Raw genomic sequence first — 130,739 nt, 5'->3', positions numbered from 1 at the left:
AGTTTGAGACCAGCCTGGGCAACATAGCAAAGGCTCCATCTCTACACACACACACACACAAATGTTAGGCCAGTACGGTGGCGTGCACCTGTGGTCCCAGCTACTCAGGAGGCTGAAGCAGGAGGATCACTTGAGCCTAGGAGGTTGAGGTTACACTGAGCCATGATCACACCACTGCATTCCAAATAAAAGCTAATTTAAAATAAACTTTTTTTTTTTTTTTTCTGAGATGGAGTCTAGCTCAGTGGCCAGACTACGGTGCAGTGGCATGATCTCAGCAACCTCCATCTCCTGGGTTCAAGCGATTCTCCTGCCTCAGCCTCCCGAGTAGCTGGGATTACAGGCGTCTGCCACCACACTCTGGTAATTTTTGTATTTTTAGTAGAGACGGGGGTTTCGCCATGTTGGCCAGGATGGTTTCGATCTCCTGACCTCATGATCCACCCACCTTGGCCTCCCGAAGTGCTGGGAATACAGGCATGAGCCACTGCACCTGGCCTAAAATAAACTTCTAAAAAACAAAAATTGGCCAGGCACAGTGGCTTATGCCTGTAGTTCCAGCACTCTGGGAGGTCAAGGCGGGCGGATCACCTGAGATCAGGAGTTCAAGACCAGCCTGACCAACATGGTGAAACCCCATCTCTACTAAAAATGCAAAAATTAACTGGGCGTGGTAGCGGGCACCTGTAATCCCAGGTCTTGGGAGGCTGAGGCAGGAGAATTGGTTGAACCCAGGAGGTGGAGGCTGCAGTGAGCCAAGATCACGCCATTGCAGTCCAGCCTGGGCGACAGAGCAAGACTTTCTCAAAAAAAAAAGAAGAAGGAAGGAAGGAAGGAAGGAAGGAAAGAAGGAAGGGAGGAAGGGAGGAAGGGAGGAAGGGAGGAAGGAAGGGATTATAGCCAATCAACATTCAATAAATTACTTATTGGCCAGGCGCAGTGGCTCACGCCTGTAATCCCACCTTTGAGAGAACAAGTGGGGCAGATCACTTGAGGTCAGGAGTTCGAGACCAGCCTGGCCAACATGGTGAAACCCCATCTCTACTAAAAATACAAAACTTAGCTGGGCGTGGTGGTGCACACCTGTAATCCCAGCTACTTGGGAGGCTGAGGCTGGAGAATCATTTGAACCCGGGAGGAGGAGGTTGAATGAGCCAAGAATGGTGCCCTGCCCTCCAGCCTGGGCAACAGAACAAGATGCTGCCTCAAGGAAAAAAAAAAAAAATTCAATAAGTTATTTATTGTCAAATAACTTATAAAGCAGCTTTCTGAAAGCCCTTTAAAAAATTTTACAGCGGCCGGGCGCGGTGGCTCAAGCCTGTAATCCCAGCACTTTGGGAGGCCGAGGCGGGTGGATCACGAGGTCAGGAGATGGAGACCATCCTGGCTAACATGGTGAAACCCCATCTCTACTAAAAAATACTAAAAACTAGCCGGGCGCGGTGGCGGGCACCTGTAGTCCCAGCTACTCGGGAGGCTGAGGCAGGAGAATGGCGTAAACCCGGGAGGCGGAGCTTGCAGTGAGCCGAGATCCGGCCACTGCACTCCAGCCTGGGCGACAGAGCGAGACTCCGTCTCAAAAAAAAAAAAAAAAAATTTACAGTAGCCAGGAGTGGTGGCTCATGCCTGTAATCCCAGTACTTTGGGAGGCCAAAGTGGGTGGATCACCTGAGGCCATGGGTTCGAGACCAGCCTGACCTATAATAGGGTGAAACCCCGTCTCTTACTAAAAATACCAAAATTAGCCAGGCATGATGGCATCTGCCTGTAGTTCCAGCTACTTGGGAGGCTGAGGCAAGAGAATCGCATGGACCCAGGAGGTGGAGGCTGCAGTGAGCCAAGATCATGCCACTGCACTCCAGCCTGAGCAATGGAGCGAGACTCTGTCTAAAAAAAAAAAAAAAAAAAAATTTTACAGCCAAAAAAAAAAAAAAAAAAAAACTCGATGTGGCCACAGGTGTGTTTAATATGCTTGATCTGATGTGCGAGAGGTTCTGAGAGGGAGTGTTTCCAGGACCTACAGAGGGAATCGGAGAGGAGAGTCCCCACTTAGGGAGGTGGGCAAGAGAAGCTCCCACCGCTGCAGAAATCCTGCTCTGAGGCCCCTCAGAGGTTCACCAGGCACCTTCTCAGCGAAGGAAACAGATTCCCAGAGGTGAGGCAGCTTGCCCAGGGGCACCCGGCCATTCCCAATTTAGGACTGACAACCGGAATGAGTGACTGAGGCAAGTCTTAGTTATCGAGGTTTATTAAGCCACGTTAGGGTGCTTCTGGGAAAAACACAAGCTATCGACATATCTGTGGCTGTTTTTCCAAAGAAGTTTCAGGTTTTGTATTTGTACATTTCTTTCCTTTTTTTTTTTTTTGGATACAGAGGTTCACTCTTGCTGCCCAGGCTGGAGTGCAGTGGCGCAATCTCGGCTCACGTCAACCTCCACCTCCTGGGTTCAAGCGATTCTCCTGCCTCAGCCTCCTGAGTAGCTGGGATTACAGGCACCTGCCACCATGCCTGGGTAATTTTTGTATTTTTAATAGAGATGGGGTTTCACCTTTTTGGCCAGGCTGGTCTCGAACTCCTGATCTCAAGTGATCTGCCCACCTCAGCCTCCCAAAGTGCTGGGATTACAGGTGTGAGCCACCATGCCCAACTTATTTTTGTATTTTTAGTAGAGACGGGGTTTCTCCATTTGATCAGGCTGGTCTTGAACTCCTGACCTCAGGTGATCCGCCCGCCTCGGCCACCCAAAGTGCTGGGATTACAGGTGTGAGCCACCACGCCCAGCCATTTGTACATTTCTTTGAAGAGGGGGATGGCACATGGGAAGAGGGGCAGGCAGGCAGTCAGACTTAGGCAAATACTACATTTTATACAAGATAAGGTGAACATCGGAAGACAGAAAGGAGCGCCACTGCACTCAGCCTGGACAACAGAGCAAGACCCTGTCTCAAAGAAAAAGAGAAATGTGAGTGGTCCTGATTTTTAAAATTTTCCTTTACAGGACTTTGGACACTAGAACTAGGCCTCTTTCCAAAAACATGCTGATACCGAAGGGGTCCCGCTGAAGGCTGAGGGCTGGGGCCTCTAAAGGTGGGGCACCCTCTTCCTCCTCCCTGTCCTTGACCCTCAGCAGACCACAGGTTGATCTCCCTTTTGCCATGAGTGCCCCAGGAGGGAATTTGTGATCTAGCAGTTTCTTGGTAATCCCCAAAAGGCTTTAATTACTCCATTTCCCTGCCACACCCAGGGCAGGAGGAGGGCGAGCGGAAAAGCTGTCCAACCTTCTGCTAAGGGTCAGGAGGCATCGGGAGCCACGGGGGCTGGTTTAGGAGCCAGAGCTGCTGATCCCTCAGCAGGCCCACACAGGGGAGCTGCTCCCTGCAGCCTCGGGGCCGGCCTGGGTTGCATAACCCATGAGGTCAGCCCAGTCTGTGGCAGTCGCTTTCCCACAATGGAGGGGCCGCTCCCCACCTCCTGCAGGACCCACATCTTGGGGTCTCTTTCCAGCTTGCCCCTCTCACTGGCAAAGCTGCAGGCCCCTAACCTGGGGAAGGGTTGAGGCCCTGCTTTTCCTGCACTGGGCAAGGGTCCAGGCCTTCCCCATGGGTCCAGGCCTCCGGCGTTGCCTCGGGAGGTAGCCTGGGGAGGACACAGCACTGAATCGCTCTGGCATCGGCTCCTCTGGCCAGCCCTGCACCTGCTCTGTGGGGCTAGGGCCTGGGAGGTGTCCCAAAATAGCCCGCAGGGGTCCGGGAGCCCTGGCCTTCAAGGTCAGACACTGGCACTGAGAGTCCTGGCGAGGCTGTCTTCCCAGACCCTGCCTGGCAGGCCGGCTGGGCATGGCTGCGGAGGAAGACAGGGCAGGCTCCCCAGGCGCTGGCCCCCGGGGCAACCTCTCCTGTCTCTAAAATTGGATGTGGATTAAGAACACTCCATCTGGAGAGACCAAACGGAATTTGGCAGAAGCACAACCAGGATCTGTGGCTTTCCACACGTGGAGAGGACAAAAATAAAAGATAAAGGGGTCAGGAGAGAGGCGTATGATGGGGGTGTGTGTGATGTGTGTGTTGCGTGGGTGTTGTGTGTCTTTATATGTGCGTGTACACCTGTGTTGTGTTGTGTGTGTATTGTATGTGTTCTGTGTCTCTGTTGTGGTATGTGTTGTGTGTGATGTGTGTATCTGTTGTGTGGTGTGTCTGTTGCATAGTGTGTATGTATGAGGTGGTGTGTTATGTGTGATGTGTGGGTCTGTTGTGTGGTGTGTGTGTGGTGTGTATGCGGTGTGTGTCTGTTGCATGATGTGTATATGGGGTGGTGTGTAGTGTGTGGTGTGTATGTGGTGTGTCTGTTGCATGGTGTATGGGGTGGTGTGTGTGTCTGTTGTGTGGTATGTGTGGTATGTGTGTGGTGTGTGTGTCTCTTGTGCAGTGTATGGGGTGTGTGTGGTGTGTCTGTTGTGTGGTGTGTGGTGTGTGGTGTGTGTGTGCCTGGGGGGTTGTGTGCTATGTGATGTGGGGAAGGGACGTTGACTCAGTGTGTGTGGCTGGAAAGTGATTTTTCAAGAGAGGATTAACCAAAGGAAACGGGAAGTTGAGGTCAGGATGAATGGGGACAACCTGGGGCAAACTGGTGGTCAGAGAAAGACAAGAACGGCCTCTAGGCTCCAAGAGCACCCTAGATAAAGGCTGGAATCAGGGCAGGAGAGAAGCCCCCAATACAGAGGGTTATCCAGGGCCTGAGGGCACCCCCTCCACCCCAGAGGAGTGAAAGCAGGAGGAAGTACTTTCTGCTTACGCATTGGGAATAAATGTGGCTGCCAACAACAGAAAACCTGACTGGCAGATGTAAAGAAATAGTGGTTTCTTTGCCTCCCAGAATAAAAAATCTGGAAGTGGGCAGGGCTGGTGCTCAGCAGTGTCAGGGCTGGTGCTCAGCAGTGTCGGGGCTGGCATCTCTGGGGTTCACTGGGCCTTTCCCTCTGGAAATAAGGCTGCAGCAGTTTCCATGTCAGGAGTCCTCAAAGCAGGAAGAAGGCAGTCTGTCCTGGGCACACTCCTTCCCCCAGGCCCCTTGGCCAGAACAGGTCACACGGTCCCCCCCCAGTTGCAAGGTAGGCCGGGGAAGCACAGGGCAGGGTAGCCACGGCTGGGTCACCGTGGCTGACCACTCTGTTATGCCCCAAACAAAAGCAGAGTTTCGTTAGTGAGGAAGAAGCGGACATGAATATGGGGAAGCCAGTCATGCCCACACACGAGGCCCTGCAGAGCCAACATTTCTCCTTTTTGTTGTTTGTAGAACCAAGGTCTCGCAATGTCACCCAGGCCGGTCTCAGACTCCCGGCCTTAGCGATCCTCCTGCCTCAGACTCTCAAAGTGCTGGGATTACAGGCGGGGCCTCCACACCGGACAGGTGAGCATTTTCGATAAAGGCTAAATTAAGGTCATGGAATCTCCCGCCCTGCACACTGCCCACTGCCCACTGCACAGACAAATCAATCTCAAAGGTTCACAAGTCTTTCGAGAATAGTTTGGTGGCTGGACGCGGTGCCCCACACCTGCAATCCCAGCACTGTGGGAGACCAGACATGGTGCCCCACGCCTGTAATCCCAGCACTGTGGGAGGCCGGACACGGTGCCCCACGCCTGTAATCCCAGCACTGTGGGAGGCCGGACACGGTGCCCCACGCCTGTAATCCCAGCACTGTGGGAGGCCGGACACGGTGCCCCACGCCTGTAATCCCAGCACTGTGGGAGGCCGGACACGGTGCCCCACGCCTGTAATCCCAGCACTGTGGAGGCCGGACGCGGTGGCTCACGCCTGTAATCCCAGGACTCTGGGAGGCCGGACACGGTGCCCCACGCCTGTAATCCCAGCACTGTGGAGGCCGGACACGGTGGCTCACGCCTGTAATCCCAGCACTGTGGGAGGCCAGACACGGTGGCTCATGCCTGTAATCCCAGCACTGTGGGAGGCCAGACACAGTGCCCCACGCCTGTAATCCCAGCACTGTGGAGGCCAGACACGGTGGCTCACGCCTGTAATCTCAGCACTGTGGGAGGCCGGGCGCGGTGCCCCACGCCTGTAATCCCAGCACTGTGGGAGGCCGAGGTGGGTGGATCACCTGAGGTCAGGAGTTTGAGATCAGCCTGTCCAACATGGTGAAACCCCGTCTCTACTAAAAATACAAAATTAGCTGGGGGTGGTGGTGGTGGGCGCCTGTAATCCCAGCTACTCAGGAGGCTGACAGAGGAAAATCTCTTGAACCCGGGAGGCAGAGGTTGCAATGAGCCAAGATCGTGCCACTGCACTCCAGCCTGGGTGACAGAGTGAGACTCAGTCTTAAAAAAAAAAAAAAAAAAAAATAGTTTGGTGAACAGGGGCTATAGGGAATGGGGAATGTTGGCTGGTTGGGAATGAAATCATAGGGGTGTGGAACCCGGTTCTCTGTGTGTGTGTGTGTGTGTCTGCCTCTGTGTGAGGAACACAGGCCCGAATGAGTCATGAGTCTCACGTTGAGTGAAGTCAGCCGGTCAGAAATGCGAAAAGTCTGAAAAGACATCTCAGAAGACCAGTCTTAGGTTTTACGATGATGATGTTATCTACGGAAACAATCGGGGAAATTGAAAATCTTGTGACCTCCAGAACGATGGCGGTTAGCCTTTAACTATGCCTACATCTCAGCACAATCCAGGCTCTTCTCATAATCCTGGTCTCATGTCCTTTCATTCCTTTTATAAGGGCGGTTTCGTTTTGGGAAGGGCTATTATCCTCCTTGTTTTAAGGTTAAACAATAAAATTCCTCTCAAAGTTACCTTGGCCTAAACCCAGGAATGACCCAGGTTGGAGGTTAGAAGCAAGACAGTCAACTATGTCAAATGTCTCTTACTGTCATAATTTTTTTTTTTTTTTTTTTTTTTGAGGCAGAGTCTCGCTCTTGTTGCCCAGGCTGGAGTGCAGTGGCGCAATCTGGGCTCACTGCAACCTCCGCCTCCTGGGTTCAAGCGATTCTTCTGCCTCACCCTCCCAAACAGCTGGGATTATAGGCCCACGCCACCATGCCTGGCTAATTTTTTTATTTTTAGTAGAGTTTCTCAAAAAAAAAAAAAAAAAAGGAAAGAAAAAGAAAAGAAAAAAAAGAAAAAGGAAAAAGAAACTAGGCCAAGGTCACACTGGCCGTAAGTGGCAGAGCAAAGGGTGCTGTCTGTAGAATCCTCTCTTTTCACCGTGTTACCCTTTGCAGGAGGAGGACATATGGTTGAAGATGTTACGGGTTCAACCGGGTGCGGTGGCTCACGCCTGGAATCCCAGCACTTTGGGAGGTCGAGGTGGGTGGATCACCTGAGGTCAGGAGTTCAAGACCAGCAACATGGTGAAATCCTGTCTCTGCAAAAAATACAAAAATTATCCAGGCAATAATAATAATAATAATAATGAAGAAGAAGAAGTGATAGGCTCTAATCCAGACACTCCTCAGGTTTTCAGTCCTAAACTCTTTGGCTGCTCCTTACAAGAAGTTGTCCAGTTCCTCATCTCTGACCCTTCCCCAGGATCAAAACCAGGAAGGAGGGCTTGAAGCCAGACAGAACCGTGTTCAAATTCACATTCTACTACTTGGCAGTGTGTGGCCTTGGGCCAGTTACTTGGCTCTGAGCCTCCTAAGCAGGGGTCATCCCCTTGAGAGGTCATAGGATTCAGTGGGAGACCATGGATTAGCACCAAGAAAGAGCAGGTGCTCCATAAATATCAGTGCCTTTCTGGAGATACAGCAAAGTGGAGACTCAGCCACGGATGACACCTGGGCTCATGGGAACCAAGATCACATTATTTCCCACATTCTCCTAACAAAATCCAATTCGTTATAATCAGGAGTCATCCGTTTTGCTTTCCTTTGCCAATAAAAAATTGACTTGGCATGAAGTCTTCAGTAGTTACTTCAACTAACATTTGTTGAGCACCGTCCAGGAGCCAGGCTCCCTGCTGCTCAGAGGCTGGCCCTGGCCCTCTAGGAGTTCAGAGTCTCACTGCAGGCCAAGAACTCTAAAACAAGGCAGGATAGTGAGAGGTGTGAGCCACACATTCAAAATGCTGGGCCTCCAAAGACGGCAGAGGCCACCTGGGTGTGGCACGGTCTTGTCATGCCTTCCCTCGAGAGCAGTCCTCCGGGGCTACTGTGGAAGGGGTGTCACCAGGACCAGCTACAGAACGCATGGGGGCCCTTGTTCAAAGTTATTAAGAATTTTGGTAAGAGGCCAGGTACGGTGGCTCACGCCTGTAATCCCAGCACTTTGGGAGGCTGAGGCGGGCAGATCACCTAAGGTCAGGAGTTCAAGACCAGCCTGGCCAACATGGTGAAACCCCGTTTGTACTAAAAATACAAAATTAGCCGGGCGTGGTGGCGCATGCCTGTAATCCCAGCTACTGGGGAGGCTGAGGCAGGAGAATCGCTTGAACCTGGGAGACGCCAGTTGCTATGAGCTGAGATTGCGCCATTGCACTCCAGCCTGGGCAACGAGAGCGAAATTCCATCTCAAAAAAAAAAGAGAATTGGCCGGGCGCGGTGGCTCAAGCCTGTAATCCCAGCACTTTGGGAGGCCGAGACGGGCGGATCACGAGGTCAGGAGATCGAGACCATCCTGACTAACACGGTGAAACCCCGTCTCTACTAAAAATACAAAAAACTAGCCGGGCGAGGTGGTGGGCGCCTGTAGTCCCAGCTACTCGGGAGGCTGAGGCAGGAGAATGGCGTGAACCCGGGAGGCGGAGCTTGCAGTGAGCTGAGATCCGGCCACTGCACTCCAGCCTGGGCGACAGAGCGAGACTCCGTCTCAAAAAAAAAAAAAAAAAAAAAAAAAAAGAGAATTTCGGTGATAGCAGGGCATTAAGCCAAGTGCAGGGCCCTCTGAGCATGGCGCCCTGTACACCACACAGGTCACTGGCCCACGCAGCTGGCCCTGGGAGCCGCTATTCCATGACCCCCTTGCTGGTCCCCCAGCTCCTGGGAGAGGTCAGGTGCTGTCCTCTGGGAGAGGCGGGCTCAGGGCAGACCCTGTGGGAGTCAGGCCCTCAGGTCTCATCCAAACTGCTGACCATGCATCACAGTTCCCCACTTCTGTGTGAGGAGAATTGTTCCTGTCTGGTGAGTGTCACCAGGAGGGTGACTATGGATTTCCACAAGCCAGGATGGACGGGAACTTCCCCAGCGTGAGAAAGAGTCACCCAGGATAAACTTGGGGTTGTTGACTATGGCCTGCTCCTTGCTATGTCATCTGCTTCACCACAAACCACCAGAAGGTTCAGAGGCCAGGGGAAGAGAGGGGAGCCACTGGGCCAGGCCTGATGGTGGATGCCTGTCATCCCAGCACTTTAGGAGGCTGAAGCAGGAGGACCTGCTTGGACCCAGGAGCTGGAGACCAGCCTGGGCAGTACAATGAGACCCTGTCTCTACTAAAAAAAAAAAAAAAAGGCCAGGCGTGGTGGCTCACGCCTGTAATCCCAGCACTTTGGGAGGCCGAGACAGGCGGATTTCGAGGTCAGGAGTTGGAGACCATCCTGGCTAACACAGTGAAACCCCGTTTGTACTAAAAATACAAAATATTAGCTGGGCAAGGTGGCGGCGCCTGTAGTCCCAGCTACTCGGGAGGCTGAAGCAGGAGAATGGCGGGAACCCGGGAGGCGGAGCTTGCAGTGAGCTGAGATCCAGCCACTGGACTCCAGCCTGGGAGACAGAGCCAGACTCCATCTCAAAAAAAAAAAAAAAATTTAAAAATTAGCCAGACATAGTGGTGTGCGCCTGGAGTCCCCGCTACTCAGAAGGCTGAAGTGGGAAGATTGTCTGGGCCTGGGAGTTTGAGGCTGCAGCGAGCTCTGATCGCACCACTGCACTCCATGTATGTTTATTTATTTTGAGACAGGGTCTCACTCTGTTGCCCAGGCTGAAGTGCAGTGGCGCAATCTCGGCTCACTCCAACCTCCCCCTCCTGGGTTCAAGTGATTCTCCTGCCTCGGTCTTCTGAGTAGCAGGGATTACAGGCACCCACCACCTCACCCGCTCATTTTTTTGTATTTTTAGTAGATACGGGGTTTCGTCATGTTGGTCAGGCTAGTCTCAAACTCCTGACCTCAAATGATCCACCCGCCTCGGCCTCCCAAAGTGCTGGGCTTAAAGATGTGAGCCACCACGCCTGGCCATAAAATTTTTTAAGTGATATTTTTTGGCTACTATTAACAACAACAACAAAAAACAGGAACTAACAAGCATCGGTGAGGATGCGGAGACACTGGCACCCCGGGCATCGCTGGTGCAGAAGCAAATGGTGCAGCCACTGTGGAAACCAGTGTGGTGGGAGGCTCCTCAAAACCTTCCACAGATAATTACCAAACAATCTCGCAATCCCACTTCTGGGTATATACCCCAAACAACGGAAAGCAGAATCTCAACGCGGTGTTTGCACGCCCACACTCGCAGCAGCATTAGTCACACAAGCAAAAAGATGGAAGCAACTCAAGCTTCACGATGGACAGGCGGATGAACCGAATGGGACAGATGCACAAAATGGAATGTTATTCAGCCTTAAAAAGGAAGGGTATTCTGACACACGCCACAGCATGGATGAGCCTTGAGAACATTACGCGATGCGAAATAAGCCAGCTACAAAAAAGACAAATATTGTGTGATTCCACTTATATGAGTAATCAAATTCCTACAAACAGAAGAAAAAAGTGGTTGTCAGGGGCTAGGAGGAGAGGGAAACGAGGAGTTATGGTTCAATGGGTGTAACATGGCAGTTTTTTTGTTTTGGGGGGGTGGTTTTGAGACAGAGCCTCCCTCTGTTACCCAAGCTGGAGTGCAGTGGCACAATCTCAGCTCACTGATACCTCCGCCTCACAGATTCGAGCGATTCTCCTGCCTCAGCCTCCTGAGTAGCTGGGATTACAGGCCTGTGCCACACACCCAGCTAATTTTTGTATTTTGAGTAGAGACAGGGTTGCACCATATTGACCAGGCTGGTCTTGAACTCCAGACCTCAGATGATCCGCTCGCCTCAGCCTCCCAAAGTGCTGGGATGACAGGCATGAGCCACTGCGCCCGGCCTACCTTGCAGTTTTGCAACAGCAAGAGTTCTGGAGATGGATGGGGTGATGGTTGCACAACACTGTGAAAGAGCTTAATGCTACTGATCTGTCCACTTAGAAATGACTAAGATAGTACATTTTATATTATGTGTATTTTACCACAGTTAAAAATGTTTTAAATTTAATGGCTTTTGTTTTCTGTATATAAAAAAAAAATTATTAAAAATCGTGAGCCCTGACACAGTGACTCACGCCTGTAATCTCAGCACTTTAGGAGGCCGGTGGAGGACGATCACCTGAGACCAGGAGTTTGAGACCAGCCTGGGCAACACAGCAAGACCCTGCCCCTACAAAAAACAAAAAAATAAAAATTAGCTGGGCGTGGTAGTGTGCACCTGTAGTCCCAGCTACTAGGGAAGCTGACGTGGAAGGACGGCTGGAGCCCAGGAGGTCAAGGATGCAGCAAGCTGTAATTGCACCACTGCACTCCAGCCTGGGAAAATAAATAAAAATAAAAATAAAAGGGTCAGGCGCAGTAGCTCACGTCTGTAATCCCAACACTGGGAGGCCAAGGCAGGCAGATTCCTTGAGGCCAGGAGTTCGAGACCAGCCTGACCAACATGGTGAAACCCTGTCTGTACTAAAAATACAAAAATTAGCCAAGCATGGTGGCACATACCTGTAATCCCAGCTACTCAGAAGGATGAGGCACGAGAATTGCTTGAGCCAGGAGGCAAAGGTTGCAGTGAGCCGAGATCCCGCCACTGCATTCTAGCCTGGGCAACAGTGGGAACCTGTCTCAAAAAAATAGATAATATAACAATAAATAAATAAAAAATCTTGAATGTATAGAAAAATCCAAAGAGGACCGGGCGTGGTGGCTCACGCCTGCAATCCCAGCACTTTGGGAGGCCCGAGGTGGGCAGATCACCTGAGGTCGGGAGTTTGAGACCAGCCTGACCAACATGGAGAAACCCTGTCTCTACTAAAAATACAAAATTAGACAGGTGTGGTGGCGGCGCCTGTAATCCCAGCTACTCGGGAGGCTGAGGTAGGAGAATTGCTTGAACCCAAGAGGCGGAGGTTGCAGTGAGCTGAGATCGCGCCATTGCACTCCACCCTGGGCAACAAGAGCACAACGCCTTCTCAAAAAAAAAAAAAAGAAAAGAAAAGAAAAGAAAAATCCAAAGAGGCAAAGATGTAGTATCTCTCTTACATTATACATGAATACTCACAAGGAAATAAAAGTACTTATAACTCCACTACCCAGAGACAACCACTGCCAACGACATGACCTATTTCCTTCTGTATTTGGAACATACACATGTGCATACCTGTCTCTAGCCATCTATAATTTAGATCAATTCAACAGCTATAGTTATGTATACGACCTTTTCACTTAATGTATTATAAGTATTTCTAAAATCTCCTGTAATATGATTTTTAGTGGCTTCCTGGTATTTGATCATATAGATATAATGTTCAACTAATCTTCTATTTCTGAACATTTAGGTCGTTTAAAGTTTTTCAGTGGTTTTTTTTGTTTTGTTTTTTTTTGAGACGGAGTCTCGCTCTGTCGCCCGGGCTGGAGTGCAGTGGCCGGATCTTGGCTCACTGCAAGCTCCGCCTCCCGGGCTCCCGCCATTCTCCTGCCTCAGCCTCCCGAGTAGCTGGGACTACAGGCGCCGCCACCTCACCTGGCTAGTGTTTTTGTATTTTTTTTTTAGTAGAGACGGGGTTTCACCGTGTTCGCCAGGATGGTCTCGATCTCCTGACCTCGTGATCCGCCCGTCTCAGCCTCCCAAAGTGCTGGGATTACAGGCTTGAGCCACCGTGCCCAGCCAGTTTTTCAGTGTTTTAAACAACACTGTGATGTGCATCCTTATGTATGCACTGTTATCCATATTTCTCGAACTCCTGACCTCAAGTGATCTGCCCTCCTCAGCCTCCAAAAGTGCTGGGGTTACAGGTGTGAGCCACCGCATCTGGCCTGTTATCCGCATTTCTGCACAGGTGTGAGCCACCGCGTCCCGCTCCGTTATCCGCATTTCTGCACAGGTGTGACCCACTGCGTCCGGCCTGTTATCCGCATTTCTGCACAGGTGTGACCCACCACGTCCGGCCTGTTATCCGCATTTCTGCACAGGTGTGACCCACCGCGTCCCGCCCCGTTATCCGCATTTCTGTGTTTCGGATCATTTCCTTAGGGTGATTTCCCACACGTCATTTCACCGAGTCAAAGACTGAGTGTCTTGAGGGCAGAGGCACGTACGGATCGGGCCCTCCTGACGACAGGGCTGCGTCTGGCCCAGTGCTCTATGCTCTGTCCCCTCAAGGCTCCTAAGGCCCCAGACTTTCTCTCCTTTGACTTTGGCTAGATTTCACTCCCGTAAGTGCTGGTGAACTAAAAGTTCTGGAATTTAAGCAAAATGGGGTCCCTGTGCCCATATGGGCTAAATTTGTAGGCTCAAATGAAATCCCTTTTTTTTTTTTTTTTTGAGATGGAGTTTCACCCTTGTCACCCAGGCTGGAGTGCGATGGTGTGATCTTGGCTGACTACAACCTCCACCTCCCGTGTTCAAGCGATTCTCCTGTCTCAGCCTCCGGATTACAGGTGCCCACCACTACATCCAGCTAATTTTTGTATTTTTAGTAGAGATGGGGTTTCACCATGTTGGCCAGGTTGGTCTCGAACTCCAGATCTCAAGTAATCCACCCGCCTTGGCCTCCCAAAGGGCTGGGATTACAGGCTTGAGCCACCTCGCCCAGCCCTCAAATGAAATCTTAAGGCCAGGTATGGCAGCTGATGCCTATAATCCCAGCACCGTGGGAGGCCGAGGCAGGTGGATCACTTGAGCCCGGGAGTTCAAGACCAGCCTAGGCAACATGGTGAAATCTTGTCTTTACAAAAAATACAAAAATTCGCTGGGCATGATGGCATGTGCCTGTAGTACCACCTACTTAGGAGGCTGAGGTGGGAGGATCACCGAGCCTAAGAGGCTGAGGCTGCAGTAAGCTGTGATTGCACCACTGTACTCCAGCCTAGGGGACAGAGAGAGACCCTGTTGAAAGGAAGAAAGAGAGAGAGACAGAGAGAGGGAGGGAGGGAGACAAAGAGAGAGGGAGGGAGGGAGAGAGAGAAAGGGAGGGAGGGAAGGAGACAGAGAGAAAGAAAGAAAAGAAAGAGAGAGAAAGAAATTTTACCAAAAAACTCAGACTCTCTGTTGCAGGAAGAGGCTTAGAGATTGCCTCCTCCAGCTCTTTCATTTTATGAAGCAGAGAAATGAGGGCCACACATGGGATTGGCTATTCCCATTTCTTGATGGACAGACTGAGCTGGAACTGGCTTGGTCCATCACCCCAGGGAGTAATGGCTGACTTCACAGCCCACAGCAGCACATTCTCTGCTTCACTGGACCAAGCCGCAGGTTCCAGGACAGCTGCGGGGTCAGATGGGGCCATCTTTGGATTCAGCCTGAGTGTTAGCTGTCTCATGCCCACATCCTGGCACTCGGAGGAGCCAGTAAAACTCTGTCCAGGGCAGTGGCTGAGACCCCGTCTCTTACAGTAAACTCAGAAAACCAGGCCCTAACTTTGGGGACTTGGGGGGAAGGGTGGGAGGGGTGCGGGGGATAAAAGATTACAAACAGAGTGCAGTGTGTACTGCTCAGGTGATGGGTGCACCCACATCTCACAAATCACCACTAAAGAACTCACTCATGTGACTGAATACCGCCTGTACCCCAATAACCTGTGGAAACATTAAAAAGAAAAGGGAAACCGGGTCCCAGTCTCCCAGCCAGTGGGGCGGTGGGCGGTGGGCGGCGGGTGGTCTGCGCTTGGTCCCAGAGAGGTCAACGAGACCCAGACTTGCATGTGAAAGAAGCAGAGTGGTGGGAGGGGCCCCGGAGAAACCTCTGCTGTGTGGCAGGCAGCCCCGCTGCGGGGCTCACTCAGTCCTCAGAACCCTCCTGGGAGGCAGGCATTAGCCCCCTTCCGCAGAGGAGCCTCAGAAAAGACGGAGAACTTGACCAAGGGTCAAACTGAGCCCCCCTACCCCGGCTGACCACCCAGGGGCTGCGGTGTTCCCGTTCCGCAACACAATAGCTCTGCAACGCACATAAGCAGGCATTAAACCAGAGATGCACCATCACTCCCACGTCTGGAAGCCGATCTCATCGCACAGCAAGAGACAAGGAGGGTGTTCTCTCAGGTGTGTGGAGAGGTAGCAGGGTGGGCCTTTCTCACTCCAAGGCTCTGGGACTCTTGGAGCTCTGGTAGGAGCAGGGGAGACCAACCTCAGGGGCGGCATCCCGGGACCCTGATAATGACTACAAGAAAGAGGCAGTACCTCTTGGGGAGGAACATGCTGGGGCTCAGAGACACGGGTGCCATTCCAGGCTGAGCCGGGCTGGCCGTGTGAGCCCGGGTGAGTCCCTTAACCTCTGAACTTACTACTTCCCACGCAAAAGGGGAAAACTTCCCTCATCCACCTCCAGCCGTCACCTTCTCTCTGTAGCAAAACTGTCCCAAAGTGTTGTCTACGCTTCTTTTTTCCGATTCTTTATTTAAATTTTTACTTATTAGGCTGAGCGCAGTGGCTCACATCTGTGATCCCAGCACTTTGGGAGGCTGAGGTGGGCAGATCACCTGAGGTCAGGAGTTCAAGACCAGCCTGGCCAACACGGTGAAACCCCGTCTCGACTAAAATACAAAAATTCTCTGGCTGTGGTGGTGGGCACCTGTAATCCCAGCTACTCAGGAGGCTGAGGCAGGAGAATCACTTGAACCTGGGAAGTGGAGGTTGCAGTGAGCCGAGATCACGCCACTGCACTCCAGCCTGGGCCACAGAGCAAGACTCTGTCTCAAAAATAATAAATAAATAAATCTTCACTTATAAATTACTCCCTAAATAAAAATAACACATATTATATACATACATATACCCATCTCAGCCTCCCAAACTGCTGAGATTATAGGTGTGAGCCATCGTGCTTTGCTATAACATGGTTTTTTTTTAATGTTTTATTTTTTAAATGTTTTTATAACTTTTATTTATTTATTTTTTGAGATGAAGTCTCACTCTGTCACCCAGGCTGGAGTGCAGTGGCACCATCTCAGCTCACTGCAACCTCCACCTCCTGGGTTAAAGCGATTCTCTGGCCTCAACCTCCTGAGTAGCTGGGATTGCAGGCATGCGCCACCGTGCCTGGTTACTTTTTCTATTTTTAGTAGAGACGGGATTTCTCCATGTTGGCCAGGCTGGTCTCGAATCCCTGACCTCAGGTGATCCACCCGCCTTGGCCTCCCAAAGTGCTGGGATTACAGGCATGAGCCACCGCACCTGGCCAAAATTTTTTTTTTTTTTGAGACGGAGTCTCGCTCTGTCGCCCAGGCTGGAGTCCAGTGGCTGGATCTCAGCTCACTGCAAGCTCCGCCTCCCGGGTTCACACCATTCCCCTGCCTCAGCCTCCCAAGTAGCTGGGACTACAGGCGCCCGCCATCTCGCCCAGCTAGTTTTTTGTATTTTTTAGTAGCTACGGGGTTTCACCGTGTTAGCCAGGATGGTTTCGATCTCCTGACCTCGTGATCCGCCCATCTCGGCCTCCCAAAGTGCTGGGATTACAGGCTTGAGCCACCGCACCCAGCCAAAATTTTTTTATACCTTTTAGATTCGAGACCCACCACCAGGTTGACTCCTCCGGGCCGACTGTGCAGACCCCCCCACGCCCCCCACTTTCCATTAACTGATATGTTCTATGTTATCAAGAACATTAAAACTAACCAATGCATCTGCCATTGAGCTTAAGAAATAGACAAATGCCGAGGCATGGGAAGCCCCAGTCACCCTTCCCTCCCCTCAACCCGAGAGGAGTCCCATTCCAAACCCAGCCTTCATCATTCCCTTCCTTTTCATTAGACTGTTATGTATGTACATATCCTTACGCTTTATACTAATGGTATCACATTATATGTATTCTACTACTTTTAAACATTTAGGGATTAAATTCTGTCCCTCAAAAAAGATATGTTGGAGTCTTACCCCTAATACTTCAAGACGTGGCCCTGTTTGCAGACACCGTCTTTACAGAGGTGCTCGAGTTGAGACACAGTCATAAGAGTGGACCCTCATTCAATACGACTGGTGTCCTTATAAAAAGGAGAACACAGGACAGAGGCAGACCCGCCAGCAGGGAGAACACCATGTGAAGCCTGGAGTCAGGCTGCCACACACCAAGAAACTGCCAGAAACCGGAGAGAGGCAGAGAACAGGTCCTCCTCCAGCGCCTTCCCAGGGAACGCGGCCCTGTCGGCAGCCTGACCTCCTCGCGTCTAGAACCACGAGACAACACGCTTCTGCCGTTAAGCTACCCAGTGTGTGGTACTTTCTTACAGCAACCCTAAGAAATAAAGACATCGTTCCATGTAATATTCTTGAAATGTATCTGTTAATGAGTGAAGCTGAGGCTTATTCATTTTCTCTGCCATGTTCTATTATGTGATATCCCACAATGTATCCATTTTACTTTGAAAAGTTACGTGGTTTCAAAAGTTGTACCGTTTAAAAAGTTACACGGTTTGAAAAGTTACACGGGGCCGGGCGCGGTGGCTCAAGCCTGTAATCCCAGCACTTTGGGAGGCCGAGACGGGCGGATCACGATGTCAGGAGATCGAGACCATCCTGGCTAACACGGTGAAACCCCGTCTCTACTAAAAAATACAAAAAATTAGCCAGGCGAGGTGGCGGGCGCCTGTAGTCCCAGCTACTCGGGAGGCTGAGGCAGGAGAATGGCGGGAACCCGGGAGGCGGAGCTTGCAGTGAGCTGAGATCCGGCCACTGCACTCCAGCCTGGGCAACAGAGCGAGACTCCGTCTCAAAAAAAAAAAAAAAAAAGAAAAGTTACACGGTTGAAAAGTTACACGGTTTGAAAAGTTACACGGTTTGCCAAGTTACACGGTTTTTGCTTACGGGTTTTGTGGTTGTCAGTTGCTGCCCCGAACCTCCAGGCAAACTGTGCCCTAGGAGTGGAGCGGCCACTTGGGGCAAAGAGGGCAAAGGCAGGTCTTAACTGTTCATCCCAGATCAGAGCAGTAACAACTCAGCAAGATAAGTCTAATTGCTCCTCAGCGGAGTGGAACTTACACTCTTGCCAGGGGGCAGTGGGAGTTCCCTGTGTCCCACATTCTTGTTCACACCGGAAACTGCAGTCTTTCTGTTGTTGTCGTTGAGACAGGGTCTCACTCTGTCGCCAGGCTGGAGTGCGGTGGTGCGATCTCGGCTCACTGCAACCTCCACCTCCCAGGTTCAAGCAATTCTCCTGCCTCAGCCTGCCAAGTAGCTGGGACTACAGGCTCCCACCACCATGCCCAGCTAAGTTTTGTGTTTTTATTAGAGACGAGGTTTCACCGTGTTGGCCAGGATGGTCTCAATCTCTTGACCTCATGATCCGCCCGCCTCGGCCTCCAGAAGTGCTGGGATTACAGGCGTGAGCCACCGCGCCCCGCCCTGCCGCATTTTTTGTTTTAATTTATTATTTTTAAAAAATGTTTTTGAGACAGGATCTCACTCTGCCACCCAGGCTGGATTGTGGTGGCATGATCTTGGCTCACTGTGGCCTCGTCCTCCCAGGCTCAAGTGATCCTCCCACCTCAGCCTCCCAAGTAGCTGGGACCACAGGCATGTGCCAGCATGCGTAACTAATTTTTGTGTGTTTTTTTTTTTTTTTTTTTTTTTTTTTTTTGAGACGGAGTCTTGCTCTGCCACCCAGGCTGGAGTGCAGTGGCGGATCTCAGCTCACTGCAAGCTCCGCCTCCCAGGTTTATGCCATTCTCCTGCCTCAGCCTCCCGAGTAGCTGGGACTACAGGCGCCCGCCTCGTCGCCGGCTAGTTTTTTGTATTTTTAAGTAGAGACAGGGTTTCACCGTATTAGCCAGGATGGTCTCGATCTCCTGACCTCGTGATCCGCCCGTCTCGGCCTCCCAAAGTGCTGGGATGACAGGCTTGAGCCACCGCGCCCGGCCAATTTTTGTGTTTTTTATAGAGATGAGTTATCACTGTGTTGCCCAGGGTGGTCTCAAACTCCTGGACTCAAGAGATCTTCCTGCCTCAGCCTCCCAAAGTGCTGGGATTACAGGCATGAGCCAACACACCTAGCCAGAGGAATTGCCATCCTTTTTATTTTTGCCAATCCGATGGTTGTAGAATGGTATTTCCTAGTGGCTTTGTTTCGCATTTTCTTGATTTCTAATAAAGTTAAGCATCTTTTATATGTTGATTGACAAGGTATATTTCCTGTTTTGCAAAACACCTGGTTGGGTTTTCCTGGTCTTTTTTCTATTTATTTCTAGGAGTTCTTTATGACTCTGGACTCTGATCCTGCATTGGTCTTTCTAAAGCTTTATTCATTCATTATGTCCTCTGATGAACACAGCTTTTCTTTTTTCTTTTCCCTTTTAAAAGTAGTAAAATTTATTCGTCTTTTTTCTTAACAATTAGTGCTTTCAAGAAATTCTTTGTGCCCCCGAGGTCACAGAGATATTATCCTATACTCCCTTCGTAAGGGTTGATACTCTGCCTGTCAAGTCGTTCATGGACCTGGCATTGATTCTGAAGCCTGCCGTGTAGTTAGATCTAAACTGGGAAAGGAACAATTGCCTGCTTTTCTCACAGGGGCGTTTTGAAGCTCAGACAAGAAAAGGCGTGTGAAAGTGTCCAGAACTGTAAAACAACGTACAAGGGAGAGTGTCTGCCGTGCTGATTTGCTGGAGGGTGACAAAGCCGTTTAAGAGAGGGCTGCTTTGGCCTTTGATTTGCTCATCAATTGGTAGCGTCACAGGCTGCCAGGAGGCCAGGCAGAAACCCAACCTCCATTCTGCCTGCTGAGGCTGGAGAGCACAGCCAAAAACACCAGCTGAAGCATATGGCCTTTGCAGGAAAGTAAGTTCCAGCAGCACTGCTGGGGCTGGCCCCAGTTCACCCACACGGTTCCCTCCATCTGCCACCTGACATTAGCAAATGAGGCTGCAAATACAGCCCTGAGTCATAGAGAAAAGATGAAATTACACTCAGGAAACCCTGCTCACCTAAGTATATGAGTAACAGGAGGCAGAAAGACATCCATTAAAAGTGGCTAAAAACAAGCCAGGTGTTCCGAGGCAGCCTGCCACACACCCCCACACGACATGCAGGCAGGCTCCACCCCAGTTCCTACTGCACCCGGAGGGGCGACGCGCACCCATTCTATGAGCCACACAGGGCCCCAGCAACTGGCCCAGACAAGGCTGCAGAGCCCACGCAGGGTGAAACCCCCATTAGCGAGCTGGAAGTTTCCATGACGGGGCTGCGGGGAAGGAAGCCGACGCGTGGGGAGTCTGCTGAGCTGCCGGAGGAAGCTGACAAAATCAAACGCACCCTTCGGCCTGCACAAGGCGATATTGTTGGTGCTCCTTGAAGCACATCCTGGCCAGGAGACAGAGCTTCGGCCAGCCCCCGGGCCGGGTGCCTGCTACCCAGACCTGTGATTCCAGCCGAAAGTCACTGAGCTCCGGGACGTCCACACTGGGAAGGGAGAGCCCCGAGGGAAGAATCCAAAAGGGCCTGAGGAAACATTCGGGGGTGACAGATTGTTTGGCATCTTTTTGTTTGGTTTTCTTTTAAGCGATGGGGGGGGGGTTCTCACTGTGTTGTTGAGGCAGGTCTCGAACTCCTGGCCTCAAGCAGTCCTCCTGCCTCAGCCCCCAAGTAGCTGGAATTACAGATGTAAGCCGTGGCCCCCAGCTCAGGTTCAGCATGCTGATTGTAGCGGCGGCTTCACGCGTGTACATATGTCAGAACTTACCAAATTGTACGTTTCCATATGTAATTTAGACAATTAGATCTCAATAAGGCTGTTAAAAAATTACAGAGCGGTGTGATGGCGACTTTTAGGAAATACGCATGTTGACAGTGAGAGGAACGACTAGAAGGAGATCCCCAGAGGTTAACAGTGCTTAGTTCTGGGCTGTTGGATTACAGAGGATTTTACTTTTCCTCTTTGTGTTTTTCTGTACTTTAAAAAATGTCTGGCCGGGCGCAGTGGCTCAAGCCTGTAATCCCAGCACTTTGGGAGGCCGAGACGGGCGGATCACGAGGTCAGGAGATCGAGACCATCCTGGCTAACACGGTGAAACCCCGTCTCTACTAAAAAATACAAAAAACTAGCTGGGCGAGGTGGCGGGCGCCTGTAGTCCCAGCTACTCGGGAGGCTGAGACAGGAGAATGGCGTGAACCCGGGAGGCGGAGCTTGCAGTGAGCTGAGATCCGGCCATTGCACTCCAGCCCGGGCGACAGAGCAAGACTCCATCTAAAAAAAAAAAAAAAAAATCTGAAATATATGTGTTTTACTTTTTTTTTTTTTTTAAGATGGAATCTTGCTCTGTCACCCAGGCTGGAGTGCAGTGGCACGATCTCGGTTCATTGCAACCTCTGCCTCCCGGATTCAAGCAATTCTCCTGCCTCAGTCTCTCAAGTAGCTGGGATTACAGGTGTGCACCATCACACCCAGCTAATTTTTTTATTTTTAGTAGAGACAGGGTCTTGCCATGTTAGCCAGGCTGGTCTCGAACTCCTGACCTCAGGAGTTTGCCTCCCAAAGTGCTGGGATTACAGGTGTGAGCCACCGCGTCCAGCCGGGTTTTACTTTTATAAATCAGAAAAAAAAAAGTGTCTATTTCAAAATAAGAGCAACCTTTAAGTTGCAGGGGTCTTCTGAAGGTCGGCAGTCGTGGAGCTCACGGGGCACATGCTGGGCTTAGCACAGTGGAGCTGTGCTCAGGGGAAGGGCTTTAGAGCTGCGTCAAACTGCCCGGGCCAAACCTCAGCTCTGCCGCCCGTCTCCTCGGCGGCCTTGGCTAGTTACTCGAGTGCTTGGTGCCAATTTTAATCCCGAATTATATTTCGGAGACAATTGTCAAAGCCTCTGCAGGTGGCTGAGAGATTCAATGAGCCAATACAGGTGGCTCTTAGCGTTCGCACAGCACAGGCTGGGTGAATTAGTTACTATTCCCTCCTATTAGAAAGAATAGAAGTGGGCCAGGCGCCGTGGTTCACACCTGTAATCCCAGCACTTTGGGAGGCCGAGGCGGGTGAATCACCTGAGGTCAGGAGTTCGAGACCAGCCTGGCCAATATGGTGAAACCCCGTCTCTACCAAAAATACAAAAATTAGCCGGGCGTGGTGGCAGGTGCCTGTAATCCCAGCTACTCTGGCGGCTAACACTGGAGAATCACTTGAACCCAGGAGGCAGGGGTTGCAGTGAGCCAAGATCGCACCACTGCACTCCAGCCTGGTTGACAGAGCAAGGTTCTGTCTCAAAAAAAGAATAGAATTGACTTAAGAAACTCTTTGCTTTCCCCCCCGCCCCGCCCCCGAGTTAAAAAAAAGATAATTGAATAATCTCCAGAACAGGATGCCAGTTTCTGGAACTCGAGAGTTTTGAGGTTTCTCTTAACGAATATCGGAACTCTTTATCTCGCAACCAACTGTAAGCAGTATCTGTGGCCTCCTCCAGCCCCCACCGACGCGGGTTCCCTCCCAGGCCTCCTCTCCTTCCTGACCCTCTGCTGTGAATTCTGAGTCCACTTCTTCTGAGGCTGCTTTGCTGGGGCAGAGACAAGACCCTACTCTTTCCTTCTCTCATTTGTTCCTTTTCTGCTGTCTGCCAGAAGGAACTGCCCATGCCCAAATCAGTCTTTAGCTTGGCCTCCCTTTCAGGGGTCTGGATGCCATCCTTAACTGCCTTATTCTGGTGGCCTGAGCAGCTTACCTGGGCCTCAGTTTCTTTTCTCTTTCTTTCTTTCTTTCTTTTTTTTTTTCTTTTTCTTTCTTTCTGACAGGATTTTACTCCATCGCCCAGGCTGGAGTACAGTGGTGCAATCACGGCTCACGGTAGCCTCGACTTCCAGAGCTCAGGTGAGTCTCCCACCTCAGCCTCCTGAGTAGCTGGGACTCCAGGCATGCACTCTCATGCCCGGCTAATTTTTGTATTTTTGGTAGAGATGGGATTTCTCCGTGTTGTCCAGGCTGGTCTCAAACTCCTGGGCTCAAGTGATCCAACCACCTTGACTTCCCAACGTGCTAAGATTACAGGCAGGATCATACCAGATGGGGCAGGAGTAACCAACCCCACTAGACAGATGGGGAAAATGAGGCCGGGCGCAGTGGCTCACGATCCCAGCACTTTGAGAGGCTAAGGCAGGTGAATAGCTTGAAGCCAAGAGTTTGAGACCAGCCTGGCCAACATGGCAAAACCCCATCTCTACTAAAACATAAAATTAGCTGGGCATGGTCATGGACGCCTGTAATCCCAGCTACTTGGGAGGCTGAGGCACGAGAATTGCTTGAGCCAGGGAGGCGGAGCTTGCAGTGAGCCGAGATCACGCCACTGCACCTCCAGCCTGGATGACAGAGCGAGACTTAGCCTCAAAACAAACACACACAAAAAAAGAAATGCACCTTTGTTTGTTAGTTTTATTTGAACCAATGTTTACATCTCTGGCCACCACAGGCTCATATGAAACTTCATGCTATTAAATTTTATGGGTGACATGGCCGGGCGCGGTGGCTCACGCCTGTAATCCCAGCACTTTGGGAGGCTGAGGTGGGCAGATCACGAGGTCAAGAGATGGAGACCATCCTGGCCAACACGGTGAAACCCTGTCTCTACTAAAAACACAAAAATTAGCCGGGCGAGGTGGCGGCGCCTGTAGTCCCAGCTATTCGGGAGGCTGAGGCAGGAGAATGGCGTGAACCCGGGAGGCGGAGCTTGCAGTGAGCCGAGATCACACCACAGCACTCCAGCCTGGGTGACAGAGCGAGACTCCACCTTAAAAAAAAAAAAAAAAACCTTTATGATTAGCAATAGAACAAAGGCAGAGAGACAGGACAGAACAGTGAGTCATTCCAAAGGTGAAAACCACACCCTGTGTGTTCTAAAAGAGGCCCCGGGACAAACACCTGCTAGGAAGGTCGTGCATTTGCTGCAGTGTGTGTGTGTGGTTGTGGTGAGGACTGTGTCTGTCTGAGCGGGTGTGTGTGGTTGTGGAGCTTATAGCTTTCCTTTGACTCACATCCTTCTTACCTATCACCAGCTTCCATGTTAGAGGCCTGCAACAGGAGACCAGTTCCAGGCCAACCTGTGCTTAAAAGAACCTCAGCCTGTGAACAAATGTTACTCCTCCTCCACACTTGAGGTTCCTGTGGCAGCCCAGCCTGCCAGGCCTCTGCAGACATGAGTTGACCTGGTTCTCCTTCTTGCCATCCCTCACCTGCCAATTCCCAATCAGTCTCGCTATCTGCCCTGCCACAGGCCTGTGCCAGTCTGATGCAACCGTTTCTGGTCCGAGGGTACGCCCCTGCCTGGCACAGCTCAGCAGCGGAGAAGAGGACTGAACCGTTAGCCCAGGGCTCCATGGCACCCTGGCTCAGTGGTCCTGGAAGACTCCTTTTTCCAGGTCTACCAGCCATGGAAGATCAGTCATCACCATTGATCAGCGTCTCCACTCCCTCGCTGAGTGACTTTGTGCAACTCCCCTCACCTCTCTGGGCCTGTTTCTGTCTCTGTAAGATGAGACAGTAAGACCTGCACTCAGAGGACTGTTGTGAGCATTGGATGGAAAACAGCATTTCCCCAACTCAAGGCATTCCATTTCCCGTCACAATTCTTCCCACACCTGCACGCCACCTGTGTGGCTTTTCACTTGGTGTTTGTCACCAAACCAGCTTTAAATCATCTCACTTTATAAACAAGTACTTCACTGAAGAGCCCAGAGCATCCATGATAGATCCAACACACAGCCTTTCTTGTTCCTTTTAGTGGATCCATTCGAAAAGCTCCAGTCTCCTGGCTGGGCACGGTGGCTCACGCCTGTAATCCCAGCACTTTGGGAGGCTGAGGCGGGCGGATCACAAGGTCAGGAGTTCGAGACCATCCTGGCCAACATGGCGAAACCCCGTCTCTACTAAAAATACAAAAATTAGCCAGGCGTGGTGGTGGGCGCCTGTAGTTGCAGCTACTCAGGAGGCTGAGGCAGGAGAATGGCTTGAACCCAGGAGGCGGAGGTTGCAGTGAGCTGAGATTGCACCACCGTACTCCAGCGTGGGCGACAGAGTGAGACACCACCAAAAACTAAGCAAAACAAAAATCTCCTGTCTCCAGGGCTGGGCACAATGGCTTACGCCTGTAATTCCAGCACTTTGGGAGGCCAACGTGGAAGGATTGCTTGAGGCCAGGAGTTCAAGACCTGTCTGGGCAACATGACGAAACCCCCCTCTCTATAAAAAAATGAAGATTAAACAAATCACCTGGGCATGGTGGTGCACCTGTAGTCCTAGTTGCTCTGGAGGCTGAGACAGGAGGATAGCTTGAGCCTGGGAGGTCAAGGCTGCAGTGAGCCACCGTCTCTCCTTCACATTCCATCCTGGGAGTAAGCCCTACATCTCTAAAATCATCATAATAATAAAATAAATAAATAAATAAACTGTCTCCAAATCCTTCCATGCTTGTCCAGGCCTCTTTTGAGTTAGCTCTATTTTTTCCTAACACTCATTAAATAAATGCTTAACTGTGAAAACAGAAAGTCCCCTGGGCGGGGGTTGTGGGGGGCTGCCAGGCCGTGGCCAGAGGCTCTTATGCACTGGAGACCGGCATAGTGGAGGGGCAGCCCTGCACCTGCTCCTGTCCAAGGTAGGTGCGCGGTGACTGCAGGCCGTGGGAAACGTCCATCCTAGGGGAGTCACCAGCCACCTGGGAAGCCAGGATCAGGGCCCTCCACCCCCAGAGTCCGGGAGACAAAAGGAGGGACACCAAGGACAAAGAACCCGAAGGCCCAAGGCAAAGTGGCATCAGCTCACCCAGGAGTCCCACCTTCATGCCACTGTCACAGCACTCACCTGCTGCCCGCCAGCGCCTGAGACCAGAGTGCTGGGGAGGCTGGCTCCAGGCGAAGGAGGTGAGGGCAGATTCGTTTCTTACTGCAGCTGTAGCCTCTAGAGCTGGGTGGGCAGGCAGGGCCTGGCTCCATGAGCTCAGAGCTGACCCTCTACAAAGATTCCAGGACATGGGGGCTGGAGATGTCTCTCTTCAAAAACAGATTAATCCAGAGGAGGATGGGGCCTATAATACCTTGTACTCTGTGTCTTCAGCATAGAAAGCCCTTCCCACTCCCTGCTCAGTATCTCCCAGCCCTCCTAGGAGGCAGGCGCGGCAACTCCAGGACAGTCACCCTGATTCACAGATGAGGAAACCGGGGTTTCAAGACTGAGACATGACTGCCCAGCACAGAACGGGGTGGGGGCCAGCGAGGGGGTTTTAGGAGCACCTCTCGTGCACTGCCGCAGCCTCATAGCTTACCCCACTTCATCCCTGGGACATCTTGTGAGCTGCGGACCACCGGCCAGGTGAACAAGGTGAAGAACCCTACCCAAGATGTAGCTGATTTGAATCTGTTAAGAATTAAGGCCGGGTGCAGTGGCTCACACCTGTAATCCCAGCACTGCGGGAGGCCGAGGCGGACGGGTCACCTGAGGTCAGGAGTTCGAGTCCAGCCTGGCCAACATAGAGAACCCCTTCTCTACTAAAATACAAGAAATTAACCGGACGTGGAGGCAGGCACCTGTAATTCCAGCTTCTCAGGAGGCTGAGGCAGGAGAATCACTTGAACCCGGGAGGTGGAGGTTGCAGTGAGCCGAGATCGTGCCACTGCGCTCCAGCCTGGGCAACAAAGGGAGACTCTGTCTCAAAAAAATAAAATAAATAAAAAAATTACGGCAGCCCCAACTTCCAGCTAAGTCATATTCCAAGATATGATCCAAACACATTTTCCCACTGCAACAGTGTTATTTTATTTAGATGTTGGGGCTTGTCCATCAAGGGCCAGTTAACCCGCAACACACCAGGATTTCTGAACAAGCGTAATGAACATCTGACAAATATTATTACAACACCAATGGTCAAAATAGAAAAGCAAGAGCATTTGATAAGAAATTCCTTTTTTTTTTTTTTTTTTTTTTGAGACAGAGTCTTGCTCTGTCGCCAGGCTGGAGTGCAGTGGTGCGATCTCGGCTCAAGTGATTCTCCTGCCTCAGCCTCTCCAGTAGCTGGGACTATAAGCACCTGCCACCACACCCGGCTAATTTTTGTAATTTTAGCAGAGATGGGGTTTCACCATGTTGACCACGCTGGTCTCGAGCTCCTGGCCTTAACTCGTCTGCCCGCCTTGGTCTCCCAAAGTGCTGAGATTACAGGTGTGAGCCACTGCACCCAGCCAACTTTTTATTTAATATCTTGAATACCTGTCTGAAAATCTGAGACCAGATGGAAGAACAGACAGAATTTCCTGTGCTCTCCTGTTCCGGAATTTAAAGAAGAAAACAGAGGGGAGGCATCGCCCAGTTGGGACCAGGCTGGGGGAAAAAAGAATTTGGTGACAAAATAGGGAAGCTGTGAAAGAAAAAAGCAGGTCACTGGCAACTAGCTCAGTAGCTGGAAATCCCCTTGGTCCTTGGGAGAGACGATGAGCTCCATCTGGCTGCTTCCAACTCCGATGCAGAGAGAGCTGGTTCCCACCCCGCATCGGTCCCCGTGTCCTTCTCCTCGCTGAGCCTCACCTCCTCCGCCTGCCACAGAGGTGAACATCACCTCCTTCTCCTCGCTGAGCCTCACCTCCTCCCACTGCCACAGACGCATCACCTCCTTCTCCTCGCTGAGCCTCACCTCCTCCGCCTGCCACAGGGGCATCACCTCCTTCTCCTCGCTGAGCCTCACCTCCTTCGCCTGCCACAGAGGTGAACATCACCTCCTTCTCCTCGCTGAGCCTCACCTCCTCCCACTGCCACAGACGCATCACCTCCTTCTCCTCGCTGAGCCTCACCTCCTCCCCCTGCCACAGACGCATCACCTCCTTCTCCCCGCTGAGCCTCACCTCCTCCCCCTGCCACAGACGCATCACCTCCTTCTCCCCGCTGAGCCTCACCTCCTCCCCCTGCCACAGACGCATCACCTCCTTCTCCCCGCTGAGCCTCACCTCCTCCCCCTGCCACAGACACATCACCTCCTTCTCCTCGCTGAGCCTCACCTCCTCCGCCTGCCACAGAGGTGAACATCACCTCCTTCTCCTCGCTGAGCCTCACCTCCTCCCACTGCCACAGACGCATCACCTCCTTCTCCTCGCTGAGCCTCACCTCCTCCGCCTGCCACAGACGCATCACCTCCTTCTCCCCGCTGAGCCTCACCTCCTCCCCCTGCCACAGACGCATCACCTCCTTCTCCCCGCTGAGCCTCACCTCCTCCCCCTGCCACAGAGGTGAACATCACCTCCTTCTCCTCGCTGAGCCTCACCTCCTCCGCCTGCCACAGAGGTGAACATCACCTCCTTCCCCTCGCTGAGCCGCACCTCCTCCCCCTGCTACAGAGGCATCACCTCCTTCTCCCCGCTGAGCCTCACCTCCTCCCCCTGCTACAGAGGCATCACCTCCTTCTCCCCACTGAGCCTCACCTCCTCTGCCTGCCACAGAGGCATCACCTCCTTCTCCCCGCTGAGCCTCACCTCCTCCCACTGCCACAGACGCATCACCTCCTTCTCCCCGCTGAGCCTCACCTCCTCTGCCTGCCACAGACGCATCACCTCCTTCTCCTCGCTGAGCCTCACCTCCTCCCCCTGCTACAGAGGCATCACCTCCTTCTCCTCGCTGAGCCTCACCTTCTCCCACTGCCACAGACGCATCACCTCCTTCTCCCCGCTGAGCCTCACCTCCTCCCCCTGCTACAGAGGCATCACCTCCTTCTCCCCGCTGAGCCTCACCTCCTCCCCCTGCCACAGACACATCACCTCCTTCTCCTCACTGAGCCTCACCTCCGCCTGCCACAGAGGCGAGCATCCTGCCTCCTGCCCAGGGACGTGGTGGGGAATGAATGTCACCTAAGTAACAACTCACAAGCACAGTGTCTGGCTTTGGGGCGTAGGGACGGGGCCCAGGTAATCAATACATGCCACCTCCTGCATGGACGGCTTCCCCCTTCCCTGATGAAGGCCTCCAGGACACAGGGCCCGCTCTGTTCCTGGTCACGAGGCTGCAGCTGAAGGGCGGAGGAGGCCTCTCAGATTCAAAGCAGGGCAGAGATGAGAGGCGTCTTTCTAATTTGAGATCAGAGTCTGACAGCCGGGCAGGCGGCCGCTTCCTCCCCTCCGTGGAGCTGCCAAGAGAGGGTTGTATGGAGGGCGTGACTGGCAAGGCCCGCAGCTTGATGGGCAGCCCCCCCACCATGCCCGTGCAGCTCTGCGTAAATCCTGAGTCCTGAATATCCTCGTGTAACTCAGATCTGGAAAGAGTCCTAGATCTTCTGGTTCCACGCTGTCATTTCACAGATAAGGAAACAGGCCCAGAGAGGAAAAGGCTTTCCGTAGTCACTTGGCGAGGCAGGGAAGCTGGGCTGAGAATGCAGGTGCCCTGCCACCCAGACCCACGGCCGGGATCCCCGACGGGAAAACGCTCGCTCTGTCACCATGAGCATTTGATGAATTTGCCTCTAGTCTTTTAAAAATACATATGTATAATTTTATTTTAAATTTTTAAATTTTTTTTTTTTGAAACAGGGTCTCACTGTGTCAGCCAGGCTGGAGTGCAGCGGTATGATCTCGGCTCACTGCAACCTCCGCCTCCTGGGCTCAAGCAATCCTCCCGCCTCAGCCTCGCAAGTAGCTGTGACTACTCCTGGCAGGCATGTGCCACCGTACTCTAATGATACGACTTTTTGTAGAGATGGGGACTTGCTCACAACAAAGCCCAGGTTGCTGTAAAATTACTGAGCTCCAGTGATCCTCCCACCTCAGCCTCCCAAAGAGCTGGGATTGCAGGCATGAGCTGCTGCACCTAGCCTACATGTAATTTTATTTTATTTTATTATTTTATTTTTTCATTTTATTTTTGAGACAGGGTTTCGCTCTGTTCAGCTTGGAGTGCAGTGGCGAAATTAAAGCTCACTGCAGCCTCTGCTTCCTGGGCTCCAGTGATCCTCCCACCTCAGCCTCCTGAATAGCTGGGATTAAAGGTGTGCATCACCGTGCCTGGCTAGTTTTTGTCTGTTTTTTTTGTAGAGGTAGGGTGAGCCACTATGTTGCCCAGGCAGGTCTCAAACTCCTGGGCTCAAGTAATCCTTTCACCTCGGCTTCCCAAAGTGCTGGGATCACAGGTGTGAGCCATTGTGCCTGGCTATAATTTTAAATTAATACCTAATTATACTATGCATGAATACATTCTCTTTAAAAATTTATTTCCTTGCCTCCTGAATACGGTGTGGCTACTCAGTGTTTGTTGAATGTGTGAACAGGTGAATTCTTATTTCTATCACCCCGTTCAGGCCCCAATCTTATGACCAGCTCCTCCTGGATGACAGCACCTCTCAACGCCCCCTCCCGCAACTCTCCTTCCCCAACCCCTTCTACCAGAGCCACTGGATCAGGGCACCAGGCGCAAGGAGGCCGACGAGGCTGCTTGAGGACCCCCCTAATTCCTGCCCCACTCTTGGTTGGGGCTAGCTTTGGGGCACTCTTTGGATTTTTTTTTTTTTCCAGACAGAGTCTCACTCTGTCACCCAGGCTGGAGTGCAGTAGCGCAATTTTGGCTCAACCTCTGCCTCCTGGGTTCAGGTGATTCTCCTGCCTCAGCCTCCTAAGTAGCTGGGACTACAGGCACGTGCCATCATGCCCAGCTAATTTTTGTATTTTTAGAAGAGACAGGGTTTCACCATGTTGGCCAGGCTGGTCTCGAACTCCTGACCTCAAGTGATCCGCCCACCTCTGCCTCCCAAAGTGCTGAGATTACAGGCGTGAGCCACCGCGCCCGGCCCCTTTGGACTTTTCTATCCCAGCCCCAAGCTTGGGATGAGTCTGGGGCACCCAGATACCGTCCCATGAACCCACACCATGCTCAACCGCCTGCACACAAGCAGGTGTTCCTCTTACTCCGTGGCTCCCCTCATGTTTGCTTCCTCTCTCCGGGTACTGGGACGTGGAAAGACCTTAAACGCCCGGGAGATCCCAGGGAATAATTCAATCCTAGAAAATGAAGCACAAAACCTGGACTCCTGGGAGGACCTGAGGGCCTGGAGATGGAGGCTTGGCAGGCCCAGCACTGCTGAAGCCAAAGGAATGAGTGACTTCTCCAAGAGCAGGCTGAGTCCTGCTGAACCTCACTGGTCCCCTAGTAGCAGGAGCTTGAGGACCAAGACAGGACCTGGAACCTCATTGGTCACATAGTAGCAGGAGCTTGAGGACCAAGGATGGGACCTGAACGATTCATGGTAGAGGTGATGGGAAGAGCAGCCACGAGTCAGGAGGGTCAGAAGTGTGTCTGATCCCTCGGCAGGGCACGGTGGCTCACGCCTGTAATCCCAGCACTTTGGGAGGCCAAGGCAGGCAGATCACCTGAGGTCAGGAGTTCAAGACAGCCTATCTCTACTAAAAATACAAAAATTAGCCAGGTGTGGTGGTGGGTGCCTAAAGTCCCAGCTACTCAGGAGGCTGAGGCAGGAGAATCGCTTGAACCCGGGAGGCGGAGGCTGCAGTGAGCGGAGATCGCACCATTGCACTCCAGCCTGGGTGACAGAACAAGACTCTGTCTCAAAAATAGCAATAACAACAACAACAAAAGAACTATGTCTGATTCCTGAGGCCAAGAGTAAAAGAGGTTTCGGGCCGGGCGCGGTGGCTCAAGCCTGTAATCCCAGCACTTTGGGAGGCCGAGACGGGCGGATCACGAGGTCAGGAGATCGAGACCATCCTGGCTAACACGGTGAAACCCCATCTCTACTAAAAATACAAAAACTAGCCGGGCGAAGTGGCGGGCGCCTGTAGTCCCAGCTACTCGGGAGGCTGAGGCAGGAGAATGGCGTGAACCCGGGAGGCGGAGCTTGCAGTGAGCTGAGATCCGGCCACTGCACTCCAGTCCGGGCGACAGAGCGAGACTCCGCCTCAAAAAAAAAAAAAAAAAAAAAAAAAAAAGAGGTTTCAAGAAAGAGGGTGTGGCCAACAGTGCCAGGTGCAGCTGATATAAAGGAAAAGTGGTCTTCTTTTTTCCTTGACGTGGCTGTGCACAAACCCTCCCCGGGACCAAGCTCAGGGCTGGGCCACGACCGGGGGCCCTCAGGCTAGATCTGGTGCCGAGGAGACCTGCTGCTGAGGCTGGACGAGTGAGCCTGGAAGGGCGTGGACCCTCCACCCAACCCCAGGGACAAGTGCCCCAGACCCCACTGAGCAGAAACAGGGTGGGACGGAAACCAAACAAACAGCTCCTTTAAAGCCACCTGAAATCCATGTTTTCGGAATGTTTGGTTTTTGGCTTCTCTTTCCTGCAGCAGGATATTTAAAGAAAACAAATCTTTAAAGGCTTCTACTCCAAAGCAAAGAGCGCTGTGTGTGCCTACTTCTGGTCTCTGCTTCAGGAACAAACTCCCTTTACTCTCTGGCCTGGATTGTACCCAAGGCAGCCAGAGCCTCCTGACCAAGCTGGGCCAGCAGCCCAGGCCCTCGCCAAAGGCTCAGAGTGAGCTGAGCACCACCAGGCCTTGAGGCCTTCCAGAGGCTTCCACTCCAGGGCACGCTGAGGCCAGGGGCTGTGGGTGGCTAACAGACTATGCTGCCAGCTGGGAGCAGAGGGGGCCCCATCTCTGCACCAAACCCAAGTCTGGCCAGCTCCTTCCCCTGGGGATAGATACTTGGTGGGGAAGAGAAGGAGCTGGGAAGGTCATCCAAGAAAGGCGGGCCGCGCCGTCCGCCTGGGAGTCAGAATGAGGTGGCCCATCCTCAGCCTTGACCATTTCCCAGTGCTCTATTTTATTTAATTTTTTATTTTATTATATAGAGACAGGGACTCAATAGATTGCCCAGGCTACTCTCAAACTCCTGGACTCACATGATCCACTTGCCTCAGCCTCCCAAAGTGCTGGGATTACAGGCATGAGCCACCACACCCGACCCCCAAATAATCTACATTCAGAGCCTGCAAAAGAGTCGGGGCCCAAGGAGAGAAAATGGAGACAGAAGAGAAAGGGAATTACTCCCTCCAGGTCCCCACGCCTGAGTCAGACCCTCTCACTGTTCCCTTTACAACCACCGCACACCCACCTGGTCCCGGCCTGAGGAAAGGAATACAAGTCCAGGAAGGTTTTCCCTTCTCTTTTTTTTTCTTTTTCCCCTTCTTCGTCTTTCTTCTGTCACCCAGGCTGGAGTGCAATGAAGCGATCTCGGCTCACTGCAACCTCAAGCGATTCTCCCGCCTCAGCCTCTGGGATGACAGGCCCCACCACGCCCGGCTAAGTTTTGTATTTTTAGTAGAGACAGGGTTTCGCCATGTTGGCCAGGCTGGTCTTGAACTCCTGACCTCAGGTGATCCACCCACCTCAGCCTCCCAAAGTGCTGGGATGACAGATGTGAGCCTCCACACTGGCCCATCATGTACCTTCTGATCCTACAAGCGCACTGTGAGGTAGGCCGGGCATGGAGTCTAGTTTCAGCTTTGCATTGAGATCAGAGCGGCTCGGAGAGGTCGGGGCCTCATCCAGGACCACACATCCAGCAGGCAGCAGAGCCACCTGTCACCCAGCTCTCCGGGTGCCCGGCCTGTGCTCCCTACACAGCCGCTTACTGCCCTGCCAGGAAAAGGCAGGCAGGAGGGATCTTTCCACTCCCGTCAGGGGCTGAAGAACAGGCGTCTAGGAGCTAAATTTGGCTGGGGGACTCTCCCAGCCCAGACAGCCCAGGGCCCTGCCCAGGGGCCAGTGCTTTCACTTGCTGACCTCATGCCTCCACCACTACTCGGGACAGATGAGGTTCAGCACGACTCAGGTTCAGCCAAAGGATACTAATGGGCCATGGAATAAATCCTGCCTGGAGCCCTGTTCACCTCAGGACTTGTCCTCAGACCAGGGACCTTCCTCCCTGGTCACTCAGTCAAGGAATCACAGGAGATCAGTGCGAGAGTAGCCCTGAACAGTGCGGGCACGGGGGTTCACGCCTGTAATCCCAGCACTTTGGGAGGCCAAGGCGGGCGGATCACGGGGTCAGGAGATCGAGACCATCCTGGCTAACATGGAGAAACCCCGTCTCCGCTAAAAACACAAAAAATTAGCCGGGCGTGGTGGGCGAGCCTGTAGTCCCAGTTACTCGGGAGGCTGAGGCAGGAGAATCGCTTGAACCCGAGAGGTGGAAGTTACAGTGAGCTGAGATTGCGCCACTGCACTCCAGCCTGGGCGACAGAGCGAGACTCCGTCTCAAAAAAAAAAAAACAAAAAAAAAAACAGAAGAGTAGCCCTGAAGGTCCTCCAGCACACCTGGTCTTTGCAGGCCCGAGACACCCTCAAGAGTAAAGGCAGTGCCTCATTCAGGAGGCTGAGGACTAAGCGAGCAAATGCAGGCCGAGCGCTTCCCCAGGCCTGGACCTCCGGTAGCACTCACCTGTGTCCTCAGTGTCCTCATTGCTACACTGGAGCCCGATCGCTGGGCCTTTAGGAAGAAGGACGTGCCCTTCCTGTTGACAGGCCAGGCCTCTGACCCAGCCGTCTCCTCTCCGTGGGGAGGCAGGAAGGGCCCAGGACTCAGGCAGCAGATCAGGGACCCCTGGCCTGGCCTCTGCTCAGCTGTGTGATCCCGGGGAAGCCCCACCTTGCGTCCCCCACCCCCACCGCCTTGGTTTTCTTCTCACTGAGAAGTAGAGGAGGTGGCTGGCTATTCGGCAGGGCCCCTTCCACTCTGGGAATCCCCAGTTTCAGCAGCAGAACTTCCCCGAGCAGAAAGCCGCTGGGAACGTGGGTGCCCGGGTAGGAGGTGGAAGCCCAGGGAGAGGCAGACACGGATGCCCTGTGCAGGCCCTGCCTCCAGCCTGGCGGGCGGTTCCCTGGGCTTCCATACCCCGACCAGGCCCTTCCAGAACCGCAGCCAGTACATGAAAGGGGCCAGACAGGTGACTCTGTGTTCCCGGAAGCTGTGGTTCAGGAAAAGTGGGAGGGAGAGAGGGAGGGAGAGAGCAGTCGAGGGAGAGCAGAAGAGTGTGTGATGAGAAGGAAAGACAGGAGGAGGAGGAGCAGGGGGAAGGGAGGACACAAGCCTGGAACGGTGAGAAGAGGTGAGGCAGAGGCCCACGTGGAGAGGCAGAGCCTGGGACGCTGCCTGCTGGGGAGGTCAGGGAGGAGCAGGGAGGGCGGAGGCAGCCACCCTGGAACAGAGCTCGGAACCACCATTGCTTCTGACTTCCTTCAGCTTGAAACACTGCCTGGCCACAAAGCAGAGGCAGCAGTTGCTTTCTTAACAGGAGGCAGAGCCGTTGTTGGGTGATCTTCTTCCCATTCCCTCAAAGAACCTCAGCCCACGCCCCCATCCCCTTTGGCCTGGAGACACCAGTGTTGGTGGATTTTCTGTAAAACAGTAGCAAAGACCTCGTGTCCGAAGCAGCACCCTTCACCTCTGTTGTCAGGGCCACAGGGGAACCTGCACCGAGCCGGGCAGGAGCCGGCGGCTGTTGTCATGGGAACTGGCATCCCAAGGCCTGGCCTGCCTCCTGCCTCCTTTATCGTGCTATGATGATCACTGCTCCCTCCACGAAGCACCTGCCGTGTGTGGGGGTTTGTGCCAAGCCCTTTCCATGCACTGTGTAATCCACGTCATAACCACACGATGAGATACGACTAGTGTGTGTGTGTGTGTGTGTGTGTGTGTGTTTTCTTCTAGATACTAATCTTACGTTACAGAGGTTGAAACCAGGCAGCCCACATTCAGAGGCCTCGTCTTAACTATGGCCCTACGTTGAAATAAAATGTGGAAACCGCCCACAGACATACATCGTGGTGGTTACAGGTCATAGGAGCTGCCCTCCTGCCTCTTGGAAGCAACGCGACCTTGGGAAGCGACGTGACCTTGGGAGAGTGGCGTGTTTGCTCTACGCTGGTTTCCTCACCTCAAGACCTAGAGTGACAACTTCACAGAGCAGTTGTGAGGATTAAAGGAGGTGGCCTGAACCACTGAGCACAGGCCCTGGCCCGGGCAGCATTCGATTGAGGGTTTGTTAGCACAGGAGTTCTGGCAAGCCTTCAGCCTCCGGGCTGCTTCCCGCCAGCCATTCTTCTGCATGCTAAGAACTAAAGCGAAGGGATTTGGACCCAGATGGAGCATGGGTGCCAGGCACTGTGCCCAGCTGCCCGTGAGGGCCAGCAAGGTGCCTATGTCCGGTGAGGTACTAGGATTCTGGGCCCCGGACTCTGCAGTGCGATGATCTCCCCTTCCCCCATCTGTCCCTGCCCTGCTCCACCCTCAGCCACCTTCAGGGTCCCCACCCAAGGGTCAGGGCAGAGCAGGGCAGGGCTGAGCGGGAGGCAGGGGGAGGGGGTCATTATCGCCGGCAGCACGGGGCTGGAGAGAGTTGAACCTTCTTATCAGTTCCCTGGGCTTGTGCTGAAATGCCCAGCCCAGCCCAGCTCCGAGGCACGGGCTCTGGAGAGCAGGGCCCTGGGGTTGCCGGCCAAGCCTGTCTCCTCTGGAATGGCCCAGGACCAGGGATGGGGGCAGCGGCCTGGGCACCAGAGAGTCACCAGACTGACTGCACAGTGTGGTCCCACGCAGGCACTTCCCTGTCTGGGCCCCAGAGTCCTGTTTGTGAAACTGGGGGCTGGGGGTGGCTGGATGAGGCAGCCCGGGCCCTGTCCTCTCCTAGAGAGTTAGGATCCTGTGACCCCTGGGAGGCGGCTGTGACTGTCTGCCCTACAGACGAGGAAGCTGAGGCTGCACACAGGACAGTGACTTCTCCACAGCACACTAGCTGGGCACAGAGAGGAATGACGGGGCTGAGCTCCACCCCACGTGCCCGCAAAGCCTGTGAGCCCGCTGGAAGGCCCATGGAGGAAAGGCGTGGAGATGGGGGCGCTGCTCTGGGCACCCCATCCCAGGGTCTAACCCCTTTCTTCAGGTCCTGGGGGCCAGCTGGGGACCTCTCAGAGGAGCCCTCGACAGGCAGGCGCCTGGCAGCTTTGCAGGCCTGGGGGTCGCTCCTCGGCTCCAGCCCACAGAAGGCAGAGATGGCAGGGCTTCCTGGGCGTGTGGACAGTAGGCCGCATAACTGGGCTCTGATAACACCCCTCCCCTTATCAGTGGGTCAAGGACTGGGTGGGGTGCATCTGAGAATCAAGAGTACATTCCGCAGAAGGAAGGGGCGGAAGGAAAAGTGGGTGCAGCTGAACCGAGGCCTCCCAAAGGCAAAGAATCCCTGAGGGCCCCTGGCTTAGGGGAGTGTGGAGCGGTGGGGAGTCAAAGGAAGCCACAGTCAAAGTCTCACGTAACCCTCCAGGAGCAAAGGGGCCTGATCCAAGTGACTTTCCTGAAGAAACCTTAGAAATCCTGAGCTGGGGCCGGGCGCGGGGGCTCACGCCGGTATTCCCAGCCCTTTGGGAGGCTGAGGTGGGCCGATCTCTTGAGTCCTGGAGTTCGAGACCAGCCTGGCTAACATGGTGAAACTCTGTCTCTACTAAAAATACAAAAACGAGCCGGACACGGTGGTGCACACCTGTAATCCCAGCTACTCAGGAGGCTGAGGCACGAGAATCGATTGAATCCGGGAGGAGGAGGCTGCAGTGAGCCGAGACGGCACCACTGCACTCCAGCCTGGGCGACAGAGCGAGACTCCATTAAAAAAAAAAAAAGAAACCCCAGGCTGGGAGGGACAGAGGGACCCAGGACCTGCATTTAGAGCAGGAGGCCGTTGCCCTCAGAGGCGTCATGGTCTCCTCTGACACTTTGAGGAAAATTGTCTGCCCAGTGAGGAAACTGAGGCCCAGCGTGTGAGGGGAGATGACTCACAGCTGGCTTAGGGCTTGAAAGGCTCTTGCCTGGGGCTGAGTGAGTCCCCTGCATACCTGGAGGCGAGGACCAGTAGGTGCCATCCTGAACCAAGGGACAGGGCGGCAGAGGAAGGGCAGGGCCTCCGCAGATACCGGGCCTGGCCTTCTTTGCCCCTGTGGGCTGGGACTCCAGGCAGGCACCACTTCTTCAACCAGCCAGTTCCTTAATTCACGTCTCGGCCTTGGCCCAGGCTCCTGGACCCCCTCCTCCGTGGCCCAGGCCAGGCAGGTGGGTGAGGCTGGGCCTACAGGGAAGGGCCTGAAGCCTCCAGGGCTGGTTGTGGCAGGACCCAGTGGGCTAGAGATCTGGAGGGACGTCCTGCATCGCCAGCGGCCGAGAGGACAGGGGCTGGGCCAGCATCCCCTGAGAATGCGCCCACAGCCCGCACACAGCCACACACTCCTCCACGGCGCCTGGGGGTGCTCCTCTGAACCCTTGAGGGACGTCCTTCCGTCCCCACCTTCCTCCACACCCTGGCTTCACCCGGATACAAAGGTGGCAGGAAGCAAACAGTGTGGCAGAATCACTGGGACACTTTATAAAAATTCCTGCCCTCCTCCGACACGGAGAGGCTGCGCCAGGGGAGCCCGGAGAGGCCGCGCCAGGGGAGCCCGGAGAGGCCGAGTCAGGGGAGCCTGGCAGAAGGGACTTCCCTGAAGAAAGGGGCCCGGGTCAGTCTCGAAGGTGGTCCCTGGAGAAGCTCTGGGGGGCGTGTCAGCTGTGTGGTGGAGAAAATAATCACGATGATACTGGCTGCAGCCATTGCGTGCCTACCGTGTACCTGTGTTCCCGAAGTTTTGCACAAAACACCTCATTCTAGCCTCTGACAACCTTCCAGAAAGGCGACATTATCCCCAGTCCCACGGTCACATTCCGGCCGCTAGCAGAGCCACAGTTAGATGTGCCCCCCGGCCCCCACCCCAGGGGCCTGAAGACAGGTGGGGCCTGGGACCACCCCAGGGACGGGACCAGAACCAGCTCCTAACTTCCCACCAGGAAAGAGGGACCAGGGTGAGACACAGCTGCAGGAAAGATGCAGGGCCGGGCTGTGGTGGAGAACGCCCCCACCCCTCCACTTCCCCAGGACGCCGCAGCCGGGAGGGGGCTGCTCCCAGCCTCAGGGCCCCAGAAGCCATAGGGCCAGCCCCAACCCCGCCCCGGAGGCTCCCGCGAGGCAGGGCTGAGCCAGGCCAGTGTGGTGAATCCCTGGGCTGCGGGTGCCCCCTGCAGCCAGACAAAGGTGTGACCGGGCAGAGGCCAGGTCTTCCCCAGCCTCAGACACCCTGACAGCCGTGGCTGGGAGCTGGGCCAGTCGGCTGCTGCAATTATTAATTATTGTTGTCTTTTTTTTTTTTTTTTTTGAGACAGAGTCTCATTCTGTCACCCAGACTGGAGTGCAATGGCGTGATCTCAGCTCACCGCAACCTCCATCTCCCGGGTTCAAGCGATTCTCCTGCCTCAGCCTCCTGAGTAGCTGAGACTACAGGTGCCCACCACCGCTCCTGGCTAATTTTTATATTTTTTACTAGAGATGAGGTTTCACTATGTTGGCCAGGCTGGTCTCGAACTCCTGACCTCAGGTGGCCTCTGCCTCCCAAAGTGCTGGGATTACAGGAGTGAGCCACCGCGCCCGGCCTGTTGTTGCCCAGTTTTAAGGAGGAGAGAAATGTTAGGTGTCTTGTCTAAGGTCACAGAGCCAGGTGGTGTCGGGTCCTGAACTTAGGCCTCCACAGATCAAGCTCCTCCATCCCGGAAGGTCTTTGTCCCGGCCCATTAGAGCCTCCTCCAAGCCCTCACCCAGGACAGACACGCGCAGCGTGACAGTTGTAAGAGGCGGGCAAGGGTATTTAATGGGCATTGAGGGTCTTGGCACTCCCGCCAGGGGAGTGGGCAAAGGGCAGGGCCCAGAAAGGCTTCCACTCAGCGGTCAGGAAGTGGGAGGTAAGGAGGTGGGTTCAGGAGGTGGAATCACGAGGTGGGTTCAGGAGGTGGATTCAGGAGGTGGAGCTCAGGTGCTGGTGTTGTGGGCATCTCCGCGGGTGCACAGGGGCAAGAGGAAGGCCGAACCTCGCCTGGGGCTCCTGCGACAGCAGGGCGGGCACTGGGCCCGTGTGGAGCTACACACAGAACAGGGGCATGAGTGCCCTCACCAAGACGCCGCCCCACAGCTCGTGCCAGGTCTCCTGCCCCTGGAGGCAAAGGTAGTGGGCTGGTACAGCAGAATGTGCTGCAGAGGCCCCAGGGCACAGGGGTTGCCCAGCCCCACGGCGGCCTCCGGACCCTCCACCTCCCACCTCCGTGTCTCATGGGGCTTCAAGTCAACATTTCCTTTAAATAAAAGAATCTCGGCCGGACGCGGTGGCTCACGCCTGTAATCCCAGCACTTTGGGAGGCCAAGGCGGGCGGATCACGAGGTCAGGAGATCGAGACCATCCTGGCTAACATGGTGAAACCCCGTCTCTACTAAAAATACAAAAAACTAGCCGAGTGAGGTGGCAGCGCCTGTAGTCCCAGCTACTCGGGAGGCTGAGGCAGGAGAATGGCGTAAACCCGGGAAGTGGAGCTTGCAGTGAGCTGAGATCCGGCCACTGCACTCCAGCCTGGGTGACACAGCGAGACTCCGTCTCAAAAAAAAAAAAAAAAAAAAAGAATCTCCCGCCACCCCCACCTCTTGGCCAAATAATAAACCACAAGACTCAGCTCAGTCCTAAGAGTGCCTGGCCCAAGGCCAATCAGCACATTAGTGGAGTAGTCATCATTCATTTGTCTTTGTGACTCCAGGGACCCCTGGGTATATTCTAGAGGCCTGGGTCCTCCTTTCAATGCCCCTCCAGTGTAGAACCTTCCTCCCCCAAGCTCGGAGCGCTCCAGTTTCAGGGTCAGCCCAACTTCAGGGGCCTCCCCCTACACCCTCACAACCTGCAGACACCCCTCTCCCGACACGCACAGACACACACGTGCACACACGCTTCTTACCTCCTGGGGAGCTGCAGCCTCACCACACCCTGGGGGACCCTTCCCTGGTTCGTAGGTACCCGGAGGTTGGGGCTGGGAGCCAGGGCAGGCTCGGGGGTTGAGAGCAGAGGGGGACATTGGAGGGTGCAGGTTGGGCACAGATGTCCAGTCAGGCCCCACCACTCTCTGCAGCTGGACAGCTTCAGCCATGTACCTGGGGAGCAACAGGTCAGATGCAGGGGCCACTGCCCTCCGTGGTCTGGCTCCCCTGCCCACCTCAGCTTAGGAAGCATGCGGCCCAGGGCTTGGCTCTGCAGGAAGCTGAGGCCAGCCTCATCCAGGACGCAGCACCCCTCTACGCCATAATGGGGCAAGAACCCACAGAGCCAAGGAAGTAGGGAGGCCCCAGAGCTCCCAGCGCCCTGGAGAAAACCCCAGAGGAGCAGGCAGTGTGAGTGTAAGGGCCGGGAGCTGTGGGAAGGAGCCAGGGGGAACCCACCTCTGCCCCACCCCCGGGCTCACCAGTTGGGCCTCTGGTTTTTGCCAACTCACTTGGGTCCCAGTGGTGCACAAAGTGTTAAATACCAGTTGCTGGCACAGCCCTGGTCGAAGGGGTTGTGTCTGTGAAGGTGTCTGCACTGGAGGGGGATGGAGACCGGAAGAGGAGCTCAGAACCAGCAGGAATGGCTGGGCCATCGCCCAGTGGCCCTCCCTGAGCTGGTCAGCTAGCCAGCGCTCAGTCCAGGGCAGCAGCAAGCTGGAGGCCGGGAAAATGAGAGCACCCCCCAACCACTGCCCCATCCTCCTCCTCTTGGTCTCCACTGGCCACACGCATCCTCCTGCTACCTCCTTCCAGATACTGAATGTCACTGTCTGGAAGGTCAGTTGAGTGAGGCCCAGTCATATTTCCCTAACCGTGATCACATGGCCCAGGAAAATCTGGGCTAAAAGCCTTGAACACACAATGCGGTAAAGGCCAAGTCCTCCCCTGGGCACTCTTGACCTTGACCAGGTTTTCTCCCTCCTCTCTCCCCTTCACCCACTCACTCTACCCATCAGCCTCACCCCTCCCGAACTCCCCTTCCTCCCCAGGGCAGGCTGGGCCTCACCTGACTTCAAAAGCCTTTGCTGTCACGTTTTGTCACTGAAAGTGGCCCAGCAGCATCTCTGCCCACCACCAACTCCCCCGTGTCCCATGCCCCCCGTCCCTGCCACAAAGGCTGAGATTTTTAACACCTCCACCAAAGGAACCAGGACTCCATGTGAGGACAGCTGGCACTCACTCCAGACGGCTCCAGAACAGCTCACTGTCAGTCACCACAGGGCAACACGCATCCTTGCACTATTTGAGATTCTGCCGACTTTAAGGTATTTAAAGCATGTAAAAGAAACGTATTGGCTGGGTGAGATGGCTCATGCCTGTAATCCCTGTACTTTGGGAGACCGAGGCAGATGGATAACTTGAGGTCAGGAGTTTGAGACCAGCCTGGTCAACATGGTGAAACTCCATCTCTACTAAAAATACAAAAAATTAGCCAGGCGTGGTGGCGGACGCCTGTAATCCCAGCTACTGGGGAGGCTGAGGCAGGAGAATCGCTTGAACCCGGGAGGTGGAGTTTGCAGTGAGCCAAGATCATGCCACTGCACTCCAGCCTGGGAGACAGAGCAACTCTCCAGCTAAAAACAAACAAAAAAAGAAACTGGTACTGTGTTAGTCATTTAGAAGATTTTGATTAAATTTATGGAATTTTGGCCAGGCATGGTAATTCACACCTGTAATCCCAGAGTTTTGGGAGGTGGAGAAGGGAGGATCTCTTGAGCCCAGGAGTTCAAGACCGACCTGAGCAACATAGTGAGACTTTCATCTCTAAAAAAATAAAAATAGTTAGGTGGCTGTGGCATTGTGCACCTCTAGTCACAGGTGCACTGGGAGCTGGGATGAGAGGATCCCTTGAGCCTAGGAGCTCGAGGTTGCAGTGAGCTGTGATTATGCCACTGCACTCCAGCCTGAATGACAGAGTGGGACTCTGTCTCTAGGAAAACTAAAAATACATTGACAGAATTTAAAAAATATATATATATATATATATATATATATATTTTTTTTTTTTTTTTTTTTGAGACAGAGTCTTGCCCTGTCGTCTAGGCTGGACTGCAGTGGTGCCATCTCGGCTCACTGCAAGCTCCGCCTTCCGGGCTCACGCCATTCTCCTGTCTCAGCCTCCCCAGTAGCTGGGACTACAGGCACCCACAACAACGCCCAGCTAATTTTTATATTTTTAGTAGAGATGGGGTTTCACCGTGTTAGTCAGGATGGTCTCGATCTCCCAATCTTGTGATCCACCCGCCTCAGCCTCCCAGAGTGCTGGGATTACAGGCGTGAGCCTGTTTTTGTTTTGCTTTGTTTTGTTTTTGTTTTTTTGTTTTGAGACACAGTTTTGCTCTTGTTGCCCAGACTGGAGGGCAATGGTGCGATCTCGGCTCACGGCAAGCTCCGCCTTCCAGGTTCAAGTGATTCTCCTTCCTCAGTCTCACAAGTAGCTGGGATTACAGACACCTGCCACCACATCTGGCTAATTTTGGTATTTTTAGTAGAGACGGGGTTTCACCATGTTGGCCGGGTTGCTCGCAAACTCCTGACCTCAGGTGATCCGCCCACCTCCGTGACACAGTCTGGCTCTGTTGCCCAGGCTGGAGTGGAGGGATCATAAGTCCTTGCAAACTCAAACTCCCGGGCTCAAGGGATCCTCCCACCTCTCTCTCCCAAGTAGCTGAGACTACAGGCATGCACGACTATGCCCAGCCGATTTTTAATTTTTTTTGTAGGAATGGGGTCTGGCTATGTTGCCCAGGCTGGTCTTGAACTCCTGGCCTCAAGAGATCTTCCCACCTCAGCCTTTCAAAGGGCTGGGATTACAGGTGTCAGTCACTGTACTCGACATTAGGGAAATAAATTTTGATTAGATGTATATAAGGCATAGAAAAATGTTGATTGTATATGAGGCATAGAAAAATGCTTAAAGGAATGATGATCTTTAATAAATTCATAAGACTGACCAATACATTTTTTTTTTTTTGAGACAGAGTCTCACTCTGTTGCCCAGGCTGGAGTGAGGTGGCACGATCTTAGCTCACTGCAACCTCCGCCTCCCGGGTTCAAGCGATTTTCCTGCCTCAGCCTCCCGAGTAGCTGGGATTACAGGCGCCTGCCATCACACCCAGCTAATTTTTGTATTTTTAGTAGAGATGGGGTTTCACTGTTGTTGGCCAGGCTGGTCTCGAACTCCTGACCTTGTGACCCACCCGCCTTGGCCTCCCAAAGTGCTGGGATTACAAGCGTGAGCCACCGTGTCTAGCTAAGACTGACTAATACATTTGTACCTGCCTCTCCCACGCAAGATGCTTTCAGATATGAATGAAACCAACAGCTCTTGGCTGGGTGCAGTGGCTCACACCTGTAATCCCAGCACTTTGGGAGGCCGAGGCAGGTGGATCACTTGAGGCCAGGAGTTCGAGACCAGCCTGGCCAACACGGCAAAACCCCATCTACTAAAAATGCAAAACTTAGTCGGGCATAGTGGCAAGTGTCTGAAATCGCAGCTACTCAGGAGGCTGAGGCATGATAATCGCTTGAACCTGGGAGGTGGAGGTTGCAGTGAGCTGAGATAGCACCACTGCACTCCAGCCTGGGCAACAGAGTGAGACTCTGTCTCAAAAAATAAAAAAAGAAAGAAACCAACAGCTCTGAAGTACTCAGACAGCCCCTCACTGTCTCCAGACCCGGGGCTCCTGCTCCGACTCTGTGTCTAAAACTGCCTGACACTCCGCAGGACCAAAGCCAGAGTGGGCTGCTTCTCGCTCCGTCTCCCACCCAACTCCCCTCTCCCCGTTCCCCGCCAGGGATCAGGGCTTCTGGCTTCTCTCTCTGTCTTTGTGTCTCTCCCAACGTGTTATGGATTCTTTTGGTGGTTGGTTTGCTCACTGTTTCAGAAATATTTTGGGGCCTTAAAAATGTTTCAGGGGCTGGGAGTGGTGGCTCATGCCTGTAATACCAGCACTTTGGATCATCTGAGGTCACAAGTTCGAGACTAGCCTGGCCAACATAGTGAAATCCCATCTCTGCTAAAAATACAAAAATTTTTAGTAGGGTGTGGTGGTGCACGCCTGTAGTTTCAGCTGCTTGGGAGGCTGAGGCAGGAGAATTGCTTGAACCCCGGAGGCGGAGGCTGCAGTGAGCCGAGATGGCACCATTACACTCCAGCCGGGACAACAGTGTGAGTCAGTCTCAAGAAAAGAAAGAAAGAAAAAAAAGTTCCAGGGGCTGGTCTGAAAGCAGTGGTTTATCTCGCCTTTTCAGTAAGTTACAGATCCAATTCCTTGTTCTACTCTTTCCTCGCTGCTCACTACTGCCCTTGTCAAGAAAAAAAGGGAAAGTTCCAGGCACTGTGCTGGGCACTGCACACGACATAAGCTGGACCAGCCTCAGCCTTCAGGGTGGCGAGGGCAGCACCGTGGGAAGCAGCAGGAACCCAGGCGCCGCCCAGGAGGCCAGAGGCTGAGTCCTGAGGGGCGGGGACAGGCCGCTTCCTGTGCAGTTTCAGAAGCTGCTGTGTGCAGTCTGGAGAGAGTCTTCTGAGGCCTGACCGCCAGCTTTGGCCGCCGGGTGAGAGCAGCGTCAGTGTGACCGTGAGGACGGCGGCCCACTGAAGCCGGCCCGGGACGGGGGAGAGTGGAGGACGTGAGCACTGCCAGCTCTGTCAGGAGCAGAGTGGAGCAGGGGCAGTGGAGGCTGGCGATGTTAAGTGAGGGTTTTGCTTTGCTTTTAAGATGAGAGAGACAGGAGCACGTGTAAATGGTGATGAAAATGAATGGTGCCAGGAGCAGTGGCTCACGCCTGTAATCCTAGCACTTAGGGAGGCCGAGGCAGGTGGATCACCTGAGGTCAGGAGTTCAAGACCAGCCTGGCCAACGTGGTGAAACCCCGTCTCTACTAAAAATACAAAACATTAGCCAGGCGTGGTGGCTCATGGCTCATGCCTGTAATCCCAAGCACTTTGAGAGGCTGGTCATGGTGTAACTCCAGCTACTCGGGAGGCCGAGGCAGGAGAATTGCTTAAACCCAGGAGGCCAAGATCATGCCACTGCACTCCAGCCTGAGTGACAGAGAGATACTCTGTCAAAAAAAAAAAGAAAGAAAGAAAGAAAGAAAGAAAGAAAGAAAAAAAGAGAGAAAGAAATTGAATGGTATTAATAGTAGCGACATCTGGAGCAGTCACTTGTACCAGCTGCTACTCTGTGTCTTGAACTCACCCATGCTGCCCATTTTACAGATGGGGAAAGTGGATGCCTAGGTGGTCAAGTAATATTCCCAGGATCTCCCTGCTGGTATGCTGTGGAGTTGTGATGTGAACATGTGTGAACTGGATCCAGAGACCTTGCTATCAACCATAGGCGGAGTTGCAACCCGGGGATGGAGGAGGAAGGGAATGAGATTTGGGGCATGTGAAAAAGTCTTGAGGCGGGTGCTGCGGGCCGTGGGAAGGAGCCCCGCCTGGTGAATTGCAGGCCACGTTGAGGTCCCTGGAGGCTGGAGAGCCTGGATCAGGAGGGCAGCATTCTGGCCAGAGGAGGGAGGGCAGGAAGAACCGCAGGATGTGAGAAGGGCGAAGGCTGCCCAGGAGAGGCTGAAACGATGCACTGATGCTGGGGAGGGACCACATGTAGACCAGAGAGGGCCGATGAAGAAGGGCGGAGCTGGGGAGTCACGGGTGGGGGAGCCAAATATGGGTGTGGTGGAGGGATTGCGGGGTGACTGGGATGGGAGGTGGGGGGCAGAGAGGGCGCCTCTGTCCTTCCAGCTGTCTGATACCTGCAGCTCCACCCTCATCAGTGCTGCCCATCAGTTTTCCTAGAACAGCCAGTGTCCTGCCGAGGGAGTCTCATGGCAAGGACGTCCACCCTCACCACTCCTGCTTGACATTGTGCTCGGGGTCCAGGACAGTGCAATAAGAAGAGAAGAAAATAAAGCCATACAGAGTGGAAAAGAAGGAGTGAGACTGTCCTTTTCACAGATGACATGATTTCCTAAGTAGAATCAACAAAAAATCTATTGGAATGAATAAATGAGTCTGGCAAAATGGCAGGATTCAACACCAATTCACAAAAATCCGTTGTATTTCCTTATAATAATGAACAAATAGAAATTGAAATTTTAAAACACATGCTTACAATAGCACAAAAACATGAAATACTTGCATATAAATCTAACAAAATGGATACAAAATCTATATGCTGAAAAACACAAAATAAGGATGAAAGACATCGAAGAAGACATAAATAAATGGAGCGGTGTGGCACGTTCATGAATTCACTCAATCTTGTTAGAATGTCAGTTCTCCCCAGACTGATCTATAGACTCAATGAAATTCCAGTGAAAATCCTAGCATATTTTTGTGTAACAAATAATAAGGAAACAATACAATGTTTTAAATGGACAAAAGATTGGAACAGACGCTTCACCACAGTTACACAGATGGCAAAGAAGAACATGAAAAGATGCTTAACCATTAGTCAGCAGGAAAATGCAAACTGAAGCCACACTGAGATGCCACAACACGTCTTAGACCTGCTAAAATAAAAAACAACAAAAACAACTGACAACATCACACCTTGGTAAGGATGCAAACAACTGGAATTCTTACCTACTACAGGTAGGAATGCAAAATAGTACTGCTATTTTAGAAGACAATTTGGCAATTTATTACGAAGTTAAACTTTCAGGCTGGACACAGTGGCTCACGTCTGTAATCCCAGCACTTTGGGAGGCCAAGGCAGGCGGATCACCTGAGGTCAGGAGTTCCAGACCAGCCTGGCCAACATGGTGAAACCCCATCTCTACTAAAAATACAAAAATTAGCCAGGTGTGGTGGCGGGCACCTGTAGTCTTAGCTACTTGGGAGGCTGAGGTGGGAGGATCACCTGAATCTGGGAGGTGAAGGTTGCAGTGAGCCAAGATTGAGCCACTGCACTCCATCCTGGGTGACAGAGTGACACTCCGTCTCAAACAAACAAACAAACAAAAAAGCCACATTCAATTACCATATGACCCCTTTAAGTATTTACCCCAAAGAAATGAAAATTTACATTCACATGCCTGTACACCAGTGTTTATAGCAGCTTTATTTATTGTAATCTCCCAAACTAGAAATAACACAAACATCTTCAGCTGGTAAATGGACAACCTATTGAACATCCACACAATGCAATACCGTACAGCAATCAAAAGGAATAAGCGACTGATATGAGCAACTACGTGAACGAATCTCGAATGTACGTGCTAAGTGAAAGAAGCCAGACTCACAAGCCAACAATTCCATTTATTCTGGAAAAGGAAAAATGATAAGGACAGAAGACAGATCAGTGGTTGCCAAGAGCTGCAGGTAGGGGGAGAAATCAACTACAAAAGACCATGATCTCTGATTTTCTGGGGTGATGGAGCTGTCCTAAATATTGATTACGGTGGTGGTCTCTGATTTTCTGGGGTGATGGACCTGTCCTAAATATTGATTATGGTGGTGGCAGGACTGTATCCATTTGTCAGAACTCATAGCTGTACACTAGAAAAGGATATTACATAGGTGGATTATTGCTCAATAAAATACTTTTTGTTTTGTTTTGGTTTTTGTTCGTTTGTTTGTTTGTTTTGAGACAGAGTCTGGTTCTGTCTCCCAGGTTGGAGTGCAGTGGCATAATCTCAGCTCACTGTAACTTCTGCCTCCCGGGTTCAAGAGATTCTCTGCCTCAGCCTCCAAGTAGGTGGGATTACAGGCACATGCCACCACGCCCGCCTAATTTTTGTATTTTTTGTAGAGACGGTTTCGCCATGTTGGCCAGGCTCGTCTCGAACTCCTGGCCTGGCCTCAAGTGATCCACCCACCTCGGCCTCCCAAAGTACTGGGATTGCAGGCATGAGCCACGCAACCGTCCAATAAACTTGGCTTTTAAGAAATCCTACCCTGGTTCTTGTACCATGATTTCAGCATCAAGCCTAAATTCACCTGACTTTCGGGGTGGGGGGCTGTTTTTGTTTTTTTTGAGACAATCTCGATCTGTCACGCAGGCTGGAGTGCAATAGCACAATCTCGGCTCACTGCAACTTCTGCTTCCCAGGTTCAAGCAATTCTTGTGCCTCAGCCTCCCGAGTAGCTGGGACTACAGGCATGCCCCACCAGACCTGGCTAACGTTTGTATTTTTAGTAGAGACAGGGTTTCGCCATGTTGGCCAGGCTGGTCTCGAACTCCCAACCTCAGGTCATCTGCCCAACTCGGCCTCCCAAAGTGTTGGGATTACAGGCGTGAGCCACCACAGCCAGCCTGGGCATTTTTTTTTTAGACAGGGTCTTGCTCTATTGCCCAGGCTGGAGTGCAGCAGTGCAATCACAACTCGCTGACTGCAGCCTCCATCTCCTGGGCTCAAGCCATCCTCCCACCTCAGCCTCTGGAGTAGCTGGGACTATAGGCACGTGCCATCACGCCTGGATAATTTTTAAATTTTTTGTAGAGATGAAGTTTCGTTATGTTGCCCAGGCTGGTTTCAAACCCCTGGGCTCAAATGATCCTCCTGCCTCAGGCTCCCAAAGCGCTGGGATTACAGACATGAGCCACGGGGCCCAGCCTGGACCTTTTTAATGGGGCCAAAGGAACCAGTTGACTCGGTTGCCCACACCACCTTCTGCCCCAATTAGAATTGTTTCCTCTCCATCCTACCAACATTCCACAGACTTTCAAGCTTCCCTGAGTTTTTGCAAAGGTGTGCCCCTCACCTGCAGTGCCCTCCCCTCTGTCTTCTGTCTCTGTCTCTGTGGTCCTCCCGAAAGCGGCACGTCCTACCCTACCATGTGGTCCTCCCTGAACCCTCAGTGCCCAAGTCTGCGCCTCACAGCTCAGGACCGGCCCCCTCTCCGAGTGTTCGTGGGCCTCTGGTGGGTGTTCCTCCCATTTCAGGTTGCTCATCAACAAAGTGTGGAACGTAGCCTTACTCACCTCTATTCCCATCGCTCAAAGAATCCAAACCGCCTAGCACACAGCAGGCTCCCAGGAGGGACAATGACCACCGAGCTCCCGGAGGAGGCGAGATTGGAGCCTCTTAAGAGCTGGGTCTAGAGGGACCTAACGAGGCGCCATCGGGGGTGCGGGTCGGGCTACCAGGCCAAGGGCAGAGGAGAAAGCGCGGGAAGCGCGGACGCCCCGGAGGTGCAAGCTGACTCCCCACGGCCCCGCGTACCTTGACCTTGTAGGTGCGGTCGGCCGAGCTCACGGACACGGCCTGGGTCAGCAGCAGGATGGACAGCGGCACCAGGAAGCCCGCGGCGGGCACAGCCACCACCATGCTGCACGGGTTAAGGATCGGAGCTGCGGGACCCCCACGCCTGGCCCCGCCCCTCAGGCCCGACTCCGCCCCGAGCCCCGCCCCGCCCCGCCCCCGGACGCCCACCCACCCACCCAGTCCCCGGTTCCACCCTCGTCCCGCCCGCCCCTCGAAAGCCTGACTCCACCCCGCTGTCCCCGCCCGTCCAGATCTGCGGTCTCCCTTTAGCACCCGCTCCATGACCCCGCCAGATTCCTTTTTCCTTTTTTTTTTGAGACGGAGTCTCGCTCTGTCGCCCGGGCTGGAGTGAGTGGCGCGATCTCGGCTCACTGCAAGCTCCGCCTCCCGGGTTCACGCCATTCTCCTGCCTCAGCCTCCCGAGTAGCTGGGACTACAGGCGCCCGCCACCTCGCCCGGCTAGATTTTTGTATTTTTTTAGTAGAGACGGGGTTTCACCGTGTTAGCCAGGATGGTCTCGATCTCCTGACCTCGTGATCCGCCCGTCTCGGCCTCCCAAAGTGCTGGGATGACAGGCTTGAGCCACCGCGCCCGGCCCAGATTCCTTTTTCTTTCTCTTCTTTTATTTTCTTCTTTTGAGGCACAGTCACAGCTCACTGCAGCCTCGACCTCCCTCCCCGGTTCAAGCGATCCTCCCACCTCGGCCTCCCAAGCAGCTGGGACTATAGGCACGTGCCACCACGCTCGGCTCATTTTTCTGTTTTTTTGTAGAGACGGGGTCTGTGTCGCCCAGGCTGGTCTGGGACACGGGCTGAAGCGATCCTCCCGCCTCGGCCTCCCAAGGTGCTGGAATTACAGGCGTGAGCCCCGCGCCCCACGCGCTGGAGACTTCACGCCCCGCCCCTTCTCCTAGCCCCGCCCATCGCCGGCCCCACCCACCTCACCTCGTCCCAGACTGGTCCTCCCAGGCGGCTTCTCCCTCTAGCCCCGCCCCCATAACCCCGCCCCCCGCAGCCCCTCCTTGGCTGTCCCCGCCTCCTCCCTCTCCTTCCCCACGTGGGCGGATACGCGATGGCCTTGTCCGTGGAGAAGGGTAGGTGGGTCGTGCGCACCAGGAAGATGAGACAGGTGACCAGCAGGGCGCCTGAGTAGAGGCACAGGGACAGGACCAGCAGCATGAAGAAGCGGAAGTTGCGGTGACCGATGCAGTTGTTGACCCACTTGCAGTGGTGGTCAAAGTCCTGGGCCACAGGGAGAGGGGCCAGGCTTGAGGACTTCCCCTCCGGCCCAACTTCCATCACCCCAAATCCCGAGGCCTTCCCCCTGCCCTCTAGGCCACCTGCCCTTGGCCCATGCACTGGCTTCCACCCGCAGGGAGAAACTGAGCCACAGAATGCCTCACCCTGGCATTTCCCTCGTTAGAGCACAGTTGGGTCTCTGTGGTATAAAGGTCACCTGTCAGGAGACCTTTAGAGAAAAGGCTGGCCTGGCCTTCTGTGAGACGCATCCTACTGTAACTTTAGGCAGAACAAAAACCATCTCTGGGCCTCCACTTTCTCATCCATTCGATGACGATGACAGTAACACCCTGGCCCAGCCAGCCTCCTGTGCTTGTAAACCTATGCAGGCCGTGCTCACGAGAGGGATGGTCACTAAGAGCCAGGAGACCCTCCAACTTGGACACCCAGGCGAGGACAGGCAAGGCCTTCCAGACCAGGCGGGCAGCCAGCCTGAGGGGCTTGGGTATCTCAGGTTAGCAAGCCCAGGGGTGGGACAGAGGGCTGCCTCTCCTCCCCTGGCCTGACCCACCCCAGGACAGATATGGATGGCCTGTGCATGTCAGCACCTCTGCAGGCAATGGCCAGCCTCCCAGGACAGGCGCAGGCAGGAAGCACATGAGTGACCAAGAGTGGCTGGGAGTTACTGTCACCCTTGGCCTTTAGCAGTCCTAAAAGACAGCTTCACGCCCAGCCCTGGCCCCTGTATGAGGGAGGCTCCTGGTCCCAGCCAGATGTGGGGCAATGGCTGGTGGACAGGTAGAGGGGCTCTCACCTCCACACAGATGTTGCACCAGGGGCAGTGGTAGGTCCGGGGCGGGCGGTGGAAGCAGCACTTTGAGCACCACTGCAGGCGGAAGGCCCCGTGGTTCACCCACACCACATGCACTGTCAAGGGGCCCTGCTCAGCGGAGCCTGGCGTGGGAAGAGGATTGGGCACAGCAGAAGGCCCTGCGGTCACTCTGGGGCATCACGGGGCATGAGGAAGGGTGGGGATGAGGTGGGCAGGGGAACCCCTGCCCCTGAGCAAGCTGTCCAAGCTCAGAGGATGGCAAAGGGAAGACGGGTTTCCAGCCAGGAGAGTTTTGTATGAAACTCAGGCGTTTGAAATAGTGAGCGCTGCTCTAAGTGGCATTGTGTAGTGAAGGGAGGAAGTACAAACAGTGGTTTGGAAGAGCCCACTGGCTTCTGGCCCTGGCCTGCCCAGTCCTCCCATCTGAGGCAACTGGGAAACCGCAACAATTCTCTTTTTCTACACCATGATGGCTTAAGAAGTGGGGTAGGGCCAGGCACAGTGGCTCACACCTGTAATCCCAGCACTTTGGGAGGCTGAGGTGGGCTGTTCACGAGGTCAGGAGTTTGAGACCAGCCTGGCCAATATGGTGAAACCCCCCATCTCTACTAAAAATACAAAAAATTAGCTGGGCGTGGTAGCGTGCTCCTGCAATCCCAGCTACTCGGAAGGCTGAGGCAGAAGAATCGCTTGAACCTGAGAGGCAGAGGTTGCAGTGAGCTGAGATCATGCCACTGCACTCCAGCCTGGGCAGCAGAGCGAGACTATCTCAAAAAAAAGAAAAGGAAAGACAGAAAGAAAGAAGAAGGAAAGGAAGGGGAGGGGAGGGGAGGGGAGGGGAGGGGAGGGCAGGGCAGGGCAGGGCAGGGCAGGGCAGGGAAGGGAAGGGAAGGAGCTAGGGCCACAGTAATGAAGACATGGGGTGAAGGGGTCCAGAGGCTGGAAGAGGGGTGGTAGGAAGAGCACTTTAGGAACCCCCCTGCAGGTTCCCAGCCCTTGGGGTGCCACCTCCTTTTCCCAGGGGGCTGATGCCTCACCTTGATGTAAGATGCCAGGGTCTGAGAAGTTGAGTGAAACGAGACTGAAGAAGGTGAGAGCAAAGAGGGGGCCTGTGATGGCGGGAAAGACCCACTCCCCATTCTGAGCCAGCCACCTGCAACTGAGACCAGAGGCAGGCTCGGTCCTGAGCCCTGAGCCGGGGCAGCCCAGCCCCCTGCAACTGAGACCAGAGGCAGGCTCGGTCCTGAGCAGGGGCAGCCCAAAGCCCCCCGCCCAGGGCCTGGCTTACTCAGGTCAGGACGCACAGACCTTACAGCCAGATCTAAAAATCCAGGCTCCAAATACCCAGGCAGACTCATAATGGCTCCACCAAATGTCACCAGCATGACCAGCCACCCAAAGCTCCCAAAATGCACAGGCACCCTTGACCTCTGTGCCTTTGCACATCGGTTCCCTAGGCCAGAATATCCCCCTTTCCCCGATTCTCCCCTCCGTCTTCTGCACTCCCCTGCCTCCATCCTATCATATTCTGTTTCCCTGGCTGTCTCTTTGTAGGAAACCTAACGCCTTGCCTGGGAAACTCACGGGAATGCGAAGAAGAGGCCACTGAAAAAGACCAGCAGCACCACATTGAAGGCAGCAAACAGGCTCGAGAGGACCCAGGGACGTCGGACCAGAGGCAGCGGGTAGGGCTCCTTCACCTGGGGCATGGCCTCCGTTAAGAGCGTCATGGTTGGGCCTCCTGCGCCTCCAGGGGAGGTCAGAGCCACCAGGCTTCCTCCCCCAACCCAGCTTCCAGAGCTCCATGGCCACGGTGGCCTCAGAGCCATAGCCCAGGATGAAAGGAAAGAAGCCCCAGTGTGACATCACAGAGGCTGGGGGTCTTCAGCAGAACTGTCTGCAGTTTTCTGTGGCCGCCTCCGGTGACAGGCGCTTCCAACAGCAAACCCCACCCCTGCACGTGCTGGGGACCCAGAGGCCCTGCCCCGACAGGCTGATGTTGTTGGAGAAAATATGACCTTGGAGAAACACATAGGAAGAAAGTTGGTCGTTTTCAGCGGGGCCTTGTAATCCTTGTAATCCCAGCACTTTGGGAGGCCGAGGCGGGTGGATCACCTGAGGTCAGGAGTTCGAGACCAGCCTGGCCAAAACGGTGAAACTCTGTCTCTACTAAAAATAGAAAACTAGCCAGGAGTGGTGATGCCTGCCTGTAGTCCCAGCTACTCGAGAGGCTGAGGCAGGAGAATCACTCGAACCTGGAAGGTGGACGTTGCAGTGAGCCGAGATCGTGCCATTGCACTCCAGCCTGGGCGACAGAGTCAACTCCATCTCAAATAACAAGAAAAAAAGAAAAGAAAGAAAGAAAATTGCTAGGTTTTTTTGTTGGGTTCTTTTTTGTTTGTTTTGTTTTGGTTTTTTTTTTGAGACAGAGTTTCACTCTTGTTGCCCAGGCTGGAGTGCAGTGGCGCGATCTCGGCTCACCGCAACCTCTCCCTCCCGGGTTCAAGCGATTCTCCTGCCTCAGCCTCCCGGGTACTGGGATTATAGGCGCCTGCCACCATGCCTGGCTAATTTTGTATTTTGTGGTAGAGACGGGGTTTTGTCATGTTGGTCAGGCTGGTCTCGAACTCCTGACCTCAGGTGATCCACCCACCTCAGCCTCCCAAAATGCTGGGATTACAAGCGTGAGCCATATTAAACTTCTTTTATAAAAGGCCTCAAAAAGAAGAAACTGAGGCAGACATTTAAAAATACATAGGCATTCATTCACTCCAAGAAAAGTAACAAGCAAGGCAAAAGTTAAAAAGAAAAGAACAAGTTTTCCTCTGCCTAGCACGCTCACTTCAAGGACAGTTATAAGATAACGCTGTCCAGAAAGCCAAGGCCGAAAGAATACGCTCCAGACACCCCTCCCCTCCAGAGCAAAGTTGAAGAAGAGAAAAGAAAGACAAATTCTTTTACTGTTACTCCTTTCCCAGGTTTCTTAAGCATGATTATGTTTTACAAATGTCTGTATTTAGCCAGTTCTTGTTTTTCTGTCAATGCAGCTACAAAGCCGCCGGCTACGCAAGGCCACAAGTGAAGCTATAGATAATGTGACCTGTCATATGATTAACCACCTTTATTTTATTTATTGTAAGTCTGCTTATAAAAACCCGCTCTGTCTTTGTTTAATGCTCAGCTTTTTAGATGTGAATCCACTAAGCCAGTGCGTACCTAAAATAAACAATCCTCTTGTTCTCCATGTCAGCCTTGCCAGTCCTCAGTTTCCTGCAACATCTCTACTAAACATACAAAAATTAGCCAGGCGAGCTGGCGGGCACCTGCAATCCCAGCTACTCGGGAGGCTGAGGCACGAGAATCGCTTGAACCTGGGAGGTGGAGGTTGCAGTGAGCCGAGATCTCGCCATTGCACTCCAGCCTGGGCAACAAGAGCGAAACGACGTCTCAAAAACACAAAAAAAAGAACAGAAAAGATTATGCGAAATGGAAGAAGCTCAGCACGAAAAGCCACGTCTTGTTCCACTTACATGGAGTATCCAGAGTCGCCAGATCCATAGAGATCAAAAGCAGATTCGCAGCTGCCAGGGTGTGGGAGGAGGGGGAACTGGAAGATAACGAGGGTGGTGGTGGTTGTTGTCTTGAGACTGAGTCTCACTCTGTCACCCAGGCTGGAGTGCAATGGCACCATCTTAGCTCACTGCAACCTCTGCCTCCCGGGTTCAAGCAATTCTCTTGCCTCAGCCTCCTGAGTAACTGGGATTACAGGCACCTGCCACCGTGCCCGGCTAATTTTTTTTTTTTTTTTTTTTTTTTTTTGGATTTTTAGTAGAGATGGGGTTTCGCCATGTTGGCCAGGCTGGTCTCAAATTCCTGACCTTAAGTGAGCCACCTGCCTTGGCCTCCCAAAGTGCTGGGGTTACAGGTGTGAGCCACTGCACTCGGCCTCTTTTTTGATTTTTCGAAACTGACCCTCACATGAAGAAAACCAAAACTCAAGTGATGACTGAAGTGATCCTGTTACTGACCACAGGTTCTTTAGGCGCCAATAAAAATTGACACGAGGCCAAGCAAATTTCCCAGACGAGACTTTATTAGGGGCTTTCGTTCCACCACGGGGGAGACAGCACTGCAGGGAGAGGTCTCCGGCCGCCCCCCAGGGGAGCGCACTGTGGTGTCGTGAGCTTGAGGAGGGCGGCACAGGAAATTCAGGAGGTAGGTGAGCGTTCCTGCAGGGGTGGTGTGCAGAACACACAGGGATAAGGAATCGCGGTAACACGTACCTCGCAGGATCAGAACACGACGAGCAAGCCTCTCCCTGGCAGAGGCTTTTGTTTTTGTTTTTGTTTTTTTCTGTCACCCAGGCTGGAGTGCAGTGGCACCATCTCGGCTCACTACAACCTCCGCCTTCCAGGTTCAAGCGATTCTCCTGCCTCAGCCTCCCAAGTAGCTGGGATTACAGGTGCGCGCCACCACGCCCAGCTAATTTTTGTATTTTTAGTATATACGGAGTTTCACCTTGTTGGCCAGGCTGGTCTCAAATGCCTGACCTCAGGTGATCCGTCTGCTTCAGCCTCCCAAAGTGCTGGGATTACAGGTGTGAGCTCCCGCGCTGGGGCAGAGATTTTGGTCTTGTAATGAGGCCAAGGGTAAAGAGTGGTCGTTCTTCTGGTTTTGTGCACACAGAGGCAATGGGGTTCACTCCCTGGAGCATAAGATTTAAAGCAGGATGCTGCCTGTCTGCATTTTTTCAAGGTCCTGTGATCAGTGGATATGGCATTTTACAAAAGATTTATAGTGAAATGCTGCTTATCTTAATTTTTTCACTGTCCTGTGATGAGCAGGTAAGAAAAAAAAAAGAAGAAAGAAAAAGGGTGGGGGGAGGAATGCACTAGCGGGGTTGGGAGCCAAGTCCCTCCTCTGTCTCAGTAAGCGTCAGATGATGCTATCATATAATTTCGTGGGAAAACATAGGCCAAAGAAGTGAAAATCAGAAGGACTTATTCTTTGTGGTTCTAAAAAATCAGTTTCTGACAGCTGGCAGGCCTCAACTGCCAAGAGAAGGCCCTGGCGGCCACAGCTCATCCTCTCTGACCAAGCCTTAGCTGGGGATGGGCCGGCCTCCAGGCAGGCCTCCCACTGGCTGGATCCTGGGCCACACTGTGCAGAAGACAGCCCCCTAGAGACCTCGGGTGGGGCAGAAGCCCCCTCCCGTCACTGACGCCCTGCCGGTCTCTCCTGGGGTGCCCAGTGGGGAAGCACCACTCTCAGTCCAAACTCGGTCCCTCTGGCTCCCTCCTGCCCTTCGCCGTTCCTGCCATTCCCCACTGTGTCCTGAAGTTGAAATTTCTAAGAACGTCCCCAGCGCTCCGGTGTCAGCTCTGGGAAGTCTAAAGTTCAGGGCTTCGGGTAATTAAACCCAAGGCCTCTCAGTGGGCTCAGGGTAAACGACCTGGCGAACGTTCCTGCAGAGATGCTGGGAGGAAGCTGAGTCAGTCCACGTCTGTGTCAGGGTGGGGCTGAGGCCAGTGACCCTCTGGGGGTCAGGGCCCTTGCCCGCCTCTTCCTTCCCCGACCTCCACCTTAGAGGCAGCTGGCCCCTGAGACGCCGGCCTCACGACATTGTCCTTCCCAGGAACTGGACTTTAGGAGGCGGGGAGGCTGGAGGAGGACCCAGCTTGACTCTTGGGAGAGACTTTGAGGCGTTTGGGGACAGGAGTGGGGAGACCTCTGGGCACCCCTCAGGGACCGCTTCCCCTGCTTGTATGGCCTCACCAGCCTAGCGCAGGGGGCCCCTTCTCCCTTCCCAGAATCGACCCCCTGCGCCCTCCCCTGGGCTCTCTTCTCACTTCCTACAATCTCCACCCGCCCCAACACAGCCCCTCCCGCAGGCCCTTCTGGCGGCTCTCCACACCCCATGGCTTTCTGTCCAACCTGGTTTCTTAACCTCTCCGGACCTCAGCCTCCTTATCTGCAAAATGGGAATAAGGATACTACTTCCCCTGTAATGCGGTGGTAAAGTCTAAATGAGCGAAGGAACACACTGCGTGTCCTGCGGCCCCTGGGACACCAGACATGCTGACAGATGCTGGCTGCTGCTGCTCTGAGTTTATGCTTTCATCAACTACGCAACCAAATTCTAAGGAATCCTTTGTATGCGTCAGCTTCTGTGCCAGGAACCTAGAGGTTCCACCGTAGCACAGTACAAGATGCTGTGTTTGCCTTCAAAGAGATCTCAATCTGTTTGGAGAGAGAGAAAAGGGAAGCTATCAACCAATCAAATTGTTTGCAAGCCTATAATTCAGCAGGTTTTCAAGACCTGTCAAAATGCCCAGCAATCTCACTCTGCAGCTCGGACTCTCAGGCACGGCCTCCACTCGGCTGCATCTTCCGGCCCAGCGTGGGACTGGCTGAGCCCATCGTCCAGATGTGATGAACTGGGGTTTGGGAAACCCACACCGGCCTCATCTGGCTTTTCCAGCCCTGAGTCTCCCCACTGCGGGAGTGCCGGAGCCTGAGTTCCAGCAGGTTCTTCAGGGGCATCTGACCAGGGAGTACTGTGGTGAGGAGTGGGACTTCGTCCCCACCCCTACCCAGGGCAGGAGCTTTGTGGCGAGCCCACCCCACCCCAGAAGGTTCCTGGAAGGGCAGGGTGGACTCAAAAATCCTATAGGATGGGCCGGGCCAGGGGCAAGGGGTGGCCAAAGGCTCGTCTCCAAGAGGTGGGAGGGACCACACCTGGGGGCAGGGATGAGTCAGGCACAGGGAACTTCGCCAGCCTACAGGATCAAATTCCTCCAGGGTGAACTCTGAGATAGAAAAGTTGGCCCAGGAAGCTCAAGGAGGGACAGTGGCAGAGGGGAAGACTCTGCAACTCCGCTGGCCCCCGTCCCGGGCCCAGGCAAGGCCAGCAGCCCAGCAGTGCAGCAGGAGCCGCCCGCCCCGGGCCCACACCCGCCCGCCCCGCCTGCCCTTCCTCACCCTCGGTGCCAGCGGGATTGCTGGAGAGAAAGCAGCATGGAGCCGTGCAGGACCCAGATAAAGCTTGACCCCAGGTAAGTAAGGGCGGCGGGCCCTGGGCCAGTTGCTAAGCAGCGGCGGCCCCTGTCCCCCGCCTGTCCTCTCTCCTCCCAGAGCCCTTTGGCTGCCGCACTCAGAATGAGACAGGACTGAAAATGGTCTGGCTGCTGCTAGGTCCTCAGGGACAACGTGGGTTTGCGCCAGGGTGTGACACTTCAGGGCCTTGGCCTTGCCCCCCACCATGGGGAGAGAAAGATCCCAGAGCGGGGACTGTGGAAGGCGTTCCCAGAGGAAGTGGCAGCGGCCCTCAGTCGCAGGGGGCCGTCCCTCTGCAAGGACTCGCCTTCCTCTGGGACCCTGCTCTTCCTCTCTGGTCAGTGGTCAGTCCCTGGGCTGGGGGCCGTCCCTCTGCAAGGACTCGCCTTCCTCTGGGATCCTGCTCTTCCTCTCTGGTCAGTGGTCAGTCCCTGGGCTGGGGGCCGTCCCTCTGCAAGGACTCGCCTTCCTCTGGGATCCTGCTCTTCCTCTCTGGTCAGTGGTCAGTCCCTGGGCTGCGGCCCGACGAGCATGGAGAGAATCCACGGTGAGCTCTTCAGGCATCGCAGCCAGGCACGCCCCAGCTAGGTGGCAGCTTGTCTTACTCCCCTGCCTGGGCCAGTTCTCCACTCCCTCTAAGCAAAGGGCCCTGAGGCCGGGCACCTGTAATCCCAGCACTTTGGGAAGCTGAGGCAGGAGTCCAGCAGTTCAAGCCCAGTTCCAGTTTGAGTCCAGGAGTTCGAGACTAGTGTCTGAGCAACATGGCGAAATCCTGTCTACCAAAAATATACAAAATTAGTTGGGTGTGGTGGCGTGCACCTGTAGTCCCAGCTTACTCCGTGGGGACGGGGCCCGAATAGATCACTTGAGCCCGGGAGGTCAAGGCTGCTTGTGTGAGCCAAGACACACCACTGCACTCCAGCCTGGGCAACAGAGCAAGACCCTGTCTCAAAAAGAAAAAAAAAGGAAGAAAGAGGAAGGAAGGAAGGAAGGAAGGAAGGGAGAAAGGGAGGAAGGGAAGAAGGGAGGGAGGGAGGGACGGAAGAGAGAGAGAGAGAAAGAGGCCCTGAGGGCAACAGACAAAGTCCTGCGTTCAGGAGTGGTTGAGGGTCCAGTATGCACCCCTCCCCCTTCCCCCAGCCCCCACGGTTCTGAGCACAGGCTGGTGTCTCGCCAGATACACAGCAGATCTTCTGGAGGTGCTGAAGACCAATTACGGCATCCCCTCCGCCTGCTTCTCTCATCCACCCACAGCAGCCCAACTCCTGAGAGGTGAGTGGGGACCCTCCCCAGAGGGAACTGAGAGGAGGGAAACCAGGATTGCTGAGTGGAGCTGGGGAGGGGCGGCCCTGAGCTGGTCCACCTGGGCAGCCGGGAAGAAGAACTGGCCCGCTGGCTGTCATCGTGGTTAAGGCCTTGGAGAAGGGCAATGCCTCAAGGAGTCAGTGGGTCAAAAAGGTAGCATGAGAGCCTGGCTCCGGAGAGCAACCCTCATGCTGGGCCTCCACAAAACTGGCCTCAAAGCTCATTCACACTGGAGGCGCTGCGACCTGGGGCGCTGTTTCAGACCCCAGAGCCATCTGGGGACTCAAGGTGGTGCCCAAGTGGTCCAAGCCCCATCGGGTCTCCTGGAGGCCTGCAGGGCATCCGCCCTGGACGCATGGCATTCTAGAGGGTGGTTACTGTGGGTGACGAGCTTCATGGAGGTGAACCAGCTGGATTTGTTTTACGATCCAGCCTCCTCTCTGAAAGGATGCAGCCTTTTCTGAAAACGCTTCTCCTCACTGGGGCATTCTGTGGTTGGGTTTTGGTGTGTGTTTGTGGGTACTTGCCTCATTCCACCCCGGAGCTTTCAGGTAGACGGATGTGTTTATTGTAGTGGAGTCATTGGTTTGCAATAATAAGTCACACTTTTCCACTGAAGGGGAGGGCGTGGGGATCCCCAAGACTAGCTCAAGTTCAGTTGTTGGAAGAAATTCCTTGACTGGAAATTTTACCGTTGCGTTTTGTCACAGTTTCCTGAAAATAACTTGGGGGTGCTCCTGGTCGTCCATCTGCCGCTTTGATCCGTTGGATCCCACCCATTCTTTCACTTTAAGAAAAAACAAGTAATTGTTGCAGAGGTCTCTGTTTTGCAGCTTCCCTTTTGCAAGAAGCACTTTTTCCGAATAAAACAATAATTAAAAAAAAATAGGTGAACCTGCAAAAGTGTCCTCTCAGTGTTGGCCAACAAGATTCTGTCACTGAATTACTTTTCAAAGTGAAAGGTGTTGGCTGGGCGCGGTAGCTCACGCCTGTAATCCCAGCACTTTGGGAGGCCGAGGCAGGTGGATCACTTGAAGCCAGAAGTTTGAGACCCTCCTGGCCAAGATGGTGAAAACCCTGTCTCTACTACTAAAAATACAAAAGTTAGCCGAGCATGGTAGAGTAAGCCTGTAGTCCCAGCTACTCGGGAGGCTAAGGTAGGAGAATCTCTTGAACCCAGGAGGCGGAGCTTGCAGTGAGCTGAGATTGCACCACTGCACTCCAGCCTGAGTGACAGAGCGAGACTCCGTCTCAGAAAAAAAAAAAAAATAGTGAAAGGCATTAGCCAGGTGCGGTGGCTCCCACCTGTGATCCCAGCACTTTGGGGGGCCGAGGTGAGCTGATCACCTGAGGTCAGGAATTCGAGAACATCCTGGCCAACATGATGAAACCCCGTCTCTACTAAAAATACAGAAATTAGCTGGGCGTGGTGGCGTGCACCTGTAATCCCAGCTACTCAGGAGGCTGAGGCAGGAGAGTCACTTGAACTCGGGAGGTGGAGGTTGCAGTGAGCCGACATCATGCCATTGCACTCCAGCCTGGGCGACAGAGTGAGTGAGACGACGTCTCAAAAATAAAAAAAAGAAAAGAAAAGAAAAAGAAAGTGAAAGGCATAGGATGGGGCTCAGCTTATTCCCTGGACACCAAAAACGTTGAGAATCATGGCCCGAGCATGCTTAGAGAAAATGTGGCTCACGCCTGCATTTTATTTTGTTTTCCTGCTGCATATGGACTACCTGTGAAATGCTGGATAGAAGTCGATGTCTCTGTAGCGCATTTAATGCATTTCCCGGGCAACAGGAAACTCTCAGTATGTTTCCAACGCAGACGTGGGCGTGTCCTTGGGCTGTGCATGGCTTCATTTCAGATTATCTGAAGCAGAGCGGCTGCCAGAGTGTCCGGAGACGCCTGCTGGCCACTCTGCGGTTTGCGCAGCAGGCGGCTGCTACATCCAGTTCCAGGAACCTCCTGTTCAGACAGTGCAGCTGGCGGTACAAGCCTTCCCTTGCACAGCAGCTCTCCCCGCAGGGAACACTGGGCAGTGTCCGGAGACTGTTCCCGTGCCACACTGGAAGGTGCTACTGGCACCTTGTGGTCAGAGGCCAGGAAAGCTGCTAAACTCCTACAGCACACAGGACGAGCCCCCACAAAAAAGATGATTCGGGCCAACGTGTCAACAGTGCTCAGGTTGAGAAACCTTGTCTTACACAATGAAAACGGTTCTCACATTGCTTTCCTTCAAAATGTGCAAATAGAAACCCCAAGGCTGTTCAAAATAGGCCATTCTGAGTCTGCTAGTCCAGCAAGCCTTGCTGCAGGCAGAGTGGGGAGGATTTGGCCAGCGGCCCTCCCTCCGGGGACAGGGAAGCTGAGAGGATGAGTCGGGGGTGCCGCAGGCCCAGGGGAGTGAGGCCTGGCAGGATTCAAGGATCCTGGTGGAAGAACCGGGAACAATTGAGAGGGCTGGGCAGGTGAGGTGAGGCCTGATGCCTGCCGGGCTGGCAGAGGAGCTGTACTTTATCCCACAGAGAGAAGGAGCTGCTGAGGGCTCTGAGACTGGGAGTGGCTGGATGAAAGTAGGTGCTTCATGGCCATTAATTAGTAATCAGGATGGACAGCAGAGGAAGAGCCTTAAGAAGCAGGGATGTGGCCGGGCGCGGTGGCTCCTGCCTGTAATCCCAGCACTTTGGGAGACTGACGCAGGTGGATCATTTGAGGTCAAGAGTTCAAGATCAGCCTGGCCAAGATGGTGAAATCCCAACTCTACTGAAAATACAAAAATTAGCCAGGCATGGTGGCGGGTGCCTGTAATCCCAGCTACTTGGGTGGCTGAGGCAGGAGAATCGCTTGAACCTGGGAGGCAGAGGTTGCAGTGAGCCAAGATCACACCACTGGACTCTAGCCTGGGCAACAGAACAAGACTCCATCTCAGCAACAGCAGGAAATAGGCAGGGATGCAATGTGAAATGCATTGTTGCCCTGGCCCGGCATGTGGGAAAAGAGTCTGAGGCAGGGCAGTGGCAGGGACAGAAGAGGAAGTGTGGGAAACAGGCAATTCAGAGAAAGAGCAGGCAATCGAGTAAAGACCTCGGCATGTAGCTGCTGGTTCTGGGTAATGGTGATGGCACAGACAGAAAAGGAGAAGCAGGAAGACGTGCCTCTGGGAGGATGTGGCAAAACTTCCCTTCACTTCATTCGTAAACTCTGTTGTTCCTTTTTTTTTTTTTTTTTTTGAGACAGGGTCTCTCTCTATCACCCAGGCTGGAGGGCAGTGGTGTGAGCTTGGCTCACCCCCACCCTCCACTTGCTGGGCTCAGGTAATCCTCCCACCTCAGCCTCCCAAGTAGCGGGGACCACAGGCACATGTCACCAAGCCCGGCTAATTTTTGTGTTTTTTTTGTAGAGATGGAGTTCCTCCGTGTTACCCAGGCTGGTCTCGAACTTAAAATTAAATGCTAAGAAAACTATTTCAGGCCAGTTATGGTGGGCCATGCTGCAACCCCGGGAGGTCGAGGTTGCAGTGAGCTATGATTGCACCACCAGCCTCAGCCTTCGCAACAGACTGAAACCCTGTCTCAATTTAAAAAAATTAAAATAGAGAGAGAGAGAGAGAGAGAGAAAGCTATTATTCTGGAAGAACAATTGAATCTTTTTTTTTTTTTTAATCACGGCTCACTGCAGTGGGCTCAAGTGATCCTCCCACCTCATCCTCTCGAGTAGCTGGGACTGCAGGCACACATCACCATGCCTGGGCTAACTTTTAATTTTTGTAGAGAGAGAGTCTCACTTTGTTGCCCAGGTTGATCTCAAACTCCCCAGCTCAAGCAATCCTCCTGCCTCTCAGCCTCCCAAAGTGCTGGGATTACAGACGTGAACCGCTGTGCCCAGCCTTAAAACTACTTTTTATTGAACAAATACCACACGCCAGGTGCTTTGCTAAGAAGCTTAAGGAGAGGATAAGTAACTGTCTATGGTCATAGAGCTATGAGTAAGTGGCATTTTACTTTGAACTCAAGTGTCTGACTCCAGCACCCCATACTGTGCTCCTAACCTCCTGGAAGCAGATATGCAATCATGGAAATAATTTTTGGTTAGAAAGCGGGGATTACAGGTGATTACTCTTTTTTCAAATTTTTATTTAATGTTCCTGTTTTCATTCTTTTAAAAAGTAATCTTTGTTATTCTAGAGACAGTGGGAAATTTAATAGTTGCTGTAAGTATGATTATATTCAAAATGGTCAGCCAGACAAGCATTTCCCAAAGTCTCAGAAACTTAACCCCACGGAGTTCTTTATGGAAACAGAGTTCTGTAGGAAGTTAAGTATTGTGACCAGGCGCGGTGGCTCATGCCTGTAATCCCAGCACTTTGGGAGGCCAAGGCAGGTGGATCACATGAGGTCAGGAGATCGAGACCAGCCTGCCCAACATGGTGAAACCCTATCTCTACTTAAAATACAAAAATTAGCTGGGCATGGTGGTGGGTACCTGTAATCCCAGCTACTTGGGAGGCGGAGGCAGGAGAATTGCTTGAATCCATGAGTCGGAGGTTGCAGTGAGCTCAGATCACTCCACTGCACACCAGCCTGGTGACAGAGTGAGACTCCATCTCAAAAAAAAAGTTAAAGTTAAGTTTTGTAAAAGGTGCATTCTAGACCCTCCTTTTGGAAATTTACAATGTAAATTAGCAGATTAAAAATTTCAGTGTGCTCTGCGGGAATCATCATATTTAACTTTAATGCATTTCCAAAAATTCTTCAGCCGTGGAATACTTTTGTCCCATAGTATCCATTTAGATGCACTTTTGGGGAAATTGAGTTCCACCAGAAAAGAAGAGGCCATCTCCTAAGAAGACGGTTTGACGGACAACCCCGGTACCGGACTACGGATGCTAAGGAACTCTGCCTTTCCTCTCAGAGTACCAGAGGCAACAGTTAGAGGACACTGCAAAACCTTTTGTGTTGAACAGTCAGAATCTGCCCCACCCTCACCTTCATAAATGGAACAGCCCTCCCAGGTTGCCTTTGATCATCTCTCCCATATCCACGAGTGCACACACCTGCAGTCACTGTGTGTCGTGGTTAATAGGAGTGTGGGCTTTCCCTGTGCTTCAGTCTCCGCTCCTTTACTTCCAGGTTGTGTGACCCAGGGCGAGGTGCTTCCTTCTCTGGGCCTCGTTTCCTGAAAAAGTCTATCAAATGGGGATGATGACAGGAATTCTCACAGGCTATTTCTTTCATTCAACAAATAGTTACAGAGCCGTTACTGCTCCAGGCGTTTGAGAACAGAGCACAAGCTTGACAAGGTCCCTGCCTCCGTGGAGTTTGCACCACAAGGTGGAGAGCCAGCAATAAGCGAGTGAACAGCTATGTAAATACAAATAGCCCTGATGTGGGGGAAGGAGGATGAAACGTCACCCGCAATGGAGATTTTCACGGAGCAGGGGGCAGTTAGGGAAATGAAGACTGGGAAAGACTGGGTTGGTGGGCGTGTGAAAGGGCAGTTTTTACGCTCTCCAAGGGCTGATGAACACGTGAGGCTGGGGGTAAGAGAGGCTCTAGCAATGGCCCCTGCTTTCCCAACCATGGAACACTGGTTTTGGAAAACCACCTGCATTAATTTTGGCGTTTTCCTGTCTGGACTTTGCCTATCATCTGAATTTTTTTAAATTAAACATTTCTTTTTTTTTTTTTTTTTTTTTTTTTTTGAGACGGAGTCTTGCTCTGCCGCCCAGACTGGAGTGCAGTGGCCGGCTCTCAGCTCACTGCAAGCTCCGCCTCCCGGGTTCACGCCATTCTCCTGTCTCAGCCTCCCGAGTAGCTGGGACCACAGGCGCCCGCCTCGTCGCCCGGCTAGTTTTTTGTATTTTTTGTAGTAGAGACGGGGTTTCACCGTATTAGCCAGGATGGTCTCGATCTCCTGACCTCGTGATCCGCCCGTCTCGGCCTCCCAAAGTGCTGGGATTACAGGCTTGAGCCACCGCGCCCGGCTAAATTAAACATTTCTATTATAAAAATCATTCAGGTTTAGTTTAACAAAAAAAGAAAATACAGAACAGTAAAAAGAGAAAAAAGCATCTACAGTCTCACCCAGAGACAGGCACGGCAAATATCTTAGTGTAATTTCCTTTTTTTTTTTTTTGAAACAGAGTCTGGCTCTGTTGCCCAGGCTGGAGTGCAGTGGTGTGATCTCAGCTCACTGCAACCTCCACCTCCCAGTTCAAGCAATTCTTCTGCCTCAGCCTCTCAGAGTAGCTGGGATTACAGGCACACGCCACCACACCTGACTAATTTGTATTTTTGGTAGAGATGGGGTTCCACCATGTTGGCCAGACTGGTCTTGAACCCCTGACCTCAGGTGACCCACCCACCTCGGCCTCCCAAAGTGCTGGGATTACAGGGCATGAGCTCTGTAATCCTGGCCCTTTCTCTATGCTTTATTTAACATTTGTAGAAATCATATTATTTCTATAATTTTATGTTCTGTTTTTGTAAGCACAACACAAAATAAATTTTTCACATCATTGTATATTTGGAAAAATATGTTCTTTTCCAAAAAAAGGTTTATTTTTGTTATAAGATACATATTCATTATAGAATAATTGGAAAAGAAAGACACTAGGGATTTTCACACACGGAGAAAAGGCCGTGTGAGGACACAGTAGAAATGTGGTTGTTGGCAGGGTGCGGAGGACACAGTAGAAACGTGGTTGTCGGCTGGGCGCGGAGGCTCACGCCTGTGATCCCAGTTAACAATGGGATTTCTCTACAATGGTTCATTATTTAATATTTAGGCCGGGCGCGGAGGCTCACGCCTGTGATCCCAGTTAACAATGGGATTTCTCTACGATGGTTCATTATTTAATATTTAGGCCGGGCGCGGAGGCTCACGCCTGTGATCCCAGTTAACAATGGGATTTCTCTACAATGGTTTATTATTTAATATTTAGGCCGGGCGCGGAGGCTCACGCCTGTGATCCCAGTTAACAATGGGATTTCTCTATGATGGTTTATTATTTAATGTTTAGGCCGGGCGCGGAGGCTCACGCCTGTGATCCCAGCACTTTGGGAGGCCGAGGCGGGCGGATCAGTTGAGGTTGGGAGATCAAGACCAGCCTGGCCAACATGGCGAAAACCGTCTCCACTAGCTGGGCGGGTGCCTGTAATCCCAGCTACTTGGAAGGCTGAGGCAGGAGAATCACTTAAACCTGGGAGGTGGAGGGTGCAGTGAGCTGAGATCAGGCCACTGCACTCCAGCCTGGGTGACAAGAGTGAAACTTCGTTGAAAGAAAGAAGAGAAGGGGAGGAGAGGTCAAGGGAGGGGAGGGGAGGGGAGGGGAGGGAGGAAGGTAGTGGGAAGGGGAGCGGAGGGGAGGGGAGTTGTCTGCAAGTGGAGGAAAGAGGCCTCAGGAGAAATCAAACCTGCTGACATCTTGATCTTGAACTTCTCGCCTCCAAAACTGTGAGAAAATAAATTTAAGTTGTTTAATTAAAAAAAACAAAGAATACTCAGAAAAGATAGAAAAAAGTAAGAAGATAGAAAAGAAGACACAGATCATCTGTAGCCCCATCACCCAAACATAAGCATTGCTAACTTTTTTCAGTATTATAGACATTTTCCTCTTCTTGTTTTTTGTTTGTTTGAGACAGGGTCTCGCTCTGTCACCCAGGCTGGAAGGCAGTGGTGTGATCTTGGCTCACTGCAGCCTCCACCTCTCCCCGAGTAGCTGGGACCACAGGCAGGCGCCACCACACCCGGGTAATTTCTGTGTTTTTAGTAGAGGTGGGGTTTTGCTGTGTTGGCCAGGCTGGTCTCGGACTCCTGGCCTCAAGTGATCTGCCCACCTCAGCTTCCCGAAGTGCTGGGACTACAGGTGTGAGCCACCGCGCCCGGCCGAGGAGCCGCGTATTTTTTGACAGATTCACCCCTAGTCCTGGTTGGTCCTGTGGTGCCACCAGGTGCGACTGACCGAGACAACAGCTCAAGTCTGTCCCGTGGCCACCTTTCTCCCTGTTTTGGTTTCAGCAGTCATATTGCTCCCACTGAGCTGCCTTCATGATCCTTAGTCACCAAAACACAGCACACTAGCCAATCCCTTCCTCATGCTCGCCCCGCAAGGCAACAGGACAATGACTGGCATCTGGCAGTTTTCTACCTTTCTTCCTCTTATCTAGCCAGATAGGAGGTGCAAAGGAGGGTCCAATAACTAGAAAAGACACTTAAATGACCACAGGGTCACTAAGGACCTAGAACCCTTTCTTTAAAACTAACGGCTGCATTAATGAATCACGTTTGTTCGGAAACACATATTGCGACTATATTCATTTTTTTTCTGTTAGCAACGGTGAGGCCAGATGAGGTCTATCAGTATTTGTCAAAGTGTTGGCCATCCTCTGACCACTATCAGGTGAGCTTGCTAAAAATGCAGATTACTGGGCCCATTTCAGATCTGTTGACACACACGTCTGAAGGTAAGCCCTGGGCAGCTAGCTTTTTTTTTTTTTTTGAGACAGAGTCTCGCTCTGTCGCCCAGGCTGGAGTGCAGTGGCCGGATCTCGGCTCACTGCAAGCTCCGCCTTCCGGGTTCACACCATTCTCTTGCCTCAGCCTCCCAAGTAGCTGGGACTACAGGCGCCCCCACCACACCCGGCCAATTTTTTGTATTTTTAGTAGAGACGGGGTTTCACCATGTTAGCCAGGATGGTCTCGATCTCCTGACCTCGTGATCTGCCCGCCTCGGCCTCCCAAAGTGCTGGGATTACAGGTGTGAGCCACCGCGCCTAGCCAGCTAGCTGCTTTTTAACAACTCCCAAAATGATTGCAATATCCATGGAAGTTTGAGAACCAATGGACTATATTTCATGTAAGACCAAGCATGAGGCCAGCTTGGGTCAGGTGTCCTTGGGGTTTTTATTTATATCCATTTCTCTTTTGTTGAAGTTCCCCCTGGTCTAGTGCGGTGGCTCACACCTGTAATCCCAGCACTTTGGGAAGCCAGGGTGGGGGGACTGCTTAAGCCCAGGAGTTTGAGACCAGTCTGGGCAACGTAGTGAGACCCCGTCTCTACAGAAAATCATAAAAATTAGCCAGCCGTGGTGGTGGTGAACGCCTGTAGTCCCAGACTACTTGGGAGGCTGAGGTTGGAGGATGGTTTGAACCCGGAAGGTCAAGGTTGCAGTGAGCTATGATCGCACCACTGCCCTCCAGCCTGGGCGGCAGAGTGAGACCCTGTCCTCCCCATAAAAAAGTACCTCCTGATGTCTTGGTTTCACCATATAATTATGGTGAAATCAACTTAAATATCAACTTAAAATCAAAGCTCTGGAATGTCCCATAAATTACATTCTGCTTCAATTATGTTAATTGATCTACATTTGCTAGTGTAACACCTGGCACTGGAGATAGAAAAGTGAATTGGGGTCAGGCACGGGGGCTCAGGCCTGTAATTCCAGCACTTTGTGGGGCCAAGGCGAGTGGATCACTTGAGGTCAGGAGTTCGGGACCATCCTGGCCAACATGGAGAAAACCATCTCTATTAAAAATACAAAAATTAGCCAGGTGTAGTGGCGGGCATCTGTAACCCCAGCTACTTGGCAGCTGAGGCAGGAGAATTGCTTAAACCCAGGAGGCGGAGGTTGCAGCGAGCCGATTTTGCACCACTGCACTCCAGCCTGGGTGACACAGCAAGTCTCCATCTAAAAAAAAAAGTCTAAAAAACCATCATTCCTGTGCACGGGTAGGAGCCTAGATCCAGTAAGGCCACTTCGATCCGAGGGAACAAGCCCACACCTCCCGCTCAGTCCCGGTCGTCAGCTCTCTGCCTTCTCCTCCTCTAGCCCTGGGCCCTGTGGAACTTGCCCTCACCAGCATCATGACCTTGATGGTGCTGGGCTCCATTGCCATCTTCCTGGAGGATGCCGTCTACCTGTACAAGAACACCCGTTGCCCCATCAAGAGGCGGACTCTGCTCTGGAATAGCTCAGCACCCACGGTGAGGCCCTGGGGCTGCCCTGCGGGGGGAACTGAAAAGAAGGCAGAGACCAATGTGAGAATTCCTCGAAACTCAGCAAGTCACTTCAGCAAAGAGTTTCCTGCCACTACCCGCTGAGGGCGGAGGTTTGCAATCTGATCTCCCCTTGCAGTAAGGATCCTCCGCTTGGAAGGCTGTGGGATGCAGTGTTTGAATTCAAAGGGCTGCGGAGACAGCTGGAGACCTGCTCAGCCCACCAGCGGCCTCACTCACTGCTCCCTGCCACAGTACTGCTATTAAAAGAGCTTCCTTCCTGTAGGGGCAGGCTGTGGTTCCTGTGTGGGGAGTCTCATTCCACAGGGTCACCCTCAGCTCCATCCTTATGTCGAGGCTTTTGAAACGCCCTCCCCCAGCCATTACGCAGGTCCTTGGTTTGCTTGATTTAATTAGTTCTTCTGGCTGGCAACGTTTAAGGAACGCTGCCTCAAACGTATAGGCTTTGCCTTCTGTGCCCTTGCCACAAAAGGTTTCAGCAGCCTCAGCGGTCTCCCTCCCACCCTCACCTGCTCCTGCCCCTTCTGAACAGGTGGTGTCTGTGTTCTGCTGCTTTGGCCTCTGGATCCCTCGTTCCCTGTTTCTGGTGGAAATGGCCATCGCCGCGTGAGTGCCCTGCCTCACTCCCCCTCCGAGGGCCCCTCTGCTCCCGCTCACCAGGACTCCAGAGTCCATGTCCTTGATCCCAGCTGACCACCTGTCTGGCCCTTCCCAAACTCTGCTAGTTCGGGGTCTGGCACTCCTGGTTCTGCTCAGGGAATGCCTCGCTTTCACATCTGGCGCATTCCTCAGCCAGCCCCGTTGTTCCCACAGTCTGAAATTCCCCTTCTCCCCGTCCTGTTCCGGCTCCTCTCCCTGGCTCCTCTTGGGGAACACACCCAGAATGCCCAGCCCTACCTCTTCCCCTCGGTAGGCCCCGCCTGTGCCTGCCGCCTTTCCCTCTGGCAGCAAAGGGGTGTCCCTGCAGCGTGCCCCCACCTGGTAGGCCCCCTTCTCTCCCCACCCCAGGTTTTATGCCGTGTGCTTTTACCTGCTGATGCTGGTCATGGTGGAAGGCTTTGGGGGGAAGGAGGCAGTGCTGAGGACGCTGAGGGACACCCCGATGATGGTCCACACAGGCCCCTGCTGCTGCTGCTGCCCCTGCTGTCCGCGGCTGCTGCTCACCAGGTGAGGCAGGGCCAAGGTGCCTCCTCCAGGAGCTGGGGAGCCTCTTCTGGCCCCTTCCCAGGAGCCTCTTCTGGCCCCCTAGCCCTCTTCAAGGCTCTGGGAATTAGGCGTGAATGGGCCAAAGCCAGTGACGGAAGGGTGGGCATCCCACAGCCAGGACTCAGGGGCACCAACCTCAGGGGACGGGAGCAGAGGAAAGAGAGCTCCTAAATTCTCATCACTGAACTTAACTGCACCCTGCAAGCCTTAGCCACACAGAGAAAACTGGACTTGGGGCCATTCACTTGCTTGCCCCTTCTGCCCACTTTGGTGAATGAGGTTGAGGTCACACTCCCAGACCTCACTCCGAAGACAGCATTCTGGTCTGGAGGTGAGCGGGAGACTAAGAGGGTTCCCAGCACTCTCAACATTCTGGTGTTTTCCTCCATCTCCACCCACTTAACCTGGTTGGTGTTTATGGTGGCAGCCAAGCCTCAGTGCAGGAGCCCAGTGAGGAGCGGGGGGGTCTTCCTGGGCCAGCTGGTTTGTGGCCTGTGTTCCTAACCCTCTTCCCCACGCAGGAAGAAGCTTCAGATGCTGATGCTGGGTCCTTTCCAATACGCCTTCCTGAAGATAACGCTGAGCCTGGTGGGCCTGTTCCTCATCCCCGACGACATCTATGACCCAGCAGACGTAAGCCGGGAGTGAGGGGCAGCACAGCCCAAGGCTCATCTAATACCTCTGTGTTCTAAAAGGAATAGCCAGAGCCAACACCCCTTGACAGAGGGCCCCAGAAAAGGGTGGCTGTGGGAACACAGAGGCTCAGGGACTCTGCCAGGGAGAGGAAAGAACTGCAATAGGCCCAGGCTCTGAGGCTTTGCTCATTACCTTTCCTGCCATGGGAGAGGAGAGATCCAAGGAAGCACCAGGTGCCGTGACACATGCCTGTAATCCCAATGGCTCACGAGGCCGAGGTGGGAGGACTGCTCAAGAGTGAGAGTTCAAGACCAGCCTGGGCAATATAGCGAGACCCTTTTTCTAAAATTAGACTGGGCATGGTGGTTCATACCTGTAATCCCTGCACTTTGGGAGGCTGAGGCGGGAGGATCACTTGAAGCCAGGAGTTTGAGACCAGCTTCGACAACATAGTGAGATCTCCTCTCTCTCTCTTTTTTTTTTTTTTTTTGAGATAGAGTTTCTCTTCTGTTGCCCAGGCTGGAGTGCAATAGCACGATCCCAGGTCACTGCAGCCTCCACCTCCTGGGTTCAAGCAATTCTCCTGCCTCAGCCTTCCGAGTAGCTAGGATTACAGGCATGCACCACCATGCCCTGCTAATTTTGTATTTTTAGTAGAGACGGGGTTTCACCGTGTTAGTCAGGATGACCTCGATCTCCTGACCTCAGGTGATCCGCCCGCCTCTGCCTCCCAAAGTGCTGGGATTATAGGCGTGAGCCACCACGCCTGGCCCAGCTCTATTATTTAAAAAAACAAAACAAAAGTTAGCTGGGAATGGTGGTGTGCACCTGTAGTCCCAGCTACTCAGGAGCCTGAGGCTAGTGGACCACTGGAGCCAGGAGTGTGACGCTGCAGTGAGCTATGATTGCACCACTGCAATCAGCTCGGTGACAGAGTGACACCATCTCTTAAAAAGAAAGAGAGAGGGAGAGAAAGCTTGCCTGCCTCACTGACTACTTTCTGTTGCCACCAGATTTCTGAGACGAGCACAGCTCTGTGGATCAACACTTTCCTCGGCGTGTCCACACTGCTGGCTCTCTGGTGCCTGGGCATCCTTTCCCGGCAAGCCAGGCTCCACCTGGGTGAGCAGAGCATGGGAGCCAAATTTGCTCTGTTCCAGGTAACTGCGCCCTGGGGGAGAAAAGATGTTTCATAACAGACCTACGCATGGTTGGGGTTAGGAGGTGAGACCAACAAAGGCTAAAAGTGAGCCCAGGCATTTTTTTCATAAGTCTCAGATCTCCCAAGAAATTTGGAAAATGCTTCCTGTGCTTCCCGCTTTTTGTCTTTCTGTGCTGGAATTGTTTCCCAGGGCTGCCGTGACAAAATACCACAAACCAGGCGGCTTGAAACAACAGACGTCTTGTCTCATGTGCTGCAGGCTAGAAGCCCACAGTCAAGGAGCCCGCAGGGCCCTGCTCCCGTTGAGCCCTGCGGGGGTCTCCAGCCTCTCTTGTTTCCGGTGGTTCCCAGCAGAGTCCTGGGCGACCCTTGACCAGCATTTGTGTCGCTCCAGTTTTTGCCTCCATTGTCTCATGACATTCTCCCCATGTGTTTCTGTGTGTCTTCTTTTTTTTTTTTTGAGACGGAGTCTCGCTCTGTCGCCCTGGCTGGAGTGCAGTGGCCGGATCTCAGCTCACTGCAAGCTCCGCCTCCCGGGTTTACGCCATTCTCCTGCCTCAGCCTCCCGAGTAGCTGGGACTACAGGCGCCTGCCACCTCGCCCGGCTAGTTTTTTGTATTTTTAGTAGAGACGGGGTTTCAGTGTTAGCCAGGATGGTCTCGATCTCGTGACCTCGTGATCCGCCCGTCTTGGCCTCCCACAGTGCTGGGATTACAGGCTTGAGCCACCGCGCCCGGCCTCTGTGTGTCTTCTTTTTTTTTGGAAACAGAATCCGGAATCTTGCTCTGTTGCCCAGGCTGGAGTGCAGTGGTGGGATCCTGGGTTAGGCAATTCTGCTGCCTCAGCGTCCCGAGGAGCTGGGATTACAGGCATGCACCACCACACCCAGCGAATTTTGTATTTTTAGTAGAGACAGGGTTTCACTATGTTGGCCAGGCTGGTCTCACACTCCTGACCCCAGGTGATCCACCCGCCTTGGCTTCCCAAAGTGTTGGGATTACAGGCGTGAGCCACGGCACCCGCCCGTATCATCTATTTTTCGGACACCGGTCAAATTGGATTAAGGGCCCACCCTATTCCATTACCACCTCATCTTAACCAATTACACGTGAAACAAACTGTTCTTAAGTAAGGTCACAAGTACTTGGGGGCAAAGACTTCAACACCGCGTTCTGGGGGACACAGTTTCACCTATAACACGTATGTTAACCAACCTTACATTTGTCTACCCGTGCTTCTTCCTTTCCTTTTCTACCTATGACTTTCTAAAATCCTATAATCCATCAACACCAGCAGCAGCACCAGCATAGCTACAGGAACTACCCACACCACCTGCGAGGCACTTTCACACATTACACTTAAATGTTCACAACCCTGGGAGTCATTATTATTCCCATTTCACAAAGGAAGAAACAGACCCAGAGATGTTCTTGCTCAAAGGCACATAAGGGATGGGGCTAGAATTTACACCCAGGTATGTCTGACTCCTGCACACATCTGTCTTCTCCTTACCCTGACCTTCATCTTCACACCGCTTCTGGAAATTCTCTCAAAGGCATGTTTGCCCGCCTCCTACGCGCTGCATTCTCTAACCCCAAAGATGACTTTTCCACCAAATGTCATGACTTCTAACCCAGTCTTGTTCTCCTTCTCTCTCCATCCTGTCTCCTTGCTGGTCTTCTACTCCCAAGGCATAATGACTGCCCTACACTTAACAGAGTGAATTCACATACATTCTCATTTCATCTATGCAGATGCCTCCCAAATGTGAACTTCCAGGCACATAGTAGGTAGAATGGAAGACGCTATGGGAACAGAGAGAGAAGTCCCCGGAAAGAGTCAGGGATTGAAGGGGCAGAAAGGTTCTGGGTCCCAGATGTACTTGAGACCAGGCCCTGTGATGGACGAGCCTACCCATGGTTAATGTGGGGCAGCCTGGGCGAGCCACGCCAGCCTCGAAGAAGCTGAGGCTCCCACACAGCGTACTCAGGGAGGGCAACACTAAGATAAACCGTGCTTCCAGGGCCCCTGGACGGTGAACTTCTTCTTCTTCTCATCTTTCGCCTTCTTTCTTTATTGTGGTGAAATCTTGATAAAATTTGCCCTGTTAATGGTTCTGAAGTGTAAGGTTCTGTGGCATTAAGTACATTCACATCGTTGCACTACCATTACCACCATCCATCTCCAGAACTGACATTTCCCCAGCGGAAACCCGGCACCCACGAAACATGTTCCCCACTGCCCTCTCCCCGCAGTCCCTGGCATGGCAGAGTTTTCAAAGGGCATTTTCATGGTGAATTGTCCATTATTCTAGAGCAGGGACCTCAGGCACGTGAGCTAGATGGAATGACTTCTCTAATCACCCATCTTTTTATCCAGTAAGTGCTCACTGGTAGCCAAGCCTGAGAAAGGGAATTAAAAATGAGTTCTCGGCCGGGCGCGGTGGCTCAAGCCTGTAATCCCAGCACTTTGGGAGGCCGAGACGGGCAGATCACGAGGTCAGGAGATCGAGACCATCCTGGCGAACACGGTGAAACCCCGTCTCTACTAAAAATACAAAAAACTAGCCGGGCGAGGTGGCGGGCGCCTGTAGTCCCAGCTACTCGGGAGGCTGAGGCAGGAGAATGGCGGGAACCCGGGAGGTGGAGCTTGCAGTGAGCCGAGATCCGGCCACTGCACTCCAGTCCGGGCGACAGAGCGAGACTCCACCTCAAAAAAAAAAAAAAAAAAATGAGTTCTTGTATCTTGTCAGAAACTCCAATAAAATATTGGGTAGAAAATGAGAACGTCATTTGCCTGAAGATGAAAATCCCACAGATTTTTAATGAAGTGACAGCATCAACCCTCTGTGACTGCACAGATCTGGTGGTGGGTGGAATCTGCCGGTGGAAGGGCCAGGCCCAGCAGTGGGCGCAGTGGGCTGGCTGCGTGCTGTGCCGTGAGAGCAGGCCTAGCTCACCCTTGCCTCTCTATGTTCCGCAGGTTCTCCTCATCCTGACTGCCCTACAGCCCGCCATCTTCTCAGTCTTGGCCAACGGCGGGCAGATTGCTTGTTCGCCTCCCTTTTCCTCTAAAACCAGGTCTCAAGGTGAGCACGTGAAGGCTCCTATCCCATCGTGGGATGGATGAGACGGGGAGAGTCAGGAAAGAAAGGGCCTCAGAACAGACATTAGGCCGGCCTGACTTCTGCTCAGTGTTCAGAAGGGATCTCCGGGGAATGCCAACGATGGCTTTGAGGGAAGGATGGCCTCTCTGATCACACAGGAGAAGGGAAACCCCACAGCTTGAGGCCAGCCCTGAGGGCCAACCAGGAAGCCACGGGTTCAGTCCTCAGCTCCCGGGAGAGGAATGGGTGTGGTTAAAACACAGAGGCCCATGTTGATGGAACACACAGAAGAAATGGACTTCAGTGCTAGCCTCACAGCACAGAAGCAGACAGCCCAGTTCTGGTTCTGGCTCTACCATTAACCCGATGTTATTTATGACAATTTTGTATCCCTAAGTCCTAGTTTGGGGATCAACTGGAGAAAGTGTTGCTCAACTCCTCTGCCAGGGCTGCTAGTAAAATACCACCTGTGACCCAGCATAACGTACCTTGTATTTCACCCCACACTGCAGTGATGAATTGCCACCTCCTCATCCTGGAGACCTTCCTAATGACCGTGCTGACACGAATGTACTACCGAAGGAAAGACTACAAGGTTGGGTACGAAACTTTCTCTTCTCTAGACCCGGACTTGAACCTCCAAGCCTAAGGTGGATGGCTTGGATGGTGGAAGGATGCTGTACTCATTAGAATATAAGATTTCTGTACTGTCCCTCAACCTTGACCAAACGGGAAGCATTCCGCTTGTTAACACAAGCTGGCAGATTACATTTGACTCCACAGATGAAGGTGAACAATGTGTAGGATAAAATTGTATCTTGCCTGGGGAAGGCGTTTTAAGTTTTGTAATAAACGAGATGACGTCTGAAAATGTGTAAATGGGCACACTGCCTCTGTCCATGTCACTATTAGCCCTTCCAGGTGGTGTACTGCTGGCTGTGTGTGGCAGCTCATGCCTGCTACCCCAGCACTTTGGGAGCCTGAGGCGGGAGGATCGCTTGAGCCCAGGAGGTTGAGGCTGCCGTGAGCGACGGTTGTGCCGTACACTCCAGCCTGGGTGATACAGCCAGACCCTGTCTCTGGAAAAAAAAAATAAAAGAAAGCTTACTGAGCTTTCCTAAGGCAGGTGAAAAGAAGAGTATATAGTATTGTGTCTGGTATAAGAAAAGGAGAACTTGGTGAGGCAAAATAGTAGCAGCCCAAAGTCCTGAAGAAGCCAGGAGCCTCTGGAGAACAGATGGAAGGTGACCTTTCCCTGACAGATGTGCTACTAGAGCACCAAGCCCACGGGGCCCTGGGGTCTGGGGCAGCCTTGCTTTGTGGGACAATGGCTTTTGAGTCTTCGGTGACAAGCTACAAAAGGAATTTCCTGATGCTGTGGTCATGGAGCTTGATTTCTGAGGAGAGAATCAGCATGTGGAAGCAAACGCACCGAGAGTCCAAGTAAAAGTCCCAAATCCATGAAACGCACCATACAGGTCAAAACACAGCATAGGGCCGGGCGCGCTGGCTCACACCTGTAATCCCAGCACTTTGGGAGGCCGAGGCGGGTGGATCACCTGAGGTCAGGAATTCGAGACCAGCCTAATCAACATGGAGAAACCCCGTCTCTACTAAAAACACAAAATTAGCCGGGCGTGGTGGCGCATGTCTGTAATCCCAGCTACTCGGGAGGCTGAGGCAGGAGAATCACTTGAACCCGGGAGGCAAAGGTTGCAGTGAGCCGAGATCACACCACTGCACTCCAGCCTGGGCAATGAGAGCGAAACTCCGTCTCTAAAAACAACAAGAACAACAACAAAAAAAACCACAGGACACGGAACATGAGGTAAAACCATATTGCCTTTATTTGGCTAAAGAACAAAATCCAAAATAACTCAGAACAAACTAATAACAGACAGGAAAATTAGAGACTGAACCCCACTTGAGGAAAACTTCCCCGCGGACTCACACTGGTGATGGGACGAACGTTCACGACGAAGCCAGCAGCCCTTTCCAAGACTCTCTTGTCTTCTAGGGATCCTCAATACAAAACAACCCAACTAATCCAGGATACGTTCAAAACAGTCAGTTTTCCCCTCAAAAGGCAGGAAGGCCCACTTCAAACCTCCAGGAACACAACCCACGCCATCCCAGTGTTAAACTTGGTGCTTCTGTTTTCTGCCTCAATCCGAGTGCTAACATAAAATCCCGGCAGACAACAATCTTTCTTCTTCAAGAAAATTAACATTTAATGGTATAATCCCAAGAACATGTTCTACTTATTTACTTGGAAAAATAGAAGCTAGGGCCCACTCTTTATCCCATGGCAGTCTATTCTATGAGAGAAAACAAGAACAATTATTGCTATGACTTTGAAAAATAGAACCTTTAAAAATACTTATATTGGTAAGTTTAAAAAAATACCATCAGTTAAAAAGCATTGGCTCTACCATTAACCCGATGTTAATGGGGGACTTTCTTTTTCTACCTGTATTGGTTCAACTTCTGGTGAGACGGTGTGCTGATAGAAAATCTAGAAGCTATGGCTTTTAGGGAATTAAAGAAAAGCAGCAAAATATAATTGATTTGGAAGGATTTTGGGTAAGTGATCTGGAACAGGATTAAAAAGGCAAAGAGCTCTTGAAAATAGCTACCCCCAGTCAAGATAATCCAGGAAGGGAGAGCAACGCCCTGTGAACCACTGTGGAAAGAACATCTAGAGATGGTCTGACCAGCTGTGCAGCCTCCAAAAGAATCACCATCACTCAGGTGCAGCCTAAGGAGTTACCGGCGATCAGAAAGTGTCAAAAGTTTTCTCAACCTCCCTCATGTTTTTTCTCTTCGTCAGGATTTTCAACCTCCTCACATCCCTAACTTTCTCACCCAAGCCTCAGCAAAATAATGGTCTTTGGTTCTAGCTATCAGCAAGAGCTGCAACAGCACAAATGATCCCTTTCTAGTCCGCTAAAGTTTCAACCTCCATTCTTCAGTGCTTCTGAGTCTAGCACAAGAAAAGAGCAAGCTTTCCGTCCAGCCCCCCGGAAGGCAGTGGCTGCGCTGGCACCTCCTCAGCTCTGGTTGCAGGGCTCTGGCCTTCTTACGTCTCACACACAGAGGCTCTACTCTAAGGCCAGCATTTCTGGCTCCGTCATCTTGGCCACACTTGGCCCATCCATGTTGGCTGCTTTCTTGTACGGGAATCAGGGAAACAGCTCCATAGCCTCAAACATTAATATCTGAAGATTTAGATCACAGGCATTGTTGTGGTGTACACACCTCTAACCTCATTTAGTTAGGCACAGATGACCCAATTATGCAACATTCCAACAGCTTCCTCCGTCTACCCATGCTTGTCCAGCACCTAAGACCACATTTACCCCAAAGTATCTAATATGCCACACCATAAAAGACTTCCGCTTTCAGTCAAACAAATAGCTTTCAGAAAAAACGATTAGACTGAGGTGGTAGAAACTCACCGAAAGGGGAAAGGGAGTTTCCCAAGCACATGTACGTTTGCTGGCCCTAGCAGTCTCTGAGGTCTGTCAGCCTGCAGGTCCCGTTCCAAGCACAGGGCATGCCAAAGCAGCCCACTGAGAGCAGAGGAAGAGGGGCTCAAACATCGGGGACCCAGACTATCTAGGAGCTGTGGCTCCAATGGGGAGGGAGGAAAACCACGCTCTGGGCAGCTCCCCGTCTATCCAAATACACTTGCGGCATGTGCACCTGGAGGAAGCAAGTCGACCGGCTTCGGCAGAGACCTCACTGCCTTTCCACACCAGGGAGGACAAGTCAGACAGAAGCAGGCAGAACTCCCAGAGAGCGAAGGCTGGCGCAGATAAGTTCAAAGATGAGACTGTGTAACGCTGGGTAACACAGGAAAACACTAACTTCAACTGTTTCAAAGACAGGACTCCAGGCCAAAGCTTGTATGACCAGTTTTGACAGTAAGAACTGCGCGTCAAGAGAAGAGTTAGAAATGTCATTTTCACAGGTGATCAGGATAACAAGACGCTTCATTCTCCCCCGCCTCTGTGACGCTCTTTCTGGCTGATCCAAGTATTTTTATTTTTTATTTTTTTAATTATTTCTTTTTATTTCTGTGTGTGTGGTTTTGTTTTGTTCTGCTTTGAAGACAGAGTCTCGCTCTGTTACACAGGCTGGAGTGCAGTGGCACCCTCTTGGCTCACTGCAACCTCTGCCTCCGTTCAAGGGATTCTCCTGCCTCAGCCTTCCAAGTAGCTGGGATTACAGGTGCGCACTACCATGCCTGGCTAATTTTTGTATTTTTAGTAGAGACGGGGTTTCACCATGTTGGTCAGGCTGGTCTCAAACTCTTGGCCTCAAGTGATCCACCGGCCTTAGCCTCCCAAACTGCTGGGATGACAGGCGTGAGCCACCGTGCCTGGCCTGGGTGATCCAAGTTTTAAGAACCTAGGTAGTCCTGCTGTGCAGGCAACGATTCCAGCCTCTGACCCTCAGGCGGAAGAACAGGTGTTACCAGAAAGTGTTTAGGGGGGCCGGGCGCGGTGGCTCACGCCTGTAATCCCAGCACTTTGGGAGGCCGAGACGGGCGGATCACGAGGTCAGGAGATCGAGACCATCCTGGCGAACACGGTGAAACCCCGTCTCTACTAAAAATACAAAAACTAGCCGGGCGAGGTGGCGGGCGCCTGTAGTCCCAGCTACTCGGGAGGCTGAGGCAGGAGAATGGCGTAAACCTGGGAGGCGGAGCTTGCAGTGAGCTGATATCTGGCCACTGCACTCCAGTCCAGGCGACAGAGCAAGACTCCGCCTCAAAAAAAAAAAAAAAAAAAAGTGTTTAGGGGGTGGACTCTGAGATGCTCACAGTCCTAGCAGAGAGGCAAGAAAAGAGAAAATGCAGTTTTCTTAGCTGAAAACACTAAAACTCCACCCCCACAAGGGGTATTTGTGAGTGACAGGGGGTGGGGCCTGGACAGAAGCCATTTTCCCCTGAATCTAGCCATAGGATTACTGATGGCTGATGATCTGCTAGGCCATGTAGCTAAGTAGCTAAGGAGACAGGAGGCCAGGGCTTTGAAAGTTAGATCATGCTCAACAGCAGGTGTTAGGTGTGAGCGCAGGTGTTAGGTGTGAGCGCAGGTGTTAGGCGTGAGGGCAGGTGTTAGGTGTGAGCGCAGGTGTTAGGCGTGAGCGCAGGTGTTAGGCGTGAGGGCAGGTGTTAGGCGTGAGGGCAGGTGTTAGGCGTGAGCGCAGGTGTTAGGCGTGAGGGCAGGTGTTAGGCGTGAGCGCAGGTGTTAGGCGTGAGGGCAGGTGTTAGGCGTGAGCGCAGGTGTTAGGTGTGAGCGCAGGTGTTAGGTGTGAGCGCAGGTGTTAGGCGTGAGCATCCTTCGATTGGAAATTCAAGTGGTGAATCCCCCAGGCAAGCTAACACGGAGATGGCACCACAACCACCAGGCGTGTGTGAGAAGTGGGGAGAAAAGGAGAAAACCTACCACATCTTGTCCCGTGAGGACACGCTCTGTGGCTTGGTGGACGGGCAGCGGAGGGAGGTCCCTGCCGGCCGCGGCTCTCCGAGGAAAAGAAAGACTCTGTGGAGCTCTGGTTCCAGTGAAGAATGTTCTTAAGGGGGACAGAGGTCAGGATGACGAGGCCTGTTGCTTCAGAGAGGAAGGTGTTTCCTATGCTTTTGCTTCTACATTCTGTGCAAATCTCTCTATTCAGTATCGCTATGACCAAAAGGGACTGACATCAAGTTCCAACGGCAGACATTTACAAAGTATCCTTTGTAAAAGGCTAGATAATATTAATAACATTCAAATCGGAGTAGCAGGGCCAGGCACTCCTCCCGGTAGGAAACGAATCTCAACTGCCTTGGCATGGGATTGAGTATTGTCCCGCTCCTCTCCTCATCCTCATGACCCTCAAAGTGCTCCTTCCGTTGAAGGTAGATGGCAGGAAGGAGACTCACAAAAGCTTCCAGAGAGCCGGGTCACAGAACTTTCTGAGAAGATGAACACAGCAGAAACACTGCAGCTGATGCCACGGGTCTGCTTCCATCCCCGTCTGGGTCTTCATGGACCCCACTGGGTCCAGTAAGAAACTCCTCAGGGAGTAAGACAAGTGAGGCTCAGATCTCCTTCCTACAGCCACAGTGACACTGGTGACAGCAGTACGTTGAGGGGATTTGTGACTGTAACTTGGCTTTTAGCTTTTCCTTAAGGAAATCAAAATTAAGATATTTCTCCACAAATTACCCATCAGCACGGCTCATTTCGTGAAGGACTTGGCAAGCCACTTTGCTTCAGAACGGAAGGCAAATGCTGTCGTGTACTGGGAAGAAAAGGCCTCCGCGTATTACACTACCTCCTCCTTCTGCCCACTCCTCGGGCAAACAATTAGTTCTACATTTCAAAGACTAATTTAAAAAAAACTTAATACAAATGACGATTTCCCTGTTGAGATCACACGAACATTAACAGTGGGACAGCCCTTGGGGAGGGCAAATGGGTGCAGAGCAGGCTTCTGAGGTGCAGCCCCTCCTTCGTGTGGGTGAGGGATGTCACTTGGAGGACGGGCTGTTTGGTTCCCCCAGTCCCAGGTCCTCTCGCCCCAGCTGTCTTTCCTTTGTAGCTGTCCTTAGGTTTAGTGTTGGGGTCACAGTCTGGAATTCAACAGAGAGCTTTGAAGGTAATGGGACAGAGGGAGAGGAGAGGAAAGGAGGGAGGAAAAATTAGTCTTCTTCATCCTCACTGATATCATAGGCTGCAGCCTTGTGCCTGGAGAGATTTGCTGGGGAACAAGGTGGGGAAGTCTTGCCAGAGAAGGGCCATCGAAAAGAGGGGGAGGGGGAGCGCTCGCGCGTGGGGCTGCTGCTGGGGCTCTGCTTTGGACTGATGGCCTGCAGCATCCGGCCCTTCCCCTCCTTCAGCATGTGTTTCTGGAGAAACCGAAAGGAACAGTTAGAAACAATACTGTGGATCCTACTGAATCATCACTGAAGCATCTGGGACTAGGGCAGTCTATGCTGTACTATTGATTTAAGGGTTCTCACCTGCTATCATTACCCGGGAAATTCCCCATTCTTCCCGAATAATCTGTTCTAGGATTATTCTTATCTTTCCAAACACCTTCACAGACAGATCCTTCCTGATGTCTAACCTAGGACTCACTTGCTCAATCTTTTATTTGGTTGGAAAGACTGCTACTCCTCAAAGACAGAATGCCCACCTTACCTGGGGTTCATGCTGCAGCTACTTGTAGTGGAGGCTGCTTTCTTTTTATTATTCTTTATTCTTTCCTTTCCTTCTATCTAAAATCATACCACAAATAAAAGCTGGGCAAGGCTTTTTGTCACCTTGTCACCAGATTTCAAGGTTGATAGAGAGCTGGCAAAATTATCTAGGAGAATGTGTAACCTCTTTTTGTAAAGATTTCAAAAACCTTGCTGGGGACAGTTGAAAGATAGTTCTGCCCAGATAAGGGGACTAGACTAGATCACTCCTTAATTGTCGACGTCCCTTTCTGCTCCATGATTCTGTAATTCTTCCCACAACATGGGAGCTCCCTACACTGTCCAGTGGGAAAGAACATACCAGCGCTCCTTCCGGACCAAACATTTCCAGAAAACTTCCAATGAATTCTCGGGACTTCTCCTCCCACTTCTGAATGAGGTCAATGCTTTTTTCCTCCACCTTCTGAACAAATTCTTTGGACTTCTCCTCCACATCCTTCACTTTCTTCTTTACTTTGTCAACCCTCTCCTGCAGGTGGTATTTCTTCTCCTAGGTAAAGAAATAACTATTTTGAGAAATAATGCTCATGCCAAACTTCTCTACCACAAGAGAACAAAAAAACATGGCTCAAGCACTCAACGGACACTGTCTTCAGTCTAGAATTCTGCTTTGCGTTGATCTACCCCACACGTCATTAGCATAATAACAGATATGCTGTGGATGCACACACTAAGTAGTAATTCTAATATTGTGGGCATTTGGGAATAAACTAAAAATATAGGCTATACCCAGTCACAGGCAGGTAGTCAAATAAAGTCAGAGTTTTAAAGATAAAACATCAACTTGGAACATAAACATGCCCAGCATGACCCAAATCATTCCAGAGGGAGCTACAGAGGCAGCTAAGAGATCCCTGCACAATACTGCAAGAATAAACGAATCACGATGATCGAAAGAGAAAACACTGATCTTCCGCTTCATGTGCTCATCGAACTGCGCTTCCCTCTGTCGCAGGCTGACTCTGTTATTTTAATGGCTTGTGTTGTTGCTTTTGTTCCTTTCGTGTTTTAAGGTCCGTTTACTCATCTACGAAATGCTGACTCTCGGTGGCCCTACCGACTTTGCTAAAGAAAAGGAAAACGGCCGGGCGCGGTGGCTCAAGCCTGTAATCCCAGCACTTTGGGAGGCTGAGACGGGCGGATCACAAGGTCAGGAGATCGAGACCATCCTGGCTAACATGGTGAAACCCCGTCTTTACTAAAAAATACAAAAAAAAACTAGCCGGGCGAGGTGGCGGGCACCTGTAGTCCCAGCTACTCGGGAGGCTGAGGCAGGAGAATGGCATAAACCCGGGAAGCAGAGCTTGCAGTGAGCTGAGATCCGGCCACTGCACTCCAGCCTGGGCGACAGAGCGAGACTCCGTCTCAAAAAAAAAAAAAAAAAAAAAAAAAAGAAAAGGAAAACGGTATCAACCCTGTGGCGGAGGGGAGGGGAGTCTTTAGTCAAATGAAGAGTATCCTTGGCCGGGCACAGTGGCTCATGCCTGTAATCCCAGCACTTTGGGAAGCCGAGGTGGGAGGACTGCTTGAGGCCAGGAACTCGAAAGCAGCCTAGACAACATAGCAAGACCTCATCTCTACTAAAAATAAAAATATAAAAAATTAGGGGCCGGGCGCGGTGGCTCAAGCCTGTAATCCCAGCACTTTGGGAGGCCGAGACGGGTGGATCACGAGGTCAGGAGATCGAGACCATCCTGGCTAACACGGTGAAACCCCGTCTCTACTAAAAACTACAAAAAACTAGCCGGGCGAGGTGGCGGCGCCTGTAATCCCAGCCACCCGGGAGGCTGAGGCAGGAGAATGGCGTGAACCCGGGAGGCGGAGCTTGCAGTGAGCTGAGATCCGGCCACAGCACTCCAGCCTGGGCGACAGAGCGAGACTCCATCTCAAAAAAAAAAAAAAAAAAAAAAAATTAGCTGGGTATGGTGGCCTGTGCCCATAGTCACAGCGACTCAGGAGGCTGAGATGGGAGGATCACTTGAGCCCGGAGGTCAAGGCTGCAGTAAGCCAAGATCGCGCTACTGTACTCTGGCCTGGGTGACTAAGTGTTACTCTGTCTCAAAAAAAGAAAAAGAAAAGTACTCTCATAATTTCCAGATCACAAAGAGGAAAGGGAATATGTTTAGAACTTTTAAACACCTGATTGTTATGGGAAAAAATAAAGCTATAGTAAATAAATTAACAAGAGCTAGTGTTTGTCTGCCTAGATAAATCATATTTAGATGTAATCATTTTATCCATTCTTATAGCACAATTCACAGAGATGGGAGCAGGGGGGGGAGCATGGTAAACTGATTATGTAGGAGACATTAAAGTTAGCAGCTTTCTTCTTTTTAAATTAATTTTATTGAGGTCTAATTTACGTACAAAATGTATAGTGTTGGATAGATACAGTAGCTCATGCCTGTAATCCCAGCACTTTGGGAGGCCGAGGGGGGCCGATCGCTTGAGGCCAGGAATTCAAGACCAGCCTGGGAAACGTGGCGAAACCCCATCTCTGCTAAAAAAAAATACAAAAATTAGCCAGGCGTGGTGGCACAAGCCTGTAATCACTGCTATTCAGGAGGCTAAGGCACCAGAATCACTTGAACCCAGGAGACAGAGGCCACAGTGAGCCGAGAACACGCCATGGCACTCCAGCCTGGGCAACAAAGCAAGACTCTGTCTCAAAAAGAAAGAAATACTACATATATATATGTAGTGTATATATATATATAATATATATACACACACACTGCAGTATATATATAACTGTTTACAAAAAGAATGAATATACACTACATACATATATATATACACTACATACATATATATATATATACTACAAACATAAATATATATATATGAGGTTTTTTTTTGTCTGTTTGTTTAGAGATGGGGTCTTGCTATGCTGCCTCCAGACTGGTCTCAAACTCCTGGCCTCAAGCAGTTCTCCCGCCTCAGCCTCCCAAAGTACTGGGATTACAGGCATGAACCACCAAGCCCAGTAAAATATACAGAGTTTCTAAAAGGCAATAGTAAGCTAAGATAAACTTAAGCTTTCATCAATCAAAATTTAAAACTCAGGTCTAGGTGGGGAAGTGGTGTGTCATGTGTCACTGTCCACACGGGGAGAGGGTTCACAGGCCTTAGCAGGTTTCCAAAAGATCACCCAACCAAAAAAGAAAAAGGAAGTTTAAGAGACACAGTTTTCAATTTATTAACAGAAATACGGTACTATCTAAATTACTCTTTCTTATTTATTTTGTTGGCTGTATGGCCTTATACCAATGTGTTGGTACTAGACCGTAATGGCAGAAACTGTCTGTTTCATTCTTTTTGTGAACAGTTAACATAGTGGTAATTCATTCACTGAACTTTTGGGAGTGATCATTAGAGCCAACTGCAAAGCCAGTTCAGCTAAGATGGAGTGAGAGGCAATACGTATCCCACAGTCAGGGAAGTCTGGGGTGCGGTTGGAACTCACGTTGATGAAGCTGACATTGAGCTCCTTTGCCGTGTAGCCCCTCTGCAGGTTCCGCCTCGCATACACATCATAGTCCCGCACAATTCGGGTGATGATGTCTGACGTGGAGATACCTTCTGTCCTCTGTGTTGGAGCAAACATGCCTGACTCAGAAACACATACAGACAAACACTGTGAGGTTCTGGTTAGCTCAGGTATTAAGACTAAATGGAAACTAGGGGCAACGTTCCTTTCCTTTCCTCAAAAAGCAGAATCTGTTAATACTAAATGAAACGGAGAGATACTGATATACAGAAGGAAGACTGAATGAAAGTCCAGAGATAAGGCAAAGAAGAGTTACATAGCCCTAATATTATGAAAAATATGAGAAAGCGTTTCCTGAGATTAAGAGAGAGATCAAAAGTAGATGTTTAGACCAAGAATTGATGGATGTCATGAACTGATGATGAAGAATTGATGGATGCTATGCTCATCTTTACCTTTTATCCAAAATGTGGCCTGAAAGAGGATGTTGAATTTCTAATGTACACATTTTCCTCTGTAAAGCAGCAAGACGGCTGAACATCTACAGCTGCCCTGAGATACCCTAAAGTGAGGAAGCACATCAGCTCACTCACCTGCCTCCTTGATGTGCTTATAAACATCATCACTTCCAGCAGATGAATAAGGGATATCATCATGGGCTACAAAATCAATCTGAAAATAAGGAAACATCATTAAAACCCATGATAACTGCCACTCAGAAAGACCCAGTCGATGTTCTCAGGCCCAGAAAAAGGACAATAAGCAGAAGTCAGGCTACAGTCTATTCACAAACCACCCAACCTAATGATTTATGGAGTATACGTAGAAAGTCAGCCAGCTGCTTTTCTAGCTATTTCTCCTAGTCTACTAGAACTGTTACCCTCACTCTGTATACCAGTCATCTTGCTGTGGTCAATAGGGCCAGAGGGTTTGCTGGTGAACCCGTTAGTGGGTGGAGCCTAGGAAAGAAGGAAATCTCCCTGTCCTGGGTCTGGAAGGATTTGGTCAAATAAGGGTTTCTACAAGTATGAGAAAGGCCGGGCGCGGTGGCTCACGCCTGGAATCCCAGCACTTTGGGAGGCCGAGGCAGGCGGATCACGAGGTCAGGAGTTTAAGACCATCCTGGCTAACACAGTGAAGCCCCGTCTCTACTAAAAATACAAAAAAATAAGCCAGGCATGCTGACGGGTGACTGTAATCCCAGCTACTTGGGAGGCTGAGGCAGAATTGCTTGAACCCGGGAGGTGGAGGCTACAGTGAGCTGAGACTGCACCACTGCACTCCAGCCTGGGTGACAGAGCGAGACTGTCTCCAAAAAAAAAAAAAAGTATGAGAAAGAGGTTACTTCTTTCCTTACTGGTTTCTCTCAGTCCGTGAGAAAAGAGGGAATATAAAAATAGCAACCACTAGCCCTATGACTGGAATAGATACATCTATACTCCTGAGAAATACAAACCCAAAGCCATAAAAGATATTTTATCCTCAGGATCTATCATTTTACTACCTTTTTTTTTTTTTTTTGAGACCGAGTATCGCTCTGTCACCCAGGCTGGAGTGCAATGGCATGATCTCGGCTCACTGCAACCTCTGCCTCCTGCATTCAAGCGATTCTCCTGCCTCAGCCTCCTGAGTAGCTGGGACTACAGGTGCATGTCACCACGCCTGGCTGATTTTTTTGTATTTTTAGTAGAGACGGGGTTTCACCATGTTGGCCAGGCTGGTCACGAACTCCTGACCTCAAGTGATCCTCCCACCTTGGCCTCCCAAAGTGCTGGGATTACAGGTGTGAGCCACTGCGCCCGGCCATTTTACTACTATGAATATCCTTTGCAAGAACAAGAAGAGACAAATGACACTGGGGATCAATAATGTTGTTCAGAGACAAGCTAAACTTCACTTACTCCTTCCTGAACGGGCCACCAGCCTTTTGCTGATAATGACTAAGATCACTATACCAACCTCCAGAGACCACTGCAGTGTGAAGCATGTTCACTGGGACTGTCAGAGACCCTCAGCTAGCATCTCAATTACTCATGAACAACTTGTCAGGGATCCATAGGCAGCAAAGTAAAGAACAGGAGGCCGAAGGCCAGGCACAGTGGCTCACGCCTGTAATTCCAGCACTTTGGGGGGCTGAGGCAGGCGGATCACGAGGTCTGGAGATCGAGACCATCCTGGCTAACATGGTGAAACCCCGTCTCTACTAAAAATACAAAACAATTAGCCAGGCATGGTGGCGGCGCCTGTAATCCCAGCTACTCGGGAGGCTGAAGCAAGAGAATCGCTTGAAACTGGGAGGTGGAGGTTGCAGTGAGTCGAGATCGCGCCACTGCACTGCAACCTGGGCAACAGAGCGAGACTCCATCTCAAAAAAAAAAGAATGGGACAAGCAAAACTCACAGTTGAGTATATACTGTTAACAAAGAGAAAAGCAGAGTTAGAAATTCCTCTAACCACCCGGGTGCGGTGGCTCACGCCTATAATCCCAGCACTTTGGGAAGCCAAGGCGGGTGGATCACAAGGTCAGGAGATCGAGACCACAGTGAAACCCCATCTCTACTAAAAATACAAAAGCTTAGCCGGGCATGGTGACAGGCGCCTGTAGTCCCAGCTACTCGGGAGGCTGAGGCAGGAGAATGGCATAAACCCGGGAGGCGGAGCTTGCAATGAGCCGAGATCACGCCACGGCATTCCAGCCTGGGCGACAGAGCGAGACTTCGTCTCAAAAGAAAAGAAAAGAAAAGAAATTCCTCTAACCTCATACTTCTGTGTGGGCCTGCGGGCTGTGATGCTGAGAATAAGCTTGCTTACCACTTTTGGAGCCACTGGCTGCTAAGTGTTGATGTAGAAAGTCAGAGAATTATAGAAGATCTGTCCCAATTCTCAATAGTTATAGTAAATATCCCCTCTTCAGGCCTACCCATGTATTGCTTTAGAAGCCCTTTGGCTGCCTTTATTCTTTCTGCCTCACTGAACAATTTACCTATAACATTCCACACGCCCCTGTAAAGAACTGACAACATGCTTGCTGTTTCCTCAGGTGTGGGGACCTCTAACCTGGCCTAATCAATCCTTCTCATCTTTTATACCCACCTTTTGCAGGAAACCTGTGGCTTTTTTAAAAAAGGTAGAGACAGGGTCTCGGTATGTTGCCCAGGCTGGTCTTGAACTCCTGGGCTCAAGCGATCCTCCCACTTTGGTCTCTCAAAGTGCTGGGATTACAGGCATGAGCCACTGCACCTGGCTGAAATCTGTTACTTTAATGTGGGAGAATTAAAAGGAGGTAAGGGGTTGATAATAACTTCCTGAGAAACAGTGAGAAATATCCTTGGTTTCTGATTCTACCCAATTTCTAGCCTAAGACCAAAGCCCTGAAATGAAACTTAAGCCAAGAAAAGTCTATGTTAATCCGTCTTGTTTCCTGGTAATGTGACCATCTTCAGAGTTCGCCTGGGGCTATGGATATTCTCAGGAGACTGGCTCGTTCTAAGGGTAGACATGCCTGTGGTGTGGGGGGCAAAGTCTCATAACTGACAAGTTCAATTCCCAGCTCTGCCAATGGTGTAACTTGGAGCAGGTTATTTGGTTTATCTAGGACTTGTTACTCATGTGTAAAGTGGAAATGATAACCACACCACAGCACTGTTGTGGAGAGAAAATGGAATAGAATGGATGTAAAAGTGCTTGCAAACCATCCAACCCCACATAAACGTCAGGGGTAACTATTATCACTAGTAATCAATCCCACTGTCATCTCCTATGAAACTGACATTATCACTAGTAATCCCACTGTCATCTCCTATGAAACTGACATTATCACCAGTAATCCCACTGTCATCTCCTATGAAACTGACATTATCACCAGTAATCCCACTGTCATCTCCTATGAAACTGACATTATCACCAGTAATACCACTGTCATCTCCTATGAAACTGACATTATCACCAGTAATCCCACTGTCATCTCCTATGAAACTGACATTATCACTAGTAATCCCACTGTCATCTCCTATGAAACTTACATAGGAGGTAGAAGTGAAACAGAGCTAGTGGAAAACCAGCCTCAGCCTGCATGCAGCAGTCTGGAGGGTTGAGGGGATTCTGGAACAAGGAATGGGAATATGTGTCCAGTTTCTTACCCGGTGTTCGGCCAGGAACTCAGGTGTCAGGGTCCAGGGCGCATTCCTCACCACCTCATCCACGTAACGGCAGTGCTGGACTGCGTCATAGCGCTCGTTCTCATTCATCACCGTGAAGCCTTTGAAGTTGTGTGTGAGCTCATCGCTGCAAACTGAGTTCACCACATCATAAACCGTGGGTCGGAGTCCTCTTTGCTTAGCCACTCCTCAGCCACCGACCTCTCCCATCTTCTCCCACTGCTTAGGACTGCAACCATCTTCCCCAACTGGAGAAAAGTCTTCTAAAGGCAGTTGAACCTGGGTAACAACGCTTTTCCTAATGCAGCGTATACCTTCAGGAGCAACACTCACTAAATAGTATGTTCATACTTTGGAGAAGAGATGGTACAACAGGTGACCAAGATCTTCGACTCTGAAATCAACCTGCTGTGCATGTCTGTGTCAATTAAGTCCTTAAACATGTTTTCCTATTTTATTCACACTGGACTGGACCACATGACATTTCCTTGGCAGACTTTTGTATTCCAGTTGAAATAATAAAGTGAAATCTAAAGCAAATGTGTTTTAACTGGGCAACAGAAGTCATTGTTGCTCCTGTGACTGGCAGAAACTCAGCTAAAAACAGTGAGATAAATGTCAGACGTCACAGTCAATGAGCTTGAAGCTCCTCTCTCCAGGTTTAGGTTGCTGGTACCTCATATACTTCATGTTTTAGAGAGGCTGTACTACATCCTTCATTTACAAACGGAAGCAAGAGCCAGTGTACTCAGGTTATAAAGACAGAAGAGAAATACAGACTCTACTATCATCTTTTTCTGCACTGCACCTGAAGTCATCAAATGTTTTCTTACCTCCCACAATGAGGTACGTATTAGGGAAAAGGTTCTTTGCTTGCATCAGAGCTCGGGCATGACCAGAGTGAAATAAGTCAAATATTCCATCAGCATAAACTCTCACAGGTCGCTCACCTAAATCCAAATGAAAGAATAGATCACAAAAATACTTTTTTTTTTTTTTTTGAGACCAAGTCTTACTCTGTTGCCCAGGCTGGAGTACAGTGGCGTGATCTCGGCTCACTGCACCTTCTACCTCCTGGATTCAAGTGGTTCTCCTGCCTCAGCCTCCCAAGTAGCTAGGACTACAGGTGCATGTCATCATGCCTGGCTACTTTTGTGTTTTTAGCAGAGATGGGGTTTTCCTTGTTGGCCAGGCTGGTCTCAAACTCCTGGTCTCAAATGATCTGCCAGCCTCAGCCTCCCAAAGTGCTGGGATTACAGGTGTGAGCCACTGTGCCCAGCCACAAAAATACATTGATTCGATATCTTGTACTTGGCAAATGGAAATGGCCCTGGGTGACAGTTCCATGACTGCATACTCCTTTCTTTTTTTTTTTTTTTTTTGAGGTGGAGTCTCGCTGTCTCCCAGGTTGGAGTACAGTGGCGTGATCTTGGCTCACTGCATACTCTGCCTCCCAGGTTCATGCCATTCTGCCTCAGTCTCCCGAGTAGCTGAAACTATAGGCACCCACCACCAGGCCTGGCTAATTTTTTGCATTTTTTTTTTTTAGTAGAAATGGGGTTTCACAGTGTTAGCCAGGATGGTCTCGATCTCCTGACCTCGTGATCCACCCGCCTCGGCCTCCCAAAGTGCTGGGATTACAGGCGTGAGCCACCGCGCCCGGCCCGACTGCATACTCCTTTCTTTAGATGTTCTCTGGGTATTCACCCTGATTTTGGGGGTAGGTTGGGTTATGAAAAATAACTTGACTATAAACACCTTTTCATTTTTTTTTTGAGACAGGGTCTCACTCTGTTATCCAGGCTGGAGTGCAGTGGTGCGATCATAGCTCACTGCAGCCTTGACCTCCTGGGCTCAAGTGATCCTCCCATCTCAGCCTCCGAAGTAGATGGGACCACAGATGCACACCACCAGGCCAGCTAATTTTTTTTTATTATTTTTTGTAGAGACTATGTTGCCCAGGCTGGTCTTGAACTTCTGGACTCAAGCAATCCCACCTTGGCCTCCCAAAATGCTGGGATTACAGGTGTGAGCCACCATACTCAGCCTATAAAGAGATTTTTAACATCATCATCTGCACTAACTGCCTCTGGTAGCCTGGTTGTACCAAACTTGTCAGGCACAACTAATAACAGAGAGCTGTCAACTCAGAAGCCAGGAAATGATTTCCTGGGGAACAAGACTAATTCCAAAGCCAAATAAACATTAAAAACGAAGTCAGCATAATGGTTCGTCATGCTTTAAATAATAAACATAAGGAGTCCATGTAACTTATCCCTTTATGTGAATAAAGGAAGAGCTATTTTACTGCAGTAGAAAATAACAGTAGGAGCATTTACATCATTTGGGAAAGACAAGTCAAAGTGTCATCAGATACACTGTGCTGAGGCTGAGGGTCAGGTGCACTGAGGCTGAGGGTCAGGTACACTGAGGCTGAGGGTCAGATACACTGAGGCTGAGAATCAGATACACTGAGGCTGAGGGTCAGATACACTGAGGCTGAGAATCAGATACACTGTGCTGAGGCTGAGAGTCAGATACACTGAGGCTGAGGGTCAGGTACACTGTGCTGAGGCTGAGGGTCAGACACACTGAGGCTGAGGGTCAGGTACACTGAGGCTGAGGGTCAGATACACTATGCTGAGGCTGAGGATCAGATACATCTCCTTCCTATCTTCATGGCAATGAAACAAGAAGGGAATTGGTTCTTAGGAGGTTTATGAAGTTTTGTTTTCAAAAAACTTTATTGATAAACAAGTAGATTTTAAACCAAGAAATCATACACTGCTGAAAGGAGTATCAGCAACTTCCAAGAAGGGCAATTAGGTCGTATCTGTCAAAAGACAAACGACAAATGCTTATAGCTTTGGCCCAGCCATTCTAATTCTGGGAATTCTCTCACAGTCAATACAGACGTTATTCATTGCAGTACGGTTTATAATAGCAACAGTCAGGAAATGACCTAAATTTCAATGGAAGATTGAATATAGCATAATACACCCACTAAAAGGTGGGAAGATATATAAACAATTTACTTAGATATTCACAGAAATGGGTAATATTGGTGGCCTGTTATAGAGACACCAGGTGGCTATGAGACAGGTCTTGAGAGGAAGACATTTTACTTTATGTCCTTTTTGTGCTTTATGGATATTAAACTGTGGGAATATATTGATTTCATTTGATTTGATTTTTTGAAACAGGGTCTGGCTCTGTCACCCAGGCTGGAGTGCAGTGACGTGGTCTCAGCTCACTGAAACCTCCACCTCCCAGGCTCAAATGATCCTCCTACCACAGCCTCCTAAGTAGCTGGGACTACAGGTACACACCACCATGCCTGGCTAATTTTTGTATTTTTTGTAGAGATGGGGTTTCACATGTTGCCCAAGCTAGCTGTATTTTATGTATTTATTTATTTACTTATTTATTTGAGATGGAGTCTTGCTCTGTCACCCAAGCTGGAGGGCGGTGACATGATCTAGGCTCACTGCAACCTCTGCCTCCCAGGTTCAAGTGATTCTCCTGCCTCAGCCTCCCAAGTCACTGGGATTACAGGCGAAAGCCACCATGCTGGGATAATTTTTGTATTTTTATATTCGTATCCCATGTTAGCCAGGCTGGTCTCAATCTCCTGACCTCAAGTGATCTGCCTGCCTTGGCCTCCCAAAGTGCTGGGATTACAGGCGTGAGCTACAGTGCCCGGCCCAGGCTGGTTGTATTGATTTTATAATACAGGAAATAAAAATTTTAAATTAAACAGACCAATCCAATGGAAAACCAAAATTAATTTAACGGATTTAAGAGTCAGAAAGGTCATAGCTCAAGCTTTCCAACCAGCTTTCTTCCTCTGTAACCTTAACTTCCTTATGCCTCAGTTTTCTCATCTATGAGAGAAAGCAGGCCGGGTACAGTAGCTCACACCTGTAATTCCAGCACCTTGGGAGACCAGGGCAGGAGAACTGCTTGAGCCCAGGAGTTTGAGACCAGCCTGGGCAACACAGTGAAACCCTATCTCTTTTTTTTTTTTTTTTTTTTTTTTGAGACAGAGTCTTGCTCTATTACTCAGGCTGGAGTGCAGGTGAAACCCTATCTCTATTAAAATTATTTTTTACTGCCACCATGTGTCAACTAAAAAAAAGAAGAAAAAAATTATTTCTAAAAAGCAAAATAAAACAAAATCTGAGCATATAATCCCCCTTCTATATCCCAGAAGTCATTGCATTGGCTCTATGCCTATTAAAAAATAATACATTAAAAAGATTTTTGGGCTGAGCACGGTGGCTCACGCCTGTAATCCCAGCACTTTGGGAGGCCGAGGCAGGCGGATCACCTGAGGTCAGCAGTTGAGGCCAGCCTGGCCAACGTGGTGAAACCCTGTGCCTACTAAAAATACAAAAATTAGCTGGGCATGGAGGTGGGCGCCTATAATCCCAGCTACTCAGGAGGCTGAGGCGGGAGAATCTCTTGAACCCGGGAGGCGGAGGTTCCAGTGAGCTGAGATTGCGCCACTGCACTCCAGCCTGGGAGACCGTGCAAGACTCTGTCTCAAAAAAAAAAACCTTTTTTGAAGTATCCCAAAAGTCATGTCCATGAAGTAACTAACACACCTCCATTTTTCCTAAACAAGTCCAGAGGGGCTACAACACTATTTGATCCTGAAACACAAGGGATAGAATATGCACATTAAGACTATTTTGTTATTTCTTTGCTATTAGACAGCATAGAGCAGGGAAATTTTCTCATTGCCTGGATGGTGGCAATAGCACAGAAGGCTGTTGATCGAGTGGCTGCTTGCAGCACAGCTAATCATCCTAGGTTAGGCCAAGGAGATGACTGAACCTTTTCTCAGACCAATCCCAGATGCTCCTCTTGCTCTCTCCAGTGCTTCCCCAGCCTACCAACATCTCAACTGGCCACCGTTCCATCCCGTCTTTGGCAAACCCAGGCTGACATATTAACCAAACGGCCAGAAGGGGTCACTGTTGAACTAGTCTGGGAAGAAAGTTAGCGTTAGCCATTCTTTTACCAAGTGGCTATTAGCCAGGATAACTACACCCCTGATTTAATGTGTATTATAGTACATATAATCATCTTTATATAAATTATATCCTTTTAATATAATGTTTAATGTTTCTATTATAAAATGTAATATAATACATATTTGATATCATTTATATTATGCATATATTTTATATATATATGTTTTATATATATATTTTTTTTTTTTTTTTTTTTTTTTTTTGAGATGGAGTTTTGCTCTGTCACCCAGGCTAGAGTGCAGTGGCATGACCTCGGCTCACTGCAACCTCCACCTCCCAGGTTCAAGTGATTCTCCTGTCTCAGCCTCCTGAATAGCTGGGATTACAGGCATGTGCCACCACGCCCAGTTAATTTTTTGCATTTTTAGTAGAGAGGGGGTTTCACCCTAATTTTTTGCATTTTTAGTAGAGAGGGGGTTTCACTGTGTTAGCCGGGATGGTCTCGATCTCCTGATTTTGTGATCCACCCACCTCAGCCTCCCAAAGTGCTGGGATTACAGGTGTGAGCCACCGCACCTGGCATATATATATATGTATGTATGTATGTTTTTGCTTTTTTTTTTTAAGATAGGGTCTCTGTCACCCAGGCTGAAGTGCGGTGGTGCAATCATGGCTTGTTGTAGTCTAGACCTCCTGGGCTCAAACAATCCCCTCACCTCAGACTCCTGAGTAGCTGGGACTCTAGATGCACACCACCACACCTGGCTCATTTTTAAAGTTTTTGTAGAGATGGGATCTCACTGTATTGCCAGGCTGGTCTTGAATTCCTCTCCTCAAGCAATCCTTCGGCCTTGGCCTCCCCAAATGCTGGGATTATTGGCATGAGCCACCACACTCAACCTCTGTATACTATTAACAGCAACTCCCTTTCATGCTCAAAACTGTCCTGATCTGGATGATAAATTACATGGTTTATATAGATTATGAATTATACTATACGCTGCACTACTGGTGACTAAGTAACCATATGTCCTCCTTTAGGCAGAAGAAACCTGGGTTTCAATGAATGATCTCTTTGGATGTATTTATTCTCCCAAATACCTACCACTGAAACATTCTGCTCCTAACAGATTTCCATTGCCCTTCATACTCTCCCTTTTCCGTCCTTTCTTTGAGTTAAACATATTGCTGATTTTTTTCATCTTCCAAAAGATTCCCAGAGCTGACCTTCTTGTCTCGCAAATCATATTTGTTTTTCTCTAAGTGGAGAATCTTCTAGATTATACAACCTCCCTCATAAAAACCTGGGGAGCAGGAGGGAGGTGTTGAAACTTCCCTAGAGCATGTGCATTCTTTATTGCTTTATTCCTTGTCCTGCACTGGCATAAATGCAGTTAGCTGCCTGGTGATTTAACAAACAACAGTCAGACAACATGAGAAAACCCAGACTTCAAATTAAGCTGGCAAATTTATAGGCTAATTTGTGGCAGTTTGTTCCACCAAAAATAACAATTATTTTGCTGAAGGTCTTCTATTCTAATGCTTACAATGAGTAGCACCATTCCAGGGTGAGGTTTTAGCTGCAATTCTATCCCACTAATGATCTGTTTTACTGTAGGGGAGCCTTCACCTCTTAGTTACTATGGACTATAATTGCTTTATGTACATAATGAAGAAACTATAAAGTAGATAATCTTGAAAACGACTTATTTGTAAAATTCTATAATTCTAAAATTTAAAAAAGTTATACTAGTCAGGACTTGTTAATTATAAGCTTTAAAACTTGGAAACAGGCCCGGCACAGTGGGATTACACTCCTGTAATCCCAGCTACCTGGGAGGCTGAGATTCGAGAACTGCTTGAACCCAGAAGGGAAAGGTTGCAGGGAGCTGAGATCACGCCACCGCACTACAACCTGGTTGACAGAGCAAGACTCTGTCTCAAAAACAAAACAAAACAAAACAAAAGACCAACTTGGAAACAGTACACATATTTTCAAATTTTATGTACCACAAATGATATATGGACAAATTAGCAACAAACTGGGTAATGCAACCCATCGGATCAAATCTAAACGAATAGCTGATTGTAAATGTGTATCATTAGAGAGCACGTAAAAAGTTCTTGCTTTCAACAGCCTCTACTATCACATCTGAATGGGAACCCTGAACTATCTTCTGGCGTTTTAAAGTGAGACCTGGCTACCATTACACTCTGATTCATAGTCTCTGGTTTTCCTTGTCATTTTACCCTGCCTCCAGGAGCCTACCTATTACCCAAATAAGGGAAGCCAAACTCAAAAATCTTATCATGGAATCAGAGGGTTGTGATCAATATGAACTATATCTAAACATTTTTTCAAAAAGAAAGGATTCTCTGGAATTAGCCTCTTTTTCGTTGAGGACCCAAAAACCACAATACGTATACCCAAGATAAGGCCAAGGGGTAAGTGTTAAAATTCTCAGTATTGGGCAGGTGCGGTGGCTCACGCCTGTAATCCCAGCACTTTGGGAGGCTGAGACAGGTGGATCACGAGGTCAAGAGTTCGAGACCAGCCTGGCCAACATGGTGAAACCCCCATCTCTACTAAAAATACAAAAATTAGCCAGGCAGGGTGGCAGGCGCTTGTAATCCCAGCTACTGGGGAGGCTGAGGCAGAAGAATCGCTTGAACTCGGGAGGCAGAGGTTGCAGTGAGCCAAGATTGTGCCACTGGACACGAGCCTGGGCAACAGAGTGAGACTCTGCCTGAAAAGAAAAAAAAATCCCGGTATGACACTGTACATCACTTCTATTTGTTTTTTTTGTTTGTTCTGAGACAGAGTCTCACTCTGTCACCCAGGCTGGAATGCAGTGGCATGATCTCAGCTCACTGCACTCTCTGCCTTCCGGGTTCACGTAATTCTCGTGCCTCAGCCTCCCGAGTAGCTGGGACTACAGGGGCCTGCCACCTCGCCTGGCTAACTTTTGTATTTTGAGTAGAGACAGGGTTTCACCATGTTGGCCAGGCTGGTCTCAAACTCCTGTCCTCAAGTGATGATCTGCCCGCCTCGGTCTCCCAAAGTGCTGGGATTACAGGTGTGAACCACCACTCCTGGCCCACTTCTATTTGTATTTCACTGTTCTTTAGTTACAACAGAAAGCAAACATACCAATACAATTAAGAAGTAACCACAAATATACTAAATGCACAGATTTGTGGCTATAACTCCCTCTTATTCCCTGGTGTCTGCCTGAGTCTTAGTTCAGCTCTATATTTACAGGGTAGAGAGAACACTTAGTATAGTAATCAGGAGAAGTGAAAAAGGATTGGGAAAAAAAGGAGAATTGGGGAATTTACAGAGAAGAAAGAATATTTGCCTATAAGACTTTGTATTCATAACAAATGCTCTTGGAAGTTTCTTTTTACAGTGATCTCTAAAACCAATTGCCCCACATAAGAAAAGCATCTTGAATATATGTTAGTAATGTATGTGGTCAAAAACTGCTAATTAATGATGTAAATTAAGCATACAAATAAAGAGCAAGGGCTTTGAAAATAATAAAGTATTTTTTAAAACCTGGAAAATTATAATATCAGTAAAAATAAAATTAAGTGATGAGCACCTCCCAACCTGGGATATTTTTGTTCTCTATCAATCGGCAGCATCATAGCCAGCTGACAGAACGTAGAGAGCTGGCAGGGAAGGCTATGAAGAATGTGACAGCTTGACCTATGATTTGGACTTTACAGAAAGAGATAAGATCATAACTCAGCTCAGGCTAATATAATATCGTATTGCTTCTGTTTTACTATATCTCATACCTACAACAGCAGCCCAGGAAACAGGTGTAAATAATAAGAAAAAAATGAAAGTTTATGGAGTGGAGTTACCCTTCTAAATGGAACATCAAGGCAGGTGGAAGAACCCCTTCGCCGCTGGCCTTTACAAGCAGTCGGAGGGAAGTATGTGGAGAGAAGGTGTGTATTTGATAAACACAATGGAATGCTAAAAACAACAGTAAAACAACAAATCAAGTAGGTCTTTACTTACAAGGAGTTCCTCTGCTGGCTTCCTCCATAGTTACCCTGACATAGGGCTTACTAAAGTCAACTTCAATTTCATCAGAAAAAGGGGCTGGTTGCCGTAAGCCCTTAAGAGAAGGAAAGTGAAGGAAAAGAAAGTTCAACTCAAGGCATCCACTGTAACAAAAAAGGCAGCTTTAAAGACAAATCAGTTATTCAACATGATGTGATTAAAATTCTTCCTAAAACATTGTAACATAAGAAAGAAGGAAAAAATGGTATTCCAAACTGACAAATGAAAGCTGTAACCTTTTACAAAATGGGTAAATTATGGCATGAAAAATAAATGTCTTGCTGGTGACTTCAGGTTCAGATTGAGCGATCTGGCTGGGACAAGCACAGTCCCAACTAACTGGGTCCAGAGCGATGGCTTCTCTGCAGCCAGGCCAAACAGCCACCCTGCACCACGGACAAACGGCCAAGGTTCCTAAGTGCATTTTCTTCATTTTCTTTTTTTTTTTTGAGACAGTCTCGCTCTGTTGCCCAGGCTGGAGTGCAGGGGCATGATCTCAGCTCACTGCAACCTCCGCCTCCCAGATTCAAGCGATTCTCCTGCCTCAGCCTCCCGAGTAGCTGGGATTACAGGTACCCGCCACCACGCCCAGCTAACTTTTGTATTTTTAGTAGAGACAAGGTTTCGCCATATTGGCCAGGCTGGTCTTGAACTCCTGAGCTCAAGTGATCCGCCCACCTTAGCCCTCCCACAGTACTGGGATTACAGGCGTGAGCCACTGTGCCTGACCCATAAGTGCATTTTCACACCACTTCCACTAGGAGACTGGGAAGGCAAACAGCTCCTGGGTGCTTTATTAAGTATAATTATCACTGTGTAGTGCTTGACACTAAATACGTTCTAATGCTCATAACAGCCCTGTAAGGCAAGAAGTACTATACTTGGTATCCTCAACTTAAGGATGAGAGACACGAGGCAGGGCATGGTGGCTCACGACTGTACTTCCAGCACTTTGGGAGGCTGACATGGCCAAATCACCTGAGGTCAGGAGTTCGAGACCAGCCTAGCCAAGATGGTGAAACTCTGTCTCTACCGAAAATACAAAAATTATGGTGGCGCACCTATAATTCCAGCTACTTGGGAGGCTGGGGCAGGACCATCACTTGAACCCAGGAGGCAGAGGTTGCAGTTAGCTGAGATCGCACCACTGCACTTCAACCTGGGCCACAGAGCAAGACTCAGTCTCAAAAAAAAGGATGAGAGAAAGGAGATTCAGAGAAGTTATGTAAATTGTACATAGTTACTCAGAGGCCAGGCTGAAATTATTATGCAGGCATGTTGACCTGTCTATTACAGATGGTCTCATTTAAGAAATTTTGTTATTCCTGCCTGTAATCCCAGCATTTTGGGAGGCCGAGGTGGGTGGATCACGAGGTCAGGAGATTGAGACTATCCTGGTTAATACGGTGAAACCACGTCTCAACTAAAGATAGAAAAAATTAGCCGAGTGTGGTGGTGGGTGCCTGTAATCCCATCTACTCGGGAGGCTGAGGCAGGAGAATCGCTTGAACACGGGAGGCAGAGGTTGCAATGAGCCAAGATCACGCCATTGCACTCCAGCCTAGGCGACAGGGCAAGATTCCATCTCAAAAAAAAAAAAAAGAGTTTTTGTTATTCCTAAATATTTTATTCTACTTGATGCTGCTGTGAATGGAACTGTTTTCTTAATTTTATTTTTGGATTGTTCCTTGATATTATGTAACAGTACAACTGATTTGTATTTGTGTTTGTGTAATTGAAATTTTCTGTATATTGATCTTATGTTCTATGATTTTGCTAAAGCTAATTCTCAGTTCTAGTATCAGCTGTTGTTTCATAGATTCCTTAGCATTTTCTACATATAATAGTATCATGTCGTCTGTGAATAAAGATAGTGTTGCTTATTCTTTTCCAATCTGGATTTTTCTTTTTTCTTTTTTCTTTTTAAGAGGGTCCAGCTCTGTTGCCCAGGCTGGAGTGCAGTGGCGCCATTTCGGCTCAATGCAACCTCCACCTCCCCGACTCAAGTGATCCTCCCACCTCAGCCTCTCGAGTAGCTGGGACTACTGGCATGCACTACCCGACACCCAGCTAATTTTTTATTCTTGTAGAGACAAGGTCTCACTATGTGCCTAGGCTGGTTTCAAACTCCTGGCCTCAAGCAGTCATTCCACTTTGGCCTCCCAAAGTGCTGAGGTTGGTTATAGGCGTGGGCCACCGCACCTGGCTAATTTTTTGTATTTTTTAAAAATTCAGTCTCCATAGAGACTGGCAAAAATTGCCAATGCTGACGACATTGCACGTTGTCACAGACGGGTACTGGGAAAAGTTTTCAAGGAGTAATAACTGCGCCTCAGATAAACGCCAGTGGCCACTGTGCAAAGCTCTTTTATCACTGCCACTGTGTAAAGCTATTTTTTAAAAATTATTATTTTTTTAGAGATGGGGTTTTGCCATGTTGCCCAGGCTGGTCTCAAACTCCTGGACTCCCAAAGTGCTGGGATTATAGGGGTGAACTATTGCACGTGGCCTGGCTTTTTTTTTCTTGAGAGGGAGTTTCACTCTTGTTGCCCAGGCTGGAGTGCACTGGTGCGATCTCAGCTCACCGCAACCTCTGCCTCCCAGGTTCAAGCAATTCTCCTGCCTCAGCCTCCCAAGTAGCTGGGATTACAGGCACGTGCCACCACACCCGGCTAATTTTAACTTTGTATTTTTAGTACAGAAGGGGTTTTTCCATGTTGGTCAGGCTGGTCTCGAACTCCTGATCTCAGGTGATCCGCCCGCCTCGGCCTCCCAAAGTGCTGGGATTACAGGTGTGAGCCACCGTGCCTGGTCTCTGGCCTGGGATTTTTGACTATAGTTTGTCTCTTGTAATGTTTTTGTCTGGCTTTGATATCTGGCCTCACAAAATAGGTTGGGAAGTATTCTCTTTACCTTATTTTTGTGTAAGATTCGTATCATTTATTCCTTAAATGTTTTTGTGGGTTTTGTAAAGACAGGTTCTCTGCCTCCGAGGCTAGAGTGCAGCAGCACGATCATAGCTCTCTGCAGCCTCCGATTCTGGGGCTCAAGCAATTCTCTCGCCTCAGCTTCTCTAACAGCTGGGACTACAGGCATGCACCACCACACCCAGCTAATTTTTTAACTTTGGGCCTGGACTTGTCTTTGTGAGAAGATTTTTAATGACTAATTCCTTTTTTTTCTTTTTTAACTTGATATAGGTCTATTAAGATTTTCTACTTTGTCTTGGTTAGTTTTTGTAATTTGTCTCTTTCTAGGAAATTGTCTATTAAATTGTCAAAATTTTTGGCATGAAATTGTTCCCTTATAATTCTTCTAATTTCTCTATGGCTATAAGTGATGCTCAGTTCTAAAAAGATCATATCGTGATTGGGCTGAATCCAGAGACTGCGAAGATACTGTTTTGTTTTCAGATAAGTGTAGATTTTTAAAATCGTTTTAACATTAAAATACGTTTTTGTTTGGTTGGTTGGTTTGGTTTGGTTTGTTTTGGCTGGGTGCAGTAGCTCATGCCTATAATCCCAGCACTTTGGGAGGCCCAGGCTAGTGGATTGCTTGGACCCAGGTGTTCAAGACCAGCCTGGGCAACATGACGAAACCCTATCTCTACAAAAAATACAAACATTAGCCGGGCATGGTGGCATATGCCTGTAGTCCGTTACTTGGGAAGCTGAGCTGGCAGGATTGCTTGAGTCAGGGAGGCAGGGGTCACAGTGAGCTGAGATTGCCCCACCACATTCCAGCCTGGGCAACAGAGCAAGACCCTGTCTCCAAACAAACAAAAAAAAATCACTTATATAAGTTTAGTTAAGATATACTTAATGATATAAATGGAAACATTTTTTTTTTTTTTTTTTTTTTTTTTTTTTGAGGTAAAGTCTTGCTCTGTCGCCCAGGCTGGAGTGCAGTGGTGCGAGCTTGGCTCACAGCAACCTCCACCTCACAGTTTCAAGTGATTCTTGTGCCTCAGCCTCCCAACTAGCTGAGATTACAGGCGTGCACCACCACACCTGGCTAATTTTTGTATATTTAGTAGAGACAGGGTTTCACCATGTCGGCCAGGCTGGTCTTGAACTCCTGGCCTCAAGTGATCCACCCACTTTGGCCTCCTAAAGTGCTGGGATTACAGGCTTGAGCCAACACGCCCAGCCAAGACATTCATTTTTAGATATGTGTGTGTGTTGTTATTCTTTGGAATACTTTTTAAAAATAGAACCAAGGACCTAGATACTAATCAAAACCACAAGGAGATACTATTTCATATCAACCAGGATGGCTATGAGCAAAAAGACAGGCAGTAATAGTCTCGGTGAGGATGTGAAGAAGTTAGAACCGTCATACATTGCTACTGTGAATATAAAATAATGTGCAGCTTTGGAAAACGGTTCTTCAAAATGTTAAACAGAATTACAATATGACCCAGAAATTATACTACTAGGTATATACCCAAGATAATTGAAAACATATATTAAGAAAAAAAAAAACTATGTAGGGCATGGTAACTGACGCCTGTAATCCCAGCACTTTGGGAGGCCGAGGCGGGTAGACCACCTTAGATCGGGAGTTCAAGACCAGCCTGGCCAGCATGGTGAAATCCTGTCTCTGCTAAAAATACAAAATTTAGTCAGGTGTGGTGGCAGGTGCCTGCAATCCTAGCTACCTGGGAGGTTGAGGCAGGAGAATTGCTTGAACCCAGGAGGTGGAGGTTGCAGTGAGCTGAGATTGTGCCACCGTGCTCATCTGAGAGATAGAGAAAGACTCTGCCTCAAACAAAAACAAAAACAAACAAACAAAAAATTTATACATGAAAAATGTTCACACTTGCATTACTCGTAATAGCCAAAAAGTAGAAACAACCCAAATGTCCATCAATGAATGGATAAACAAATGGTATGTCCATACAATGGAATATTTTTATTTACCTATAAAAAGGAATAAAGTACTGATACATGCTACCACCTGGATGGATCTTGAAAACATTATGCCAAACAAGGAAGTCGGACACATTGTATGATTTCATTTATGTTAGATGTTCAGACTAGGCAAAGCTGTAGAGACAGAAAGCAGATTAGTGGTTGCCAGGAGGTAGCTGGAGGGGAAATAGGGAATGACTGCTAATGAATACAGGGGGTTTCTTTTTGTGGTGATGAAATGTTCTGGAATTAAATAGTTGTGATGGTTATACAACAGTATGACTAGACTATAAACCACTGACTTATATAATTTAAAATGGTTAAAATAATGAATTTTATGTTATGTGAATTTTACCCAAATTTTAAAAGATATATTGGCCACGTGTGGTGGCTCACACCTGTAATCCCAGCACTTTGGGAGGCTGAGGTAGGCAGATCACGGGGTCAGGAGTTCGATACCAGCCTGACCAACATGGTGAAACCCCGCCTCTACTAAAAATATAAAAATTAGCTGGGCGCCGTGGTAGGCGCCTGTGGTCCCAGCTACTCCGGAGGCTGAAGCAGGAGAATTCCTTGATCCCGGGAGGTGGAGGCTGCAGTGAGCCGAGATCATGCCATTGCACTCCAGCCTGGGCGACAGAGCAAAGCTCCATCTCAAAAAAAAAAAAAAAGGTATTTTACGTATCTTATCTTTCACAACTGTTTCTTTAGTCTTTTTCACATTCTGTGTCTATTCCCAGGTAGAAGACAAATACAGCTGTCCTTCCTGGCTGGGGTTTGTGCTGAATCCGTTTCTCCTAAGTATAGAGAGTGAAACCTAACACTGTGCCGCTATAATAAACCAACAACATCTTTTTTTCTAGAGTTGTTTCCAGCTAGAAAAGGTAGTATTTTTTAAAACAGTGTTATTCTCAACAGTGTCTCTAGAAGCTGAGGTTTATAAAAGTAGGACTAAATATGTCTATGTTCTCCTAAAATACATCTCGTTCATTGTAACCTCAAGGGAAGCCCACAGTATTGCTTTCAAGCCTTCAGACTATCTGGTAGTGAGGTATAAATGAAAGAGCATGGGGTTAGAACTTGAAAAATTTAGATTAAATCCCAACTCTATCATTTAATAGCTGTGAAATCACAGCAAGTTTCTAAAGCTTTCATTTCATCTTCCACAAAATAGAAAACAACAATACCTGCCCTACAAGTTTACTATGAGGATTAAACAAAGTAGCATCTGCAAAGCAATTAGCACTATCCCAAAAGTAGGCACTCAACAAATTTGTCATTAGCTCATTTCCTCTTGTATCCTACAGAACACAGATTTCAGCATGGTAACAAGATTAACCTCTATTAATCTAAGAGGTTAGCTTCTAAAATGCTATATAAACTTTCCAAATGTATGCGGCTAAAAGTTATAATGGCAATCAACAGTCCCCAAATTATGAATTGTCTCTGAATGCAATATTGCTTCCATAACAACTTTTTCCAGACTATATTCACACACATTATTTCACTATTCCTCAAAATTTCAGTGAAAAGGAGAGATTCTAGCATCCACACTAACAGGAAAATGTACATAATTCAAATAATATGAGACTAGAATTTGATATTGTCGTCCCAGTACACTTTTTACTTTCTAAGGATTCTTCTTTTTTCTTTTTTTTCTTTTTTTTGTGAGACCGAGTCTCACTCTGTTGCCCAGGCTGGAGTGCAGTGGCACAATCTTGGCTCACTGCAACCTCTGCCTCCCAGGTTCAAGCAATTCTCCTGCCTCAGCCTCCTGAGTAGCTGGGATCACAGGCGTGCACCACCACACCCCACTAATTTTTTTTGTATTTTTAGTAGAGACGGGATTTCGCCATGTTGGCCATGCTGGTCTCAAACTCCTGACCTCGTGATCTGCCCTCCTTGGCCTCCCAAAGTGCTAAGATTACACGCATGAGCCACTTGCGCCCAGCCTGATATATATTAAGATAAGCTAAATGTCTTATGTTTTATAAATACTTTCGTGATCCTTTTGATTGAACCTTTAGAAACATCTGTATCAGTAAATGATTTATACTTATTGACAAAATAACCATAAAGTTTTTCCTTCTTAACTCTTTTGTCTCTTTTCTATCCATTTCATCCCGACCCGCCAACCCAGGTATCTAATACTTGGCGATCCTTCCTATTCCTTTCTTTACTTGCAGGAAAAGTGCTTTTCTAAAGCTAATGAGCTCAGTCAGGTGTGGAGGTCCACGCCTGTCACCTGAGCACAGGGAGGCAGAGGCAGGCGGACAGCTTGAGCCCAGGAGTTTAAAACCTGCCTGGGCCTTCTTTTTTTTTTTTTTTTTTTGAGACAAAGTCTTACTCTGTTGCCCAGGCTGGAGTGCAGTGGCATGATCTCAGCTCACTGCAAACTCCGCCTCCCAGGTTCAAGCTATTCTCCTGCCTCAGCCTCCTGAGTGGCTGGGATTACAGGCACCCACCACTGCGCCCAGCTAAATTTTGTATTTTTAGTAGGGACAAGGTTTTGTCATGTTGGCCAGGCTGATCTTGAACTCCTGACCTCACGTAATCCACCCAACTCGGGCTCCTGAAGTGCTGGGATTACAGGCGTGAGCCACCGTGCCTGGCCCACGAGTCCCCATTAAAAAAAAAAAAAAAAAAAAAAGTTAGTGAGCTCTAGGCTATAGAATTCTACTCTATGCTCATATCTCATAAAAGGAAGGTCTTGTTTATCTTTACACCTCTACCACCTACTGCCATACTAGCGTATTGTAAATATGCAATAAAGGCCGGGAGCAGTGGCTCATGCCTGTAATCCCAGCACTTTGGGAGGTCGAGGTGGGCAGATCACAAGGTCAGGAGATTGAGACCATTCTGGCTAACGTGGTGAAACCCCGTCTCTCCTAAAAAATACAAAAAATGGCCGGGCGCGGTGGCTCAAGCCTGTAATCCCAGCACTTTGGGAGGCCGAGACGGGCGGATCACGAGGTCAGGAGATCGAGACCCATCCTGGCTAATACGGTGAAACCCCGTCTCTACTAAAAAAATACAAAAAAATTAGCCGGGCGAGGTGGCGGGCGCCTATAGTCCCAGCTACTCGGGAGGCTGAGGCAGGAGAATGGCGTGAACCCGGGAGGCGGAGCTTGCAGTGAGCTGAGATCCGGCCACAGCACTCCAGCCTGGGCGGCAGAGCGAGACTCTGTCTCAAAAAAAAAAAAAAAAAAAAAAAAAAAATACAAAAAATTAGCCGGGCATGGTGGTGGACGCCTGTACTACCAGCTACTCGGGAGGCTGAGGCAGGAGGAGAATGGCATGAACCCAGGAGACAGAGCTTGCAGTGAGTCGAGATCACACCACTGCACTCCAGCCTGGGCGACAGAGCCAAGACTCCGTCTCAAAAACTAAATAAGTAAAAATGCAATAAAATCTTGCTTACTCAACCCAAATGTCAACTGGAGAATGAATAACTAAAAAGTAGCATGTGACATATGATGGAATGTTATTTGCCAATAAAAAAAAATTGAAGTACTGGCCAGACGTGGTGGCTCACACCTGTAATCCCAACACTTTGGGAGGCTGAGGTGGGCGGATCACCTGAGGTCAGAAGTTTGAAACCAGCCTGAGCAACATGGTAAAACCTCATTTCTACTAAAAATACAAAAACTAGCCAGGAGTGGTGGTGCCTGTGTAGTCCCAGTTACTCGGGAGGCTAAGGCAGGAGAATCATTTGAACCTGGGAAGCCGTGATCACGCCACTGCACTCCAGCCTGGGCAACAGAACGAGACTCTGTCTCAAAAAAATTAAGTACTTATAGATGTTGCAATGAATGAATCTTCAAAACATGTTCAGTGGAAGAAGCCAGCCCCAAAAGACCACATACTGTATGATGTCATTTGTATGTAATGCCCAGAACAGGCAAATCCACAGAATCAAAAGGCAGATTGGTGGTCTCCAGAGGCTGGAGACACTGGGGGGAAACGGGCAGTGACTGCTCCTGAGTAGACGCCTTCTCTCTGGGGTGATAAAAATATCCCAGGCCAGGCCTGGTGCCTCACGCCTGTAATCCCACACTTTGGCAGGCTGAGGCAGGAGAATCGCTTGATCCAGGAGACTGAGAGCAGCCTGGGTAACGCTGGGAGACCCCATCCCTACAAAAGCAAAATTTAAAAATTAGCCAGGCATGGTGACGTGCACCTATATTCCCAGCTACTTGGGTGGCTGAGGTGAGAGGACTGTTTGAGCCCAGAAAGTTGAGACTGCAGTGAACTATGATCACACCACTGCCCTCCAGCCTGGGTAACAGACCAAGGCCCTGTCTCAAAAAAATAAAGAAAAAAATTCTAAAACTGGTCATGGTGATGGTTGCACAACTCTGTGACTAAACTAAAAACCACTGAATTGTATACTGTAAATGATATGTCAGTTATAACTCAATAAAGCTGTTAAAAAAAAAGAAAAAAGTCTTGTTTTTGTTATAGCGTTCAAAGGAGATTCAGAGCTAGAAAGTACAGGCGCACAGTGAGATGACTGGCACATTGACTAGCAGACACCCCTCCTCACCAAGGTTGGTCCAGGCTGTTGGGTGGCTCTTCGACCATTCGCCTATGCTAAATAGCCTGTGTGTTTCAGGCAGGAATGTGGAACAGGTAGCAAGTCACTGAACTGATTTCACATGAATAGATGAAGCAAAGGAATTTAAAGCATTGACTCCCCAGAAGAATTAAAAAAAAAAAAAAAAGACTCCCCAGAGTTTAAAGACCAAGAAATTTAAGTTTTCTCAGAGCTCATTCCACTGAAAAGACTGACTTCCTTTGCTCTATTCCTAGCTACAGTGATTGGCTGATTAGCTGACAGTATCACCTATTTGGTTATAACTTGTTCCTACTCCACGTGATGTTGCTGAATTGGTACCACCATTTCTTCAATCTGAATTCTCTAAGAAATATTCAGAAACTAACAATGCCCTGTTTTGTTGATTGCTGAGTCATTTTCTGAGCTTATTTACTATAGTATGCAGAATAACGCCCCCCTACAGATGGCCACACCCATTCCCTGGAGCCTGTGACTGTTTTACCATACATGGCAAAAGAGACTCTGCAGGCCAGGCACAGTGGCTCATGCCTGGTAATCCTAGCACTGTGGGAGGCCGAGGAAGGAAGACTGCTTGAGCTCAGGAGTCCAAGACCAGCCTGGGCAACATAGCAAGACCCTTACTCTAAAAATAAAAATAAAAATTGTAAGCCAGGCATGGCGGTGGGCACCTGCAATCCCAGCCACTTGGGAGGCTGAGGCAGGGAAATCACTTGAACCCAAGAGGCAGAGGTTGCAGTGAACTGGGATCGCGCCACTGCACTCCAGCCTGGGCAACAGAGCGAGACTCTGTCTCAAAAATACAAATAAAAATAAATAAAAATAAAAATAGTAAAGAAGCTTTGCAGATATGATTAAATAAAGGATTTGAAGGACAGGAAGATTATTCTGGTTTATCTGGGTCCACCTAACGTAATCACAAGAGTCCCTGTTAGTAAAAAGGGAGTAGGACATTCAGAATCTGCAGGAGATATGGCAGAAGCAATGGTCAGAGTGATGTAAGCACTGGCTGGTGCCAAGCACTAAGCAATATGGGGACCCTCTAGAAACTGGAAAAGGCAAGAAGACGGACTTTCCCCTGGACACTCCAGCTCCGCCAACACCCTGATTTTAGTCCTCTGAGACCCATTTCAGATTTCTGATATCCAGAAATGTAAGATAATTCATTTGTATATTTGTATTATGGTAATTTGTTACAAATGCAACAGAAACAAATATATATACTTGCCCTTATGATCAATATCAGCCCTACAGGCACTTGTTTATTTGTGGGGTATTATTTGCTTTTATTGCTCAAGACAGAGCATTCATTTGGAATAACTATTAATTGTTTCCTAATAGATTTTATCCTTTGGGCTGGGAAGCTCTAGAACTAACCAGTGGAAACTGAGTTTGATCAATGGCTAATGGTCAATACAGGTAAAGAAACATACAAGTCTGTCACTGGGATTTTGAAACACAGATTTCATAATAATATTGACAACAGTAGTTTCAATTGTGTATAAGTGTTCTCTGACATGTTTTTATTATGGAAAGTTTTAGAAGGGTAGCAAGCTGAGACAGGGTAGGCAGTGTGGAATGGGGTCTTTCATCTAAGGTTTGGCAATAATTAGGAAATACAGAGATACATTTCCAGAGATAAAGGAGCATAAGGTAGGCATAAATGGAAAAAGGTTCTCATCCAAGATATAACTAGTAATAGAATGGAGGAACGATATAGGGAGAACAAACAGTAGAAAAAACGCACTAGACACGAGATGATGTGAAGATCAAAACACTGCCTAGAGCCCCAATTTTTCTATTTTATTAGTTTTATTTATGTATTTACTTATTTTTTATTTTTATTTTTATTTTTGAGACAGGGTCTGTCTCTGTTGCCCAGGCTGAAATGCAATGGCACGATCTTGGCTCACTGCATCCTCCGCCTCCTGAGTTCAAGCAATTCTCCTGCCTCAGCCTCCCCAGTAGCTGGGATTACAGGCATGTGCCATCACGCCCAGCTAATTCTGTATTTTCAGTAGAGTCGGGGTTTCACCATGTTGGTCAGGCTGGTCTTGAACTCCTGACCTCGGGTGATCCGCCCACCTCAGCCTCCCAAAGTGCAGGGATTACAGGTATGAGTCACCGTACCTGGCCATATTTCAATAGTTTTAGCCTAATACACATGCAACCTCCACATTTTCCTAACATTTCTTTTTCTAAATCCAGTGTAAAGTTTCTACCACTGAGCTGTGAGTCGTAATCTAGTAAAAAGGCAGAAGATTTCCAGTAACTGGGAAATACACTTACTACTCCTTCTTTTCATTATTTCAGAAGACGTGTAACACTGATATCATCAACGCTGTATCAGGTTCCACCCTCCCCCTGCTGGGTCCATCTCCACTTACCACTGCACAGCGCTGCACTTTGAACGGAACCCCATCCTCCTCTGTTGCCCCGTTGGGTCCAGGCGCCTCTTTCCTCCTCTTCCTTGCATTGACCTTGGCTGAACACTGTGCATCCATCTTCTTTTAACTGGTCATAGAAAGGGAAAACAAAAATTTTCTCATTGGGGTGGGAAAAGAGTTTGTCAACAGCATTTCCGAAATGTTGACAAGGATACACTCAGCAAAATATCAGCTCTATGGCATGTACTTCACCAAGGTGAGCCAATGGCATCCGGCAAAAACAACGAAGCTCCACAAAACACAGGCTCTAGTGGAAATACTGAAATGCCTCTCTGTGGAACAATGGCCACAAGGAATCGCCTGAAGTTGGAAGTCATTCCTCCTCACAATGCAGCCTACATACTAACTGCTCATTTTAAATCCTGATTGCATGCAAAAGATTGGAATGATTTGTCTGAGAAAGATAGTTACATAGACTCTCCCACTACCCTCCATATCATCGATATGACAGGTACAAGGCAATGTGAAGGCATGACTGGTGCAGGTAGAGAAAAGAGCCTTTTGTAAAGGGATGGCTCTCAACAAGTCCTGGGTTAACAAAACACGGATTTCTTAACTCTAATTTTTTTTTTTTTAAGACAGGGTCTCACTCTGTTGTCCAGGCTGGGGTGCAGTGGTATGATCTTGGTTCACTGCAGCTTCAACCTTGTTAGCTCAAGTGACCCTCTTGCCTCAGCCTCCCAAGTAGTCAGGACTCAGGCACATGCCACCACACATAGCGTTTTTTGTTTTTTTTTTTTTAAGAGACAGGCCTCGCTATGTTGTCCAGGCTGGTCTTGAAATCCTGGCCTCAAAGGATCCTCCTGTCTCAAACTCACAGAGACTTGGGATTACAGGCATGAACCATAGCACCGAGCTGATGTCTTAACTCTAAATGCTCTACAGATTTCAGTGACCACTTCACCATAGTTAGTTCTATGAAAATTGTAGAGTAGCATAACGGTTTTTATTTCCTTCTTTATTATTTTTATTTTTTTAATGGATGGGGTCTTGCTAGGTTGTCCAGGCTAGAGTGCAGTGGCTACTCACAGTCATAATCAGAGCACACTGTAGCCGCAAACTCCTCAGCTTAAGCAATCCTCCCACCTGAGCCCCCAGAATAGCTAAGGGCCAGCACGATGTCTTTTTTAAATGTCCTTCTCCTTTTTTCCTTTTTTTTTTTGAGAGTCTCACTCTGTCACCCTGGCTAGGTACAATGACACTATCTTGGCTCACTACAACCGCCACCTCCTGGTTTCAAGCAATTCTCCTGCCTCAGCCTCCTAAGTAGGTGGGATTACAGGCGCCCACCCCCACGCCCAGCTAATTTTTTGTATTTTTAGTAGAGACGGGGTTTCACTATGTTGGTCATGATGGTCTTGAACACCTGACCTCGTGATCCACCTGCCCCGGCCTCCGAAAGCACTGGGATTATAGGCATGAGCCACTGCACCCAGCCAATTTTTGTATTTTTAGTAGAGACAGGGCTTTGTCATGTTGGCCAGGCTGGTCTTGAACTCCTGACCTTCGGTGATCCACCCACCTCGACCTCCCAAAGTGCCGGAATTACAGGTGTGAACCACTGCACCTGGCCCTTCCCCTTCTTTTCTCAGTACTCACTTCCCTTTCCTCTTTTAGGGTCTTAACACCTCAAGCTTGTTCACAGTTTCTGGCTATTAAAACTCCCTCAGGGATTCTCCTTCCCCCAAAGGTAAACTTATTTATTATTGGCTCATTTAGCAGAGAGCCTCTAGCAACTAGCTATTACAGCAAAGTTCTGAATATTCTATATTTCATGTTTATGTCACAGAATACTTGGGGTGTCGCTCTGCCAGCCAGAAACCTCTGTGGCCAGTGGCGCCTTCGCCTGAGTTTTGCTCAGGCCCGCTGGGCCCATTCCGTCCACTCAGCCTGGTAGGCGACGCTCAGCTCGTGTCACCAGCACAGATTCCATGCACGCCAAGGGCAAGCCAGGCACGGAGAGGCAAGCGGTGCACAGGCGAGTGAGCATAGGCTCTGGCCACGGCACACAGCCAGGCATACCAGCTGCCAGGGGGTGGGCAGCTCCAGGCACCAGCTCCCTGAGAGGCTGCAGCTGAGCCAGGCGTACTACAAGCAGCTTCCAACGCAGGCACTGGGGAACGTGGTGGTGCCCAGAAGCTTGGAGATGCCAGGAACCACAGAGCTCCAAAGAGGGGGTCACAGCCCAGGCTCAGGGAGCTCCTAGGTCTGGGCTTCCCAAAGGGCTGCAGCTCTTCTCTTCTCTCTCTCCTCTCTTGTCTCTTTCTCTTGCTCACAACGTGGCAAGCGGGGGGTGGGGGGAGCTGGGGACGTGTTTCAGCTCTGCTTGTTACAGCTCTTTCAGTCCTGCCATTGGGTGGATCCCGAGTTCTAGTCCCACGTCCAGGAAGAATGAGGTACATGGACAACTGGAGGATAAGCAAGGTGAAGAGGTGCTTTGTTGAGCAACACAATAGCTCTCAGGAGACCCCAAGTGGGTAGCTCCTTTCCACAGCAGGTCGTCCCAGCATCTGTGCAGTCCTCAGCGGAGAGGAAACCAAGAGAGGACAGCTCCTATCTGAAGGCAGGTCATCCTTTTGTCTCTGCAGCCCTCCGTGGAGAGGAGAGCTGGAGTGGGAAGCTCCTACCCGCAGTCGGCCATCCTGTCAAGTCTGGCTGAGTCAGGGCTTTCATGGGGTTCGGAGGGGAGGAAGTCCATGCTGATTGGCCCATTGGGAAGCCATGGGCAGCCTGGAAAAAGCACCCTACGTTCTCACGCCAGTCCACAGAACTGGCAGCCTGGGCCCCAGGCTTCAGGCCATCCCTGGCTGGAAGGTGGGGATTCACCAGGGACCCGCCCATTTCCACCTGGGAGCCTGTCTGCCTCCTGCTGCCATCAAGGCACCCTGGCTATTTGTGCCAAGGGGCGCCTGCAGGCCTGCATGAAGCCGCCCTCAGCTCCGCCTTGGCCTCCCTTCCTGTGCTCCTGGACACCCAAAATGTGGAGCGGGCCAAGGCAGCAGGGGGCTGGTGTGTCAGCACTGCCCCTAGCACATGCACACCCAGCCAGGTCATGATGGTGCCCAGGCTTGGCCTCAACTTTGCTCCAAAATCAGAGCAGGCACCAGGAGCAAGGAGAGGCCAGGCAGTGGGAGTAGGCACTTCTAGCTTGCAGGAGCAGGGGAGGTTCCTGGGCCCCCAAAAGCACAGGGATCCCCAGGTATGTAGCCACGGCTGCTCGTGCCCCACCAACTTGGAAGCAGGCAGGGCTTCCACCTATTCCTGGCTCCCACTGGCTCCATGGAGTGTGCAGTGCAGACCATGCCTCCCTGACTGCAGCTGGCATCATGGCAGTAGCCCATCTAGACAGGCCACCGCTGCCATCATTTAGATGTTGGCTTTTTAGCTCCCTGCAGGGATAGTTGCATTTTTCTTGAGTAATAAAATTTGAACAAATAAATTACTTTCTTGATACTGATGAAATTTTAGGAATCAGCCAGAAATTGGGGGTAGGGGAACCTCTATGATCAACTGTCATCTCTGCACAAGATACGGTTCAGAGAAAAATCTTCAGAACAGGTGGAAAACAAATGCCAGAGAGAATGAGGACAGTCTGCTCTGCCCTACTGCCTCTCACAAGCCCGACTGAGATGTCCATCCAAACAACTGCAATGGTGCCCTACTTTCTTTCCTCCGGCTACATTCCAAGTGGCAATATGACAAGATCTACAAGAAACCTGGTCTGATTCTTAGAGACTGAAGGTGACACCCCATGAGTCACGGCTAAGTATTAGGCCAACATCAAAAAATGTCAGAGTCCAAAGGGAAAGATGAGCACCACCTAGAAAAGTCCTTTCCTCACAAATGCAAATTACAATGGAGGAAGGCACTACACACTGGACTCAGTTCTTCCAGTGACGATGGCCAGAGCTTGCCTTTGCTATTGTTATTAATGATTCTTTCATAATATTCAGAGGTCAGTACTCTCATCTCCGTGGTCTGAGTGAACTACTCAAAATGCCTAATCCATCCAATTAATGACACGTTTTCTACTTTGCACATCTAATTTGCACAGTACTCTTCTGTAAGTATCTGCTCAATTCTTCTAAGTGTAGACACAAAATCTGCTATGAGAAATATAATCAGCAATTTGGTGTCAGGCTGAAGTCAATAATATCAGGCAGTCAAAAATATGAGTACTCGAGGCCGAGACAGGCGGATCACGAGGTCAGGAGATGGAGACCATCCTGGCTAACACGGTGAAACCTCGTCTCTACTAAAAAAATACAAAAAACTAGCCAGGCGAGGTGGCGGCGCCTGTAGTCCCAGCTACTCGGGAGGCTGAGGCAGGAGAATGGCGGGAACCCGGGAGGCAGAGCTTGCAGTGAGCTGAGATCTGGCCACTGCACTCCAGCCCGGGCGACAGAGCGAGACTCCGTTTCAAAAAAAAAACAAAAACAAAAAATGAGTACTCACTGTTTTACAAAGTACTGTATCATAATTTTTAAGTATAAACTGAACCTGGAGGACATTACGCTAAGTGAAATAAGCCAGACAAGAAAGACAAATACCACAAATGATCTCACTTATTCGTGGAATCTAAAAGAGTGGAACTCACAGAAGTACAGAGTAGAATGGTGGTTACGAGAGACGGACAAAAGAGGGTGGAGAGCGAAAAGGGAGATGTTGAGCACAAAAATTCAGTGTTGACTCTTCGGGTAAAGATGGCAGAGCGCGGGTACAGCTTTTCGCTGACTACATTCAGCCTGTCTGGTAAACTTGTCCAGATTGAATATGCTTTGGCTGCTGTAGCTGGAGGAGCCCCGTCAGTGGGAATTAAAGCTGCAAATGGTGTGGTATTAGCAACTGAGAAAAAACAGAAATCCATTCTGTATGATGAGCGAAGTGTACACAACGTGGAACCAATGACCAAGCGTTAGGTTTGGTGTACAGTGGCATGGGCCCCGATTACAGAGGGCTTGTGCACCGAGCTCGAAAGCTAGCTCAACAGTACTATCTTGTGTACCAAGAACCCATTCCTACAGCTCAGCTGGTACAGAGAGTAGCTTCTGTGATGCAAGAACATACTCAGTCAGGTGGTGTTCGTCCATTTGGAGTTTCTTTACTTATTTGTGGTTGGAATGAGGGACGACCATATTTATTTCAGTCAGATCCATCTGGAGCTTACTTTGCCTGGAAAGCTACAGCAATGGGAAAGAACTATGTGAATGGGAAAACTTTCCTTGAGAAAAGGTATAATGAAGATCTGGAACTTGAAGATGCCATTCATACAGCTATCTTAACCCTAAAGGAAAGCTTTGAAGGGCAAATGACAGAGGATAACATAGAAGTTGGAATCTGCAATGAAGCTGGATTTAGAAGACTTACTCCAACTGAAGTTAAGGATTACTTGGCTGCCATAGCATAACAGTGAAGTGACTGAAAAATCCAGAATTTCAGATAATCTGTCTACTTAAACATGTTTAAAGTATGTTTTGTTTTGCAGACTTTTTGCATACTTATTTCTACATGGTTTAAATCGACTGTTTTTAAAATGACACTTATAAATCCTAATAAACTGTTAAACCCCAAAAAAAAAAAATTCAGTTTTGAAAGGAGAAATAGGACGGGCACAGTGGCTCACGCCTGTAATGCCAGCACTTTGGGAGGCTGAGGCGAGTGGATCACGAGGTCAAGAGATCGAGACTATCTTGGCCAACATGGTAAAACTCGTCTCTACTAAAAGTACAAAAAATTAGCTGGGCATGGTGGCGCGTACCTGTAATCCCAGCTACTCGGGAGGCTGAGGCAGTAAAATCGCTTGAACCCAGGAGACAGAAGTTGCAGTGAGCCAAGATCACGCCACTGCACTCCAGCCTGGCAACAGAGGGAGACTCCGTCACAACAACAACAACAACAAAAATAAGCTGCAGTGATCTATTGCACAGAACACTGACAATAATAAATAATAATGCGGCTGGGCGCGGTGGCATAAACAATTATTATTCATCAATTTAAAAAATTAAAGGCCAGGCGCAATGGCTCATGCCTATAATCCCAGCATTTTGGGAGGCCGAGGTGGTGGATCACCTCAGTTCAGGAGTTCGAGACCAGCCTGTGCAACATGGTGAAACCTCATCTCTACAAAAATACAAAAATTAACCACACTTGGTGGTGCATTCCTATAATCCCAGCTACTCGGGAGGCTGAGGCGGGAGGATTGTTTGAACCCAGGAGGCAGAGGTTGCAGTCAGCCAAGATCGCACCACTGCACTCCAGCCTGGCAACAGAGCAAGACTCCATCTCAAAAAATGAAAAAAAAAAAATTAAGTACAAACTATTTTCTCAAGGAGGCTTCAGTTAAGGCATGGAAAACACACACAGAGCTCTACTTCAAAAATGTTTATGATATTGGTATCCGAGAAGATGTTAAAAAATGTTTATGATATAAAAATGCTCTTCAGGATTCTAAAACCATGGGGTGAAAGTTCGCTGAGGAACAGGACATTTGCAGTTTGCAAAGTACCTCCCATAGATTACTTATTAATTACAAAGGAGGGGCTGGGCACAGTGGCTCACATCTGTAATCCCAGCACTTTGGGAGGCCAAGGCAGTCAGACCACTTGAGCCCAGGAGTTCAAGACCAGCCTGGGCAACATAGAACTGGTCTCTACGAAAAACTAACCAGGTGTAGTGGCACATGCCTGTAGGCCCAGCTACTCAGGAGGCTGAGGTAGGAGGACTACTTGAGAATAGGAAGTCAAGGTTGCAGTGAGCCATGATCATGCCACTACACTCCAGCCTGGACAACAAAGCGAGACCCTTTCTCAAAAAAAAAAAAAAGGCCATGTGCAGTAGTTCACGCCTGTAATCCCGGCACTTTGAGAGGTCAAGGCAGGCGGATTACCTGAGGCCTGGAGTTTGAGACCAGCCTGGCCAACATGGTGAAACCCCATCTCTACTAAAAATATAAAAATTAGCCAGGCGTGGTGGCAGGCACCTGTAATCCCAGCTACTTGGGAGGCTGAGGCAGGAGACTCACTTAAACCCAGGAGGCGGAGGTTGCAGCGAGCCGAGATTGCACCATTGCACTACAGCCTGGGCAACAAGAGTGAAAATCTGTTTCAAAAAATAAAAAGTATTTTTCTTTACCACCTTACACTATTACGTGTTTATACTATTCCTTATCTGCTTACATACAGTTCTTCTATTTTCTAAAGACGAGTTTTCAGTTTTACATTGCCTTTTACACTATTCTTTAAACTGAAGTCTTTAGATTCTTTGGATTTAAAATAAACATACCCACTGCTTTTTGGGTTTTAGTGTAAGACACTTCTTTATCTTACACACTTCTCAGGAGATGGAAAACATCTGGGTCACAGATATTCCATAATGATAACCCTAAAAGAATTTAGAAATTATGAAAAGATTACTCCTCATGACTTTTGTCTAGAACTACTGCTGTTTAAACTTTTACTCTGGGCTGCACGCAGTGGCTCATGCCTGTAATCCCCGCACTTTGGGAGGCCAAGGTGGGTGGATCACATGAGGTCAGGAGTTTGAAATCAGCCTGGCCAACATACTGAAACTCCATCTTTACTAAAAATACAAAAATTAGCTGGACGTGGTAGCAGGCACCTGTAATCCCAGCTACTTGGGAGGCTAAGGCAGGAGAATCACTTCATCCCGGGAGGTGGAGGTTGCAGTGAGCCTAAATCGTATGCCACTGCACTCCAGCCTGGGTGACAGAGCAAGACTTTGTCTCAAAATAATAACAACAATAATAAACTTTTACTCTGTAGGTCTCACAAGTTTTTTTTCATTTTTCACCGGCTTTCCTAGGCCATCCCAATATTCTCTCACATCTACTAACTTATAACCACAGCACCAAAGCATACAGAATAATAATTGATGTTTAAAATCATGGAACAAGTTACCCCCAGTCTCCCTCATGTTCCAAAAGATGCTTGCCCGGACACATCACCTTTGCTACTGAGAAAGTATAGAGAAAAGGTATGTGGGAGGATAAGGGCGCACTGAAGACAGTAAATACATCCTAACATCGTGTTGGCTTCTTAATTTGTTACACTGGAACTTAGGTGTACCTAAAGCCACACCACCATTACAACACTGATAACTGCCCAGTAACCATTTTGAACACCTCCAACAATGAGGAACAATATTTCTTGGACTCTCCGTTTATAAGTGCGCCTCTGTAATCAACCAATACCGTTCAAGTAAAGTACAGTGATGGTTCTGGAAAAGGAGGTGGCTTTAAACATCCACATTCAAAGGGGGAAAAATACATGCACACACACAAGCTGCCTTAATATCCCTGTTTGTCCAGCGGGCAATGGGACTGGGAAATGATCGCGCCTCCTCAGAGCCAATACAGTATGAGGTGAACACGGGGCAGTGCATTACCTAATGCACTGCAGACAGACCCTCAGGAATGAGACAGAAAGAAAAGTATTTGGAAATAGAATACAGAACCTCTGTCAAGAGCCCTACTAAGGATGGGCCAACACTTCCTGTTTGTTTAGTGGTTCATCCTTCAGAACATTTTCTTTGTCAAAAAGGCTCTAACAGTCTGGTACAGTGGCTCATATATAATCCCAGCCTATAATCCCAGCACTCTGGGAGACCCAGGTAAATGGATTGTTTGAGCCCAGGAGTTCAAGACCAGCCTGACCAACATGGCAAAAACCCATCTCTACTAAAAAGACAAAAAATTAGCCAGGAGTGGTGGTGCATGCTTGTAGACCCGGCTACTTGGGAGACTGTGGTGGGAGAATCGCTTGAACCCAGGAGGCAGAGGTTGCAGTGAGCCTAGATCATGCCACTGTACTCCAGCCTAGGTGACAGAGCAAGACATCATCTCAAAAAAAAAGGAAAGAAAAAAAAAAAAGCTAGGCCAGGTGTGGTGGCTCACGCTTGTAATCCCAACGCTTTGGGAGGCCGAGGTGGGAGGATCACCTGAGGTCAGGAGTTCAAGACCAGCCTGGCCAACATGGTGAAGCCTCATCTCTACTAAAACTACAAAAATTAGCCGGGCATGGTGGCAGGTGCCTGTAATCCCAGCTACTCAGGAGGCTGAGGGAGGGGAATCGTTTGAACCCAGGAGGCGGAGGTTGCATGAGCCAAGATCACGCCATTGCACTCCGGCCTGGATGACGAGAGTGAAACTCGATCTCAAAAGAAAAAAAAAAAGGGGGCTGACAGCCAGAATACAGCATTTGTAAGGCCTGATCTTTCCAACACTGCTGCCTATTCATTCCCTAGATAAGTCACCTTATCTTAATCACGGAAATTTGAGCACAGATTCTAAATATGGACATAAAAACCCACCCCCCGCCAACACCCTGCCTGCTAAGTACATTAGTGTCTCCAAAGTGCCCTCAGAACACAGAATGCAGTATCTGTGCCTGTGATTTTTACTCCGACTCACAAAAATCTGGCTCGGTTTCTGCTGACTCACCTACCAGTACACACTGCTTGCCTTGTTCCTCCATGTTCCGGTAGATGCCTGCTTGGGTACATCAACTTTGCTAGACAAGTGGAAAATGTGTTTGTGGAGGGGTGGGGCGGCACTGCGGAGATACTAAGGATACACCTAGTCGTATTTTTCCAATGTGAATGTCCTGAAGGAGACAGAATCTAGGTGCTGGCCTGTCTATGCTGGAGTCTCAAAGATGAAAGGCTCCTACAAGCAGTTTGAGGGACTCCTATTCAATCCTTTCCATTCAACTTCCTTATTGCAAACAGACCTACCAAGCGAAAGAGGAGACGGACTTTGCTTCCTGAACTACATAACAATCTAGATATAGCAGAGTCCTCGCCTATCCACAGGGGAAATGTGTCAAGATGCCAGCGGATGCCCGAACCCCTGGGGAGTACGGAACCCTATAGGGACAGCTGTCCCTCGGAATCTGCAGGGCATTGGTTCCAGGATCTCCTGCAGATGCCAAAATCCAGAGATGCTCAAAAGTCCCTTCTATATATAAAACGGGGTCGAATTTGCATATAATCTACACCTCCTATACACTTTCAATCTTCTCTAGATTACTAACAACACCTAATACAAAGTAAATACTATGTAACCAGCTAGTATACTATATTGGCTTTTTATTTGCATTTTTTTATTGTTGTATTGGTATTTTTATTTTTTTTTTCCTGAATATTTTCGATCCAAGTTTGGTTGAATCTGCAGGTGTGGAGCCCATGGCCACAGAGGGCTGACTCTACTTTGTTTTCTTCCTATATACACAGAGCTATGATAAAGTTTTATTTATAAATTAAGCACAGTAAGAGATTAACAATAACTAATAATAAAACAATTAAACGATATACTCTAATAAATGTTTTTTTTTTTTTTGAGACGGAGTCTCGCTCTGTCACCCAGGCTGGAGTGCAGTGGCCGGATCTCAGCTCACTGCAAGCTCCGCCTCCCAGGTTCACGCCATTCTCCTGCCTCAGCCTCCCGAGTAGCTGGGACTACAGGCGCCCGCCACCTCACCCGGCTAGTTTTTTGTATTTTTTAGTAGAGACGGGGTTTCACCAGGTTAGCCAGGATGGTCTCGATCTCCTGACCTCGTGATCCGCCCATCTCGGCCTCCCAAAGTGCTGGGATGACAGGCTTGAGCCACCGCGCCCGGCCGTAATAAATGTTATGTGAATGTGGCGGTTCTCTCTCTCTCTCTATCTCAAAATATCTGACTATATCATATACAACTATTTTCTGACCGTGGCTGACTGGGGGTAACTGAAACCACAGAAAGTAAAACTGCCACTAAGGGAGAACTCTTTTAGTAGCAAGTTGCAATTATGTATGCATTCCACATTTCAAAAATCTAACTCAAACTTGACCGATTACTACAAGGAACTATTTGCAAAAAGATGAGGCACAATTTTTCCTTTACATTCTATTCCTGCCTTCCCCATCTCTAGGCCTACATTATCCTCCCCACTAAAACCCAGTGCTCAGTATTTTTCTACCAGCACACCAATGCCCAGTTCCAAAGCCGAGTTCGCAAGCATACTTTCCATTTGGGATGTTGACCTGCTTCTGCCATGGTGGTACTTAATAAGCTGGTGCTCTAAGAGGCAAGCTCCGGAAACTCCAGGGTTATAGTGCATCTAATATTCCTGGCATTCATTAATCATATCATCTTGCTGCACACTCAGGTCTTTCTGGAGATAACAGCGTAAGGACATTGTCCCCTGCGTAAAGGCCTTTGAAGCTTGAGGGAGCATATGGCTAACCCAAAGTAGGGAAAAGAACCAGAAAATCTCCTAGATCAGGGGTCAGCAAACTAAGCTAGCAGGTCAAAGATGGCCCACTACCTGTTTTTGCAATGAAAATCTGATTGGAACACAGATAGCCATGCTCACTCACTGCTGTATTTATTGTCCATGGCTGCTTTTGTGCTACAACAGCAGAGCTGAGTAGTCACAGATACTGTGTGACCTGCAAACCCTAAAATATTTACAATCTGGCCTGTTACTGAAAAAGTTTGCTACCTCTCATCCTAGATGAAATCAGGACCAGCTTTATTAATAATTTGGTGGCAAATTCTACCTAAATTTACCCAATCTAAAGTGAAAAACAGTGTTAGAAATAGAATTATTTCGAGTGCAGTGGTGCAATCATGGCTCACTGCAGCCTCGAACTGCTGGGTGTAAGTGATCCTCCTGCCTCACCCTCCCAAGTGGCTAGGACTACAGGCCCATGCCACCACACCCAGCTAATGTTTTATAGAAATGCGGGTCTCACTTTGTTGCCCAGGTTGGTCTCAAACTCCTGGCCTCAAGCAATCCTTCCACCTCAGCCTCCCAAAGTGCTAGGATTACAGGTATGAACTACCACACCAGGCTGATAACTTATAAATGTAAAAGTGAATTTCAAAACATGAGCTTCTCAGACATATTAGTTCTAAACTAAAGCTCAATGTGACTTGTCATGAGCCCTATAAACTATCACATTTAAGACCTTTGCTTTGAACTGGATCTCTTCCCTCTAATTTCGTCAGAGAAACCTTTATTCAACAAACACTGAGCAGCACTTACTCTGTGCCAGACCCTGGGTTAGCCGCTGGCACACATAATAAAGCTTATACTTCCTCAGCCTGGACACGTAGTAGGATATTTCAGGAAAGAAAAAACCATGAGGGACACATGGAATAGCTCTGACAGCTGAACAATTTTACTCTGCCACTATTCTACCAGAATATTTGGTGAGTAAACTCTTGTGTTTAGAATGTCATCTTCCTGGAGTGGGTTATGAACTCATATCTCTAAGGCAAGGTCTATAACAGAATTCAGGAAGTCTGTGAATTCGGATGAAAAGACTGTATCTTTATTTTCACTTTAGTGATGAACATAAGCTACAGCAGTAATAGAAGACTTATTAGACAAACGGATTTGTTACCAGTAGAAACCATGGATCTTTTCATATCATATTATACTTGTTATATTTTGATAACTATATATCAATATAATTCAATATAACTGGTTTTTATAGTTCTATGTATTTTATTTTTGCATATGAAAACATATTCCAAAAAGGAACTCTAAAAGCTTTCACCACACTGCCAAAGGAGTCCATAACACAAAAAAGGTTAAGATTCCTGTTCTGCAGTCAAAAAATAAAGAAACATAATCACATTTAGTGTAATTCTCTGTATATAAAAAAACTACCTGTTTTTTATTAAGGGTTATATGCTCATTGTCTATAGAGCAGGAACCGTATGTCATTATTTTTGGCAGCCTTCACTTCAAAACTGGTTTGCAGGTAGTTGTGAATGTGATATCACCGCCTAGCAGATTCATGGACTCCCCTGCTCATTGGCAGGCATCCTAGTCCAAACACAGAAAGCCTCAAACTAACATAACTTTCAACTTGTGGTACAAGAGAATCCCCAAAAGAAGGCGAGGGGCAAGGCACGGTGGCTCACGCCTGTAATTCCAACACTTTGGGAAGCCAAGGCGGGTGGATTACTTAGGTCTGGAGTTTGAGACCGGCCTGGCCAACATGGTGAAACCCCGTCTCTACTAAAATACAAAAACTAGCCGGGCGTGGTGGCAGGCACCTGTCATCCCAGCTGAGGCAGGAGATCGCTTGAACCCAGGAGGCAGAGTTTGCAGTGAGCTAAGATTGCACCACTGCATTCTAGCCTGGGCAACAAGGCAAGACTTGGTCTCAAAATAAATAAATAAATAAACGGAAAGAAAGGAGGGAAAAGACACACAAAGAAAGCCTGCTATTTATATATATCTATTAACCTGGTTTACAAACAGTAAAATATAGGTAATTCAATTATTTACACTAATGAATAAGGTAGGTAAATAAACCTAAAAGAATGCCAAATATGAGACTCATTTCTTTTTATCTTCTGAGGTGGCGCTTTGGCACATGCTGCAAATGTAAAAAGGTACATTCCCGGAATTTACTGGCTAAATTATAGAAAGGAATTAGGATTTAAATTCTGCCACAAATAATCCATAAAGCAATTGACAAAACAAATCACATAGGAAACACATGTCCAAGTACTCATTTGACAGGAATACTGTGAAGAGACGTTTAGGACTAAAAGCAGAAAGGTTTATGCTTAGGAAGGAGATTCAAGGACTGAGGGAAAAGGAGATGCCAGAAGTTGCCAAGCAGATAAGCAGGAGGATTGCCAAGGCCTAGAGTCCTGATCCCTCACTCTCCCAAGCCACCCGTTTCTAATGTGCTTGATGTGTGACAATGTCAAAGATGTACAAGCCGCCAGCCACCATCTCTATGTGTGACAATGTCAAAGATGTACAAGCCGCCAGCCACCATCTCTATGTGTGACAATGTCAAAGATGTACAAGCCGCCAGCCACCATCTCTATGTGTGACAATGTCAAAGATGTACAAGCCGCCAGCCACCATCTCTATGTGTGACAATGTCAAAGATGTACAAGCCGCCAGCCACCATCTCGAGCAGAAAAGGGACTCTCACGGTCCTGTGATAACTGGCAAGTACCCTGACTTTAGGGTTTCTCTAACTGGAAAAAAAAATCCAAGAAAAAAATGACTTTTAGAAAAAGGTATTATTTCCAATCTATTTCAAGGTGACACAGACTTTGCTGTGAGGGAGACCTATTTCTGCTTGATGTAGAAAGGAAAATTTCTATTGGTAGAAAAGTCAGAAGGTCTGCTTCAGATCAGGGTTACGTAAATACTTAGAAAAGTGCGATGCTTGAGTAAGAACTCTACTGTTATTAACAGATATTTTGCTATTATCCATCATTAATAACAGTGGAAAATTATGCTTGCTTTTTATTTGAGCATTTCAAAAACTAATTCTCATCAGCACTTATAACACCTCCAGGAGAGGTTATTCAGAGCCCTAGGGAAACACTGTCTAACCTAAAGGCTAGACAGCTCTGAATTATAAATGGAGTCAGATGGTTTACAAACTCTATAAAATTATATATAAAATTTGGTAAGTTCACATATATTTCAGATTATTAAAGGGCTGTTTAATCGTAAGAACAGTTACCTCTGGCCATGGTTAGAAAATCTAAAACAAGAGAAAGCAATAATGCTTTCCATACATAGTCACAGGGCGAGTCAATGTTAATCTCCAAGAAAAGTAACCAGGGACTGCTAAATCCAGGGCTCTATCTAACTAGATCATTCTTCCTGAGGGATCACATATTCAAAAAGCAGGTCCCCAAGGAAAATAAAACCCCACTGCTTACGGGGGGAGAATCACAGACTGAGGGGGAATGAAGCTCATTCTTTATCAACAAGGCCATCATGCTAGTTTTCAAAGGGAATTTGCAAAGCAAATCTTTTGTCCTACAAAAAGATTCATTTCATTCAGCAAAGAAAAAAGACCCCGGAGGGAGTACTGCAGAATCCCAAGCCTCTTCTACAGCCTGCTACCTTGAAGCATATGTGCTGTTCTCAAAGAAATCCTCGGGTAGTTCCTTTTCGTTAAGTAGAATGTAAGTCAGGTAAACATCTAATGTGCTAGAAAAAGGTGTAACTAGTCAACCTTTTTAGCCAAGAAAAGGCTATCCCCCACCATTCTCAACTCATTGCCATTCAAGAACCTATCTGAACCCTATTCCCCTATTACAGAGTGTAGGGGCAGGAGTGGTTATCAGATTAATACAGTGTCCGATAAATTAAATGACCTCATCATTCTCCTATTATAAAAAGCACTTGGTGGCACAATCAGTGGCACCTTCTAAAAGGAGCTGTAAGGCTGGGCACAGTGGTCATGTCTGTAATTCCAGCACTTTGGGAGGCTGAGGCTGGTAGATCACCTAAGGTTAGAAGTTTGAGACCAGCCTGGCCAATATGGTGAAACCCTGTCTCTACTAAAAATACAAAAATTAGCTGGGTGTGGTGGCAGACACCTGTAGTCCCAGCTATTCAGAAGGCTGAGGCAGGAGAATTGCTTTGAAACAGGAGGCGGAGGTTGCAGCGAGCTCGGATCGTGCTGGCGCACTCCAGCCTAGGCAACAGAGTAAGCCTCTGTTAATTAATAAATTAATTAATTAATTAATTAATTAAATAAAACAAAAAGGGCTGTAAAAGAGAAGTAGTAACATTCACTTTAATTTCATCTACATCACTAACAGCCCTAAAGAAAGGGAATGTGTAGGAAATAAAGTCAGCAGCTAAAACTTCATTTACATTACCCATCGTGTGGCATCGTTCCTAGCATGTCAGGCTTGGCCTCCAGCATACAAACCACTGAATTAGACAGCTAAGTACACTGAAGTCTCTCCATGTGCCGTTCCAATCACCATCATTGACATCGCGAGTAGCATCATGTTGTCCACCTTTCTTTCTCATCATGGTCATCATTTGTTTACTGCTATTACTGCACCAAATCCCATTCTCAGTATCTTCTTACTAGCAAGTTTCTGTACTTGCCAAATCACTAAATATCAAGATAAATAGGCTCTGGAGGTCGTATCTTCCTTCCTACTTCCATTTTATTGTTGGCAGAGTATTCTCTGTCCCTATCTTGAGTTTCCTTCCCAACCCTTGTTCCTATGCTCAAAGCTTCCAGTTCCTCATTAGCAGTTCCTCATACTACAAACCCCTAAATCCTCACTGCCTCTATAAATATCAGTCCTGTTTTTTGTTTGTTTTTTGTTTTTTTTGAGACAGAGTCTCCCTCTGTCACCCAGGCTGGAGTGCAGTGATGCAATTTCAGCTCGCTGCAACCACCGCCTCCTAGGTTCAAGCAATCCTCCCACCTCAGCCTCCCGAGTAGCTGGGATTCCAGGCATGAGCCACCACACCCACCCAGTGTCCCTACTTCAATATCATTTCTGGTTCTCCCAACTGAGATCCCGAGTTTCAGCTCTCAGAGCTCGTCACCTCAATTACATTCAGGAAGCCTCCTCCAGTTAGGCCAATCTAATACAGCCTGTTCTCAATTGCATCTTTGTACTTCCAGACAGTTCCCTATTCATAGAATCATTACATTTTAGAACCAAAAGAAAACTCAGAAATAATCTGGTCCAATGTTTTTCAAACTTTTAAAGTACATTTTGCTTCTTACACTTTGAGATGTACAAAATCTATTTTACATCATAATCTCATACACACATAAACAAATCACATGAAACAATACTTACCCTTGCTATGTAAACACACTGAAAGTTTCTATTCTATTCAACTTTTTAAAAGAAAAGTACAGGTTCAGGCCAGGCACAGTGGCTCATGCCTGTCATCCCAGCACTTTGGGAGGCCGAGGCAGGTGGATCACCTGAGGTCAGGAGTTCAAGACCAGCCTGGCCAACATGGAGAAACCCCCTGTCTACTAAAAATACAAAAATTAGCCGGGCGTGGTAGTGGATGCCTGTAATCCCACCTACTAGGGAGGCCGAGGCAGGAGAATCGCTTGAACCAGGGAGGCAGAGGTGGCAGGGAGCCCGAGATTGCGCCTTGGCACTCCGGCCTGGACAACAAGAGCGAAACTGTCTCAAAAAAAGAAAAAAGAAAAAAAGGACAGATTCCATCCACTAAATCGGTCTCACAGCTCAACACTAGGAAGAAACCCATAGTTTGGGAGACACTGAACTAGTCCAAACTTCCCATTCCCTGATGAAGACACTGGAACTCAGTGGTGAGGTCTGTCCGTAAAACTTCACCCCAGGCCTGTCTGGTAATTCCAGCCCAGTGTTCTTCCCACTAACCACCTTCTCTGTCCAGTCACAGCCAATCACAGCCCAAACACAACCCTGCGGTGGCATCACCCACCACGGATCCCACCCTCTTCTCTGAGGCCGCCCCTCGAAGTCACGGCTCTGAGTCGCAGTCCCCTCGCGGCCGCGGCTCGCGTGGCGGTCAGGGTCCCCCACGGCCACTACCAATCGATCAGAGCCTCCCTGGAGTCCCGGCCCCTCGGTCATAGCCCCTTGCAGTCACTGCCTCATACTTCCTCGGTCCAAGCGCCGTGGCAGCCCCGGCCCGGCGCCCTCCGCGGCCGCCGCGTTTCGCACTCACTCTCCTGGGTCACAGTCCCTCGCTGTCACTGGCCCTCGGTCACAGTAGCCTCGCAGCCCCTGGTCCCACTCCCCTCGCTGTCACTCACCACTCCTCAGTCACAGTCGCCCCGCGGTCCCAGCCCCACAGTCTTGTCCTCTCAGAGACGCAGAGATAGGCGCACACCTGCAGCTCACGCTGCCCGAGCCCGGTCCGCTCGGATCGCTGCCCGGCGCCGCGTCACGGACTAGGGAAGTTGAGGAGGTTGCGGGGAGACGCCCGGGAAAGGCAGCTGAAGGAAGAGCCAGCCGGAAGTCCCGCCTACTTCCCCCACCCCTGTCAATCCGACCACGACTTCTTGAAAACCGCGACTCCTGACACCGGAGTTCCGCCTCCCCCTCAGAGGCCCCGGGGATGAAGTGACCCAGCAGAAATACCAGAGACCGGAGACGGAATGGCCCAGGGTCAGTCTCCACCCGGAACCGGAGGATGCGGCCAAGACGCCTCCTTGAAGAGGGATACGATGTGCACTGGCGCAAGAGCTGGCCGGTC

At 49.9% G+C, this 130,739-nt stretch overlaps 4 protein-coding genes and 3 long non-coding RNA genes across 12 annotated transcripts; 4 read left to right on the top strand and 3 right to left on the bottom strand.

Annotated features, from left to right (window-relative positions):
* Positions 1–23,897: 23,897 nt before the first annotated feature.
* On the bottom strand, positions 23,898–27,810 carry LOC117084481. 2 transcript variants are annotated; one of them, XR_004437472.1, is made up of 4 exons: positions 27,402–27,810; positions 26,001–26,552; positions 25,413–25,549; positions 23,898–23,934 (listed from the first exon to the last, which is right to left on the bottom strand). It is a non-coding gene; the product is annotated as an uncharacterized LOC117084481 (long non-coding RNA). The 2 variants fall into 2 exon arrangements; XR_004437471.1 differs by lacking the exon at positions 27,402–27,810 and having other exon boundaries at positions 26,001–26,676.
* Positions 27,811–36,611: 8,801 nt separating this feature from the next.
* On the top strand, positions 36,612–56,712 carry LOC117084484. Its single transcript, XR_004437475.1, has 3 exons — positions 36,612–36,622; positions 42,246–42,255; positions 56,595–56,712. It is a non-coding gene; the product is annotated as an uncharacterized LOC117084484 (long non-coding RNA).
* On the bottom strand, positions 39,815–54,341 carry ZDHHC19 (zinc finger DHHC-type palmitoyltransferase 19). The gene is given in 9 exon segments (XM_033213211.1): positions 39,815–40,104; positions 40,964–41,054; positions 41,057–41,156; positions 41,495–41,580; positions 50,226–50,331; positions 51,336–51,508; positions 52,320–52,459; positions 53,375–53,496; positions 53,922–54,341. Coding segments are annotated over 8 exon segments (1,044 nt in total). The 5' UTR covers positions 54,167–54,341; the 3' UTR covers positions 39,815–40,104; positions 40,964–40,982.
* Positions 56,713–59,269: 2,557 nt separating the features above from the next.
* Positions 59,270–77,708, top strand: SLC51A (solute carrier family 51 subunit alpha). 2 transcript variants are annotated; one of them, XM_033213212.1, is made up of 9 exons: positions 59,270–59,392; positions 60,571–60,665; positions 70,532–70,686; positions 71,252–71,325; positions 71,728–71,886; positions 72,447–72,558; positions 73,575–73,721; positions 76,706–76,811; positions 77,342–77,708. In XM_033213212.1, the coding sequence occupies exons 1-9, from the start codon at positions 59,355–59,357 to the stop codon at positions 77,476–77,478; spliced, it is 1,023 nt and encodes a 340-aa protein (XP_033069103.1). In that variant the 5' UTR covers positions 59,270–59,354; the 3' UTR covers positions 77,479–77,708. The 2 variants fall into 2 exon arrangements, with proteins under 2 accessions (XP_033069103.1, XP_033069104.1); XM_033213213.1 differs by lacking the exon at positions 73,575–73,721 and having other exon boundaries at positions 77,342–77,700.
* Positions 77,709–78,653: 945 nt separating this feature from the next.
* On the bottom strand, positions 78,654–130,510 carry PCYT1A (phosphate cytidylyltransferase 1, choline, alpha). 2 transcript variants are annotated; one of them, XR_004437467.1, is made up of 10 exons: positions 130,297–130,481; positions 112,665–112,791; positions 100,744–100,843; positions 92,565–92,681; positions 91,714–91,865; positions 88,168–88,246; positions 87,551–87,693; positions 84,386–84,574; positions 82,286–83,730; positions 78,654–79,147 (listed from the first exon to the last, which is right to left on the bottom strand). XR_004437467.1 is itself a non-coding variant. In XM_033213210.1 (9 exons), the coding sequence occupies exons 2-9, from the start codon at positions 112,779–112,781 to the stop codon at positions 83,524–83,526; spliced, it is 1,104 nt and encodes a 367-aa protein (XP_033069101.1). In that variant the 5' UTR covers positions 112,782–112,791; positions 130,374–130,510; the 3' UTR covers positions 83,204–83,523. The 2 variants fall into 2 exon arrangements, 1 of the variants encoding a protein (XP_033069101.1); XM_033213210.1 differs by lacking the exon at positions 78,654–79,147 and having other exon boundaries at positions 83,204–83,730; positions 130,374–130,510.
* On the top strand, positions 81,633–83,223 carry LOC117084480. 3 transcript variants are annotated; one of them, XR_004437470.1, is made up of 3 exons: positions 81,633–81,894; positions 81,990–82,122; positions 82,161–83,223. It is a non-coding gene; the product is annotated as an uncharacterized LOC117084480 (long non-coding RNA). The 3 variants fall into 3 exon arrangements; XR_004437469.1 differs by having other exon boundaries at positions 81,971–82,122; XR_004437468.1 differs by having other exon boundaries at positions 81,952–82,122.
* Positions 117,413–118,305, top strand: LOC117084476 (proteasome subunit alpha type-2-like). The gene is given in 2 exon segments (XM_033213214.1): positions 117,413–117,635; positions 117,638–118,305. Coding segments are annotated over 2 exon segments (702 nt in total). The 5' UTR covers positions 117,413–117,427; the 3' UTR covers positions 118,132–118,305.
* Positions 130,511–130,739: the final 229 nt, after the last annotated feature.

Source organism: Trachypithecus francoisi, unplaced genomic scaffold, assembly GCF_009764315.1.
Source record: "Trachypithecus francoisi isolate TF-2019V2 unplaced genomic scaffold, Tfra_2.0 Lachesis_group0, whole genome shotgun sequence".
Lineage (NCBI taxonomy): Eukaryota > Metazoa > Chordata > Mammalia > Primates > Cercopithecidae > Trachypithecus > Trachypithecus francoisi.
Note: the sequence above shows the minus strand (reverse complement) of the source record. Positions and strands in the feature narration are given on the sequence as shown.

Excerpts from the sequence above, each read along its gene's own strand:
- SLC51A (XM_033213212.1), top strand. The coding sequence starts at position 59,355 with ATGGAGCCGTGCAGGACCCAGATAAAGCTTGACCCCAG. Across the intron at positions 60,666-70,531 it reads AGCAGCCCAACTCCTGAGAG|CCCTGGGCCCTGTGGAACTT; the intron begins GTGAGTGGGGAC and ends CTCCTCCTCTAG. Across the intron at positions 72,559-73,574 it reads ACATCTATGACCCAGCAGAC|ATTTCTGAGACGAGCACAGC; the intron begins GTAAGCCGGGAG and ends TGTTGCCACCAG.
- PCYT1A (XM_033213210.1), bottom strand. The coding sequence starts at position 112,781 with ATGGATGCACAGTGTTCAGCCAAGGTCAATGCAAGGAAGAGGAGGAAA. Across the intron at positions 87,694-88,167 it reads TAAGCACATCAAGGAGGCAG|GCATGTTTGCTCCAACACAG; the intron begins GTGAGTGAGCTG and ends TTTCTGAGTCAG. Across the intron at positions 83,731-84,385 it reads TTGGTCCGGAAGGAGCGCTG|AAACACATGCTGAAGGAGGG; the intron begins GTATGTTCTTTC and ends CGGTTTCTCCAG.